We start from the raw sequence: 116,978 nt of genomic DNA on the forward strand, positions 1-116,978 counted from the left end.
GCAACTAGGGGAGAGCGGGAGGGGTTAGAGCCCACAGTCAAGCGCAGAGATCAGCCATCGATGGGATATTTCAATAGGCTGATTCTTGCATTGCAACAGGAAGGGGGCTAGGGAATGCGGGGGTAGATACAGGTAGATCCAAGGTGATTGATGCAGAACAACTAGGGAGCTCCTATCTGAATATTTCCTCTTCTTTTTTTTTTTTTTTTTTCATTGAAGTATCACCTCCTTGTTATGGGTGAGAAAACTGAGGCTTGGAGAGATCGGCTAACTTGTCCTAGTAAGCGGCTGAGCTGGATTTTCTGACTCCAGGGCCTCTCCGTGTCTGGGCCACCTCCCTCCTGCCCCCCCACCTCCACCGCTGCATGGCGTGGTGCCCGCTGCCCTGAGCGTCTCAGGGGCCCAGTCGTCATGTTGGATGAGTTTTCTTAATTAGCGCATCGGGTGCAGTTGCAGTCTCCCGTGCACTTTGAGGCAGGCTATGAGGAGGCGCAGGGTAAATGCCAGGGACTCTGGACTTGCGTTTTTGTGTTTCATCCATATTCCCAGCGATTGTTGCTTTTCACGGCAGCAGAAGAGAAGCTGCCCGTCTGTCCCCAAGTGCTGGGCAGAGCAGGTGGACAGAGGGCAGAGGCTGTGGCAGCACCGTGAGAGGTGAGGCCGTGGGTCTGTTAGCCGATCAGGCCCCGAGCACCCCTGCCGGCCTCCAGCCTCCACCCCCTCCACGGTCATTACGGACGGCGGCCACGGCTGTGCGTGCGACTGAAGGGGACTCTCCTGTGGCTCACAGCACTGAGGGTGACCTTCTGTGTCTTCTCTGAGCAGAGCGAGCCCCCTCACCCAGCCGCCTTTCACTCCTGTATCCTCCAGTGGGTGCTCAGACCTGTGCTCATCTTGATCTCACCCCTTCACCCAGCAAGAGGAACTGGAAGACTGACCCACCTTACTTATTATCCATACATTTGGCATAAAGAGAAATCTAGAATTTTCCTTTTGACTTTTAACTCCTTTGCTGTTGATTTGCTCAAATGGTGGAAGTCTTGCTGGGTGAATTCTGCTTCTTGGCACCGTTCTTCAGGTACAGAGAGATTCTGCTCTTGCCTGGAAGCAGGGGTTTTTTCCACAAATATATTTTGCATGTCAGTTCTTAGCCACGTTCTTTTGTTGAGATTTTTAGGGAGGGGACGGTTTGGGCTGTCACATTTCTCTAACAGAAATCGTCCTTGCTAAATACGAAGGCTGCTGGATTTTCTCCCCAAGAACCCTGAGCAGGCTTTCTGCTTTGCACGGGGCTTACTGAACTGGAGCGTGAATCACGGGCGCGACAGCGGTGCTGCTCAGGGGCGCTGGAGCCCCCGCTCGGCTGCGACACTCCTGGCGCTGGTGCGGAACCAGCTGGCTCACGTGCTGCGTCGGGCCACATGCGCAGACACAGAGGGACTCTTGTTTTCGAGTCTCTTGCTTCCCTGCACCCACGATACTGCTGCCCTTACCCTGTGGGCTCCTGCCAGCTGCCCGGCCCTGCCCGGGCGGAGCGGTCACCAGGCCCTGTGTTTGGGAGAAACTCCAGGGCTGCCCCAGGCAGCTCGGCCACCGCCCCTGCTGCTGCGTCCCCTGCTGTGCATCAAATTCACCCAGTTCCCTGCATCCCTTAGTCCTCCCACCCAAGCAGGGCGCCGCCGTCTCTTGCCAGGACAACCGCACCAGCCTCTTACTCCGCCTCCTTGCCTTCGATTTTGGTCTCTACTAACTCACCCACTTTCCCTCCACTTTGCAGCAAGAATGATTTCTCTGAGTCATGTGTCTTAATCACGTGATTCACCTGCTTAATCATGCCGATGTTGCCTATGGCTCTCAAGCCTGAACTGCTGAATGTACTTAGAGGAAGGCTTGGCAAATGTGATTGTGCATCAGACCCCCTGGGGGAGAGTAAATCTGGAATCAGGCCTGAAATTCTGCATGTCTGATAAGCTCCCGGCTGAAGCCAGTGCTGCTGGCCTGTGCGTTACACTTTGAGGGGCAAGGAACTGAGGGCCCCTGCCTGTCTCCCCAGCCTCATCTCTGGCCACCTCCCCGACTCGTCCAGCCATACGGGGCTTATTCTAGCTCCCAGAATGCATGATGCTCTCACTCGCCCCTGGGCCTTTGCACATGCACCCTGCCTCGAGCACTCTCTTACTCCCCCCGTGGCTGGCTCCTGTCCTTTATTTCAGTGAGATTGTAGATGTCACTTCTTCTAGGAAGCCTCCTCCGATTCTCCAAGCCTAGGAAACAAATTGTCGAGCATGTTTGTGGCCTGGCAGTGGTGTGAGGTGGAGGGGTAGGGTGATAAAGATCTTTTTATGCTAGGGCACAAGGTCAACGGGGTGAGTGAGCTGGATCATGAGGTACAGGGTGGCAGCCAGAGGGCGGGGAGAGCCGTTTCCTCCTACAGAAGTTTCTAGGAAGAAGATTTTTGTGTCACCTGGGGTTAGAGGGAAGCCTGTCTGACCTGAGCTTGTCTGAAGTGTCCCTGGCTCTTCCACTGCCCCCTCCTCCCTGCTCGCTGAGCAGAAAGGATCCCTGAGGAAAGGACCCTGCTTGCCCCGAACGTTCTGAACAAGGTCAGCCTCACAACTGTGTGTGTCCTCAGGCCACCCGAAAGTCATGTCCGAGTGAGCAAGGTCATCACAAGGATAAAAACTTTTTCCAGAAAGTTCTTTTTTGACCAGAGCTTGAAAGTGAATCATGGAGACACGTTTCTACTGTAGAAATGTTATGTCCCTTTTTTCCTTAAGAAAATCTTTTTCTTTGAGGTGTTCTTTCATTTTCTTTTCTCTTTCTCCGCTTATGTGCTCCTTTGATCCTTGTACAAGTTATAAAGTTACTCCCTTCACAGGTTGGAAGTCGGGTTTTTTTTGGCTAGTGAAATCCTGGCTTTTGCTAGAATGTTCCTGCCAGGGTTCCTGCACCAGACTCTCTGAGTCCTGCAGGGAGCTGGGAACGGAATCTGAAACATGAGACACAGCACCGTCAGGTTGTAGTGATCAGACCTACTTAGCCATGTGATCTCAACTTGGGTAGGAGAAGTGCCAATTAGGTCTGGAAAAAGTAGATCATTAGTTACAGAGCAAACAAGTTTAGTAACCGGGTATCAGAGCCAGGGCAGTGTTGGAAAGCACATGACCTGGGGAGGGAGCTAATGTCATTGCAGTTTGCCCCAATGGAAAAATCTTTCTGCCCTCCAACTTAAATGACACTGAATAGTACTTCCTTTCTGAATTTTTATTTCCCCTTTTCCTTAAAGGGGGGCATCCAAGGGAAGGTCTCTTTCCTCCTGGGCCCCCCGGCTCGCCCTCCTGGGATGTTTCGAGTTTGTTTTGCAGTGTCGTAGTTGTAGATGTCGAGCCGTTGGTCTGTTTGAAACAGATAACGACTTTAGTTTCTTCCCAATGAGAACTGCCAAGTTTAGTGGGTTATAACTGTGTACCCAATAATTCGCAGGTGCTGTAAGAAGTTAAAAAAGAAAGTCGGAAAATTGAAGAAATAAATGATTTTCTTTCCCACAATAGAAAATTACACCCTTTGCCTTAAGGGAAACTTACAGGAATGGATTTGATAAATTATGGAAGAGGATCACGCACATGAAGGAGAAAATGAGTTGAGCAAAGGCAGTTAAGATGTCTAGTCTTATTAATCTTGAACCCACTTTGAACTGACGGTAAACATTATTGACAATGTCTGAACATGGGTAAGTAGCTCTGGTCTCTGGTTACGTTTTCCAATCTCCAGCCCATTCTTCCTCTGCCCCCTAGTGGACACAGCGCTGAACAGAACATGTAACAGAAGGAGCTCGCTAGAAAAAAAAGCAAAGAGGCACAGAAAGAAATGATAAGCCCTTCTATCTGTCTAGGGACCTCCAGATTCTTTATCTCTTATCTTCACGGTAATCCTATAAGATAAATAATAATATTCTCATTTATATTTTCATTAAACATCAAGCTAATAATTCCAAAATATAGAACTAATATATAGATCAACCTACTCCACAGGGAAGATATATTTCCGCAGGGAAGTGTCCATACCCAACCACTCAGTTTACCCCAAGGATCCAGGATGTCTTGTAGCTCTTTATTTTCTGTATTTGTATTATAAAAGCAGTAGCTTTGTTTGTTTGTTTTTCATTTCCCAAACATGAAAGTACATTACATAACTTAACGACCCGCCTCGTAGGTCCCGCAGTCCCTCCGAGCTTCCCCGCGCTGCTCCGGGTTCCCCAGGGGCTCCAGACCCGCTGGCTCCGCTCTTGTGTTTTCTGCCCCCATCCACCCCGTCCTGAGCACCGTCCCTACTTCTTCACAACCCCAGTGGCACGTCCTGTTAGTTCTAGCTCTCTGGGACCCTGACTAATACAGGTAGGCAGGTCACGAAAGCTGGTCCAGTTAGAGTAAGTCCCAGGCGTTTTGCTGGAGACGGAGTGCTGGGGCATAGCTGCTCTCTTTCTCTGAAGGGTGGAATTCCGACGGGAGACTTGGAAGAGCCGCCAGGTGCAGGCTCTGGGCCGGAATCCTTAGATCTCGTGCAGCCACGGTCACTTACTTCCTGTGGGGCTGCTCCTTAGTTTCCCCATATGCGAAGTGGGATTCTGGCGCCTACCACAGAGGGTTATTGAGAGGGTTAAATGGTTTCATTATACTAAACACTTGGAACGATGCCTGGATCATAGTAAATGCTCAGTAAATCCAGGCAATGATGATGATGATGGTGATGATGGCAGGACCCAGGCTGAGGAAAAAGCTGAGGTACAAGAAGAGCAAGAAAATGGATTCAGAGCCCTGATGGCTTCTCCAACCTCTAGATCCAACTGAGCTTGACAGCCATCCTACCACTGGACTTTTCAGTGACACAAGCTCATAAATTCCATTATCATTTAAACCTACTTGGGTTGAGATTTTATTTCCATCCAGAGTGCTGAACCTCTTCTTGTCTTAACAGAAAGACGAAGCACAAGCACAAAAGGTTTGACTGTAACCCCTTTCCTGGGAAATGGAGCTATATTTCCACACTCTTACGGGTGACAACTTTCAGTGATTCCAGGAACCCTATTTCTATGCATCAGTGGGGAACTACCTTCAAATCCTCACAGGTGATTTACTCTTCTGTGGCAATTGCCCAAATGATTCCTGGATGGGGTGAACAGGTATTTCACTGAAGAGGAATCAGGAAGGACATATAAACAAGGAAAAGATGATCAACTTAAGGGAAATGCAAATCAAAAACACAATAGGATACCATTTCAACTTGCTCGTCAGGGAAAAATATTTAAGTCTTGAAAATTCTAAGTATTGACAAGTATGTGGAGCCAAGAGGACTTTTATATACTGCTGATAGGGCTATAAAGTCTACAGTCTATAAAACGATGTGTAAAACTTGGCATTGTCATATAAAGCTGAAAATGTCTTTATCCCATGAGGCAATAATAGTACTACTGAGTCTATCCTTGTCTCTTAGATATGTGCCCTGCAAGACACTTACAGGAATGTTTAGCATGGCATTGTTGGTAACAGCAAAATGACTGAAAGCAACTGATGTTTCCATACACGGGAGAATGGATTAATAAAATGTGGTGTATTTACTTAATGCATTCCAAAGAGTGAAAATGAATGAATGACAGCTACATGCATCAATGTGGATAAAACCTAAAAATCATGGCTTTGAGTAAGAAATAGCACTTCCAAAATGCATACCAAATATCATTTATATAAAGTTTTAAAACATACAATAATTAATACATCATTTAGGGCTATATCAAGGTAGAAAAACATGGGAATGAGAAACACAAAATCAGAAGAGTGGTTATCCGTGGAAGGAATGACCGTTATTACTTTCCTAACCCAGTGGTGAGCACACAGGTGCTTTTTATCTTTACGTTATATATGTTATATTCTTTAGTACGCATGAAGTATAATAATTTTTATTGTGGTAAACCGTACATGACATAAAGTTCAGCATTTTAACCATTTTTAACTGTACAACTTAGTGTACAGTTACTTAGTAATTCACACTGCTGTGTAACCATCCACCATTAACCACCTAGAACTTTTTCATCATCCCAAACTGTGCTTTTGGCTGTCACATCCAAGAAATCATTGCCAAGTCCAGTGTCGTGAAGCTTTTGCCCTATGTTTTCTTCTAAGAGTTTTAGCTCTTGCAATTAGGTCTTTGATCCATTTTAAGTTCATTTTTATTTATGGTGTGATAAAGGTCCAACATCATTCTTTTGCAGGATAGTACATTTTTAAACACAAAGCAAAGAATCAGAGACTATTAAAAGGGGCCCTCTCCATTTACGAATGAAGAAACTGGGGTAGAAATAAAATAATAAGCCAAGCGCACACCACTGCTTCAGGGCAGCAGCGGGGTAAAAGTCAAGGCCTATTTCCAATGCATTACACTAGACAACTGCGCAGGCGCCTAAGCACCCAGCGCGCCCCGCCCTGGGTTTGGATCCGCCCCTCGCGGGAGAGCGCCCTCCGACTTTCCGGCACTGGCTCCTCCCCTTCCTCGCCCCCTGGGGCGGGCCCTGGCGGCTCAGGAGTGCGGAAAACGTGCGCGGCGGACGTGGGGTGAGGGAAAACCCGGGAAATCTTTGGCGTCTCGTGGACCCGTCAGGAACTGCTTGTAAGGCGTAAACTCCAGCTCCGCTTTCGCGCTGTGCCAGGCCGGGTTTTCTCTCGCGCTCTAGGACGGGGAGGAGCCCTGGCCCTGTAGGAAGCAAGCTCGGGGGGGGGCGTGCCCGCGTGCTCGGCCCGGATTGGCCGCTGGGAGCAGCGCGGGATTTGGCGGGAGCTTCGGGAGCTGCGTTGGCGCAGTGAGCGGTGGGCTGAGATGGCCCCGCCGCGGCGAGTGCGGCGCTCGGGGTAAGTGTTGCGGACTCTCGGAGCGCCGGGCCGGGGGTGCCGCTTTATCTTCCTTCTCCGCCAGGCTTCGGACTCTCGGAGCTGTTCGTGCTCCCTGGCTCTGCAACTGTGCAACTTGTCCTAGTGACTAACCTCTCAGGGCCTTGGTTCCCCCGTCGGTAAAATGGGAATAATAATATTCCCACCTTGGAAGGATTACGGTGACGTTTAAAGGAGTCAGTTTAAAACCGTGGCCGGCGGGGAGGGGAGAACGTTGGCTAGTGTCAGCATTACTTTGTGTGGGTGAGTGTAGCCTAAAGTAGACTCCATATATTTTGAAACAAACTATCCAACAAATAATGAGTGCCTACTACTTGCCAGACATTACGTTCTAGTGACGCTTACACTCTGGCTGGTAGTCAGTATTCTTATTTTCAAGACCCTGCTTGTTTTTGTAACACAAACCACAGACTGTAAAGCTGAACTAAATCTCCCGCCGCGGGGGCCCAAGCTGCCGCTTGTTATTCTTAAAGAGGGCCTCCAGCCGGGATGGGTCAAGCATTTTTTTTTTTTTTAATCAAAAAGGGCATGCATTTTAAAATAGGTTTCAAAACTGCTCTCTGAAATGTTATTCTTCATGGACTCATGGGCACGTGTCTCGCTGGCGGTGTCTGGAGTGCATCCAAGGCCCTGCGTGGTCCTGGCTGGAGGGGCCTCTTCGCCCCTCCACGGAGCGTGCTTCGCGCTCCGGCTGGTACTCAAGGCCGTAGGAGTTACACCTGGGCCGTGGGAAGGCGGTCTGGAGAAGGTGCATTTGTAGATGCGGGTGAGGGTGCACGCAGCCAAACAGCGTAGGGGACAGGCTGGAACAGGACGAAGCCGGGCGGTTGGGTAAAGCGAGACTAGGCTCCCGTGGCCAGTGGGGAGGAGGATTGGGAAAGAATAAGGGGCCTGAAACTCAGCCGACAAGAGTGAACTTTATCTGATGGGCCAGTGGGGTTTTTTCTCTCTCCCTCCCTCCCTCCTCCCCCCACACACGTATACACGTACATATAACATTTTTGCCGTTGAGACTCCTGAAATCTGTTTATCCCTTCCCCTAAAACGCGCTCATGCGCATACACCAAAATTTTTACGTATGTTATCACCGAGGTCTCCATCTTTTGGGAGCCTCACCTTGCTCCTAGCCTAAGGTGAGGAGGAAACTTGACCACTTTTTTGAGCACAGACAAGGCTAGAAAGGGTGGAAAGAGTGGGTTAAGAAGTTATGTGATCTGGTTTCTCGTCCTATCACTTGGCTGTGTGACCACTGATGTCACTTAACCTTTCTGAACCCCAGAATCACAAAGGCCGTAAAACTAGTATCTGCTCTACCTTCTTTTTTTGGGTCTGAGAATCAAATAGAGCAGTGGTTTTCAAATGCGGTTCCACCGGGAACTTGTTGGACATGCAGACTCTCAGCGGCCACCCCAGGTTTCCTGAATTAGCAGCTCTGGAGTTGGGGCCAAGCAGTCTTGTTTTAACCAGCCCTCCAGGTGATTCTGATACCTGAGGATTGGGAACCACTGCTCTAACAGTTCTCCAACTTTTTTTTTTTTTTTTGCTGTAATTCACAGTAATGATGTTTTACATCACAGTGGGTACACGAACGTGCACGTACGCACACACATAATAAAACTGAAGGTTTAAGAAATCTTATGTTTTATATTCTCATGTATTTATTTTTTTTAAATGCTGGGGGAAAACCTTAAAGGACATGATGGGGCAGTTGATGAAACCTGGATATGGACTGTAGATTAGATAATGGTGTCTGTTAAATTTCCTGATTCGGAAGTTGTCCTGTGACTACACAGGGTAACGCCCTCTTAGGAAAGACACACTGCAGTGTCCCCAGTTTACCATACACAGACACACAGGAAGCAGGTGAGACAAAATGTAAACAGTTGGTGAAGCAGGTAAAGGGTATACAGAAGGTTCTTAGAGTATTCTCAACTTTTCTCTAAGTTTGAAATTATATCAAATAAAGAAATACTTGTTCCACAAAGAAATACTCGTTCAGACACTAAATGGACTTTGCTGCCCGCTAACGGGTGTCTGCAGGGCACTTTTGAAAGTCAGGGCCTGTGCGTGGTGGTGTAGGGCATCCCCCCAGCCCTGGCACCACGCCTGGACCACACAGGATACTCAAAGCATAGTCCCTGGCCGGATTATTTCCTGCCTCTCACGTTTCCACTTTTTCTTCTGGTCACTGTTGTCATATCTTGTTTACTTTAAGCTCCGTTGAAGGTACGCAACTTTATCCTTTTATCCTAATGCCCACTGGGGGGAGCCTGAAGGGCGGAAAGAGGGCAGCTCTGGGTTTGAACTGATGCAGATGTTAACGCAGGCTTCCCTCCTTCCTGGCCGCGTGTGGCTTTGGGCAAATGCACATCTGGAACATGGGATTCACTTCTACCTTGAGGACTGTTTCAGAGCTAAATGAGAAAATGTGTGTAAGAGAGCCAGGCACGGATGGAACGGGGGTCCAGCGCTTGAGAAAGAGAGGTCTTGCTCTCTCTTGCTCATTTCTGCAGAACGCCCGTCGTTGCTGTTGATTGCGACTTCAGGGACAAGGATGACAGCAGGGTTAGGAGTTTTCTGTGTCCCTGAGGACAGAGCTATGCTATTTATACGTAGGTGTTATGAGTTGACCTATAAAAAACTTAATTCAATGTGTGAGATATGGGTTCTGCTTTCTAAAAGGATTTTGCCATTACCTGAATTTCATCATGTGCACATTGTTAGTGCAACTAACAAGGAATGTAATTTGGAAAGAACATGCTTGGATGAGGTGTAATTCTGGTGTTTCCCCCAGTTATTTTTAAGTATTTCCTTACTGTTGTGTGTGTTTTTGCTGTTTCCTAGTCCGAGATATTCAAAGAACACTGTAGGAAGAACACAGTCTGCGAAAGATGTAAGTTATCTTTTTTATATTTTAATATAATTTTCTCGTAATTGACAATACAAAATAACGTTTTACAGGAGACTCAGAGTTTCGTAGACTTGGTGAGCTCAGTGTTTTCTTGTGAAAAAGCGCATTCCTTTTCCTCCTGCTCTTCCCAGTATAATGGAGAAAATGGCCATTGTTAAAGTTTTGAATCTTTTTAAAGGGCCTAGGCTGGTTTCATTTTCATTTGGATAATCGACATCGTTGAACAATCGTACAACGTTCTGTATTTTGCTTTTGTCAGAGCCATTTCTCCATGTTGTTATAGTTTTCCACAGTTTATGATTTCATAATATTCCATTTAGTTTCGCATTTCACATGGTACTTTTACTTCAGGGTGGAGTCTTAGAAGTAAACGTCTGTGAAAGGCAGGTGCGTTTGTTTAACCCTCTGGCTAGCTCACTTCAGAGTATTTTCCAGCGGCTTGTCCAATTGGCCTTGGAAATTCACATGAACCACCTCTGATAGTGCCTGCTTGGGGGTGCCCGGGCGTCGGGAGTTCTCCCTGCTCTGTGCCCTGCCCCCGGTTCTCTCTTTTGCGGGGTCTCTCCCCTCTGCCCCCGTAACCCCCTCCCCATTTGGAGGGGGCCCTTTTCCTCTCTGGAAGGGCTTCTTCAGCTTTCCGGCCCTCTTCCCTCCTCGGGAAGGCAGCTGCCTTACCCAGGCCCATTTGCTTGGGGAGGATGGAGGGTGTCAGCTCCTCTTGGGCGTTCGTTCTACCCACACACACTCCGTGAATAATTTTTCCCTGAGCGTCTGTGAGTGGTAGTTTTTGTTTTGTCTCTCAGTTTTATTCCATCTCCTGTGTATCTTCCAGAATTTATTCATATTTTCCTGTCTGTTAATGGCAGCCCTCCACATTTTCCAGAGCTACTGTGGACGTTTTTCTTGTTTTCTGTATGTTGTCTTTCATTGGGATTTGAGGAGCAGTCTTCCTGGGGCTTATTAGTATATTGCACTGCAAACCCTCTCTCTGTCCTGCAATCAGGAGTTTTTAACCTCTGTGTTTAGGAACTTCCATGGGCATGTTTCTGGGGAGAGGGCCCACTCTGGCTCAGGAGTTGGCAGGCTGTAGCCTGTGGGCTGGATCTAGCCTGCCTGCTGGTTTTGTAAAGCCCTGCGAGCTAAGGGTGGTTTTTATATTTTTAAATGACTGAAGTAAAATCAAAAGACGACTGTCTCATGCCGGGTGAAAATATGAAAGTCAAATTTCAGTATCCATACACAAAGCTTGATTGCAGCCCAGCCGTGCTTCTTCTTTCTGCGTTGCCGCTGTCTGCTTTCACACTGCGACGGCTGCGCTGCCTAGTGGCACCAGAGTCCCCACGGCCCGCAAAGTCTAATATACTGGTGACCCTTGAACTGGGAGGGTCCACTTCTACCCGGATTATTTTCAATAGTAGGTTCTACACTATCTGCAGTTGAAACCGCAGACGTGGAACCCTGGATCGGGAGGGCCGACTGCGAAGTCACACGGGGGTTTTCGGCTGCGTGGAGGGTGGGCGCCGCTGAGCCCTGCGTTGTCCAGTGGTCAGCTGTGTTTACCCCCTGGTCCTTCATAGAAAAGCTTCCCAACCCCTGCCTTAGATGATCAGAAGAGCCTCTGCACCCCAGGAGTGTGAAGGCTCACTTCTCAGGCAGCGGTGATAGGATCCTTGCCACGTAAATCAGCTTTGTAATGTTCTTTTTGGGAGGGCCAGTTCAATGACTTTGAACTTTATTCACTTTTAGGAAGCTGGCCAAAAGCACAAGCCTACCGATATATTTGATTTTCCTGATAATTCTGGGATCTCAAGCATCGGCAGGCTGGGTGAAAATGAGAAAGATGAAGAACCATATGAAACCTTTGGTTAGTATTTTATTTTATTTTTAAAAAATTTTTTAAATTTATTTGTTTATTTTTGGCTGCATTGGGTCTTGTTGCTGCACGTGGGCTTCCGCTAGTTGTGGCGAGTGGGGACTACTCTTTGTTGTGGTGCTTGGGCTTCTCATTGTGGTGGCTTATCTTGTTGCAGAGCACGGGCTCTAGGCGCGCGGGCTTCAGTAGTTGTGGCACGCAGGCTCAGTAGTGGCTCGCGGGCTCTAGAGCGCAGGCTCAGTAGTTGTGGCGCACGGGCTTAGTTGCTCCATGGCATGTGGGATCTTCCCGGACCAGGGCTTGAACCCGTGTCCCCTGCATTGGCAGGCGGATTCTTAACCACTGCGCCACCAGGGAAGCCCAGTATTTTATTTTATTTTATTTTTATTTTTTTTTGAAATCTTGTGTGTTACATCTATTTTTTTTTTTAACTTTGGGTTTATTTATTTATTTATTTATGGCTGAGTTGGGTCTTCGCTTCTGTGCGAGGGCTTTCTCTAGCTGCGGCAAGTGGGAGCCACTCTTCTTCGTGGTGCGCGGGCCTCTCATTATCGCGGCCTCTCTTGTTGCGGAGCACAGGCTCCAGACGCGCAGGCTCAGTAATTGTGGCTCATGGGCCTAGTTGCTCCGCAGCATATGGGATCTTCCCAGACTAGGGCTCAAACCCGTGTCCCCTGCATTGGCAGGCAGATTCTCAACCACTGCGCCACCAGCGAAGCCCTTGGTTAGTATTTTAAATCTTTATCCTAAAATCTTTAAAGTGGTTCAAGCAGCAGCGTTTAGGCTAGTTACTAATAAAAATATAGAAATGCTTTCAAATACAAAAGCAAGGTTGTCTGCACATGAATACAATGTTCTGGGGAGTATTTGATAATTTGAATTAATTTTTCTCACTTCCAGGTACGTTGGAACTAAGAACTCTGTAAGTGTTGTCCAAGTGGAGCTCTCCTAGTAGCATTTGTCAACAGGCCAGCCACATTAGGACAGCTGTTGTAGACCTTTGTAACAAGAGGAATATAAAATGTATTCTCACTTCACACCTCCAGTAGTCGTTCGGTAAGGGGCTTTAATTTAGGAAGGAGCGGAGGGATAATACTTCCTTTTCTTAAACACACTGAGGCAGAGGATGCTTCAGGAGAGCTTCACCTGTGTTCCTGGGAGTGTTAGGAAGACAGGACTGGTACCTGGCTGACCAGGGGGATGTGAGTTGTCCAGATGGGACAGCTGCTGTCAGTGTGTCACTGGCCACTCTAGAGGCCAGAAATGATACAGAATGTGCCGTGTGCGCCCATATCTAGAACAGCAGTAATCAGACATTTTTTGCCAGAATAAGTTTTAAGGGAATTTTGAAAACATATAACATCTCACATATTTTTAATTTGGCATCTAATATTTCTAGTCTAATTTTTGTTAATAAAAGAAAATATTGTACATTTTATAAGATGAAAAGTAATCCTTACCAGAATACCCCTTTTATTATGACTTGATAAAAATGTTTTAACTACTCATCTAAAAATCATAATTTAAAAAATTGAGGTGTAATTCACTTGCCATAAAATTCACCCTTTTAAAGTGTACAATTCAATTCACTTTTAGTATAGTCACAAAATTGTACAACCATCACCATTTTCTATTCCAGAACGTTTTAATCACCCCAGAAGGAAACTGCGTGCCCAGGAGTAATCACTCCCTATTCTTCTTCTCAGCCCTTGGCAACTGTAAATCTACTTCCTGTCTCTATGGATCTGCCTATCCTGGACATTTCATTTCAGTAGAATCATACACTGTGTATGTGGTCATTTGTGACTTGCTTCTTTCATTTAGTATAGTATTTGCAAGGTTCATCTACGTGATAGTATCAGTACTTCATTTCTAAAAATTTTTATAGCTCAATAATCCATTGTGTGGATAGACCTCATTTTTTTATCCTTTCATCAGTTGATGTACACTTGCATTGTTTCCACTTTGTGGCCATCATGAGTTATCCTGCTGTGAACATTCATGCACCAGTTTTTTGTATGGACATGTGTTTTCATTTCCCTTGGGAATGTAGTCGTCCCTCAGTATCCAGGTGGGGTTGGTTCCAGGACCCCCCTTGGATACCATAGTCCGAGGATGCTAAAGTTCCTTATATAAAATGGCATAGTGGGGACTTCCCTGGCGGTCCAGTGGTTAAGACTCCACACTTCTGATGCAGGAGGTGTGGGTTTAATCCCTGGTCAGGGAACTAAGATCCCACATGGTGCGTGGTGTGGCCAGGAAAAAAAAACAAAAAACCAACAAACAATGGCATAGTGTTTGCATATAACCTATACACATTCTCCTGTTCGCTATCAATCATCTCTGGGTTACTTGTAAAACCTAATACAATAGAAATGCTATGTAAGTAGTTGCCTGTGTGCAGCAAATTCAAGTTTTGCTTTTTGGAACTCTGGAATTTTTTTTTCCCCAAATATTTTCAATCCATGGTTGGTTGAATCTGTGGATGCAGAACCCATGGCTATGGAGGGCCAACTGTACACCTCAGTCATGTGATTCTGCTTCAGCGTTTTGAGGAAATGTTTACATGGCAGCTGTACCACTTTGCATTCCCACCAGCTATGTATGAGGGTTCCAGTTTCTCCACATCTTCATCAACTCTTGTTATTATCTGACTTTTTGATTCTAGCCATCCTACTGGGTATAAAATGGTATCTCATTGTGTTTGTGTGGTAAAATATACATAACATAAAATGAACCATTTTAGTCATTTTGAAGTGTCTGCTTCTGTGGCGTTAAGTGTGCACATTGTTGTGCAGAGATCACCCCATCCATCCCCAGGGCTTTGTCCTGTCTCCTGAATGAAGCTCTCTGCCCATTAGCCGACGGCACCTCGCTCCCCTCTCCCTCTTCTAGCTTCCTGTTTCTATGAATTTGACCACTCATGTGAGAGGAATCGTACAATATTTGTACTATTGTATCCTTTTTCTCATGTAGCATTATGTCTTTAAAGTTCATCCGTGTTGTAGCATGTATCAGAACTTCTTTTTTAACAGTGTGGTGTATACATTTTACGTATAGACCACATTTTGTTTATCCAGTCACCTGTCAGTGGACACTTGGGTTGCTTCTACCTTTTGACTATTTTGAATAATGCAGCTCTGAACATAGGTGTACAGGTATCTGTCCCAGTCCTGCTTTCCCTTCTTTTGTGTATATGCCCAGAAGTGGAATTGCTGGATCATATGATAAATCTGGGTTTAAACTTTTTGAGGAATTGCAGTTGCACCATTAGCAATGCACAAGGATTCCAGTTTCTCCACATCCTCACCATTACTTGTTCTCTGTTTTTTTCGATAATAGCTATTCACATGGATGTGCGGTCGTATCTCAATGTGGTTTTGAGTTGGATTCCCCTAATGACTAGTGTTGAGCATCTTTTCAGTGCGTTTATCGGCCATCTGTATGCAGGCACACCTTGGAGATATTGCAGGTTCGGTTCCAGACCACTGCCATGAAGCAAATATTGCAGTAGAGTGAGTCACGAATTCTTTGGTTTCCAGTGCGTATAAAAGTTATGTTTGCACTACACTGTAATCTATTAAGTGTGCAATAGCATTATATGTAGCAAAACAATATACGTTCCTTAATTAAAAAGTACTTTATTGCTAATCATCATCTGACAGTGCAGGGTTGCCACAAGCCTTCAATTTGTAAAAAATGCAGTGTCTGCAAAGCACAATAAAGCAAAATGCAGTAAAACGAGGTACGCCTGTATCTTCTTCGAAGAAGTGTCTGTTCACATCCTTTACTTGGGTTGAAATCAGGTTATTTATCTTTTTATTGTTGAGTAGTAAGAGTACAGCTTGTGTGACTGGTTCCATATGGAGATTCAAAATTGGTCTAGTTTTCTTTTCTTTCCTTGTTATTCCCAGTAGTGAAGTAAATAAACCCCTTTGCCTCGTTGAGGCCAATACAAAGTATATTACTAACTTTAAAATTGTGCAGTTGCTATGTTCATTATATAAGCAGCTGAAACGTTTAAATCTGAGAACATTTAAATGTGTGCAGCGCGCTAAAGCCTGAGCGTGAAGAGGTGGGTGCTGGGTCTCACCAGGCGCGCCTGCAGCCGTTCGCCCCGCGCTGCTGGCCTCCTCCCTCCCCCGCCACAAGCCCAGGCCGGGGCGCCGAGGCCTCGCCTGTGACCCCCTTCCCTCCCCCGCCACAAGCCCAGGCCCAGCGCCAAGGCCTCGCCTGTGAGGCCCCTTCCTCAGCAGGTGGGAGCATCCTCCCACCAAGGCCACGTGGTCTCCTCCTTTATCTCCGTGTCTCCAGTATCTTCATTATCCCATTATCTCCTTTATCTTCATTCCAGTTAACCTTTTTTTTTATTTTAATTTTTTTTTTAGTTTTGGCTGTGTTGGGTCTTGTTGCTCTGCGCAGACTTTCTCTAGTTGGAGCTACTCTTCGTTGCGGTGCGCGGGCTTCTCATTGCAGTGGCTTCTCTTCTTGCGGAGCACGGGCTCTAGGCGCGCGGGCTTCAGTAGCTGTGGCTCTCGGGCTCTAGAGCGCAGGCTCAGTAGCTGTGGCGCACGGGCTTAGTTGTTCCGCGGCATGTGGGATCTTCCCGGACCAGGGCTCAAACCCGTGTCCCCTGCATTGGCAGGCGGATTCTCAACCACTGCGCCACCAGGGAAGTCCCCATTCCAGTTAACTTTTTATGCTTAGCTCAAGGCTCTAGAGTAAAGGAGAGAGGAGGGGAAGTGCGGAAGGACTGGGGTCCCTCCCCAAAGGGCCAGTCGTCCACAGATGTCGAGCACCCACCCTGCGCCAGGCACTCCGTGGGGTAATGGAGCTGCAGGAGTGGGGCCAGCGCTCCAGACCTCTGAGTTTATTGTTCTTGCTGTGTCTCCCGGGTAGATGTGTGATGTTCCATCAGGTGAGGAAGGAATGTCAGACCTCCTGTTTATCTTTTAGCTCATTTAAACGTTTCCATATAACATATAAGGACAGTAAGGTTATAGCTTAACTATCCACGTATTTATTGGTGAAATGGTTTACGTTTTTTCTTGTTGAGGTGTGAGATCATAAGTAGCATATGTAATTGGTTTTTTTTTTAATAAATTTATGTATTTATTTATTATTTTTGGCTGTGTTGGGTCTTCGTTGCTGTGCGAGGGCTTTCTCTAGTTGTGGTAAGCGGGGGCCACTCTTCATCGCGGTGCGCGGGCCTCTCACTATCGCGGCCTCTCTTGTGGCGGAGCACAGGCTCCAGACGCGCAGGCTCAGTAATTGTGGTTCACGGGCCCAGCTGCTCCGCGGTATGTGGGATCTTCCCAGACCAGGGCTCGAACCCGTGTCCCCTGCATTGGCAGGCGGATTCTCAACCACTGCGCCACCAGGGAAGCCCTATGTAATTGGTTTTGATTTTGTTAGCCATTTAAACACAGGTTGCTTTATACTCCAATTTAAAGGAACAAACTTGAATACTGCTCAGACAGCCAGACTTCTGAATGCCCTTTTTAAAAACATCTTTTGTAGACCCTCCTTTACACAGCACTGCTATATATGCTGATGAGGAAGAATTCTCCAAGCACTGCGGGTCATCTCTCCCCTCAACTCCTCAAGGAAAAGAAGCAAAAAGAAGGTATGGGTGGATCTCAAGCAACTGTTTACTCATGGTTAATGGGATTTCTGAGATGTTCTTTAAGATAGAAGCTTATAAAACCAAAACTTTTTAAAGATCTTTTGAGCCAACTTACGTTTTCCCTCAAGAAGACTGGGACTTGAAAAGGCAGTTTTTCAGTAATTGACATTACTTATAATAACTATAACTGACACCTGATTATCCTAGAAAACATACCAGTGAAGGTGGTTTAGCTTTGAGGTAAAACAAAGAAGGAGGGGAAAGGTTTTAGGAGCATAGAATTTTAGATGATTTTGAGAGGTCCCTTTAATTTACAAATATGCTTAATTGTCACAAAAGATAATGTTTTCTAGTTCAGGGTGGGAATAGGGAAGAGAAGCTGATAATCCCAAAGGAAACGCAGTCTGTTTTTCAGAATAGCATCTCATAAATCTGAGTTTTCAGATTTATGTGGAGGCCTGAGTCAGGAAAATCTGTAAAAATGACACCACAGAGGCAACTCGAGAGCACATATAATGAAGAACTCTTCAGTAGCTGTAGTACTAACTAAAAATTATTAGCTAGAGCAAATCCTTGACTTAAGGACCTCTGTTAGGTAATAGGTCAGTTCTAGTTACTGACTATATTTTGAAAGTAACAAAACTGTATTTTTAAAACAAATATCCCACTTGGACAGAAATCTAAATGAGGACATCTTTCTGAGGTTCTCTGCACTGGGGAAACCTTATGGTACTTGGTTATTTGGGAGACTCCAATTTTTCTATGAGATGTTATTGGAAATTGGTAACAAAAGCCAAATATTTGGAAAACCGCACAGTTTGTTTTAAATGGTGGTGAATGTAATTTTTCAAGAAGAATTTTTGAATAGGTGACACATTCACATGGTTTAAAAATGTAAAAAGGTTAATAATAGTCTTTATGTCCTCTCCACCATCACCCAGCTCCTGCATCCACTTCTTCCTTCTCCCCCACTATTAATTTCCTATATGTCTTTTCACAGTTCCTTTGTGCACATCAAAGTAAGAATACCGAGTTTTAACCTTTTCGAAAAGGCAGGATACCTTGCTGCCTGGCTTCTTCCGCTCTCTGTAGCTTGGAGATCTTTCCGTATCAGAGCGTATGCAGCTTCCTTGTGCTTCCGTTCACAGTCGCAGGCTTTCCATGGTTCGGATCTTCCATAGTTTATTTCCCCAGTCCTGGATCGACAGGCAGTTGGGTTGTTTCCAGTCTTCTGCTGTCACCAGCAGTGCTGTAGTCAGTCAGTAACCTGGCACATATGCCGTTTCACACACGTGCCTGTATTTTTCACATATGTGCCTATATTTCTGTGGGATGTATTCATAAGGGAAATCCTCAGTCAAGTGAAATATGTTAGCAATTTGCATAGTTACTGCCACGTTCCCACCAGCGTGGTATCAGACTTGGAGTTTCGCCAGTGTGATATGCTGTCTCAGTCTAGTTCTAGTTTGTATTTTTCTCATGACTGAGTTAAATAGCATCTCTTATATGTTTTACAAGTCCTTGAATTTCTTTTTGCACACTCTTTATATCCTTTTTCCAGTTTTCTAGTGTTGGTCATTTTCTTCTTGACATCTGTGACTTCATGTAAACATGAGTGAAATTAATCCTGTTTGTCCTGGACAGCTCCTGGCTTTCTGTCGTGTAAGTGGATTGAGATTGTGCCATTGAGTAGGATAGGGCTACCTAGGAGATTGAGTACTGCTGTCATCGTGAGGCGATCATGAACTTGGTGTGGAGATGTCAGGGAGACTGCTGTGTACTTGGGTCTGGCGCTCCCAGGAGGGGCTGAGCTGGAGTTCAGACTGCAGTGGTTTGGTACAGGAGGTGTAGGCCCAGGTGAGCACTCCCAGGGAGAGACGGTGGGCTGAGAGGAGGCGGGGACCTGGGACCACCCTGCAAGAAAACCTGGCATCTGTCCACGTGGAGGAGAAGGAGCTTGCAAAGCAGAGAGAAGACCAGTGGCCAGAGGGGGAAGAAGGAAGCCAGGAGAGGGTTTGTTCTCGGGAGAGGCGGGGGGAGTGAGTAAGTGTGTGTCCTCGGGAGGATCAAACGCCAGTCAGGGAAAGGCTGAACACATGGGTTGGTTTAACAGGGTGGGTGTCCTTGGTAATCTTGGTTTTGGTGGTGTGATACATCCAGACAAAAAACTTTATTTGGGTAAGTTAGACCGGGCTTATATATGGATACAGAAGGAAGTCTGGGAAGAAGGGATGCACGGGGAGGGGCGCGGGTGGGGAGAGAGGGAAGGAGAGGGAGCGCGCATCAGCATTTCCCAGGACTCATGGCGGCATCAGCAGCCAGGCCCCGGGCCTGTCCAGGGCTGTCGAGTTGTTTGTTCCCAGATCTCCTCTCCTCTTTCTGTGTCGGCAAGTCTGCTTTCACCCTCTCCTCTCCACCCTCCCCCGTATTCCTCTCGTGGCTTTAACGACCCATAAGCGCTGACCCCAGCTCTCCCTCTTGCCCAGCCTCTCCCGAGGCCCGGCTGTCCTGCACCTCGGCCACGTTTCCCTAGGTGCCCATCGGCACCTCGGGTTCAGCAAAGCCGAAACCAAGCTCCATCATTCCTCCCTCGTCTGGTGTCAACAAGCTCCTTTGGTGTTCTCTAGCTTGATGGTCCTGCTGTCACCCAGTCACCCCACAAAGCTGTCTGGGAACTGTTCCTGGTACCTTCTGTTCTCTGACCGGTCTCCTTTGTTCTGGCCTGTGACTCCCTTGAGAATCTGCTTTTCTTCTCTCCATACACCCTCCGCCTCCCTGTGGGTACGGCTCAGGCACCTGCCGCTGGTCCCTTTGTCTGTGTGATCACCACCACCCACCCCACTTCCAGTGCGTGTGTCTAGCATGGAGGCCTTGGCCCCCTCACCCCCAACCTGTAGGCGTAGTGTGGGGGCCCCTGTGTCTGTCTGGCTCCTCGGGTAAGTAGACCCTGAGGCAGAGTGAGAACTGAAGGGATTTATTAGCCACATCAGGGAAGGTTACAGGTGGAAGAATCCGGATTGAGCAGAGATGGCCTCAGGCCGCAGCGCAGCTCTCACAGCTCTGGCCGCCCCGAGGTGGTGGGCAGCTCTGAGGGGAAGGCCGGGCAGCAGTGGCCGCCACGCGAGGGTCGCCCTGGCACGGCGGCCAAGCACAGGCTGGTCTGAGCAGGACGCCTCTGGCCGCCTCGGTGCCTCCCCTGTCCTAGCCTCTGGCTTCTTCCGTAGTGTTAGCTTCTCTTTAGCAAGACACTCGCTCTGTACTCTGATTCCCGTACGTCGAACGGGCCAGGCTGTTTTACACCCCTGTGCTTTTATGTTTACTTTTCCTTCTTCCTTAAATCCCCTTCCCTTTGTTTCTTTGCCTGGAAAAGTGTTTTCAGAAGTCATCTCAAGTCTCATAACCATGATGTGTTTCCTGATTCCCCAGCCATTCATCCACATCCTCTGCACTCACTGTCTTCGGCCTTCCTGCTAGTCAGTGAACCCATTAAAGGAAGGCTCCTCATTTTTCAAGTAATTTTATTCCTTGTACTTGCATTTTGAGGTTGGTGTTAAATAAATGTTTGTTGTATTGAATTGAATGAAAAAAATGAAAGAACTCTCATCAGAAATTGAGGGTTATTTTTTCCTTTTCAAAGGATGAAAGAAGGTATTCCCTTTTCTATCCCCTGAGCATGGGCCTAGTGTCTGTGGATTAGTACAGATGATGGCCCGTACACCTGGGAGTGGTGACGGGGAGGAAAGAGCGGTTCTCAGACAGGACCATGAGGTACTGCAGTTATGGGACACTTACTTGCCTGCCAGCACTAAACTGATGTGGCCTGGGTGTGGGAAGGTGTGGAGATGATCAGTAAATCTGGGAAGGTGGCAGGCCCACCCGTGACAGGTGGGAAATCTCCTTATAAATCAAGCTTGTTTTTGTGTTGGAGGAGCAGCTTTTAGAAGACGTATGTCAATAAAAATGAAATGTGTGCAAGATATTGATGGTTTGTTCTTTGGTACAGTTCGGACACTTCTGACGTTGAAGCAAGTGAAAATGAGTCTGTAAAAATTAGTGCAAAAAAGGTATGTAGGCGTGTTCTCCTATCTTAAATTATAAGATATTTCATATCCATTTAGGTTGGATGCAAATAGAGAAAATGTTCTGTAGCAACATTTTTCATAAAGAGTATATAATGTTTTAGAAGATTTTTTAATAAAAAAATGAAATATTTTTTTTTTCTGAAGTGTTTTTCATTACAGAGATCTCAAATCTCTGTGTACCTTGTCAGTTTTCATAGCGTTCATGTAATGTGTTTAGATGGTGGTTTACAAAGGCAGAGCGATTTGTTGGGAGTGTCTGCTTGGAGCCCTTTAGTCGAGGTTTCTCGTCCTATCTGCTAATTGTGTTGCCATCTTCTATTATGTTCAGTCTTGAAGTTTAGAGATAAGAAATGTGGACTTTATGGTTATCTAATACAACAGGAATGATAAGCATCTGTACTTTCAAAACAGTAATGCTGTTTTCTTGACATAGCCAGGAAGAAAACTCAAGCCCATTAGTGATGAATCTGAAAGCACTGAAGAAAGTGATGTAAGAAGAAAAGTTAAACCAGCAGACAACATAAGTACACAACGTGAAGCTGTTTCAGCTACAGCATCTTCAGAACCTTCAGAGAAACCAGCTGAATCAGTCACGCTTAAAAAGGTGGGACCCCTTGGTGCCAAGCCCTCTGTTGAAAAAGAGACCCTGGAAACAGAAAGTCAACTGGTAGGAGAGTGTCTGCTATCCCCTTGGAGAGGAAAAAAAGTTGATAGAAAATGTCTAGGAGGAAAACAAAGCATTTTCTTTTTTTCCTTCACTTCTTTTAAAAGATACGTTTTATACTTTTCTTATTATAAAAATAAGTTTATTTTAGAAAATTTGGAAGGTATGGAAAGGCAGATAAAATCACCTGTAATTCCATCACCCCAAAAATAAAATAACCACCACATTTTTTGGTCTATACTCTTCAATTCTTTATTGAGCTTTTCTCACCCTAAGTGGAACCATATCCTTGTCATTAAGTATTCTACATACCATTTTAATAAATGCATGACATTTCATTCATGAATGTGCCGTAGTTTAATCTCTTACTGATGAGCAATTGTAATTTTTAAAATGTAAGTGCTTTGATGATTTTCTTTTCTAGCTAAATCTTTGTGCACATCCTTGATCATTTCCTTAGAAGAAATTGCTGTGATAAGATTTCTGCGTCATATGTATTCTATTTTAAGATTCTTGACATATCAATATATAATATCTTTTAATCAAGCTTTTAATATGTCATAATATGCCGGCACCTTCATTTTGGCCCATTGAAATGGATTTCAGGCTTCTGAACTCCAGCACTGTGGGAGAAGAAATTTCTGTTGTTTAAAGCCACGAAGCTGTGGTCGTTTATTATACCAGCACAGGAAATGAAATATCACCCAGTGACTTTTCCTTTTTAGTAGCATGCTTTTGGGTTCTAGAATTTCTTTTTTTTTCCCATAGTTTCTATTTCTTGGCTGAGATTCCCAATCTGCATAATCATTAAGACCATCATTTCCTTCTTTGGACATATTTATGACAGCTGCTTTAAGGTCTTTGTTTTCTAAGTCAGGTAGAGTCAGCCCTCTGTATCTGCAGTTTCCACATCCATAGATTCAACCAACCGCTGATAGGAAATATTTCACAAAAAATTCCATAAAGTTCCAAAAAAGCAAAAGTTGAATTTGCCAGGCACCAGCAACTATTTTCATAGTATTTACATCATATTAGGTATTATAAGTACTCTAGAGATGATTTAAAGTTTATAGGAGGATGTATATAGGTTCCATGCAGATACTACACCATTTTATAAAAGGGACTTTGAACATCAGCGGATTTGGGTATCCATGGGGGATCCGGGAACCATCTTCCTTGGATATTGAGGGATGACTGTATCTGGGCTGTCTCAGGGTCAGCTTCTTTTGAGTACTTTTTCTGTCTTGACTATAGGTTACATTTTTTGTATAACATTTTTAATCTAATACTTTTTAATTGTGTATTGCACATTGTTGATAGGTTGTTGAGATTTTGAGTTGTGATTTCTTCTGAATGCTGACTTTCATTCTAATAGGTATCTTAATTATTGGCTGATCATCTTGAACTTCTGTAGTGTGGTTTATCCTTCGTTAGGGTCAATCTGTGGAAAGCCTAAGGTGTCTTCCAAGCCTCTCTAACTCAGTGGGACTCAACCTCTGTAATAGTTTTCAGTAGCTGCATAACAAAATACCACAAATTTTGTGACTTCAAACAACATGCATTTATACCTCACAGTTTCTATAGGTCAGAAGTCCAGGCTCACCTTAGCTGGATTCCCTGCTCGGGGTCTCACAGGCTGGAGTCAAGGTGCCAGCCAGGACTGAAATCTCATCTGAGGCCCGGGGTCCCCGTCTAAGATCATGCAAGCTATCGGTAGAATTCTGATCCTTGCCGTTGTAGGCCTGAGGTTCTTGTTTTCTCTCTGGTTAAAGCGGGGTCACTCTCTGCCCTTAGGTCCTGGTCACATGGCCCTCTCACAGCATGGCAGCTGACATCTTCAGAGCTAGCCAGAGAATCTCTCCAGTCTGCTGCAGTGGCCTCTTATGAAACGTAACCTAATCAAGGGAGTGACCATCCCATCATATTCACAGGAGCCACCCACCCACACTCAAGGGGAGGGAATTGTCCAAGTCATTGGGGATCTTGCTTACCACACCCTCCCGTCTCTGTCTCCCTGGTGCATCTGGCCAGAGATTGGTTTTAGGCTTTGTTAGGGTGAGTCTAGGGTAGGCCTTACTCTAGAGCAGTGCTTCTCAACCCTCTTCCATTGTTGTCCTCCCTAAGAAGCCTTTTTAGACATTTTTCCTCCTAACCATCCCCCTGCAGTTAAATTTTAATATCATAAATACACTGTGTATCTGTGTATATACGAGGTACTTCGGAGGGTCACAAACCATTGTACTATATCTGGGAGTTTCTGGCCTGCCCCCTTGGGAACAGTTTCACCCTGTTTGAGATTGCACGCTCTAGGGTACCGTTCTTACCCCTAAGTTGTGGTCTCTCCCCTAGCTCAGCTGGATAGACAGCTGTTAACTAGTTGTTAATGAGGTCTCTGCATTTTCTCCATCTGATCTCCCCCAGAATTTCTTGTCCGTTATTACCTGTTAACGTTCTTAATGCCACGATAGCCACGTTCCAGTATGCTCTCTGTAGCCTCACGCGCATGTGGAGTAGGCGGTCAGGGGCTGTCGGGGACCTGCACCCAGACCTCTGCTCTTCTCCCTGAGCAGCTTACCGCAGGTCTCTGCCTCCCGCGGACGAGGGTTACCACTCTCTGCTGGGACTGGGCCTGCTGCGCTGCCGTCTCAGCTGTCCCCGGCATGCGGGAAGGCGGGCAGCCAGGGTCCACCTTCTGAGTCTCAGGCTTGTTTCGCCTGTTGTCCAGTGCCTGAATGAAGGTGCCACCCCTCTCCCCGCTTTACGGCTGTTTATGGCAAGAGAGCTAGTTCAGAAGCTGTTCCTTCCTCTTAGCGTGGGGCAGAAATTGAGCTGATTCCACACATTATTATCTTAAATAATAAAAGTTCAGTTTCCTCCAAGGCACCCACTGTTAAAAGCCAACTGAAAGTTTTAATTACTTTTTATCCTGCGACGGTTTAATTTTTTTCAGCATTTCCTTATATTAATTTAGATAATTTATATAATTATTAACTTAGAACAAAATGAGAATTGTAGCTAAAATATTGACAGTGTCTGATAATACTGTCTTAATTCTTGTCTGAAGAGAGACTCCTCTTAAATAAAAATCTTTGCTGTGTTTTTTTTTGTTTTTTTAAGAAAACTCAGAAAAAGAAGATGTTTCGTGGCAAAAGGAAGAAACCAAGAAGTGAAGCCACAGACTTGGGTATACAATAGTGTTTTATACATAGTCAATCATTCAAGAATTTCTTTTTTAAAAATATATTTCTTAATTTGATAAAGTAGTAAATTTAAGTATATAAAATTGTTACTTTAAAAAGTTAAAAATATGTGACTTTGGAGTAACTGATTTTCCCAACATCTATCATGAAAAATTTCAACATACAACAAAGGAGAAAGAATTTTACAATATATATTCATATACCCACTACCTAGATTTTACTGTCAAAATTTATTATACTTGCTTCAGCGCCTATTCATTAATCTATTTTAATTTTTCATAACAGTATATACTCTTTTCATACAACATAGTATGTACTCTTTTATAGAAGGCTTCTTTCACTCAGCACAACTTTGAGATTCATCCATGTTTTTTGCATCATTTTTTTTTAACATCTTTACATCATTTTTTATTGACACAGTTTATTGAAAAATGGGAGGAAAATAAAGCATTGAAAATACGGCATTTTCTCTCTTTCCTTCAGTTCTTTTAAAAGATAAGTTTTACATTTTTCTTATTATAAAAATGCTTATTTTAGAAAATTTCAAAGGTATGGAGAGGAAGATAAAATCACCTACAATTCCATCACCCCAAAATAACTACCAGGTTTTTTGGTCTTTACTCTTCAATTCTTTTACTGAGCTTTTCTCACACTAAGTGAGCTCAAGTCCTTGTCATTAAATATTCTACAATAACATTTTAATGAATGTATAATATTTTGTTCACAAATGTACCATAGTTTAGTTAATCTCTTATTATATTCCTACAGCTATCTGAATCAATACACTCAGTAACCTTATGTGTCCTAGAAGTGGCCTATCAGGTAGATTAAAACTATGAAAATACAGTTAACAAAGAAGATCTCAATCACCAGTAGTGTTAGATAAGAGCAGACAGTTAAAGACACAGCAAGGTAATTAAAAGGCAGCAGTGCTTTAGGCTGCTTCAGCAGAAATGGGAGAACCAAGCAGACGGCAGTTAGAGGGTAAGGTACAGACAGGGGTTTGTGAGACTGACTGGGAGAGGAAGAAGTGAGCATGTCTCCTCCCGTGTGCTTCTTCAAAAGCTCTCGCTATTTTTAGCAATTTGGTGGAACTACTTCCGTTGTAGGCTTTCAGGACCCTGAACCTAGAGCTAAACTGTTGATAATCGGTAGATTAAATTGACTTATCCTAATGTTGTAGATACTTCCGACTGTTTACCTATTTGGTGTTTAAAAGAAAAGAAAACCAGTGACATCATGGAGTTAGATGTCGTTTTGTCTGCATTTGAGAACATCCTCCTAGAGTATAAGTAAGTCTTTTGATATTGTGATATATGTGCCTAATAAATTTCCCTTGAAATAGCACTTCTACTCACTCCACAGCTTCTGATATGTAGAATTTTCATTATCACTGTTTTACATATTTTTAAACTTCCATTATGATTTTTTTCTTTAAGCCTGTGAATTATTAAGTAGTATGTTTTTGTATGTTCAAATATGTGACGTTTTAATTTATATTTTTGTATTAACCTTCCATCTTAAATAGTTACGGTCAAATTTCATGGACTGGTGATACCTATTTTTGAAATATTGAGGCTTCCTTTATGGCCTGGCACATAATCTGTGGGAAAGCTCTAATTAGTGGTTCTATGTAGAATCTCTAATTATTGGACCTATGTAGAATCAGTATTACTCAGTTTTTCCCGGTACTTACATCAATTTATGCTATTTATATAGAGAGATTATTTTATTAAGATATCATGTTTAAAATTGCTCTTTTATTTATTTATTTTATCTTTGGCTGTGTTGGGTCTTTGTTGCTGTGCGTGGGCTTTCTCTGGTTGCGGCGAGCGGGGGCTACTTGTTGCGGTGCATGGGCTCTAGGCACGCGGGGTTCAGTAGTTGTGGCACACGGGCTTCATTAATTGTGGCTCACGGGCTCTAGAGCACAGGCTCAGTAGTTGTGGTGCACGGGCTTAGTTGCTCCACAGCATGTGGGATCTTCCCGGACCAGGGCTCGAACCCGTGTCCCCTGCATTGACAGGCGGATTCTTAACCACTGCACCACCAGGGAAGCCCTAAAATTGCTCTTTTAGATTGAACATTTTATCCTTATGTAGTGACCCCTTCCATTCCTAAAAATGCTTTTTGTCTTAAAATCTATTTTATCTGATACTAATATGTCACTAGATTTCTTTTGCTAGTATTTGCCAGATTTTATATTCTTTTAACTTTTATTTCCAACCTTTGTCTCACCTTAAACTTTACTATTTCTTATAAAATCTTTTTTAAATCCAAAGTGTCCATCTTTGAATTCCACCTGTTGACTTTAGTCCATTTACATTTATTTTAATTATCCATATATTTAGAAGAATGTACTGATCCACTGTTTTTACTTTAAAAAAAAATTTTTTTTTTTTTTTTTTTTACTTTTTGATGTTTTTAATCCTATATAACTTTTTTTTTTTTTTTAAATAGAATTTACAACTCCCCACCAAGAAGGTTAGAATTTTGGCAAGCTCTCATGTCTTAGTCTTCTCACCCTTCCCCCACCCCAAAACCCATCATGTTTATAATACCTAGAGACTTTAATTCTGGGAGAAGGGCTATCACAGTTGATGTGAAATGGCTTCTCTTACCTGTTTCAACGTGGGTTCTTGACTTTGAACTTGCCAGGGTACTGCAACTTCTCAACTGGTTTCTGGAGTTCTCATAAAGGCTTTTCGGGCTGTATGTAGTGTTAAGTTGGTTTCCCTGTGGGGGAATGAGGTCTGGGGTTTCCTATTCCACCGTCTTCTGATGTCACTAGAAGTACTCCATTTTTTTTGATGAAAACTTCTACAAAAATCTGTATTCAAATGTGTAGGCCTTCTCTTATGTTATGCTTAGCTTCTGAGGAATTAGGCCGTGGGCTTAGTCCCCTTATGCTGGGTGACTTTTCCTCATGGACTTGCCCCAAGAAAAAAGTAACTATAAGATAAACTGTCACACAAGAGATTTATTTTCGATTAAAAGCACACTTTATAGTGTCATACTGTGCTGAGGCAGAGCAGGGCTAGCTGCCACCCTGGCAGTGTGTGCGCTGCTCCTGCACGGTTGCTGTGGGTCTGTGTCCAGCCAGAGTGAGCCAGACGGGAGACTGGGCTCTTTTGTCCCTGATGACAGGGACCTGAGCCAGTTTTGGGTCAGCTTTATAGTTTTTGCAGAACTGAATGGCTGGCGTCTGGCTACTTACTCATTGGTTAGTCCAGATGTGTTACACAATTATTTCTCCAGTTATAGCAGGGAGGGAGGAAGGAAGGGGCTAAAGTCTAATGCTCACTGGATCAGGCAGCAGAAAAAGACGGGGATTGGCTGTAAACATTGCTTTCTACATGGCTTAGTGTCACCTGTGGATGTGGCCAGCGTCAGGGAGTGCGGACTACATACATGAGGGTTTGGGCGAAATATTTCCTGTTCTTTTTCTTTTGTTTGTTGAGATGTTTCCAGTATTTTTTTAGCAGGATTTTTTTTTTAATTTATTTATTTATGGCTGTGTTGGGGTCTTCGTTTCTGTGTGAGGGCTTTTCTCTAGTTGCGGCAAGTGGGGGCCACTCTTCATCGCAGTGCGCGGGCCTCTCACAATCGTGGCCTCTCCCGTTGCGGAGCACAGGCTCCAGACGCGCAGGCTCAGCAATTGTGGCTCACGGGCTTAGTCGCTCCGCGGCATGTGGGATCTTCCCAGACCAGGGCTCGAACCCGTGTCCCCTGCATTGGCAGGCAGATTCTCAACCACTGCGCCACCAGGGAAGCCCCTCCAGTATTTTTTTAAATCTGAGAAAGGGCTGCAAGCTGACCATGCCATCTTAGATATTCAAAAGGGCACATACCAAACTGTGTGTGTGTCTATGGGTGTGCTAAACAAATGCAACACACCTTTCAAAATCCTTTATGTAATACCTAAGTTTAACTTTCTTTATTCTGCTACAGACAAAAAACAGACTCTAAAATTTGTAAGGAAGCAATCAACAAATTTCATTCTAATTTGAAAGAAGAACTCATCAAAATGGTAAGTTCATTAACATAAATTTGTTGGTCTAGATATTTTTTACTAATCCTGAGCAGCATACTGTTATCTTAGAAAAGCTTGCATTTGCTGGCAATGTGGTAAAGAACTCATTAGAACTACACATATTTCACATGTTGTTTTTAAACTAGATGTGGTTATATTGTAAACTGATAAACAGTTAACTGTGGAAAATGCAGGCGAATATTTATTTTTTGTTTTGTGTAGCTGAAAGAAGTCCAGATGTTGAAAACTCTGAAAAGGAAGAACACTAAGGTAACTCACTTATGTGATTAGAAACACAGTCCTTCAGAACATGCACATATGTAGAGTTAAGTAAAGACCTGACTCTGGGTTTTATGACCTTGAGAGTCTGTATAAGATCTTTTTATCTTTTTAGTCAGGCTTTTCTTTGGTTGATCTGGTGATTGATCAGATGAGTATCCTGCAAGCTGAGGAACTGGCGATCCTAGTTAGCCTAAAAATGGCTGTCAAGCCCAAAATGACCACTTACATGGATAAGTATTAAGTAATGTATATTTATCACTGTTGTGTATGTCAAAAACCTTTTAGACTAAAGAACTGTCTTATGTCTCAGGTAAAAAGGCAGCCTGGGAAGAATCCTGGGTTAAGGGTCAGGAGACCTCCTTTCTTGTCCTGGTTCTGTTCCTTCAATGCACTGTATGCCACTAGTTTGCAAGGAAACATGAGGCCCTCCTTGCCCATCTGTTTATAGTTGGACCACTTGACATCCGATGTTCTAGCTTCAAACTTGCATGAACCTACGTGTGGAAGCACAGCTCCCCCCTCTACATTTATAGCAGAAATGGATTTGAAATGAATACATTCTTCCTTCTGGTGATTATAAGCCTTCGTTGTTTTTCAGTTTTAATCTCCCGTTGGTCAATTCTGCATTTCTTATAAGCAAGCAGGAGTAGTCTGAATGTCCAGCAGTGGAATATGAGGTAGTCACTAAAAGTGATAGTTGAGATAATACAGTGTATTATGTTGAAATGTCCTTTTTAAAATACAAATTGTGTCATAACACTCCCCTGCTTCAATATTTTTCTAGTGTACCTAGATAAAATGGAAACTCCTTACTTTATAGCTCACAGGGTAGTAAAGATCTGACCCCACTTCCTCTTTAAAGTTGTCCTCAAGTTGATACCCCTGTTCTGAACAGGAACAGAGTTCCCTGTTCTTTCCCTTCATAGCATGTATCACAAGTTGTAATTACATCCTGTTTGTATGTAATGTCTGTCTTCCCTATTAGACCAAAGTTCCATGATGGTAAGAATGGGGTTTGTTTCCCACTATATTTCCAATACAGTGCACAAGGCAGTGCTCAAATATTTACAAAATTAATTTAACTAACTGTTGTATTACTTAGATGATCTCAGATATCGAAAAGAAAAGGCAACGTTTGATTGAAGTCCAGGATGAACTGCTTCGGTAAGATAATATCAAAATCCTCTTTGAGAACTTACGAGAAGGATTTAATCACGATATGCCATGCGAGGCTTTGTTGTAAAACTTGCTGCTGTGCTGCGTTTAAACCCCAGGTTTCTCTGAGCTTGGAAGCTCAGTGAAGGCAGGCTTTGCTGCCAAGTGGAGAAGCTGTGAGCGGAGGGGAATTCAGCAGTGGCCCGTCCCCCCATGAGAGCTCTCAGTTCTGGCCCGAGAGGCAGCCGAATTAGACTTAATGCATGCACAGACTCTATCTAGAACCAGACTGCCTGGCTTTGAATCTAGGCTCTGCCACTTACTGGCTGTGCTACCTTGGGCAGGTTACTTAACCTCTCAATGCCTCAGTTCCCTCATTTGTAGATGAGCACAATGATAACTATACCTCACAGGGTGTTGTGAGATTTAAATGAATAAATATACAGAAAGTGCCTCACGGAGACTGGGATACAGTAAGTTTTGTATTAAGTGTTAACAGTTCTTGTGAATGTTGTTGACAGGTATAGCTTGGCATGGCACTCGTGTGGGTCCATTCCCAAGTGTCGGGCCAGGACAGTTTCCACCAGGGCTGTCTCCATGCTCTGGTTAGGAAGACTGGAGCACAATCCATCAGCTGGTCAACCAACTAGTATTTTTTGGTGGTCTTCCATTCAGACAGGGCTGCTGTGTGAGCTGGAGGGTTGGTAGTAAAGCAGCAGCAGAATAAGCAGTATCAGATACGCTCTCTGCTCTTAAGGAGTTTAAAATAGCTTGAAAAAGTGGTCTTATCAGAAAAGACAACCTATAATTAAGTTTTAAAGATGAGATGGCCACAGAAGTTTAGAAGCGGGAAAAATGGGTTGTCAAGGACTTTGGTTTCCAAATCTAGTGTATGGACAGGTGCTGCTGGCCCATGCTAAAGCTTTCATTGGCCCAGGCCAAAATAAGAAAGATAATGAGAGGAAGCTTTTTAAGGTGTTAGCTGTGTGTGCTGGGCACTGTCCTATAAATGCTTTACATACTAACTCGTCGCTGTAACCCTGTGAGGTAGGTTATTTGGCTATATAAGACAACTACAGAAGACTCATCTGTCTTTGAGATCTATTGGTCCTTTTCTAGATAGAATTTTAGAAGTTGAGAAGTACAGTATTTTGAAAAGGCACAGAAAGAGAAAAATGTAGTATGTCATTATTGCAACTTTACATGTGAAAGACCTAAGGCCCAGGGCGGTAACTGACCCTCAGCCACCCGCCTAGGAAGTGAGGGAGCCGCGGTCTGGTGTCTGCCGACTGGCTCCAAATCGAGCACTCCTGCCCACAACCCAGATGGCACAGTGAGTTTTCCAGAATGCAGCACTTGTTCAGTGTACGGAACTGTTACGAGGACTTTTCTTTTGTAAAATGATATTAGAGCATGGTTGTTTTTTTTATATCTTTATTTGTGAGAATAAAAGATGGTAGCCTCTCCCCATTCTTTTATAAATTGGTCCACAAAACCCAAGTTATCCCTTTTTATTTTATAGGTTAAGAAACTAATGAGCTACTGAGAGAGAGAAAGCAGGTTGCCCAAGGTCACACATTTCATCCAGGCACTGAGAGTTTTTCCACTGGTTTTATTAGACCTTGGAAATGGACAAAATTTCAACAAGAGGAAGGGGCAGAGGGAAGGCTTTTTGTCCATACTTTTACTGTTAACTGCAATGCCTGTCTGCTTCCGCCTGGGGCGCTAAAATCTTTACCCAAGTATGTTTTAATTCAATAGTTCCCAAGACTTTTAAAATGACTTGATGAATTTTAGGACATGTAAGGCATATTCGTCTCTGGGCTTCATTGCTGAGCACTCGTTGTGCATCATGTCTCAGAGTTTTTTCTGTATGTTAAATTCAGTCCAGAGTCGTTCACGTTTATAATTTCAGAGCTAAAGACACCTCAGACCGTCTAGGCCACCTCCCCTGTTCTTTTAAAACTTCACTCAGTATCCTGACATATTCCATCTCATATACCTTATTAGGCTGTTGTAATACTTTATGTCATTTATTTTCGGGAAAAATTTTTTTGTTGTTTTAGGTTAGAACCAGAGCTGAAACAACTACAAATAAAGTATGATGAACTTAAGGAGAGAAAAGCTTCCCTTAGGAATGCAGCATATTTCTTGTCTAATTTAAAACAGCTTCATCAAGATTATTCAGATATTCAAGAGAAAGAACCAAATGTAAAGGAAACGGTAACTTCAGTTTTCACTTTTCACTATGCTTCAGAAGACGCAGGGCATTTGCGTGCTAGAGTACAAGAGCTATGGGGAGGCAGCGTTGGTGTCTACCCAAAAAGCGTCACTATAAATGGGTGAAAATTTGTTATCACCACTTCTTTAGCTAATTAATTAAGGCCAGAGGAGTAAAGAAAAATCCAGAAACATTGATTTTACTAAGGTATTATACTTAAGCTTCAGAGAACTGAATTTCTTTAAGGGAAGTGTATCCTCTGTGTACAAATCTCAAGTGAACAACTATGCTTTATTACTATAATTGTCATCAACGTAAGACCACTCATACATGTTATAAAGACCAACCTCTTGTTCTTTGTTCAGCCCATACTTTTAGTATCTTTTGTATCTGAAAAACTAGCCATTATCCCATATAAATGGTAGGTGTAATTTTAGAAGTTGAGAAATATTAAAAAGGCATGTAGTAGGGAAAAATGTGGTAAATTTTTTTTTAATTCAAGTATAGTTGATTTACAATGATTCAGGTGTACAGCAGAGTGATTCAGTTATACATATATATGTATATAAGAATCTTTTTCAGATTCTTTTCTATTATATATTATTACAAAATATTGAATATAGTTCCCTGTGCTATACAGTAGGTCCTTGTTATATGTTAATCCCAAACTCCTAATTTATCCCTTCCCACTGCATCTTTCCCCTTTGGTAACCGTAAGTTTGTTTTTGAAGTCTGTGAGTCTGTTTTGTTAATTAGTTCATTTGTATAATTTTTCTAGATTCCACATGTAAGTGATATCATACGGCATTTGTCTTTCTCTGTCTGACTGACTTCGCTTAGTATGATAATCTCTGGGTCCATCCATGTTGCTGCAAATGGCATTATTTCATTCTTTTTTATGGCTGAGTAATATTCCTTTATATATATATTACCACATCTTTATCCATTCCTCTGTGGATGGATGGACATTTAGGTTGCTTCCATGTCTTGGCTATTGTAAATAGTGCTGCAGTGAACACTGGAGTATCTTTTCAAATTATGGTGTTTTTTTAAAATTAATTAATTTTAGGCTGCGTTGGGTCTTCATTGCTGCACGCGGGCTTTCTCTAGTTGCGGTGAGCGGGCTTCTCATTTCTATGGCTTCTCGTTGCGGAGCACGGGCTCTAGGCATGCGGGCTCAGTAATTGTGGCTCGCGGGCCCTAGAGCGCAGGCTCAGTAGTTGTGGTGCATGGGCTTAGTTGCTCTGCAGCATGTGGGATCTTCCCAGACCAGGGCTCAAACCCGTGTCCCCTGCATTGGTAGGCGGATTCTTAACCACTGTGCCACCAGGGAAGCCCTATGGTTTTCTTCAGATATATGCCCAGGAGTGAAATTGCTGGATAACTTGGTAGTTCTATTTTTAGTTTTTGAAGGAACCTCCATACTGTTCTCCATAGTGGCTGTACCAATTTACATTCCCACCAACCATGTAGGAAGGTTCCCTTTTCTCCACACCCTCTCCAGCATTTGTTGTTTGTAGACTATTTGATGATGCATTCTGACCGGTGTGAGGGGACACCTCATTGTAGTTTTAATTTGCATGTCTATAATAATTAGCAATGTTGAGCATCTTTTCATGTGCTTTTTGACCATCTGTATGTCTTCTTTGGAGAAATGTCTATTTAGATCTTCTGCCCATTTTTTGATTGGGTTGTTTTTTTGATATTGAGCTGCATGAGCTGTTTGTATAGTTTGGAAATTAATCCCTTGTTGGTCGCTTTGTTTGCAAATATTTTCTCCCATTCTGTGGGTTGTCTTTTCGTTTTGTTCATTATTTCCTTTGTTGTGCACAACCTTTTCTGTTTAATTACATCCCATTTGTTTATTTTTTTAATTTTCATTACTCTAGGAGGTGGATTCAAAAAGATGTCACTGCAATTTATGTCGAAGAGTGTTCTGCCTACGTTTTCCTCTATAAATACTATACTATAAAGAGTTTTATAGTATCTGGTATAGAACCAGGTATATCTTTCCATCTGTGTCCTCTTCAGTTTCTTTTATCAGCATATTACAGTTTTCAGAGTACAGGTCTTTTGCCTCCTTAGGTAGGTTTATTCCTAGGTATTTTATTCTTCTTGATGTGATGATAAATGGGATTGTTTCCTTAATTTCTCTTTATATTTCATAGTGTATAGAAATGCAACAGATTTCTGTATATTAATTTTGTATCCTGCAACTTTACCAAATTCATTGATGAGCTCTAGTAGTTTTCTGGTGGCATCTTTAGGATTCTCTATGTATAGTATCATGTCATTTGCAAACAGTGACAGTTTTACTTCTGTTCCAGTTTGGATTCCTTTTCTTTTTTCTTCTCTGATTGCTGTAACTAGGACTTCCAAAACTACATTGAATAAAAGTGGCAAGAGTGGGCATCCTTGTCTTGTTCTTGATCTTAGAGGGAATGCTTTCAGCTTTTCACCATTGAGTATGGCGTTAGACGTGGGTTTGTCATACATGGCCTCTATTATGTTGAGCCAAGTTCCCTCTATGGAACTTTTTATCGTAAATGGATGTTGAATTTTATCAAAAGCTCTTTTGCATCTACTGAGATATTATTTTTATTTTTCAGTTTGTTAGTGAGGTATATCACATTAATTTGTAGATATTGAAAAATCCTTATATCCCTGAAATGAGTCCCACTTGATCATGGTGTGTGATTATCTTTTAATGTATTGTTGGATTTGGTTTGCTAGATTTTATTGAGGATTTTTGCATCTGTGTTCATCAGTGATACTGGTGTGTGCTTTTCTTTTTTTGAGATATCTTTGGTTTTGGTATCAGGGTGATGGTGGCCTCACAGAATGAGTTCGGAAGTATTCCTTCCTCTGCAAATAGTTTCAGAAGGACAGGTATGAACTCATCTCTAAATGTTCGGTAAAATTCACCTGTGAAACCATCTGGTCCTGGACTTTTGGTTGTTGGGGGATTTTAAATTACTGATTCAATTTCGGTAACTAGTAATTGGTCTGTTCATATTTCCTGTTTCTTGCTTGGTTCAGTTTTAGTAAACTTTGTAGTTTGTTCTGATTTTTGCTGCAGACTTCGCTACTGTTATGATAACCAACTCAGACTAATAGAAATATTTAAATTATAGGAAAAATTTGTATATTTTATATAAAATTATGATATACAAATATATAATGTATACATACATCTTATTCTTCACTTCCAAATTCAACTTCAAAGTGTTGATACTGATCTAAAAGTTAGGCTCAGGAGAATAAAGATTTGTTTGTATTCAGTATATTAGAGATCTGGAAATAGAATGTTTTTAATTTTTTTTGACAGTAACCCAACTGGTCTAAAGCTTATTTGGAGTTGGGGATTTTGGTTAGTAGGAGAAATTAACAGTAGCACTGGTTGAATTTGAACATTATAACTTTGGTGAGAACTGAGACTTAGTGACTGCCTTGTTTGGAATACATGACTCTTACTAACATCTTGTTCTGTGCAAGCCTTCAGGCGTTCTAGACTTCTGTTGTAGCAGCTGTGCGTTATGCTTTCAGAGTGTAGATACTGGGGTATATGTCTTACCTCTTCTCCTAAACTAAGAATCTAGCACCAAATGTTAGTTCTTCCCCTTGCCCACCCTCCCTGAGAGCAGGTGCCCCATCGTAGCTTGAACACATTAGGCTCTCAAATACTTGTTAAACTGAATTGCCTAGTAATATGGTGATATTCTAGAAAAAAATTCCATTATTATTGGGTGGTAGTCAGTCTGACAGCTTTTCTGCTTAATTTCACTTCCAAGAAAATCACCTTGAAAACATAAGCAACAAACTATCATAAGTATGATACAGCTGTCAGGCGATTTTAGTCACTCACCCTTAGATACAAATTGCTCCGTGATATTTGGCTTTGTTAATTATTTCAAAATCATGAGTTGAGCTTTGTTTTCTATTTTACATTGGGTTTGTATTTAATTTTGTCTTTAATCATTAAGGACAGTTTGGATTGGCAACTTTCAAGACACTTTATTGATCTTCCCAGTAATTTTTCCAGATGATGAATTTTAGGGACCTGCTGTTCTCATTCCATCAGTTCTTACAGTAAAAGTAAATCTTCCATACGGTTTCCTGTGTTTAAAATAGCATGAGATCAAGCCGACCCCACAGAGCTCTAGCTGACTTGCCCAAACCAGGTCTTACCCTGTCCCAGGGATGATTTTGTTTTAAATAATTCAGATGCCACAGTTCTTAGAGCCAACTTATCTCCCGGGATGAATTAGCTCAAGCTTTGCAGAGCAGTTCCCTTGAACCTTATTTATCAGTTGTCCTAAGGCAATTTATCAAAAAAAAATGAGAGGAAGAGTGATTCAGGGAAACCTCTATTAATATTGGCATTTGGTCATAACATTGAGCTACGTAAAATGGATAGGGTTCTAGAAGTTTTTGATATTTGTTATTCTAAATATTTTCCCTCAACAGTATGATTCATCCAGCCTTCCAGCTCTGCTATTCAAAGCAAGACCCCTTTTGGGAGCTGAAAACCATCTGCAAAATATCAACTATCAATTAGAGAAGCTCCTTGACCAGAAATGAGACCAGTCTACTAAAGTGTGCACATATAAAGATTAGTCTCATGCTACTGCCTGTTGCCTTCTGAAACTGTATGTATTTTTCCACAAAGGAGATGGGGGAAAAAAACCCCAAACTTTATTACTCTTAATTTGAATTGATTATTTCTTTTAATTGTTATAGCAACATTCTCAGGTACATTTACAAAAAGTAAACTTGTCTAATTGTTCAGGCTGGTTGTATGGTCTTGTCACCAGAATTTAATCTTACTTTGTCATTAAAATTAAATGGCTAGGTATAGTAGTTTTAGAGGCCATAGTTAATTTTTCTGGTTAATGTCAAGTAATGAGTTTCAAAATGTTTTAAAATGTTGACACCTAATCAGCCCTAGACATACAAAAGTTTTACCGTAAAAATAAACATGCAAAGTTAAGCCGATATGAACAAAGACTAATAACTTTGGTTAATCAAATAAGGAGACTTGCACTGAATTTAAGCACACTTGGAGCTAATTTTCAATAAAAGTGGTTTACTTCAATAAATAAGATTTGGAAGCAAAGTAATAAAACTTAGCTGATACAACAGGCTTTATAAGTTACTACAGTTTGTTATTAAATCTGTTTTCAAGCAAATTACAGCCTACTTATGTAAGTGTCCATAATTAGCTACTCTTGTAATACTTCTATAATTAGTTCATCAGGAATTTCATCAATTCCATTATAACCCAGAAGACTGTTCTCTGCAGCTTCTGCCAATTCAGCATCTTCTGTAGCCTCCAAAATATACGCATCATCAATGCCATTATCCCAGTCAGCATCAGAAAATGTACCTTTTGACGATGCACTAGATGATAGTTCACGAGGATTCTTGGTTTCACTGTTCCTTGTTTTATCTGCTGTAAACTCCTCTTCCTTTAGTTCCAAAGGGGAGGGAGAGTAGAGTAGGAAGAAAATACTGCTTATTCAGACAGAATGTATGATAATTCCACCATATAGTCGATCTCTACTGAATTAAAGTATTCAGTTCAACAGATATTAAAATGAAAACACTGGATGGTATTCTCTCCAATACAGTCACCATGGGAATGGGCTCACTGCTGCTGCCTTTGTGGCACACTCTTGAAACTCCAAATTTAGAAATGCCTGCAGTTCCTGTGGTACATTCTTTTCAATGTACACACATGGGGCTACAGCAAAGGTAAGACTGATTTTTTTAAAAAGTGGATAGTCTAGCTGAAGGCAAACTGGTTTTTAAAATGTATCTGCTATCTTAACATATTTCTCTATCTTTAAAGTATTTTAAAAATTAACATGGATTGAAAAAAGTTATGAAGAACAGTTTTGAGACATCTGTCAAAGTATGAGCGTGGATTTGTATATTAAATAATATTGTATCAACATGAAATTTCCTGAATTTAATAATTTCACTATAGGTAAGAATGTTCTTCATCTCTGAAGTATGTAGCTGGAGAATAAGAAGGATTTTGATGTCTGCAACTTATTCTGAAGAGATTTGTTATGAACTGAATGTTTATGTACCCCCATCCCCAAATTCATTAGGATGAAATCCTAACCCTCAATGTGATGGTATTAGGAGGGTGAGGTCTTTCACAGGTGATTAGATCATGAGGGCAGAACCCTCATGCATGGGATTAGTGCCCCCTTATAAAAGACCACAGAGTGCTCTGTGATCCCTTCTACCAGGGAAGGACACAGTGAGAAGACAGCTCTCAATGACCCAGGAAGCTGACTTGAGTCTGCCAGCACCTTGATCTTGGACTGTCCAGCCTCCAGAACTGAGAAATTTGTTGTTTTTAAGTCACTCAGTCTAAGTAAGGTATTCTGTTATAGCAGCCTGAAATGCCTAGACAAGATTCATCAAAAATGATGATGTGTAATGTGTACAGTAGAGGGAGAAAACAAGTGTGGCCAAATGTTTAACAAATCTAGAGGAAGGGCGTACAGGAGGGTTCCTTGTTCTGCTGCAACATTTTTGTAGGTTGAAACTTCTTTTAAAACCAGATGAAGTAGAAATGACAAAATATTAACTGTTAAAACTAAGTGATAGGTTTATTATACTGTTCTTATTTTAAATAAAAAGACAAATTCAAGCAGTGGTAATACTGTACACCAAAAGTACTTTCAACTTGGCATTTCTGAGGTATTACTGGATAGGCAGGAAAAAAAAATCAGTTTTAGAAACCCACTGAAACCATAAACATGCATCAAAATAACACTCCAAATGAACAAGGATAAAATATAATTCTTAGAGGCACAATTTAAAAAATCTCTTTTCTTGGTTATCTCTTAACCTAGCAGTTCACCAGAGAATCTGGCTATCAGCTATTTTATATCCAGCTCCTACAGATCAAGAATGAGATTTCTACCATTTCAGTATGAATTTTTTCAGGAGACTTTTTAAAATCAAATTTAATAGGTACCAGTCAATTATCTAGATTGTAAACTCAAGCACTAATTCAGCTTGTAGCAGGTAATTTCTTTCTAACCGTAACACTATAAACAAAAAGGCTGACAGATGTAGGGGAAAAAAAATTAAAAAGTCTAGAAAATAACATGACAAAAGAGTACTTAATGAAAAGTTCTTGTAAGATATTAATAAGACCCCATATAGCAGAGGGCAGTTACAGGCAATCCATAATAGAAACACATAGTAAATCTGATGAAAGTTAAACTGCATTAATAGGTGTAAATTAAAACACCTGAAATACCACTTTATGCCTACCAGGTTGGTAGAGATTAAAAGGCAAAAATAAGCAATGTTGGCAAGTGCAGGGTAATAGGTACTCCCATAAACTGAAATCTAATTTCCTATCATTTTTTGGAGAGCAATTGGTAATATGTATGGAAAATATCTGTGACAGTTTAAGTAGGAAAAAAAGCCTACAATATAGTACGTATACTATGACTAAAAAAACATGAGGGTACACAGATACAAATTCTGGAAGATATAGACCACAACATTTACATCGGTTATCTGCGTGGTCAAATTATAAGTGACGATGCTTTTTTCCTTTTGTGCTTTATGTATTTTCTAATGTTTGTCTACAATGAATGTGAATTACTTGGGTAAATAAAATTGGTTTGGCAATCTAGTAATATCTACCAAAATTTTAAATGCACATACCCTTTGACACAATTCTACTTCTAGAAATTCTTCTTATAGTTTAAAAAATATATATTTTGGTATACTTTGTAAGGCAAAAAATGAGAAACTTATTAAATGTCTGAAACTGGTTAAATAGCTAGCTACATTAATTTCTTATGCAGCAGTGGGAAACAATGAGGTTCATATTATCAGATTTGTGCTGAGATGAGACAATCACTACAACATATTCCTAAGTGAAAAACAAGGTACAGAACAGGGTGTTTAAACAATATCTGGACACACCTGGACACCATTAGCTCATTTACCATTGTACCAAGAACTAGTTAGTAATGAGAAGGAAACTAAAAACTGCACTTACCTCTTTGAGAAGAAATAGGAGACGCACTTCAGCAGGTAATGGGAAACCTGAATCAGAAAAACAGTAGAACTATTATATAAATATCTAATTTTTACTTTGTGTTAAATGTAAAAATTAGTAACTCACAGTCAGATTTGAAGTTTTCTGCTTTACATATAGGGTCATGACATTTTTGATACCAAACTTCATTTTTCAGGTCAACCAAAATCCTTTACATTAAAAAAAGAAAAGAAGAAAATATTATTTACTATCTAGACTTGATAGAAAACAAAATTCAGCTACATGCCATTTACAAGAGATATGCCTAAGACTTAGAGATGGAGAAAAGTAAAAGGATGAAAATAGACACTTGGCAAACCACGGTTGCCAAAAGTATCACACAAAATGAACTTCAGGGCAAAAATTACATACTGACAAAAGTTCCTCCCAGGAATATACAATTCCCAACTTCTACCCACCAAATAAGAAAGCCTCGAAATATGTGAGCAAAACTGACAACTTCAAGGGTAAACAAATCTTCAACCATAAATCAAGATTTTAAAAAAACCATTCTTTTGATAATTGATACCAAACAACTCCCCAAAACTCAGGATATCAAAAATTTGAGAATTTAAAACAATTATAAAAATTGACTATGCTAGGTACAACATGAATCATCAAATTTAAAAGTATTCATTCACACAACACATTCTCTGACCACAAAGCAAATTTAGAAATAAGCAACAAAAAGACAGCTAACTAAAACTCATAACTTAGAAATTTAAAACATTTTTCTTAATAACCAAATGACTCGAGGAAAAACCATGATGGAAATTAGAATATGCTTAGAACTGAATGGAACTGAAATTACATATTAAAATATGTGAGGGGAATTCCCTGGCAGTCCAGTGGTTAGGATTCCACACTGTCACTGCCGAGGGCCCAGGTTCAATCCCTGGTCAGGGAACTACGATCCCACAAGCCGCATGGTGGGCACCCCCCCAAAATAAATAAAAAATAAAATATGTGAAACAGAGCCAAAGTGATCTTTAGAAAGAAATTTAGAATCCTAAAAGCTTATTTACAAAAAAAATGGCTAAACACAACTTACTTAGAGAATTAACAGAATAAACCTTAATAAATTAAAAGGCAGGAAGTAATAAAGCAAAAATTTAGAAAAATCATCAAGGACAAAATGTGAAGACTAATAAAATTCTTTCAAGATTAAACAAAAAAAGGTAAAGACAGGGGCTTCCCTGGTGGCGCAGTGGTTGAGAGTCTGCCTGCCAGTGCAGGGGACACGGGTTCGGGCCCTGGTCTGGGAGGATCCCGCATGCCGCGGAGCGGCTCGGCCCGTGGGCCACGGTTGCTGGGCCGGTGCGTCTGGAGCCTGTGCTCGGCAGCGAGAGGGGCCGCGATGGTGAGAGGCCCGCGCACCGCGATGGGGAGTGGCCCCCGCTTGCCACGGCTGGAGAAAGCCCTCGCACAGAAACGAAGACCCAACAAAGCCATACATACATACATACATACATAAAAAGAATGTAAGCAGACAAGAATAGCATTAAAAAAAATTTAGGGGGGCTTCCCTGGTGGCGCAGTGGTTGAGAATCTGCCTGCCAATGCAGGGGACACGGGTTCGACCCCTGGTCTGGGAAGATCCCACATGCCACGGAGCAACTGGCCCCGTGAGCCACAACTACTGAGCCTGCGCGTCTGGAGCCTGTGCTCAGCAACAAGAGAGGCCGCGATGGTGAGAGGCCCGCGCACCGCGATGAAGAGTGGTCCCCACTTGCCACAATTAGAGAAAGCCCTCGCAGAGAAACGAAGACCCAACACAGTCATAAATAAATAAATAAATAAATAAATAAAAGAACGTGAATTTAAAAAAAAAAAAAAAAAAATTTAAAAAATTTTTTAAAAAAAGCAAAAATAATTAAAAAAAAAAGTAAAGACATAAATGTTATTAGAAATTGAGATATAACTACAAATGCAAAATATACTAAAAATATACTATTATCAACTTTTTCCAGTAATGTTGAAAATTTTGGTAGAAGAGACAAAGTACTAGATAAGAATATACCAAACTAAGCAAACTTAAAGTTACAGAAAACCCAAACAATCCTATAACCACTAAAAAAATTTTTTTTAATTTGATTAAGTAGTTTAAAATCTTCCCACATTTCACAGAAAAGGAAACATAAAATGGTTAACAGTCTATGTGGTCTTGGGACATTTACCAAGGAGAGAAAAATGCTGGAAACCCAGTCTAATGGCCCCATAAACATTCCAATAATAGACTTCCTAATAAACAGACTAATGCTACAGTTCCCAAACTGTACACCAAAGTGCCCCAGAGGGACGTAGGATATTTATATCTTTCTGGGGAAATGGTGATAACACATCTGTCAAGCACCCCGCAAACTACTTGCTTGTAATTCATAGCTTCAATTTATCACCTTTCTTCATTCCTTTCAGTGATGTCCTATCTTTGTAGAGCTGGGGTTTTTGGTGGTGGCTGTGATGAAAAGTACCATAAATGTGGAATGAGACGTGACGGTGAGGGTGGCAGTGTCCAGCCTAATTCCAAGGTTTAAGAGTTTATGTATGCAATGTTCAAAAGGACACACATCCCATTAATAATTATATTTAAGAAGGTTCAAAAGGTCCAAACTTCCAGGTATAAGTCAGTCAGTCATTGGGATATAATGTACACATGGTGACTATAGTTAATACTAGTGTATTACATATTTGGAAATTGGTAAGAGTAAATCTTAAAAGTTCTCATCACAGAAAAACAGAATTTTAACTGCATCTATGCATGGCGATGGATGTTAACTAGACTTATTGTGGAGATCATTTTGCAATCATGTTGTACACCTGAAGCTAATGTAATGTTATGTCACTTATACCTCAATTTTAAAAAATGAAATACAAATATTTTCTTTCAATTGATGAACATTTTTTTTCAAAGAGCTACTAAATTATTAGGACAAATACTAAGTTGCTTGAAACTGATTAATAAACAAACTGTTAGGTATTTCTTTTGTCCTTGGAGCAATGTGAAAAAATTATTACGATACTGAGGGCAACATAACAGAGTCTGGAACCAATGGCAATTTGCTAAGTTGAGAGTCCTTATCTACGTAGAATGTTCTTCGCAGGATGTTTCTGCATATGGTAAACAAACCTAGAGTCTATGGATTTATGAGGCATGGTTCCCTGGACATGTCACACATGCTATGTAACTATGAATATAAAAGATGTTTTATAACCTCAGTGCTCCCTGCTGTGTACAGTGACTGCTCACTTCTGCCTCAGCTTTCAGCCTGAGTTAGTTAGAGAAAGCATCCAGTGCAGGAAGGACCCGGGTCGCCGTGCCAGACGTCCCAGGCCCCACTCTTGCTTCACCTGTGCCTTTGCTTCCTTATGTCTTTAAAGCTACTAGTAAAGCTTATCATTGGGTAAGATCTCTGATTTGTATGAGTGAGGTTTGACAATCCAATCCTCAAATTTGTTAGTAATCAGGGAAATTCAGATGAAAACCATAATACCATTTTAAACTCACCAGATTAGCAAAACAAATTTTTTAAATCTAACAATAATAAAGTTTTGGTAAGAATACGGAGCAGTACAAAATCTGAAAACACTGCTGGTGGGAGTGTAAAGTAGCGTGACCATTTGGGAAAATAATTTATTATCTAATAAAATTAAATATGTGTATATTCTATGACACAGCAGTTCTAGTTTTAGAAATATTTTGAAAAACGTGCATATGTGCACTAAGTGATATATACAAGACTATTTGTAGCTTCACTGTTTATAGCAGCAAGCCAAATGTCCATAGTAGGACAATAGATGAACTGGTATATTTATATTTGTATAATGACATCATATACAATGATGAAAACAAGAATAAGCAACAGCTACATGCTGCAGTATAGTATGGATGAACCTCACAAATACAATGCTGACAAAAAAAGCAAGTCAAAGGATGCAATTTACCTAAGATTCAAAAAAATGTAAAATGAAATACATTGTTTGGAGATACAAATATATATGGAAAAACCATAAAGAGAAGCAAGGGAAAGATTAACACAAAATCCAGGATAATAGCTATAATCTCTAAAGAAACGGGGGCTGGGCCCACAAGGTACTTCTGAGGTTTGGATAAATTTTGTTTCTTATGGCGAGTGGCAGATATGGCAAGTTATCGTTTTAGTATTAGTTCTTAAAATGTACATATATCAATACATTATATACACACTTTTATATATGATGTATCTCACAGTTAAGAGAAAGAATACATTGTGGATACATAATACAACCTGGTAATTCTTCATTAAGAAATATATAGCAACCTGAGTATCTCAAGAAGTTAAAAGATGATCATTGTATGATAATGATTTTCTGGCAAACTTTCATGCATAGAAAAAAGACTAGAAAGATACACCAAAATCTTAACCATAGTTATTACTGGTTCTGGGACTATGGGTGGTCTTTTCTTTTGTGTTTTTCTGTTATAGCTTTGTGCATTGAGCATATAGTTTTTAAAGTTTTTTTTCTTTACTGAATTAATCTACATATATAGTATAGCACTGAATAATAATATCTAAGATGTTTTCCAGCTTTCTAACAAAAGCTTCATGATCATTTTCTCACATCTGCCCCATGTGCTATAAAAGCTTGATATATCTAAGTCTGAGCTTTGACATTATGTATTAAAACATAGCAAAATTTCTCACATCATAAATGATAACTACTGGGTTTCTATTTTATCCCTATTCTAAATATTTCCTTATATGATTTAAAATTCTTCTGATTTTACTTCTTCCTTTACTTCCTCTCCTTTTGCCAGGGGCATTTAAAAGAAAACTCTAAAAACAGGGCCTGGCATATACAGCAAGCACCCAATAAATACTGGTTCCCTTCTATACCATTCTTTGTCTTGAACATGTTAACATAACCTTAACTCCAATTCTTAAACACTGACGGAGTAGTTTCCTTCTTGTCCAAATTTGCTCACTTTTGATCTAGACTCCATAGGTGTCAAGGGCCAATGGCTACTACCTCTCATTTCTTTCTAGCCCCACTTAATTCTACTTTAGTTTCCTCAAGATTTTACTATTTATTTAAGGGATTATTTTACCAAATAAAGTACAGATAAAGATATGTGCTAGAGGCAAGGTAATAAGATACTCAAATATTAAAAAACACAAACCAAATAAAATATAAATTGAATTACAACTAAATCTGTTATAACAAAATCATTTTTATATTCTCATCTTTAAAAATTATAAACATTTAAAATATAATACTGGTTAAACACACAGAACTCATTAACAAACAATATTACTTACATGATATTATTACTCTTGTGGGCTCTTCCAATGTTTTCACACCAGCGGTATTTACAAATATCATAAACCAATAATTCTTCCAGGAAAAAGTAGTTCCAACGCCGAATTCCTGAACCACAAATAATGTTTCTAAAGATACTATTATTGTATCATATAACAGTTAATTAAGAATAAGATTATGTTTACCTCCTTTAATGCCATTTTTATTCACCAACAAGAGAACAAATTGATCAATTTCGGGGTAAGGTGAACACTGAAAACCTTCAATGGTTTCTACTGCAACAAAAAGAAAAATTAATTATAAATCATAATGGCTAAAAGATGAGGAGTTAAATTTTAAGTTGTTTAGTACAACTATGGGTTTTGCAACCTGCCCCTGCCAGTTTGTTTTGGGTTTTTTTGGCCTTCTCTGCAATTTGTCTTTTAGTCAGTCATGGATTCTTACAAGGAAGCAGGTAAAATTCAGAGCTCTCAATTAAATCAAATTTTAGCTAATTTGCATAAAAAGCATTTAGTATCACTTCAGTTGCTTGCTTCATTCTGATAAAGAGAAAAGCAGCCCCTTGCATCCAGGAGCTGTCCTAGTATTATCACTGAGGCCTTGGTGTTGCTACAAGCTGGCTGGGGACTCACAGCTCAGCCCTGGTGTTCTATTAATCATAAACTATTTCATAGAACTTCATCAGATAAGGTCACTCTGTGGCCATGATGATTCAAGACAAAAATGAACACCACTCTGTAATCATGTGTGAACACAGACAAAACATGAACATTTTCCAAACCACAAAAATGACCAAACGCCCACCTATCTTGTCTAATGTTAAGTAGCTGCTCCTTCTTTACCAATTGTAGCTTTAGTCTCCCTGTAGTCGGCCTTCCTTCTAGATAAGATTTATCAAGATATCTAATCATAAAATTGTCACTGACAGCACCCAATTCAAAACAAACACACTTCCTTGGAGACTTCAAAAGCATCTAACTGAGGCCTGAATCCTGTAAGTCCTTTCTAACACCCTCTCACTGAGATGCCCCCAGTTTCCTATGGTGTGCAGGATTCTCCACCGTGGTGACCAGTAATAAACTCAGCTTACCACAGGTGTGTTCTCCAGTGCTCTTTAGCTGTAGAGCACTGACATTCATTATATTTTCTATGTAAGACTCTAATGGAAAAATTAAAAATAATTTATTTAAAATCTTACTTAAATTTAAAGACAGAATACACTTCTTAAAATAAAGCCTGATTTCACTTACAAAAATAGTACACAGGGGCTTCCCTGGTGGCGCAGTGGTTGAGAGTCTGCCTGCCAATGCAGGGGACAAGGGTTCAAGCCCTGGTCTGGGAAGATCCCACATGCCGCGGAGCAACTAGGCCCGTGAGCCACAACTACTGAGCCTGCGCGTCTGGAGCCTGTGCTCCACAACAAGAGAGGCCGTGATAATGAGAAGCCCGCGCACCGCGATGAAGAGTGGCCCCCACTTGCCGCAACTAGAGAAAGCCCTCGCACAGAAACAAAGACCCAACACAGCCATAAAATAAATAAATAAATAAAAATTAAAAAAAAATAATAGTACACATAATTTAAGAAATTTTGGGAAATATATTACAGCAGAAATGAGAGGAATAAACTCTAAATCAATGTCTAGAAATAACTGTTAAACAACCAGAGGAAAATAAACATAAAATGTTATCCATATTTTTAAAATAAACCTGTGATCATACCTCACATATAATTTTGAGTCTTAACGTCATAAATGGGCATTTTTCATATTATATAGGCTTTATAAATTTAAATCAAATGGCTACAGAGTATTTTACAGTATGTAACCAATCCCATTTTGTTATACATTTAAATTTTCAGTTTCACTATTATAAATGATGATAGCCCAAGATATGTGTATAAAAATATTTACTGGAGAGTTTATATATATCTTAGAAAAAGATCTATATTTTCTTCAGCATAGGAATGAAGAACACATAGATTTTGTGAAAAATTGTATGGCCATTAAAAGAATGCAGAAGCTCTCCATATACTGGAAATATAGGAAAAGTTCTGCTGGGTTAAATAGGCAGTTATTAACAGTGGTTACCCATCTTTGATTGTGGACAGAGGGGTGAAGAGAACTTTTTTCATTTTAATATGTGTTTATTTTATATAAACAATCTAACATTTTCATATTTTTCCCCAAAACACCATAAAATGAAAATTAGTAAAGAAGCTTTAAAATACATCAATATTTACACTTTTCCATTTTGGATAGAAACCCAGTTGTTCTGAAGGATCAGTACATGTGAATACTTAAGATTTAAGATTTATAAGCAAAATAAATTTTGCATCCTTAAATTTCCATAAGAAATTGTTTTCTTAAAATTACCTGAAGTACTGGTATGGTTAAAATACTCAACTCGTTTTTGTTTATTTTGAGATATGTCACATGTCAGAATTCGTAAAGTATCTGAGAATCTGAAGAAGAAAATATGTACAACAAAAAGTAACATATTAGAATTAAAGAGACGTGACTACAGAAAGGACACAATTTCAAATAGCTTCATAATAAAATCCTTTGTTCAACAGATAACTGTTCTAGGATATTTATGCCACATTTGCCTATAAAAGCACCAATCCAACCCGTACAAAAAAAGAGTAGTTTGGTGATCATTTGAAACTGATGCTTTCCTCTACTACAGAATGAATCAGAAGACTCTAGGACTGCTGAAGCTGCAGAATGAACTATTCCCCAAACATACAGAGCCTTTGAAATTTATGTTAACAATAATTTTAAAAGTCTGGATAATAAGAAGAAAAAATGAGGGATGAAAGCAAAGGGAAAATAGATTAAAATTAACTGAAAGCAAAAATACATTCATAACCATAAAGAATTTAGCCTTTATGTCAGAAAGAAAAATACCTGATATTTAGTTGGATACACAAATGACAATTAAGATAACTCTACTCAGTAGAAGAACTCTCCACTTCTGTAAAATTAATATTGAAACTACAAAAGAAATGAGATTTGGTAATCAAGAGATTACCTGTACTTCAGGCTGTCATTAGAGACCAGCTGTGTTACTTTTCCCATACCTGACAGAATGTGACCTTATTCTGGTGCCAACAACAGTGGGGAGCAAGAATCATGTAATTTTTAGGACCATACTACCTCTAGAATCTCAGATATGACGAATAATTAACATTTATTGAGCAGAGACCATGTGTCAGGCGCTGTTGTAAGCACACACATACAGCTCTTATTTAATCCTTACAACTCCACGAAATAAATGTTAATATTATTTCCATTTTAAAGGTAAGGAAACTGAGACTTTGATGTTACTTCTAAGATTTGTTATGAAAACTCAAATAGTCCATAAATATATAGAGAAAAACAACACATCTTCCCACCCTCCTGAGTAACCGCTATCAAGTCGACATTTGGACACAACTTTCCCTATGGCAGTGTATTTTAAGTATTTTTATTAAGATTTATCTCTATGGAATTTCTCTTTAAAATTATATGTAGGAAAGGCAAAAAGGAGAAGAATCAGAACAAGTTAATTCAGCAAGGCAATTTAGTCTAATCTTTAACCACATGTCCTACACTAACAAAAATTGCCAGCCCAGAGTGAAGGGGAATAAAGGCATATATTTCTGTTGAAAGATGTCTTTCACACTTTTTAAAAATGACCGAAACATGGGAATTTAAATGTTCATTAACAGAACTGACAATAGAGTATATCAGTATAATGGAAAATTATACAGACATCAACAATTTTATTTACAATTTACTGTTAGTAATTAACTTGACAAATATTCATGACATAATGCTGAGTGGATAAAACAGGTGACATAACCATATAAATAATGATCTCAAGAAATATGTTTGAAATGAAGGAGCTATGTAAATTATATTTCTGTATGTGCATATATAAAAAGAAAATTAAATGTTAACAGTAATTACATTTCCAAATGCAATACAAGTCATTTTTCATTCTTATAGAATAATCATTTTAGAAAAACTGGAAAATGTATCAAATATAATCATAAAAGGATATAAAGAGAAAAATAAGTGGTTAAAAAATAACTTTTAATATATTATTTAGTTAGTGGACAAAAAAGAAGTTAACCTAGAATTTTTAAGAAATGACTCTTTTACTCAAGATATAAAAAATTTATACAATTCACATTTTAGTAACATACAGTGCCATTCACTGCTTAATAAATATTCATGAACACACAATGATTTAATTCTGGTCCTGTATACCTGACATTGCTGACCAAAGCAGAGAGGAAATATTGATTTTCTATGGAAATATTCTTCGATTGTATAGGGTAAAATTTGTTATCTTCAGCAACCTCCAAAGGCACATACTTTCCTATTTTTGATGATTTATACAGTCGAAAGTTTCTATTTCTTGTATAAACTCCTGTATCAAAAATTAATAAAACAATATGAATGCATGTTTTCAGTGATTTGTTTTTATAGTCAGCAAATATTAAGTTAATTCTGTACAGTATTATTAGAGAAAACACCTGGTTGTGGTTCAAGATGGTGACACAGGAAGATCCTGAACACTCTCCTTCTCCCAGGGACACACTGAATCTACAGCTGTACATGAACAATTTCCTGTGGAAAAAAATCTGAAAACCAGAGGAACGGCCCCTTCACATCAGGCAAACGAGAGGGAAGTCACACAGAAGCAGACAGGAAAGGCTGAGAGGCGCTCTCACCATAAACCCCACCCCAGGCACGGCAGCACGCAGTCAGAAGGGAACGCAAACCCGGAACTTCTCCCCAAGGCGTACAGGGTTCATACCCCACATCAGGCACCCCAACTTTTAAGACCAGCACCTGACAGATGAGCCCTCCAAACACCTGGATTTGAAGACCAACTGGGCTCACACCCACGAGACCCACAGGGCCATGAAAACTGAAAACGGCTCTTAAAGGGCTCACATGCAGACTCACCTGCCCCAGGGTCAAGTGCGGAAGCAGCCCGTTGAAAAGCGCCCACTCGTTATGTGAAAGAGACTCATTTACTAATTTTAAAGCACTGGTCTGAGGGGCAAGGTCCTGTGGGGATATTCTCTAAGGATGGAGGCTGGTGGGCACCACCTTCCTTGATAAGGATGGAGCCTGGTGGGCTCTCCTTCTGCCTTGCTAAAGCTGGAGGGAGCCATCTTTCTTTTTTATTTTATCAGCAGGTACCGTCTTCATGCCACCCCTCAGCCTTGCCCCAGCAGTGGGGGCCATCTTTGTGCTCTCCCTCTGCCGGGATCCAGAGTGCCAGTGGCTCCCAGAGGGGAGCTTCTACACACATCTGCTGCCCTGGTTTTCACACCTGGTGACACGGTTTCTGTGGCTACCATCCAGATACCCCTTGATCTCCTGGCTCTAGAGGTTAGGGAAGCTTGTGATCCTGGGTCCCACGGAGCTATAACAATCAGAGAGACAGCTCTTGGTAGACTACCACTCCCAGAGTACTGCACAGACAGCAGACTTAAACACACCCCCCAGTCTTTCTAACAAAGAGGCCTATTTGCTTGTCCTGGAGCTTAGGGGCTCTTAGGGAATGGAGGCCAGTGGACACCGTCTTTGCACTCTCCCTCCACCTCACTACAGCTCACCAGTATCTCTCAGAAAGGAGCTTATACACTCATCTGGAGCCCCAATTTTTGTGACTCCTGCCCAGCCAGACGGCCTGGCTCTGGTGACTAGCAGGGCTTAAGCTTGTGGTCCCACAGGAGTGCATATATTTGCATTCTTTAAAAGCTGCTGCCTGAAGGTCTGGCTTCCAACCAGCTTGAATCTAGGTGCTGACTGAGATCCTCCCCTTTGGGGCACTGACTGGTCTTGGCACACACTCAGTTACTAGGAGCTATTAAAAATATAATAGGCTGCTTGGACAAGCACAGAGATTTGTGACAACATGAGCTAGGACAGGACTGAAAAAGTTCACCTTCTACACAAGGCCAACCCTTCAAGACTGGGAGAAGTGGCTGTTTCATCTAATGGATAGAAACCAACACAGAGAGTCAAGCAAAATGAAGAAACACAGGAATATATTCCAAATGAAAGAACAAGATAAAACCTCAGGGAAAAAAATCTTAATGAAATGGAGAAAAGTAACTCACCTGATAAAGAGTTCAAAATAATGGTCATGAAGATGCTTGCTGAACTCAGGAAAGAATGGAGGAACACGATGAGAACGTCAACAAAGAGAAAATATAGAAAAGTACCAAACAGAAATCAAAGAACTGAAGAATACCATAAGTGAACTGAAAAATACACTACAGGGGTTCTACGGCAGACTAGATGAAGGAAAAGAGAGGATCAGTGAACTCGAACACAGGGCAGAGGAACTCACCCAATCAGAGCGGCAAAAAAAGAAAAGAATAGAAAAAAAGTGAGACTGCTTAAGGGATTTATGGGACATCAAGCAGACTAACATTCACATTAAAGGAGTCCTAGGGGAAAAAAAGAGAGAGACAGAAAGGAACAGAAAACTTACTTGAAGAAATAATGGCTGAAAACACCCCTAACCTGGGGAAGGAAACAGACATACAGATACAGGAAGCCCAGAGAGTTCCAAATAAGATCAATCCAAAGAGACCCATACCAAGACACATCATAATTAAAATGCCAAAAGTTAAAGGGAAAGAATCTTTTTTTTTTTTAATTTTATTTATTTATTTATGGCTGTGTTGGGTCTTCGTTTCTGTGTGAGGGCTTTCTCTAGTTGCGGCAAGTGGGGGCCACTCTTCATCGCGGTGTGCAGGCCTCTCACTATCGTGGCCTCTCCCGTTGCGGAGCACAGGCTCCAGACGTGCAGGCTCAGCAATTGTGGCTCACAGGCTTAGTCGCTCCGCGGCATGTGGGATCTTCCCAGACCAGGGCTCGAACCCATGTCCCCTGCATTGGCAGGCAGATTCTCAACCACTGCGCCACCAGGGAAGCCCAAAGGAAAGAATCTTAAAGTACCAAGAGAAAAAAAACTTGTTACATACAAGGGAACCCCCATAAGACTATTACCCCAGAAGGGTGTGGTAAGATATATTCAGTCTGGCTGACATAAAAAAAAAATTTCCAACCAAGAATACTCTACCTGGCAAAGTTATCATTTATAATTGAAGGAGAAAGAGTAAAATAAAGGCTAAAGGAGTTCATCACCACTAAACCAGCCTTGTAAAAATATTAAAGGGACTTTCTTAAACTGAAAAAATAAAAGGGGTGTTAATTAGTAACAAGAAAACATATGGGGACTTCCCTGGTGGTCCAGTGGTAAAGAATCCACCTTCCAATGCAGGGGACGCAGGTTCAATCTCTGGTCAGGGAACTAAGATGCCCCATGCCGCAGGGTAACTAAGCCCACGTGCGCCACAACTGCTGAGCTCACGCACCTCAACTAGAGAGCCCGTGTGCCACAAACTATAGAGCCTACGTGCTCTGGAACCCAAACACCACAACTACAGAGCCCACGTGCCCTGGAGCCTGTACGCCACAACTAGAGAGATAAAACCCACACGCCACAACTAGAGAGAAACCCATGCACCACAATCAAAGATCCCGCGTGCCACAACTAAGACCTGACACACCAAAAATAAATAAATAAATAAGTCTTTTAAAAAAAAATGAAAGTATAAATCTCACTGGTAAAGGTAAATATATAGTAAAGGTAGTGGATTAAGACTTACAAAACTAGGGACATCCCTGGTGGCACAGTGGTTAAGAATCCGCCTGCCAATGCAGGGGACACGGGTTCGAGCCCTGGTCTGGGAAGATCCCACATGCCACAGAGCAACTAAGCCCATGTGCCACAACTACTGAGCCTGTGCTCTACAGCCCATCAGCCACAACTACTGAGCCCACATGCCACAACTACTGAAGCCCACGTGCCTAGAGCCCGTGCTCCACAACAAGAGAAGCCACCGCAATGAGAAGCCCGCGCACCGCAACGAAGAGTAGCCCCCGCTCGCCACAACTAGAGAAAGCCCGCGCGCAGCAACGAAGACCCAACGCAGCCAAAAAAATTAAATAAATTTATAAAAAAAGAAAAAAGACATATAAAACTAGTATGAAGGTTAAAAGACAAAAGTAGTAAAAATAACTACAATAATTAAGGGATAAACAAGATATAAAATGTGACATCAAAAGCGTGGAGTGGGAGTAAATATTAAGAGATTTAGAATGTGCTCAAACCTAAGTTGTTATCAACTTAAAATAGACTGTTAGGGGCTTCCCTGGTGGCACAGTGGTTGAGAATCTGCCTGCCAATGCAGGGGACACGGGTTCGAGCCCTGGTCTGGGAGGATCCCACATGCCGTGGAGCAACTAGGCCCGTGAGCCACAATTACTGAGCCTGCGCGTCTGGAGAGGCCGCGATAATGAGAGGCCCCGCGCACCGCGATGAAGAGTGGCCCCCACTTGCCACAACTAGAGAAAGCCCTCGCACAGAAACGAAGACCCAACACAGCCATAAATAAATAAAATAGTGTTTAAATAAATAAAAACAAAAATAAAAAGCCAGCTTGTATATCACCTGCTCTTTAAAAAAAAAAAAAAATAGACTGTTATAAGTTGTTATATGCAAGCCTCATGGTAACCACAAAGTAAAAACCTATAGTAGATAATACTCAAAATGACAAAAGGAAACTAAGCATACCACTAGAAAAGGCATCAAACCACAAAGGGAGAGAGCAAGAAAAGTAGAAGGGAACAGAGGAACTACAAAACAGCAGAAAACTATTAACAATATGGCAATAAGTACATACCTATCAATAATTAAGTGTAAATGGACTAAATTCTCCAATCAAAAGATACAGAGTGGCTAAATGAATAAAAAAACAAGACCTATCTATATGCTGCCTACAAGAGATGCACTTCAGACATAAGGATAAACACAGGCTGAAAGTGAAGGGGTAGAAAAAGGTATTCCGAACAAATGGAAGCAAAAAGAAAGCTGGAATAGCTATATTTGTATCAGACAAAATAGACTTAAAACCAAGACTATAATAAGAGACAAAGAAGGGCATTATGTAATGATAACTGATAAAGGGATCAATACAAGAAAAGGACATTTGTAAATGCTTATATACACCCAACATAGGAGCATCTAAATATATAAAGCAAATATTAACAAACCTAAAGGGAGAAATAGACAGCAATACAATAATAGCAGAAAAATTTAATACCCCACTTACATCAATGGATAGAGCATCCAGAAAGAAAATCAGTAAGGAAATATTAGCCTTAAAGGACACATTAGATCAGATGGACTTTACAGAACATTCCATTCAAAAGCAACAGAATACACATTCTTCTGAAATGCACATGGAACCGTCTCCAGGACAGATTATATGTTAGGCCACAAAGCAAGTCTTAACAAATTTAAGAAGACTGAAATCACATCAAGCATCTTTTCTGACCACAATGGTGTGAAACTAAAAATTAATTACAAGAAGAAAACTGGAAAATTCACTTGTATGTGGAGATTAAATAACATGCTAATGAGTAAACAATGGGTCAACAAAGAAATTAAAGGAGAAATAAAAAAATACCTTGAGATAAAAGAAAATGGAGGGCTTCCCTGGTGGTGCAGTGGTTGAGAATACACCTGCCAATGCAGGGGACACGGGTTCGATCCTTGGTCCGGGAAGATCCCACATGCCGCGGAGCAACTAAGACCGTGCACCACAACTACTGAGCCTGTGCTGTAGAGCCCGTGAGCCACAACTACTGAGCCCACGCGCTGCAACTACTGAAGTCCGCGTGCCTAGAGCCCGTGCTCCACAACGAGAGAAGCCACCACAATGAGAAGCCCGCGCACCACAAGGAAGAGTAGCCCCCGCTCACTGGAACTAGAGAAAGCCCCGTGCATGGCAACAAAGACCCAACACAGCCAAAAATAAATGTATAAAAAAAAAAAAAAGAAAATGGAAACACAACATACCAAAATGTACAGGATGCAACAAAAGCAGTTCTAAGAGGGAAGGTTCACAGTGATATAGGCCTACCTCAAGAAACAAGAAAAATCTCAAATAAACATCCTAAAATTATACATCAAGGAACTAGAAAAATAAAACCAAATGAAGCCCGAAGTTAGTAGACAGAAGGAAATAAAAGATCAGAGCAGAAACAAATGAAAGAGACTAAAAAAAAAAAGATCAATGAAACCAAGAGCTGGTTCTTTGAAAAGATAGACAAAATTGATAAACCTTAGGTAGATTCACCAAGAAAAAGAGAGGACTCATATAAATAAAATCAGAAATGAAAGAGTAGACATTACAACTGACACAAAGGATCATAAGAGACTACCATGAATAATTATATGCCAACAAATAGGACAACCTAGAGTAAATGAATAAATTCCTAGAAGCATACAACCTGCCAAAACTGAATCATGAAGAAATCAAAAATCTGAATGGACCAAGTACTAGTAAGGACACTGAATCAGTAAACAAAAACCTCCCAACAAAGCAAAGTCTAGGACCAGATGGCTTCAAATGTGAATTCTATCAAAGATTCAAAGAATTAGTATCAATCCTTCTCAAACTCTTTCAAAAAATAGAAGAGGGAACACGTCCAAACTTACTTTACAAGACCAACATTCCCCGATAGCAAAACTAGACAAAGATACCATAAGAAAAGAAAATTACAGGCCAATATCACTGATGAACATAGATCTAAAAATCCTCAACAAAGTATTAGCAAACCAACTTGAACACTACATTAAAAGGATCATACACCATGATCAAGTGGAATTTATTCCAGGGATGCAAGGACAGGCCAACATCCACAAATCAATCAATGTGATGTAACAACACATTAACAAATGAAGGATAAAAATCATATGATCATCTCAACAGATGCAGAAAAAGCATTTGACAAAATTCAACATCCGCTTATGATAAAAACTTTCAATAAAGTGGATACAGAGGAAACATACCTCAACATAAAGGCCACATATGACAAGTCCACAATTAGAAATACTCAGCAGTGAAAAACTGAAAGCTTTTCCTCTAAGATCAGGAACAAGACAAGGACGCACACTCCCGTCATTTTTATTCAATGTAGTATTTGAAGTCCTAGCCACAGCACTTAGGCAAGAAAAGGAAAAAGGCATCCAAATTGTAAAGGAAGAAGTAAAACCGTCATTGTTTGCAGATATATTGTATACTTGTATACTTGATATTATACAGGTCTGCCTCAACTAACAACTGGTTACATCCCAACAAATAAGTTGAAAACGCATTTAATACACCTAACCTACTGAATATCATAGCTTAGCCTAGCCTACGTTAAATGTGCTCAGAACACTTACATTAGCCTACAGTTGGGCAAAATCATCTAACAGAAAGCCTATTCTGTAATAAAGCACTGAATACCTCATGTAATTTATTGAATAGTATACTGAAGGTAAAAAAACAGAATGGTTGTCTGGATACAAAATGATTGTGACTGATCTATCTTCATGACTGCATGGCTGGCTGTGAGCTGCAGCTCACTGTCACTGCCCAGCATCACGAGAGTATTATACCACATATCACTAGACCACAAAAAGATCAAAACTGAAAAATTCGGGCTTCCCTGGTGGCGCAGTGGTTGAGAATCTGCCTGCTAATGCAGGGGACACGGGTTCGAGCCCTGGTCTGGGAAGATCCCACATGCCACGGAGCAGCTGGGCCCGTGAGCCACAATTGCTGAGCCTGCGCGTCTGGAGCCTGTGCCCCGCAACGGGAGGGGCCGCGATGGAGAAAGGCCCGCGCACCGCGATGAAGAGCGGTCCCCGCACCGCGATGAAGAGTGGCCCCCGCTTGCCGCAACTGGAGAGAGCCCTCGCACGAACCGAAGACCCAATACAGACAAAAATAAATTAATTAATTAATTAAAAAGAAAATCCTTAAAAAAAAAAAAAAAAAAACTGAAAAATTCGAAGTATGGTTTCCACTGAATATATTACTTTTACACCACTGTAAAGTCAAAAAATTGTAAGTGGGAAAAAAAAAAAGGTAGGTCAAACCATCATTAAGTCAGGAATCATATGTAGAAAACCCTAAAGACTCTACCAAAAAAATGTTAGAATAAATGAATTCAGTAAAGCCACAGGATACAAAATCAATATACAGAAATCTGTGGTGTTTCTATACACTAATAAACTACTGAAAGAGAAAACAATCCCACTTACAACTGCATCAAAAAGAACAAAGTATCTAGGAATAAATTTAACCAAAGAGGTGAAAGACCTGTACACTGAAAGCTACAGGCATACTTCAGAGCTACTGTGGGTTCAGTTCCAGAACACCACAATAAAAGCAAATATCAGAATAAAGTCACACGAATTTTTTTCGCTTCCCAGTGCTTATAAGTTATGTTTATATTATATTATAGTCATTAAGGGTGTAATAGCAGTCTTTAAAAATATACATACCTTAAGAAATACTTTATAACTAAAAAAATGCTAACCACCATCTGAGCCTTCAGCGAGTCATAGTAGTAACATCAAAGATCACTAATCATAGATCATCAAAACAAGTAATAATGAAAAAGTATAAAATATTGCAAGAATTACCAAATGTGAAACAGACACAAAGTGAGCAAATGCTGTTGGAAAAATTGCGATATCAGTGGTTGACTCAGGGCTGTCACAAACCTTTAATTTGTAAAAAACACAATACCTGTGAAGTGTCACAAAACAAGGTATGCCTGTTTTATTTCCAAATTCTTATACTTGGTTGTCAACGGTGCTAGAAAGATATGCAATACAGGAGGAACACTTCCTATTCTCAGCCTGATTGGCCTGGTAATCTTGCTTATAGCTTAAACCTACTTTTCTTCAACTTGTAGACACTGAAACTCTCTGAGTTGCTCTAACCATCAATGGCAAAAATGCTGCTCTTATGGCTTTTCAAATCACAAGCTAGAACTCAACATAAAAATGAGGTTCATTTCACCAAATTGGAGCTCAGCTGAATTAGGGGTCCTGACTGGCCTGTGTGTTACCTAAACAGGCTGAGGTCTTGTGCCAGTACTTCATATATCCTCAGATTCAGAGACCAGAAGCAAGCAGGGCAGAAGAGAGCACAGCTGAAGCAGCCACCAGTTTTATCATAGTAGGAAGTTGATGAAACAACCCCTGCAAAGCTCTTCAGTGCAGAAAACGCCAGGCTTACTTTGCCACCTAATAGCTCCATTTTTACATTGTACCTTTTTTTTTTTTTTTTTTAAAGTCCAGCTTAATTTTTTTTTTTTAATAGCTACTTTATTTATTTATTTATTTTTGGCTGTGTTAGGTCTTCGGTTCGCGCGAGGGCTTTCTCTAGTTGCGGCAAGTGGGGGCCACTCTTCATCGCGGTGCGGGGACCGCTCTTCATCGCGGTGCGCGGGCCTTTCTCTATCGCGGCCCCTCCCGTCGCGGGGCACAGGCTCCAGACGCGCAGGCTCAGCAATTGTGGCTCACGGGCCCAGCTGCTCCGTGGCATGTGGGATCTTCCCAGACCAGGGCTCGAACCGGTGTCCCCTGCATTAGCAGGCAGACTCTCAACCACTGCGCCACCAGGGAAGCCCGACATTGTACCTATTTTTACAATTTATTTCATCTAATTAAACCTGTCAGCAGCATTGGAGACTGCTATCCAACTGTCCCATCATGAATCCTGTGACCATTTCAGAGCAGGAGCCAGCCACAACCATTCTCTTCTGGAGCTCAGGCCAGCCTGCTGCTTATGTCCCACAGGACCCCTTTAAGATCTCCTAACAGAAACCTACTAGATTTCCCACACCTGAGCTCACTGATCACATTCTGTTAGTGACCCCAGTCGCTGTGGAGCAGTGGTGGTAGTAAGAATCCTAAGCAAAGTGACAAGTGGGCACTGACTGGCCTCTCACAGAAGTACACAAGGACAGTCCAACAGAGAGCTGTCAATTCTACTTACCTAGATCCACAAAAAGATGCTTTTCTCCTATGTTATTCTTCACAATTAAAAATGAAAGATCAGGACTGCTTTGCTTAGCTGACCCCAGCCTCTCCAGTTTCTCTGAATTCGTTGTCCAGCTCTCTCCTATATCCTCATCTGTGGACTTTTTGCTAAAGGAAATTCCTTGTTTAATTGGTGTTTCAGAAAAATGGGAAAATTCATGGCCCGTTGTCTCTGGAGTCATATCATCATCTTCACTAGCAATTAAGTGAAAAGCAGGCTCTAAAATTTTTCTCACAAAATTACCTAAAGAAAAAATAAAAAGGTTAATCTAATCCTTTTCTGAAAACTATAACAAGATCTAGGCACAAGTCTACACAGGACAATTGTACACAGTAAGGCTTCTATTTCTGGTTTTAAAACTGAGTTGTTATTATAAACTGTAATACCCCTCTCCTATACTTCCTTCCTCTTGTGTAATCTTTTACTTTTTAAATTCCCTTTGACAGGGGAGTTTGGTGTAACTTGTAAACAAATCATCTTAGAAGGGAAGGTTAATGTGAGAAGATTTGTCAATGTTGCTAGTATGGGCCTAGGCCGAATGCTCTGTCACCAAAAAGCACCATTTTAATGAATACAAATTGAGTAGAATTTACATTCACAATCAATGATTAAAGAATGCAAGGTTTACACAAGTAAACAGTGCTGCCAAGCTCTGCCACACTCTCCCTATGTCAGGATGTCAGCAAATTTCTCAGGACTTATTTTCTCTCCTTTACTCGCATGACATACCCCAAGAACCTCGACATTCACAGCCATCAGTTTAAGGTTCTTGCTCCTCCTGCCTCTCCCGATAATTGGTCATGAGCTGGGTTGTGGCCCAATAACTAAAGTGCAGAACTAAAGCAAGTAAAGACATCTGTTGTATTTCAACATTTATTCTAAGAGCTCTAAATATGAGTGGCGCTATCTTCACATAGAAAAGATGGTATGACAATCCAGAGCTTCTTTAAGCTCTCATAATTTATATGATAAAATCAAGTAACAATCTGGTTAAGCTGCTTCATGTATAACAATACTGGAGAAATGCACTACTATAAGAAAAACTTAATTTTAGTCTTTAAAATTGGTATAGTCTGGGTTTGTCACTTTATTTACCAGACAGCTTGAACCCTTAAATCATAAGATACACATGCTCTAAGTTCAAAATTCTCTTTCTCCAAATTAGACCTAATTACTTCCCTCCTCAAAGAAACAAATCCACTATCTTGTAAAACACTAAAAATCAAAATGAAAGCAAAAGCATTTGATCCTTGCAATCATATACAGACATGATTATCTCTGGAATGAGGGAAATAAGGTAAATACTGAGTAAAAAGAAATCATGATATATCAAAGGACAATAAAGCAGTTCAAACATAAATTGATAAAGTAAATTTTCCTGGAAATGTAAAATTACACCTACTTGACACCAAGAAGGCATGGCTGCAGAACCAGTTGCCAAGACTGTGCTTAGGAGGCCGGGCTAGGACGATGGATGGTGTAACCACCTTAATACTAACACTGGCTCCAGCAAACTACTCTGCTTTCTGCTGCCCTTCCCCAATAGTATCACCCTCACCTCATCATTAATATAGGGACAATTTTATTGGCTGGGAATAACTCAAAAGAACGTATCGATCATAGAAATTTCAGGTTCTATGGCAGGCTGGTAGGAAAGTATTTCAAGGAGATCAAATTTGTACATCTTGCTAACATTCTATGATCTTACACTTCCTAATTCCTCTTTCTGAAAGGTTGACAATAGGAAGTAGAAATGTCACCACGAGATACACTGAGGGAGGGGAACCAAAGTGGTGAATTTGGACTATTTCATAATCTCTGCATCTCTGGTTCTGACAGTTCATAATTTTAGAGGATCGAAGCTGCAGATGGCATCCCATTTATCAGGTCTGACTGTGTCTCTCACTCGAGCCACACTGGACTCCCACTGCTCCCCAAATTAGTCATGAACTCTTACCTCTATACTTTTGCTTATGCTGTTCTGACAGTAAAACCTTTCTTATCTTTGTCTGATGGAATTTCATTTAAAGCCCAGCTTGAATGTCAGTTGCCCTCAGAAGCTATCTGTAGCAGACACTGCTAATCACCGGTCAAATTTCCATTCTGCTTTTCTTCCTAGCAACAAATCTCCACGTTTAGCCTCGTGGCTAGGACTCAGAGTAGACTATGAGGAGTAAATAGGAATCAAAGAAATACCCTGCTTAGGACTCTACCCCTCCGCACAGACAGCAGAGCCACCTAACATTCAGTCATTCATTCAGCAAATATTAAATGACTTCTTGTATTTATGGTAGCTGCTGCTGCTACTGTTATATTATTATTACTGATAAAGACATTACTATCTGATAAGCTCTGGAAATACAATGGTGAATAAGAAACAATCCATGCCCTAAAGAAACATTAAGTAGAATAGAGAAGACAAAACAAAAACAAAAACAAGAAATTACCCCAGGAAGTGGTGAACGCTTTGACACGATAGGCACTGGGCACGCTCTGCAACCCAGAGGGAACACGAACCTAAGTCTTAGGGTTTGGGATATGACAGAAAAGGCTTCTCAGATGACAATACCTACACTGAGTCTTAACAGACCACGTGAACTGGTCAGACAGCAGCGTCAAAAAGTGCAGAGGCCTAAGGACTAGAGAAAATGTGGCCCCCGTGGGAGCTAAGTGAAGGACAGAGCTAGAAGTGCCAAGTGGTGAGAGATGAGGCCAGTGCACAACGGGCCTCATCATGCAAACTAAGACACCTGGACTTTTCCCTGAAGGCAAGGAATAATCCTGGAAGGGTTTGAGGCACACAGTGGTATAATCAAATCACTCTAGCTAGCTGACTAAAGAAGTAAGCAAGACACAGCATTTCCACTTGGGTAACTGGGTGAATGGGCATACCACTCGGATATACACCTCACAAGAGAAAGAGCAAGTCTGGGAGAAAAGATGAGGAGTCTGGTCTAGGACATGCTGAGTTTCAAGTGTCTGTGTGGGGATGTTTAATGGGAGAACAGTCTCGGCTGCAGATAAAGACTTGAGAGTCATCAACACACAGATGGGAACTGAAGCCATGACAGTGGATGATCATTAAGGTTACAGACGGAGTGAACAAAGGGACAAGGACAGATTCAACAAATGTTCATGCCTTTTGCCCTTGGTACCCTGGAAACTGTCAGACACTTGTTCTGAAATGGATTACCTGTTACCTGAACTTCAGTCAATCATCTGCTTGCCCTACCCCTGCTTTGATATACACTCAGGATTTTGGCTTTTATTCAGACCTTGGTTTTCAGTGTTCCCTTTCTGCCTATTTGTTCCCCTTTGGACTGACTTCATTTTATACCTTGGCCTATATCTCTAAATGTCCAGTACTAGAATTAATCCTCTGGTTACACTTTCAGGCTTACACATCTACACTTCTCTCCAACCCTAAGGTTTGGCCTGGAACAATAAACAAGGCTTCGTGAGTGTGGCCTGGAACCCAAGCCCAGTTCTCATGTACTAAAAGCTAAGGGGCAAGGCTAAAGCGAAGGTCAGAAATCCAGATCTCAGGCATCACAGATAAGACTGGAATTAGGCCTCTCCTGCATTACCCAGAAAACTTCTGAAATGACTCCTGTTGGAACAGAAACCAGGACCAGGGCATGCATGGCCATCCCAATATCTACAGCAAGAGGCACTAATGCCAAGGATATCCTGAGTACATTAATGTGTCTACAATGTATCTAGAATAGGAAGATAGGTCTAGAACTAAAGGCAAATCCTGAAAACATGAAAAATCATGATTCATGTTTTAGGACAGGTTAATGACCATAAAACCTGACAAATACAAACCTTTAAGAGGAAAGGAAAACATAAGTTTTTAATATAACTGTGATTTTTAAAAAACCAGTACACTCACCAACATGGGTATTATCTTTAAATGCCACATCATGGAGCTGAAATATTAAATGGCGGCTGAATTTTTCACTGGTGCTAGAATCCAAGTTGAGAACATCTTCAGCTGAACAACTAACCCTGTAAAACTGTTGAAGTGCTTTACAAACATGCTGAAAACACAAGTAAAACATAAATAATTAGTACTTTTTGTTTTAAAATTTTTCCATGAGCAAAATTCAAATATCTTGGTACAAGTAAGTCTAATCTGTTTTTTAATTTTGATATCAGATTATTACATAATTTTACTGAATTACTTATGTACTGAAACATACATATTTAAATTATTATACATGTTTATGTTCAAAAATGCATAGGCTCTCAGGGTTAAAGGCCTCTCAGAATTCAATTTATCTTATACATTAATCTCTAAAATCACAATAAAAATATTTCTTTTTAAGCACCTCTTTTCATAAATTTTATTTATGTATTTATTTATTTGTTTGTTTGTTGTTTGGTTGCACCAGATCTTAGTTGCTGCAGGTGGGCTCCTTAGTTGCGGCATGCATGTGGGATCTAGTTCCCTGACCAGGGATCGAACCCAGGCCCCCTGCGTTGGGAGCAACAGAGTCTTATCCACTGTGCCACCAGGGAAGTCCTAAGCATCTCTTTAAATATTATCTATGAGTTAAAAAGTCACAATTCCATTGTTTATAGTTTTAGTCTTCAGAAAGTTCCTCAGGCACACTGAGCCCAAATCTACGTCCAAGAATATGGCCTCCGGGGCTAGATGATGCTAGTAATTAAAGCAGTTACGCATTATAGGAAGGTAGCGAGCACAGGGTTAGGAGCACATGATTAGGAGTCAGAAAGGTTTGAGTTCTGGCTTCGCCACTTTACCAGCTCTGTCGCTTTAGTCAAGACCAAACCTAACATTCCTCAACTGCAAAATGGGATAATAATAGAACCTAACATTTCAGGTTGTTGTAAGGAGCAAAGAGAAAATCAGAGTAAAGACTTGGCCCAATGCTTGGCACATGTAACTGCTTAAAAGCATTAGCTGTGCAGCCACAGGACAAGTCACTTCTCCTGAAGCCTGTCTTCTCTTTTGCAAAACGAAGGTACTAAGAAACACCTAACAGGTATGGTACTGGCACAAAGACAGAAATATAGATCAATGGAACAAGATAGAAAGCCCAGAGATAAACCCACGCACATATGGTCACCTTATCTTTGATAAAGGAGGCAAGAATATACGGTGGAGAAAAGACAGCCTCTTCAATAAGTGGTGCTGGGAAAACTGGACAGCTACATGTAAAAGAATGAAATTAAAACACTCCCTAACACCATACACAAAAATAAACTCAAAATGGATTAAAGACCTAAATGTAAGGCCAGCCACTATCAAACTCCTAGAAGAAAACATAGGCAGAACACTCTATGACATAAATCACAGCAAGATCCCTTTTGACCCACCTCTTTGAGAAATGGAAATAAAAACAAAAATAAACAAATGGGACTTAATGAAACTTAAAAGCTTTTGCACAGCAAAGGAAACCATAAACAAGACAAAAAAACAACCCTCAGAATGGGAGAAAATATTTGCAAATGAAGCTACTGACAAAGGATTAATCTCCAAAATTTACAAGCAGCTCATGAAGCTCAATATCAAAAAAACAAACAACCCAATCCAAAAATGGGCAGAAGACCTAAACAGACATTTCTCCAAAGAAGATTTAGATTGCCAACAAACACATGAAAGAATGCTCAACATCATTAATCATGCTCAACATCATTAATCATCAGAGAAATGCAAATCAAAACTACAATGAGATATCATCTCACACCGGTCAGAATGGTCATCATCAAAAAATCTACAAACAATAAATGCTGGAGAGGGTGTGGAGAAAAGGGAACCCTCTTGCACTGTTGGTGGGAATCTAAATTGATCCAGCCACTGTGGAGAACAGTATGGAGGTTCCTTAAAAAACTAAAAATGGAACTACCATATGACCCAGCAATCCCACTACTGGCCATATACCCTAAGAAAACCATAATTCAAGAAGAGTCATGTACCAAAATGTTCACTGCAGCTCTATTTACAATAGCCAGGACATGGAAGCAACCTAAGTGTCCATCAACAGATGAATGGATAAAGAAGATGTGGCACATATATACAATGGAGTATTACTCAGCCGTAAAAAAGAAACGAAATTGAGTTATCTGTAGTGAGGTGGATGGACCTAGAGTCTGTCCTACAGAGTGAAGTAAGTCAGAAAGAGAAAAACAAATACCGTATGCTAACACATATATATGGAATCTTAAAAAAAAAAAAAAAAAAGGTAATGAAGAACCTAGGGGCAAGATGGGAATAAAGACACAGACCTACTAGAGAATGGACTTGAGGATACGGGGACGGGGAAGGGTAAGCTGGGACAAAGTGAGAGAGTGGCATGGACATATATACACTACCAAACAGAAAACAGATAGCTAGTGGGAAGCAGCCGCATAGCACAGGGAAATCAGCTCGGTGCTTTGTGACCACCTAGAGGGGTGGGATAGGGAGGGTGGGAGGGAGAGAGACACAAGAGGGAAGACATATGGGGACATATGTATAACTGATTCACTTTGTTATAAAGCAGAAACTAACACACCATTGTAAAGCAATTATACTCCAATAAAGATGTTTAAAAAAAAAAAAAGAAACACCACACAGGGTTATCTTGGGATTAGCAAAAATGTCTGTACACTGCCAAACACTTAGATACCTAATAGTTATGAAATAAATTGTGTTTATTAATGTTATTTTGGTATTATAATAGCATACCACCTCCCATCATGCTCTCTGATCCTACTCTTCTTCAGTAAATTCTTTCTCAGAGAAGGCTTCCTCAGTTTCCTTATCTACATCAAATTGCCCCATATATATTCTACCTCTATTTGTAGTACTTACACAGCTGCAATTTTTGTGTGATTATTTTGATAGGTTTCCTCTCTATCATAGAGAATATCCCTCATGATCTGTTCTCTCCTGCTTCTGTAGAAATAGAACCCCGATTATTCGCTAGATATGAGGTCATCAAGAATAAAGACCATGTTCCCCAGACTCCCGTGCAGTAAGGTGTGGCCATGTGATTAAGTTCTGGCCAACAGGATGTGAGCAGAAGGAAAATATCCACTTCTACATTATACTCTTAAAGGAAAGGGGCATGCTCGCCCCCTCCCCATTTCCTACTGTCTAAAATGTAGACACGGCGGTGCTGAGCCATCCTGGACAGTGTGAGTAATGGCATCTTAAGAGCAGCAAGCAACAAGCCTAGTCCCCAACACAATGGGGCCACACCCAGGTGTTACGTGAGGGAGAGAAATAACTTCCTATCTGGTTTGTGCCCCTTTAATTTTAGGTCTTTATTACGGCAGCTAAATCTATCCTAACTTATTATCCTCCATTACACGATAAATTCTGTGAAGGCAGAAATCATGTCTCTTTGGGCGAACCATTGTACTTTTAATGCCTAGGCACACTGACACTAAGAGGTTGAAAAAATTTTGATAAATGAATAAAGTCTAGTTATGTACTTTGGAGCTATACAGAATAAATGTAGTAACTGTAGATAATAAAAGTAATCATAGTCCCCTTAAGTTCTTTTTCCCAAGTTAAATTTTAAATAAAATTTTAAGTTACAGGGAATATAGCCAATATTTTATAATAACCATAAACGGAGTATAGTCTGTAAAAATTTTGAATCACTGTGTTGTACACCTGAAACTAATATAATATCGTAAATCAATTATACCTCAACTTTAAAAGTTTTTTATTTATTTAAATATTTCAGTTGTAAAATCCAGAAGTTAAAAATATATGATTATTTGAGCAATGTTACCTGTCAACATAGTTTTATAAAATGCTTTAGCACCAGAAGTCATTCCATCTGGCAGAAGTGGCTTACTGGAATTGTCAGTTAAAAATTGTATCAAAGGGCATTACATATTATCACTAGTTATTATTAGCCAGTTATTTATTAACCATCTGTTATGATAACAGCTAACCTAACTTATGCCTCCTCACACAGAGACACTAAAGGAAAAGAACTTATTGTATTATACACTTGTTACATACAAAGTAACCAGTAAATGAAATTAATTTCAATATAATCATTTGTAAAGGTTATATTAAGTAAAATAATCCTAATAACTTTTCTACCAACATGAGCATGTTAAATAAAAATGTTGTATAATTTTAAACTCAGATTTCTACAACTTTTTCCAACTTTTGTTGATGTTAAAGATTAGTTGCTCAAGACTAACTTGGATAAGACTGTATAAAGAATTAGCAGGAAAATAATTTAAACACCTACATGATCTTTGCCATACCAGTGTTTATTAATCCTTGTTACAAATGGGATTTGCACTAGTGTTGATTCCATTCGGGATAAGTTTCTAGTTTCTAATACAATGAAGTACTAATACTTCTTTTTTAACAGTATCACCATACTAAAGTGCCAGTGAGAATCTCTGAATCTTAATTCCTTCTTGGCCACACAGAACCCACATAACAAATCCTACCTTAGACCGTAGAAGTGTATCATACACTAGTAAAGAGTCAATATCTATGGATTATTAAAAACATAATTAAGGTTAAAAATTAAATACAACTTACCAACTGTAATGAAATAAAACATTTAAATTTATTTTTAAGGGTCCAATGGCTATCTTAAGAAAAACATAACTTTTCTGTTGTTTTTTGGGAGGGCTGGTGGGAACTTATATATATTTCTTCTCCTTCAAAGTCAGGAGAAAGCTAACATTGTTTTTTTAAAAAACAGTATTTGCATGCATTTTTCAAATAAATTTAAAATAAAACATGTAGAGATCCAACAAAATCAGCAGATACTTTTAATCAAAAACATTTTAATTTGGATGTATTTTTAACATTATAAAATGAGTCATCTACAGTTAACATCTAAAACAGAAAACAGTTAATGTTAATACCTACTCTGAGGCCAAGTAATAGTCAATATAATTTTAGTACACCTTAATACAATACAATCTTAAAAGATTTTATAAACGAACCTAATAGAGCTTAGTTGCACAAGCCCATATTCCTTTTATTACTAACTTCCTGGTTGACACTGCCAAATCAAAAACATATACTAGAACTACACTTTTTCTCTTTGTTAAAAACAAGGAGAAATGGTAATTGTAGTTCTAGACCAGGTTTTGCCAGTAACTAGTTGTTGGACCTGGAGTTGGAATTAAGTCTCTCTAGGCTCTAGCTTCCTCATTTATGATGATGTAAGACAGAATAGTTTCCAAAATTTCTGCCAGCTCGAAACTTCTGATACTATTTTTATCGAAATTTTCTTGAAGTTTATCTTAGTACTCAATTTTTCAGCAAAAATTACTTCACCTAATCTTCACCAGAGTCAACTATTTGTAATGCAAAAGAATATATAATTAAGAAATGGAAAATTCCCAAACTGCCACCTTTCTCAGTTTTTTTTTTTTAATGTATTTATTTTTGGCTGCATTGGGTCTACGTTGCTGTGTGCGGGCTTTCTCTAGTTGTGGCCAGCGGGGCTACTTTTTGTTGCAGTGCACAGGCTTCTTATTGCAGTGGCTTCTCTTGCTGCGGAGCACAGGCTCTAGGCGCATGGGCTCAGTAGTTGTGGCTCGCGGGCTCTAGAGCGCAGGCTCAGTAGCTGTGGCGCACGGGCTTAGCTGCTCCGCGGCATGTGGGATCTTCCCGGACCAGGGATTGAACCCGTGTCCCCTGCATTAGCAGGCGGATTCTTAACCACTTCGCCACCATGGAAGTCCTCTCGGTTTTTTTTGATACAGCAATATTACGAAATATATGGACATAAACTGAACCTTCCTCCTTTCCAGAAGTTTACTCAGAGAAGTGACATTAAGAAACAAAGTCAAAAGGAAGAGTAACAAGAAAAAGGAGGAGAAACATGGAACCTATATATTACATAGGTTGGATTCCTTTAATGACTGAATGAGTGAATGAAAAGATAATACAGGTAGATATAAGGAGAAAAACCTGAGTCTGTAATTTACCTCAATGAGTAATGCAACCATCTTTTTCCCATCAGCTCCTGGATTGGCAAGTCTGTTAAATTCCAAATCAAAATAAAGCTTGCACACAGCATTTTCAGGAATGACTTCATAGCAGTGTAAGAGAGTTCTTCTGAATTGAATAATTCAAGATTGTTAGGTTTATATCTCACACCTTTTCAATCACAGAAGTTGCTCTTGTATCTCAAGATAGTATATTAACTGTGATTTAATGACAAATAACTATGACATAATGAAGACAAGATAAAGTGAACAACTGCTTACCACAGGTTTACGGAACACAGTATCAAAAGTTTCCATCAAACAAGATGTAACAATCATTTTCTGTAACATTATTTAACTGGAAAATATAGTCAACTGCATACTGTTATTTATTCACAGATAATTTTGATATCAGGTAACACTTCTACATTTGTTTTTGGTATCACCATGAAGCAAATTTTAAGAACTTTCTCAAACTGCGATCCCACAATCACATATTCTTGGGATTCCATGAATTTTTTAATAAGAATTTTTAAGTTCTACATTTTCATTAGGAATATTTTAAACACTGGTTACATACATTCTGAATCACCTGACTTCAATGAGCTTTCAATGCTCACATGTGCAGTTTCATTCTCACTGGTATATAGAGGTATGACTTTAAGATGGGTTATTAAGAAGAGATGCTGACCTGATTAGTAAATGATAAACTGCTTAGTGGCATCATATACAAATAAAAGGTTTACAGTAATTGGAACAAAGAAAAGTGATGGTGGGAATTGTGTCATCACGTGGTACAGGAATTCAAAACACACGCAATTTCTCTCTCCTAGCACCTGGTGAGATAATTCAGTGTTGCTATCACAAGGAAACTCCAGAATTCAATTCTAATAGTAAAGTAGTAACTAACTGCGTGACTAAGAACTATGAAAGCCAAGGCAGCCTGATTTAACTTCACAAGCATTTCCAGATTGAAAGAAATATAATTTAATGTGTTGTCCTTTAAAAGCTACTTACCGGGATTTATAGTAAAACCAAAGTTGAGCATACGTTGTTACGAGGTAAATACGTTGTCCATCGCCCACCTTGCATTCCAAAGCAAATACATGAACGTCCTTTATAAAACCAAAATTAATATTCAAAAAATCAGTAAAATGCAAATTTAAAATCAACTGTAGCTATTAAATGTTCATAAAGATTTTATCATTCAAATTTTCAAAACCTGGAACATTTGTATTATTGAAAACAAGAAAATTAATCACTAAATCTATGCCAATCAAAATCTAGTTATTTGTATTTATTTATATTTAGTCACTCAAGTGATACATGTTCAAGGCAGAAACAATTAGAACATCCAGACTAAAAAGAAAGAAAAATCATTTTTCAGTCACTCGTTTGACTTCCTATTATGGTTTTATCTGCCAGTTTATGAAAAAGAACTTATTTTTTAAAACTACCTGAACATTATTGTAAATAATTTGGACTAAAGTTAGTAAATTTCCTAGAGTATATAAAAATACATGAGAACCGTTTTAAAAAATATATTTGTATGTAAATCTTAAAAATTTAAGGAAAGTTTTAAAATGCAGAACAAGTAACTATAAATTATTGTTTCTCATGGAAAAGGAATACACAAGTTCTTTTGTTTCCACTTAGCTAAAGGGAGCTGTTGAGCCTACAAAGGAACTAAACTTCCATTTTCATGAGAGAAATCATAAAAAGACTAAGTTACCCGACCCTATTAAAAATCTTCTCGAGATAAATTTTATAAACTGATGATTGGTAAATCCAGCAACCATACAGCTATATTTTTTTTGAAGTCAAGATTAAACGAATCTGTATTTTAATTTCTGATACCTGAATTAGGGTTACACAAAATGCACACAAAAGGCTTTTCTTCTATTTCCTAAACTATTCTGATGTGAGCAAGCTTCTCTTTACCAGGGAAAGAAGGTCCTCCTCCTTAAAAACTTTTAGCATTTTGAGTTTTTATATATCATCAATTTTCAGAATCACAATATATTTATGCTGGATTTATGTTGGACAGATGCATCTTTTCATTATATTTCTTTATATTCCCCACAGTGCCCAACAAAAAAAGATGTGCAATACACACCTGTTTATTTTTGAGAACCATTCCCTTTGTGAGGCTAGCATGTAGCAAGCACTTCTTCCTCCCACTTTCCTGATCTGTTGGAAATTATGATAAATCTACTCTACTACTCCAAAGCACAAAAGGGACAGTAGAAAGATAAAAAACATGTGTGCTTTGGTATTATGATTTAAGTTTCAGGGCTTATTAACTCTAAGCTATGACATTTGAGACATTTTCATTTGCTATTGTTTAAATTCAAATCTCCAATCCCTAATTTCATCCTTAAAATCTCACACTCCGGGCTTCCCTGGTGGCGCAGTGGTTAGGAATCTGCCTGCCAATGCAGGCGACAGGGGTTCAAGCCCTGGTCCGGGAAGATCCCACATGCTGCGGAGCAACTAAGTCCGTGTACCACAACTACCGAGCCTGCGCTCTAGAACCCGTGAGCCACAACTACTGAAGCCCACACACCTAGAGCCTGTGCTCCGCAATGAGAAGCCACCGCAATGAGAAACCCACGCACCGCAACGAAGAGTAGCCCCCACTCGCCACAACTAGAGAAAGCCTGCGCACAGCAACGAAGACCCAACGCAGACCAAAAAAAAAAATCTCACACTCTACTTACTCATTTCCTGATATTTCTGTGGGTATTATTTTAGTTTAACTCTTACACTCATTCTATTATTTTTCAGTCCATGAATACAGTCACTTCTCTAAGCATAGCTTCATTTCTATGTCATTACAGATTTTTCAAACTATTTGGCACTAGACATGTCATTTTTTTCATTATTAATATAAAGTAAATGGTTAATGATTCACGGATATCTTTCCTAAATAGTACAAAAAGATTGCAATTAAATTCTTCTGGTAAAATATGTGGACTGAAATGAAGACAAACAATAGATTTTTTCTGGAAATCTTAAGTTATAGTAGCCCTAAAAAAAAAGATGAGAAAAATTACCTCTTTACAGCTTTTAACAAAATTAAAAGCTTGAGTTTGCCGATGAAATAGTTTCCAAATGGATGGTGGTTCTTCTGGCTTAGACAATCTTGGTCTGTACACCAAGGACAATGGTTCCCTCTCATAATGGGATGCTCGTTCTTCAATTTGCTTCAGTTTTGCTTCCCATTTTCTCTTCATTGGTTCAGAAGTATGGGGAGACTAAATCCTATCCCATGTAGGGGACAGGATCTCTGTCAATTACTACTAAAACAAACAAACAAACATGGACGTCAGTTTCTTTGTTTAAGATGTATTTTGTTTGGTAAAACTTTAAAGCTCATTTCTGCTTATTTCTTTGCTTTACAGTTTATGTTTTGTGTGAAGTTTTACTGTGAAACAAGGACAGGGCTGGTTATCAGAAATCTTTAGATCCTGGCTCTTCCATCTAATAGTGCTACAGTTTTGAACAGGTTAATGAAGCTCCCTAAATTGTAATCAGCTGCAAAATGGGGATCAACATGATCTTTATGTAGTTATCTTGAGGATACATGTCATAAGACATGAAAATGTTTTGCAAATTCCAATGCCTCATGTAAATATAAGTGTTTTTTGCATCACTATGGTTTTTATTATAACCATTTTGTTGCATCAAGTGCCACGTACCTCACCCAGATGGTGGACATCATTCCAGTGCTATTATTTCTTAGTGCAGAATTCAATTCTAGGCACCACTGTCTAGCTCTTAGCTCCCTTTCCCTCTTTTTCCTGCCCATTGCTCTTCTTTTCTACTCAAACAACTACTAGCTGGGAGGATAACCAGTGTATGAATGGGAATTACAATATCGGCTAGTTTTGGTTTGGGATGTATGGTAATCATAAGCATGACTTTAAAAAAAAGAATAAATGTTAATCTGTTAATTTAATGACTATTTTTGTGATGAGTCAATTGAAATGATTACATTTTAACCCTTGTTTCCTAATGATATATGTTTTTGTTTGCATACAATGCTTCCATGTTAGCCATGCCAAAGTAAGGGGACCTGGCAATACTTTTCCAATTTGGGATTACGGTTTACTTACAAAGGGAAAAGGATAGGTTTTTAGAAGAGGGGGGAAAAGCTTCCAGTATAGAGAAAAAATGAGGACAATTCTCTGGCATTCGTCCCATCAAGAGATGCCATCTAAGCCCACTCCCATACAGACTCTCGGCCATGTGACTTGCTTTGGCCAATGTCACATCGACAAATGTGAAGCAAGCAGAGGTTTAATAAGTGCTTTTGCATTAGATTTGGCTATCATGGAGTCCTGCTCTGAGATCATCATGCTATAACTCTAGCCTCACAGAGGATAAAAGGCTCTCTGGAGAAGAACCAAGGTACCCCAGCTGATAGCAAGCACCAACTATCAGACACGTGAGTTAAGCCATTTTGGATCATCCAGCCATCATCTGAATTCAATGTTTGAGTAAGCCTGAGTGAGTTCAGGTGACAGATCCAGCAAACTGCCCAGGCAACCCACAGAACTCTAAGAAAAAATTATTTTGTTGTTTTTAAAGCCAGCAAGTTTTGGCCTGGGTTTTACACAGAAATAGAAATAACTAATAGTTTGCTTCTTCACTAACATCAACTATGTTGTAATTTATGTATGTAGGAAACAGATATATTAGGTTTTAAGTGACATAATATCATATGCTAAAGCATTTGAGGGTAAAATCCTTATTTACTTTTGTCAATGCCTATCTAGCTAGTACTTGCATTGATAAATATGCTCTTGAATTTTAGCAGAAAACTTTGCAACATAAACTCATTGGCAAATGAAATACTCCCTGGAAAGAAAAACTGAATCACCCAAAAAGATTAAGAGAGGGTAGGAATATCCTCATGCATTGTTAGAAAAAAAGGCATATTATCCATAGATTTCAAATTTGACTTCAACCATAACAGACTTAAGATTATACTCTCAGAATTACACTTAATCCACATGGATATTATAAATTTATAAACCAAGAAACAAATAAAATTCTAAAGCTATCAACATAAATTTCGTAACAGATATGCCTAGGAAAGGAATACAATTTCTTTGGATTGAAGAGATGGGGCAATTTTTAATACAACTGTGTTAATTTTTCAATATATGTGACAGGGCTCCTTATTGTTAGATTCTGAGTATTAGTTTATTTAATCTGCTTCACGCACAGATAAAAATCCCCTCCATTTAGATAACCTAATTGAGAAACTTTCTTCTAAGAAACTGACTAACTTTAATAAAGCCCACCAATTACTTAACGAAGACAATAAACACATAATGCGATCAGAGGTGAATTATGACTCTAGTATCTAGCAAATAACTGACTAGAAATAACCATGTGGATATTCACACTTAGTTACAATGACATTGGGAAAATTTTTTCTGGTTTTGTAAAAATATTGGTATGACCATGGGAGTATATCATATATGAAAGTCACAATGGAAAACCAGTTTAACACTTACTGGACGGAGGAAACCACACACATCAACAGAAAAAAAGAGAGAAGCTCAAAATATGTTATGCCCCCTTGTTCTTTGCACAGTTTTAAAATTTTAACAGCTGGGCTGAAAGACAACTGGGGCTTAGACTATTCAAGCAGCAGGGTTGAATATTAAAAGCAAAGGAAATGGAGAACAGGAAGGCATCTGGTATTCTGGTTTTGGACTATCGTATTCCTCATCCCTACCCCCTGGGAGAACATATCACCATTCCAGAAATGCTGGTGGGGAAATAGTGCTGTCTTTTTCTATATACATATAATTACACATGAAAACCCCTTTTCACACAGGGACCATAACTACTTTTGTAACAGTTTCCAAGACCCAAAGAAAAATATTTGTTGTATTTTAAAATAGCAGGCTTAAGAGCTCTATTATTTATTTCTTAGCATTGCATGGGAATGATTGTTTAACCATTTTTGATACCAGTTTTACAACTAAAGGTGGTCAGGCTAGAAAAAAGGTTGGCTTAGTCTTTTTAGAGTAACTATAGTGGGAGAAGGGACAGCGAGAGGGAGGGTGAGGAGATGACTCAGACAGCTGACCTAAGCAGCCCTGGTTTCCAGACGTTTATGCCTAGACTTGTTCGTCAGTGACACTGACGGCCTGGTCCCCAGGAGCAGCTGGGCCATGAGGCCCATGGTTCACGACTACTGGTTTCTAGGGACAGCTGAAGCCTGCCTCGCATGGCTCTCTCTAGCCCAGTTCTCCTAGTTTCTTTTCTTGTCTAATCACAAGTCAATTCCTATTCCCCAACTCGAACTTCTCCCTCTGCCCTGAGAATAGACTGACTCAACAGTATCTTGTGTTTTCTGCATATATGTTCCAGTTCTAATATTTAGTAATGTTCTGGTATTTGGCAATGTTTTCTTAATATAATTCCCTTTATGGCCTCTTGTAATACATTTACACTATTTCTCCCACTGCTAAAGTATTCATAATGAAGTATGTGATTAAACTTCATTTACAGTAATAATAGTTTACTTCCCAGATGAATAACACCTTACAAAATTATTAAATATACTGACTTTTTTTTTTTCCTACTTCAGTCACCTTGCCTGTCTATGCTTGAACAGAGTAACTCATATTTAAATTTCCCAAAAGTCTCCTATAAGGAAGAAAACATCCAGTGGTACACTGTTTTTTTCCAGTTCCACCTTTGTACCATCCCCACAGGATCTCCCATCCAAACAGCCTAATTCTGCCAGACTAATCACCCTTGAGACCATGTTCAACAGCCAAGACGTGGAAGCAACCTAAATGTCCATCGACAGAAGAATGGATGAAGACATGTGGTACACATATACAATGGAATATTACTCAGCCATAAAAAAGAACGAAATAATGCCATTTGCAGTAACATGGATGGACCTAGAGATTATCATACTACGTGAAGTCAGACAGAGAAAGACATATCATATGATATCACTCATATGTGGAATCTAATTTTTTAAAAAAATGATACAAATGAACTTATTTACAAAACAGAAAGACTTCCAGATATTGAAAACAAACTCACGGTTACCAAAGAGGAAACGGGGGGCGGGGAGGGGGGTTGTAAATCAGGAGCTTGGGATGAACACACACACACACTACTATCTACGAGACGGATAACCAACAAGGGCCTACTGTACAGCACAGGGACCTCTACTCAACACTCTGTGATGACCTATATGAGAACCTGAAAAAGAATGAATATAGGCGTAACTGAATCACTCTGCTCTACACCTGAAACGAACTCATTAACATTGTAAATCAACTATACGCCAATAAAATTTTTTTTAAAAAGACCATTTTCATAGCTTTTCCTAGGGACACTGATTAATGATTCAGAGCATCACTTAATGCACGCTAAAGTTTACCTCAAGAAGTCCAAACTCTCCAGAATCTGGCCCTCAACCACTTACCGTTCGATTTCTTCTTGTTCAGCCTTCTCACCAAATGAATGATGATGACCACTGCCTGCACCTGGCCCACTCCAGCAGCCCTCCTGCACGTTTCCCTCCCCCGGAAGGCCCCACTCACCTGTCCTGAAGTCGTCCCTCCCAGGCCCAGATCAGGTTCTGCCACCTCCGAGACGCCTCTGTAAAAAGAAACGTCCAACATTGCTTCTAGCCAGCTATTTTACTATAATTAAAGTTTCTCCAGACTAATAAGTGTAACCTACACAAAAACAGAAAACCGCTGCTGCTGCTGCTGCTTTAACTAGAGCGTAATTTTGGCAAGAAAGTTTAGCACAGGAAGGGGTTTGAGCATCACTACGGGGTAATAGTACTGGTTAAAAAAAACTAGTACAGGCCTTCCCTGGTGGCGCAGTGGTTGAGAATCTGCCTGCTAATGCAGGGGACACAGGTTCGAGCTCTGGTCTGGGAAGATCCCACATGCCGCGGAGCAACTGGGCCCGTGAGCCACAATTACTGAGCCTGCGCGTCTGGAGCCTGTGCTCCGCAACAAGAGAGGCTGCGATAGTGAGAGGCCCGCGCACCGCGATGAAGAGTGGCCCCCGCTTGCCGCAACTAGAGAAAGCCCTCGCACAGAAACGAAGACCCAACACAGCCAAAAATAAATAAATAAATAAAGCCAGAAAACATCTTTAAAAAAAAAAAAAAAAAACTAGTACACTAGTGCCTGCCTTACAAATAACTGCATGCCAACCACTGCGCAGGCTGGAAGCGGGTCCTATTCTTCAGTTTTACTGCAGCAGAAAAAGGACTGCCAAATACTGGTCCTCTCTCAACTTGGGAGGGATAAAGGCCTGGGTTTTATTCCTGGGATCTGAGTTTAACTCGTGTAGCCCTTAACAAGAGCAAACCACTTAGCCTTTTTAATTAAGCCCAGGTGGAAACTGGAATTCCTACCCGCAGGCGTTGCTGAAAGAAAAAGAAAATGCATTGCCACAATGTAAGAGCACAGATAAGCACTCAAGGAACGGTAGCCATACTCATATCTGTGAACAAAACAGCGCCCTGATTTATACCCAAGTAAACAAAAGTGCTGGAAGTGGGCGAGTTCTTCACCTGGGGCCCCTGACTTGTCAGAATGTCCTGAACCTCTTGAAATTTGATGGAGAATTTCGTGCTCAATTGGGTTGGTACATTCTTCTGCGAAAATGACTCAGAGTCTGAAAAGAGTTCGTGACCCAAGACAGGCGGAGGCCCAGCAGCGCGGTTAAAGCTTTTGGTTTCGGGACAGGGAATTCGGGGTGACCTAAGGGAAGGCCTCCGGTCGCCCGAGGGGAAGCGGGGATTACCGGCAGGCCGCGACCCGCTCTCCGTCCTCCCGCAGGGCCCGCCCGTGACTCCCTTCTCCCTGCCCCCGGGACCCGGCGAGGCCTTCGGGTTTCCCTCCGTTTACCTCCAGAGACGCTCGCCGTGGGCGGGAAGCCATGGGTCCTCTGCGGCTGGCAGGACACATGACCCGCCCACTGTGGCGGGACCGAGTCTTCAAACCTGGCGCGGGGGCGGGGCCGGGGCGGGAAGTGGGGAGAGCGCGTGCCTATGAAACGACAGCGTTCTGGGGCAGGACGCGGACTGAAAGGGAGCGGAGACCGGGAAGGGCCTAGAATGTCCCGGAAGCGTACCTGGAAGCCAGGAGCTCGCGGGACCCGTGAGGGGGCGGTGTTCTCGGGCGGAGCGGCGTCCTCAGGCGGGGCGGGACCGTGAGGGGGCGGTGTTCTCGGGAGGAGCGGTGTTCTCGGGCGGGACGGGGCCTGTGAGGGGGCGGTGTTCTCGGGCGGGGGGAGCCGGGGCCTGATGGACGTGTCGGCGCGTCGCGGAGCTCGCAGAGCTGAGGGGCGGGGCCGGGGTGGGGCCAGAGCGGGGCGGGGCCTGCTCGGGCGCCTACCTCTGAGCGCGGCTGCGGCGGAAGCAGAGCAGTGATCGAGCCCAGCAGAGCGAGCCGGTGGCTGCGGCGTGTGGGCTGAGAGGTGAGATATGCCCTCGACGCTTCTCGCTTTGGTGCCATAGGCCCTGGGCTGGTTACCTCCTCTCTCCCAAGCTCAGCGCCTGCCCCGGGGGCCTGCACCGGCCTGCAGCTGCCCCGGGGAGACGGAGGAGACGGGCCTGGTCCGGACGGCGGATCCTTTGTTTTGGCGCGACAACGGGGGCGGGGACGAGCCCTGAAGCCCGCAGATCGAGAGACCCGGCCCGGTGACGGGAGGCCGGGCCGCGGAGCGGAGATCCGGCTGGAGACGCCGAGCCTGGGGGACGGGGGAGCCGGACCGAGGATCGAGAGGCTGGGACGGGGGTGGTGGGAGACCCGCGTGGGAGGTGAAGGGCGGACAGCGGGAAGCTGGGGAGCGGAGACCCAGCCGGAGACGCCGAGCCCGGGGGACAGGTGGCCGGGCCGAGAATGGGGGGTGTCGGGAGACCCGGGTCGGCTCGCTGAAGCCTGGTAGCAGGAGGCTTGACACGGGTCGCTGTGCCGGGGGAGGAGAGGCGCGGGAGGCCCAGGCGGGGGCGCTGAGGCCGGGGGTTAGGAGGTCGGACCCGGGAGCGGGAGGCAGCGGGGATCGAAGGCTGAAATTTTAATCGGGAAGGAGGTGAGGAGGCTGGGCGCGGAGAAAAGATGACCTGAGGGCAGGAGGCGGGCTGGTTCTGTCCTAAGGGCTCTGGCCCTCAGGGCTTATCCTCCCATTGCTGGTGAGGATTTGGTATCTGCTGCCTTCTTTGTCTAGATTTTATCAGGTTGACGGGTGACGCCTCTTTCCAAAGAGGTAGTTTCAAGTATTAAACTCCTATTCACTTTCAGACCTGAAGGCCTCCATGCATCCTTCTAGCTCCTGCGGGTGACTATGTATCCATGGCCCAAATCCCTTAGGCTTTGAAATCCCCTCAGCGCATGTTGAATAAGAGTGCCTTAGTCACTCTTGTTTTCAGTGGCTGTGCTCTCAAGCCTTACTTCCCAAGGCAGCTGCCTGTTTCCCAGTTCTCAATAAGTGGCTCCCAAGCCAAGAAACTGGGAACCAACCTTATCAGCTTCCTCTCCTGGCTCCTCCAGTTAGCCACGAAGCCTCCTGGCCCTCCTAAATATCCACTGGATCTGACCCCTTCTCTCCATCTCAGATTTAAGCCACCCTAAGCTCTTACCTGCCTACAGGAGGCCCCTCTGGCCCCTCTCCAGTCCATTCTTTATAGCACAGGCTGAGGGATCTTTACAGAATAAAAATCCAGAAAGCTGTTCCTTTGGTCATAGGATAACCCAGTCCCTTAACACGGTTAACAAAGCCGAGCATAGGTTGGCTCCTTGGTCCCCTTCATTTGGCACCGTTTCACTTTCAGCACAGCCACGCTGATCTTAACACTAACTGTTCTCTGCCTGGAACACTCTTGCATTACCTCTCTCTTCCCGTCACCACACACTTGCTTGAGGAACTCCTATTTAGGTTTCTGTTCTCATTAAACATTTCAAGGTTAAGTCTATCTATTATGTGTTCCTTTGACATCCGTCTCATCCTAAGAGGAAAGTGTCATATCCTTTACAGTTGCTTATTTTTACACTCTCCCCTATTAGCTCCTAAGCAAATTCCACAAGGAACTGTGTTTTTCTCGTTATCTTGTTCCGTATTGTCTTTCCCCATATTTGGGGCCTGGCACAAATGAATGCCAGTACTACAGTATTATGCTTTTTACTAATTATGCCCTATGTAGAAAAAAAAACTATTTTAAGGTTGCTTAGCAAATTATAATTAAATGATGCGGACTAGAAAGGAATGGTAGAGGTGAAATGCAGAGTTGCTGTAACGATGTGTGTATGCAGGATCGTATTAGGAGGTGCTAAGCAAGCTGCATAGACCAGCCTGTGTCAAAATGCGCTCAGCCACTTTGAATGTATTGTAGTTACGTGATCTCTAAGAATGAAATACAAAGCTTAAATCACCCCTATCCCAACCTGATGGTTTTGCTTTGCGCTTTTGCAGTGGAGGCTTTTGAAAGTTAGAATGTGTTTTAATGAATGAAGGAATGAACAGTTTATTGGAGTGTAGCAATAAAACCTGTTCCCAGTAAGAAAGAAGTGAAACATTGTATCCAATTACATCAGATTTGCTTTTGCTTTCCTGAAAAAAAAGTCTTACCTCCTGTGATTTTAAGAGACTGACATCTGATAGAGGCAATTATAATGCTTTTTTTCAGTTTTGCTTTCAAATCCAATTTAACACAATCTCCTATTGCTTCATCCCCCTTCTGATGCTGGAAAGCAGTCTTTAGTTTCATTAATGGCATTAGGTCAGTTCTGGTGCCTAGTATCAGATAGTTCCTTAGGCTCTGTCTCAAAGATGGGAAGCAGTGGTGTTGGATCTAAAAAAAAGATGTGGAATTCTTAGACTGTTAGATACTGTTGTGTACACATTGAACAAATACAAATGTAGTGGAGGGGGATAGGTACGCTGCTGTCATAGGACCCGAGGCCACATCCCAAGGGCAACACTTCCTATTTCATCCATAAATTAGGCAGGAGTAATATACATACCTCGCAGGGTTATTATAGGGATAAAATGAGAATGTCTGCGACAGTGCCTTGTAAATCTCTAAGTAATGTTGTTAATTCTCTGCCTATTTTGATCTTCAAGTTGCTTATAGAGTTTCTGCATTAGGGTAGAATAGAATAAAGTTATCTATTTTGTACTGAACACTGGCATCTGTCTTGTTGAGCCACTTTTGAATACAGTGAGCTCTGGTGCAAGTCACACATAGGGGTAGGATCTTGGTCTCCACTACTTCGAACACTCAGGGTTTACGACTCTGCACACAGTTGGTGTTCAGTCAATTGTTATGGCACAAATGACAAATAAATACTACTGACCCTGGCTTTTCGCAGTTTCAGACCTTCTCTGGCAGGTGGTTGTAAAACTGAATCACTTCTACAGAGGAGTGACTCTCAGTGGGAGGGAGGAGGCCTTACAGGTTATCTATAATTTTTATAAAAGGCATCCAAGATCCTTCATTCTACATTTATTTCATAACACAATATTTAAGTCTGCAAGGACTTTCCCATTTCTCCTTCTGCCCCTCCAGAGATACCATCTTAGGACAAGACTTCAGGTGAGGGGAAACAGGCCCCTTGCACTTAGTAAGCATTGTGTCCTTTCTGGCTTGTGGCTTTGAGTAGTGAGGAAGCCCTCCTGTCTGTGTCTTCCTGGTGGTGTGGTCCTTGCCAGAGAAAAAGAAAGAATGGTTTTGTTTGTGTGGCACAACTGAACTTATTTAAGTTTCTTCTGTATTTAATTTTACTTGCCATGTGTGAGATTCCGCCTTTATTACAAAATAAATATTAAAAGTCTGACTTTTAGCAGGCCCAATGACAATATCCAGTTTGGTGACTCTTCCCAAAGAAATGCAGGGACCAGATGGGAAATGATTTCAATAAAACTTCTAATACGTCACAGCAGAAATCTCCTCTTATCCAAACTGTTGTGAAAAAAGTATTTTCTTCTTTCTGTTTCACTTACCAAATCTGGAAACACGACTGCTTTTGAGACTTTGTCCTCTCTAATTGGTAATAAATATAATCCTGATGTTTTTCAAGTTCTTTGGCCAAAGTATGGGCCACCCTCCTTGTCTGTAGGTTCTTAACCAGATATGGAGGGCCAATTCTCCTACACCATTGTACATAAAGGACTTGAGCATCTGCAGATTTTGGTATCCCTGGAAGGAGGAGGAAGGGGGGTGTCCTAGAACCAATCTTCCATGGATACTGAGGGAGGACTGAATAATCTCCCCACAAGTCATAGTGAAAAGGCTTCACCTCTCCTTTAGAGACATAGAAAAAAGTGTCTTAATGACATCCTAAATGCTTAATATGAAAGTTATTCATATTTTGTGAGTAACTTTATTTTCAGAAGTAAATTACCCAGTGGCACCCCAAACACCATAAACATCATTCCTGGTTTCTTCGTGAGTTGGAGTGAGTGCACTTTATACTATTTCACTGTCCTTGCAGTCAGTTTCTATCATGTTTTTGTATGCTTCCTCTCTCATCTTAGTGTTTCTAGGTTATGGATTTTTGTTTCCTTTCTTGAAATTATTGATAGCATTACCCCTCCTATGTAGAACTAAGCCATGTAGAAGTGTGGGAAGCTGACAGATCTGAGTTTGAATCCAGGCTCTGCCATTTAAAAGTTACTTAACTGCTTTCAGCCTCAGTCAACTGAACTATAAAATGGAAATCTCATTATGCCTCAAAATATCGTTGGGAGGACTAACTAGAAATACGTAAATAATGAATACATGCATAGATAAATGTACCTTTTAGCTCAGAGTCTAGCCCCTATTAGCCAACAGTAAGAGGACCTGTTATTACACAACACTCAAATCGCATATTGTGTTATGATTCTTTGGGCTTTTCTTTGGCTACCTGTTTTGGTAAATTTTTACTTACAATTTTTTTGAAGATACTCGTATTTGTGGAGATGATTCAGAAGTGAGTGATGTTGGTTCTTATGTCTCATTTTGAGATTTAAAACCCGTTTGGTAGGGCAAATACCAGGTTTTAGACCTTACCTCAGTTTCCTTATAGGACAGGCACCAAGAACAACCCACTGATGGGTGACAGGTTAACTAAGTAGGAATAACTTAAACTGGTTATCCTAATTTAATATCTCATTTTGAAATCTCTACTATAGGCACAGCTTTCAAGCCATTTTTTTTAAAAAAATAAATTTATTTATTTATTTATTTGTGGCTGCGTTGGGTCTTTGTTGCTGAGCACGGGCTTTCTCTAGTTGTGGCCAGCAGGGCTACTCTTCGTTGTGGTGCGCAGGCTTCTCATTGCGGTGGCTTCTCTTGTTGCGGAGCACGGGCTCTAGGCGCGTGGGCTTCAGTAGTTGTGGCACACAGGCTCAGTAGTTGTGGTTTGTGGGCTCTAGACGCAGTCTCAGTAGTTGTGGCGCATGGGCTTAGTTGCTCCGCAGCATGTGGGATCTTCCCAGACCAGGGCTCGAACCTCTGTCCCCTGCATTGGCAGGCAGATTCTTAACCACTGCATCACCAGGGAAGTCCTCAAGCCATTTTTAATAACAGGTTGTTGTTGGGTGTTTTTTCCTAAAATGTTGATACTCTGTAACTTCATATAGAAATTTCAATTTTAGAAATTAATTTTTATTCCTCTCTTTGAACTCTGTAGATAATTTATTCTGCTTAACTTCATTATTGCATTATGCAACGGTCCCTTTAGTTGGCAAACCACAATAAAAACTGGGAAATCATTGCAACTTTTCACTTTAGGAAAACACAGCCTGAAATGCTTATGTATTTTAGAGTGACAGTAAATTTGTACTGACAACATTTTTTAACTTTTGAAAAATCTGACTGTTGTAGCTTCAGTGGCAAGTATTAAAGGGATCTAGGAACTCAGAGACCTGATTCTAAGACCCAGGTTCCAGGTTGCCATCTAATGTCAATTTATCTACTTAGAACTTCTCTGGGATCCAATATATGTTTAGAAATTTATTATCATCAGCATCCTGAATTGATGGAAAGAATTACATACTCAGTACAGTAAGAAACAATTAGCGTTAAGTCCATTGCGGGGCTACAATATATTTGTTATTTTTATTATTTTTTTTTTTTACGTTTTAAATAGCTTTATTGAGACATAATTCACATACTACACAGTTTATGAATTTAAACTATGGAGTTCAATGGTTTTTAGTATATTCACAGGGTAATGTATCCATCACCACAACCAATTTTAGAACATTTTTATCACCCCAAAATAAACCTCATAACCATTAGCAGTCATCCCCAATCTCTATCCAAACCCCTAAACTTAGGCAGCCACTAATTTACTTTCTGTTTCTATGGATTTATTGAAAATTTCATTCTTTTTTCTGGCTGAGGAGTAATTCATCATATATATATATATATATATATATATATATATATAAAATGTATACACATACACACACACACACACACACAATATATTTTTTAAGCCCCTATTGTATATTTTCCTATTTGTGTTTTGTCAAACGAAACTGTTCTAAGAACTTAAACTCTCGTCATCATATAGGGCATTTTCTTCCCTTGGGGGACAATTTTTTTTATCCTTCTGAGATGAGATCACCATGTCCAGAATAACTTATATTCAGCCAGGCATTAGCTAATGGAGGTGAGGTAATGCTGAGTGTAACTCTTAAGTAAGCTCTGCAGGAACCAAAGCTCTGCTCCCAAGTGTGTGGATTTGGTGCTTTCACGTGGGAAAAGCAGGTGGTGACAAGCAGAAAGCAAATGTGCACAAGTCTGATGCAGTGAGGATTTTATTTCTCATTATATAAATTTTCAGTAGTATATGAAGGTCAGCTGACAGGACTGGGGGGAAACAGAGACTCCACTCTTGGAGGGCACACACAAAGTAGTGTTCGCATGGGGACCCAGGGGAAGGAGCAGTGACCCCATAGGAGACTGAGCCAGACCTACCTGCTAGTGGTGGAGGGTCTCCTGCAGAGGTGGGGGCGGCTGTGTCTCACCGTGAGGACAAGGACACTGGCAGCAGACAACCTTTTCTTTCAACTAAAGTCAAATATGTTTGGCTTTCAAACCATTGTCTCAGTCTTGGAATTTAAATCTCTTTTGAAACCCAAAACTGAGCAATGACTTTTTTGTTCTAGTCATTATCTGCCTTCTCGCTGATTTCCAGTGTTTCTAGTTTTTAAATTATACACAGTAGCCTCAGAAAAACTCATAATTACTTCTTTTTCTGTTTGTTTTAATATTTTTGTTGAGTTTGGTGTCTCTTTCATGGTATCAGTTTTTCTTGAACAGTCAATGATTCTTGGTTATTCTCTTTTTCTGTCTGCCTGTGTTGCTTGTGATAGGGCACTGGAATGGCTGGACTTATCTTCGGAGTTTAGGTGCCAAATCAGTTGAGTTTGGCAAACAAGTTGGATGCCAAACTCCAGTTTGTGTTATTTGCTAATGTAGGTACTCTGTTTACCAGGTTTCAATGTACACTTTTTTTCCTTAAAACCTGTGGGGAAATACTCTGACTACTCACTATTCAGCCAACCATAAGAAAAAAAAGGGACAATCCCTCAACTGCTCCAAATGCAACTCACCAAGAGATGACCCTAAAATTCTCCTTCCTTCCACTTCTACCTATGTTCTCTCAGCTCAGTTTCCCAAAATCATTCCCATCACCTCAGGAATCTTTCCCTGATATTTCCTACTTTCTGTCTCAGCAATTCCTCAAGATTTCTGCTCCAGGATCCTTGTTGATTGCATATCAGCAGAGTAAAGAAAGTGAAATAGGATGAGGGACGACATCTGGGAGAGGTGACCTTTCAATAGAGACCTGAGCGAAATAAGTCATATTATATAATATTATATAACATAATACATCAGTGAGACTAGTATTCCGGGTAGTGGGAATAGCAAATGTGAAGACCCTGAGAGAAAATTATTTTTAAACCGTTCAAAGAATCCAGTGGGACCGGAATATAGCATGCTAGTTGCTGATTGGTGGAACTGAGAGAGGAAAAACCATCACTGTGTCATAGTGTTATGAGAGTAACAAATACACACACATAAAAAGCAATCCAGGACTTCCCTGGTGGCACAGTGGTTAAGAATCCGCCTGCCAATGCAAGGGACACGGGTTTGAGCCCTGGTCTGGGAAGATCCCACATGTCACGGAGCAACTAGACCCGTGAGCCACAACTACTGAAGTCCAAGGGCCTAGAGCCCATGCTCCGCAGGAAGAGAAGCCACCGCAATGAGAAGCCCATGCACTGCAATGAAGAGTAGCCCCTGCTCACCGCAACTAGAGAAAGCCCGTGTGCAGCAACGAAGACCCAGTGCAGCCAAAAATAAATAAATAAATAAATCTTTAAAAAAAAACAATCCGGGGCTTCCCTGGTGGCGCAGTGGTTGGGAATCTGCCTGCTAATGCAGGGGACACGGGTTCGAGCCCTGGTCTGGGAAGATCCCACATGCCACGGAGCAGCTGGGCCCGTGAGCCACAATTGCTGAGCCTGCGCGTCTGGAGCCTGTGCCCCGCGACGGGAGGGGCCGCGATAGAGAAAGGCCCGCGCACCGCGATGAAGAGCGGTCCCCGCACCGCGATGAAGAGTGGCCCCCGCTTGCCGCAACTGGAGAAAGCCCTCGCACGAACCGAAGACCCAACACAGCCAAAAATAAATAAATAAATAAATAAATAAATAAAATTTAAAAAAAAAAAAAAAAAAAAAAACAATCCAAAACAGGATAAAATGAAAATACAAGAAGGGTTCTAATTACATGCTAAGTAAATATATAGGTGGAAGAGATTAATTCTGGCATGGTGGATCAGGTATGATTCTGTGAAAGACTTTAAAGGAAGGGGTTTATTTCTTGTTTATGTAAAAGTGAGTTTGTTGACCCTGACACATGACTTCATAAAGTCATCATTGGTAAAAAAAAAAAAAAAACACACAAAGGGAACAAAATACATCATAGTATTTGTTCCTGAGAAATCCTTATCAGAGAAACTGTTTTAAATACTAGTCTTTAAAAATTCAGATTTTTTTTTCTTTCAGCCATCAAGTACCTTCTGAAACAAAATTGTCTATTTGATGTCTAATATTGGAAATTATTAATTACAAGTACTTGTATTAAGGCTAATCAGGCTGAAATGTTTTTAACTTTTAAAAATGATTTGGTTAAAGAAAGTTGATTAAATGTATGAAAAGGAAATGACTACTTGAAAGTCACCTTATATTTAGGTTACATCTTAACCTTGGTATGAACCAAGAAGCCAAATGCAATTGACTCTTGAACAACGAGGGGTTAGGGGACCCTCCCTATAGTCGAAAATCTGAGTGTATAATTTTTAGTTGGCACTCCACAGCCATGGTTCTGTATCCATGGATTCAGCTAACCTCAGATGGTGTAGTGATGTAGTATTTGCTATTTTTAAAAATGCACGTGTTAAAAAAAAAAAAAATCCATGTGTAAGTGGACCTGTAGAGTTCAAACCTGAGTTGTTCAAGAGTCAACTGTATTTTAAAATTCTGGAAAGCTTGCCACTGTTTAAATCTAAACCTTCTATTACCGGTCTTAAGGATAGAATCGCCTTGTCCCACAGCTTTATTGTTGGCAAGAAATAAAAGATTGTTAGAAGTTAGCATTTCAGTCCAAGAATCACTGTGCTGTTGCAGAAGTGTTTGGTAAGACGTCTTATGCCCTTGATCATTGGTGGGAACATAGTAGCCTTTAGGGGTTCCTGAACAGCTACTGTGCACCCTACATTTGGCAAACTCATTCAAAGCGCCAATTTGAGGCAAAACCCTGGGGCCAGAAAGACACTGGCAGGGGCTCTGGGTTCACCTTCAGAAATTTTATTAAGTCTTTTTTCCCATCCCACTGTGTTTTCACTCCAGATTTTCCACAGGCTGGCCAGAAAGTCTTGAAACATAAATAACACTATTTTCTCATGGATTATAATATAATATCAATAAGCCATTTATTATGTATCTGCCTGCATTTCCAGAATTGTTAGCCAACCTGTACTGTTCTCTCAGTTAGTCAAGTTAACAACTTTGTTTTTCAACCATGGATGGATAATTATTTTGACTTGCGTTGGGGCAAGTTGGCCTCTGTATTTATGGTTGAAGGAAGTTTGAGATTTCCATGTGCCTATTAATGTTTTTATTATACATACGAAAGAAGAAGAGAAAGACAGATAGACTGGGACGTGGTACACAGCAGTCAAGGAAGGGTTGCTGCTTTCATATTTTTATCGCTCTCGAAACAGGGCTGAGAGTTGAAACTGGCTAACACAATACTGGTTGGTATAGTCTACCATTGTTGGAAGATATTATTTTATAAAATAATGTTTACTACAGTTTCCTAACTTAAAAAAAGTAGACATTATAGAAAATATAGAAAAATATTAAGGAGTAATTAAGTTGCCACTGATGCCATCACCCAGAGATAGCCACTGTTAATAAACAGGTTAAAAGGTAAAGATACTATAGAACCAGTGTATTGGATACACCATGACTTCACTATTTCTCTGCACAGATTTTCAATATTTTGATGAGTAATACATATCCTTCCCCTTCCCTCCTCTCCCTTATCCCTAGAGTTTTTTCCTGAGGCTGCATTCTTAGAAGTGTAAGTTTCCTAGAGCAGATGTCAAGCCTTTTATTGAGGGGTGTGGGAGGGACATGTTTCGGGAGGTGATACCAGTTTATGTCCCTTCTACTCATGTCTGGGAATGCCTGTCTCACACAGCTTTGCTAGACGTATGCATGATTAGTTCTTGTATTACTTGGTAAAATGCATGCATAAGTACTCATGAAGGTATAGATAGGACATTTGGGGATTTTTGTCTCAAAGTTCTGTCTTCTAAACAGAGAGGAAATGGGTACCATCACGTGAGAAGTGCCTCGTCCTCCTCGCGTCCAGTTCGCCAGCCTTCATACGTTGTGCCCAAATAATTTGTCTTCCTTGCGTTGTTATAGTGGATGAGCCCTCACTTGTTCTTATCTGAGGCTAATACCTCCCCATATGTGAGCTAGATTCACAGACCCCCCCTCATGCCTCCAAAAACTTCGCTCTTTTTCTCCTCTTGCCTTAATAATTTCTCACTTTCTATGGATCATTCTCATCAGCATAAAATCATGCTTTAAATGGCTCATCTTTAAAACCAAGCCAAACAAGGAATGTCCTCTACCCCTGGTCCCCTTTCAGCTACCATCCCCTCTCCTTGCCCCTTCACGGTAAAACTATGTTGACTCACTTTTGTTGTCTTTACTCATTTTTCTTTTCCCATTTTCTCCTCAACCCATTGCAGCAACATTGATCCTTTTAAAGTGTACTTTTCAAAAAGTATGAAACTTGACTGTTGTGTAAATATAAAATATGTCAAACATTTTATTCAATTAATTGATAATAGAACCAGTCCATTGTTAGGACCAGTTCAAAGGAGACTTTGAACAATAAACATAGATGTAAATGGTTGGGTATAATGAAATGAATTTGCTAATAGAAGCAAAACTGGTTAATACCCTATAGGGCAATAAAGTGTAATTTGGGAGGGTCATCTTTTCTACAAGTGGCAAATCCGTTACGTCATTACAAGACAAAACTTGTTTTCATTGCTATCAGTAAGAATCATCTGCACGGCTTCCATTTTTTGTGGCTTAACTTCCTACAGAGTTGTAAAATAGCCTAGTCAGGAGAAGGTCAGTCAAAAGAGGACACACTATACAAATGAACTTATCTACAAATCGGAAATAGAGTCACAGGTATAGAAAACAAACTTATGGTTACGGGTTAGGGGAGGGATAAATGGGAGATTGGGATTGACATATATATACTACTATATATAGACAACTAATAAGGACCTACTGTATAGCACAGGGAACTCTACTCAATACTCTGTAATGGCCTATATGGGAAAAGAATCTAAAAAAGAATGGATATATGTATACGTATAACTGATTCACTTTGCTGTGCATCTGAAACTAACACAACATTGTAAATCAACTATACTCCAAAAAAATTTTTTTAAAAATAATAAAGTCTTAAAATGAAAACAAAAGACACCCTGTAAAATCGGATAATCCCCAAGCTTTCTCTAGCCAATGCCTAGTACCACCCTGAAATAACATCCAGTAATTTCTTTCGCCCATTTCCAAGTCTGGGACAATTTTTCCTGACAATCCCCACTATGCCCATAACTTTCTTGCCAAAGCTAATGGTCTTCTGTCCTCAGCTGAAATGACCTCTTAGCAACATCTGAAATGATCAAACACTCTTTGGAAGACTTCTGCATATTTTGGTACACCCCAGCTACCTGATTTCCCCCCGTTTCACTCACTTCTCTTTAGTCTCCTGCTGGCTCCACTTCCTCCAGTAACCCTCTAATCATCAGGGTGCCCCAGTATATCTCCAGCCCTGCTCTCTCCCCGAGTTCCAGACTCTTAATTACCTATATCCACTATTTAACTGTAGTCCAAACTTTATCATCTCTTTCCGGGACTATTCCAGAGGGCTTCTCATTGGCCTCTGTGCTTCCGCAGTGGATTCTCCACTCAGCAGCTAGAGTGATCTTTTTAAAGCATGCTGTCCCTCCTCTGCTTCAAGCACTCCAGTGGTTTCTCCTTCTTGCAGTAAGGATAGAATCAAAGCTCCTCTTGGCTCCTAAGGCCCTATATGATCTTGCCTTTCCCACTTCAATTCCCTTCACTCCTTCCCTTCCTTTTCCACGCACTAGTCAAACTGGTTTTCTTTCCTGCACCATGAATACACGAAACTCTTTCAGGGCCTTTGTACTTCGGACCTTTCCCCAGCAAGGCAGCCTCTCTGGGTGGCCTCTATGTCATTTAGCTCTTTCTGTCAATGTCACCTCAGAGCTGGCTTTCCCAGCCTCCTCAGCTAAAGTAGCTCACACTACCAGTCTCTCTATTACTCTACCCTATTTTATTTCCTTCATAGCCCCTATCAGTATCTGAAATCTTATCAGTCTGTAATTCTTCTTCCTCTCTAGAATGAAAGTTTCTTGAAGGTAGCAATTTTGTCTTCCACTCTGTCCTAGAGCCTAGAATGGCGCCTGGCACAAAGTATGTGCTCACGAAGTATTTGCTCATCGACTGCAAGATGCTTCATCCCAGCTGTACACAGCGTCCTCCCTTAGATTTCTAGAAAACCCGCAGGAAGTAAGATGATAGAAAAGCAAAGAGCTTTTGTAGAAATGCACAGCAAAGACTGACTTTGAGAGAAGGTGAAACGCTACCCCCTTCGGTGGTTCCAAAATGGTGACACTTCCTCTCCATATTTTTTTCTCCATCTTCCCCCACGATAGGTGCACACAGTACTTAGGGACAGAGGAGGAAGGAACTGGGCTTTGGAGAAGAGAAGAGGTGTCTCCTTAATTTTCAAGAGACCTCGAAAGGGGGGACTTTGGTAACGGGGAAGTGTGGGAAGATAAAAAAGTTCTGGAAATGGATGGTGGTGATGTTTATACAACACTGTGACTGTCCTTAATGTCACTGAACTGTACACTTAAAAATGGTTAAAATGATAGATTTTATGTATATTTTATCACAATTTTAAAAATTTAAATTTAAAAAGGGGGAGGGAGCCTAGGACTTTCTGTAAAGGCTTTTGTGGTTGAGTGAGTCCTGTTGATGGGGTGTGTACTCTTTTTAAGATGTCTGATTTTAGCATGGGAGTTAGGTTAAAAGTTCTATTTTGATTGGAATTTTTGAGATAGGCAGGACTTCTAGAGGCTGGAGAAAAATTTTCTGTCCTTGTTTTTCTGTATTCTTTATTTAGGGAGGCGGATTGCCACAGAAGTACCTTTGCTTTGGGGAAGCTAGAGAAGACATGGTAGAACTCCAGACAGGTAGTAAGGAACTGGCTTCTTCAGAGGCAGTAGGGAAGAGTGGGAAGAAGAGGGCCTCCATCACTAAGCTTTGCGTCTGTAGACAAAGTCACTTAATCACTAGGAGTTGGGTTTCCTGACTTTTCAGATTGTTGGGAAAATAAAAGATAAGATGCCTAGCACAGTACCTGCTGTATAATAAATGCTCCGTAAGTGAGAGCTGCTTTGATTAGGACTCACTCACTGCGGGAGGTAAACAGAATTGTCTGACAGAAGAATGAAAGCAGGAACTTTAGTTTTTAATTCCAGGTTTCCTAAAGCCGGTCCACCACCTTAAATGAGAAAGTGGGATTTTCATGTCTAGTTTAAGAGTAAAGATTATGTGGAGGTTTGGAACTTCCTGGTGCTGAATCTCTTGGGAATCTAAGCATCGTAGAATAGTGTTATGTGAGGTATACCGTTTTTGGTTTTTGTTTTAACTGTGTTGAGTTGGAAGGCAGAGTTCTTACCAATGACCAGATCTGTTGTAATAGAAACAAGTTGCAGTGTGTATCTTGATCTGGTGGGGTATCCAAATGTAAAAATGTATCAGGCTGCACACTTCCTATCTGTGCACTATGTGTACTTCATAGCTCAATTAAAAACGAAAGAGATTGAGAAATGGGCGACCTTATACATACCTTTACAAAGGACTGTTCTCAGGTTTGACTCACAGAAGCCTTGAACAGTAGAGGTGAAGCTGGGAGAGTGATGGTACTGCTAATATGAAAATATCCATATAGTGTGTTTATTTAGAGAAATAATCATTGGAATAATTAATGCAGTGATCTTATAATGACTGATTTTGATTAACATCTATTTTCTTTATATTCTAGTTAATAGGAGTATCCATGGAGAACAATGAAAATTCAGTGGATTCAAAATCCATTAAAACTTCAGAGACGTGAGTATTTAAATGGAATCTCATACAAGCAGAGAAAGATGGGTGTATGTAATACAGCAAACTTTGAGGAAGCAGAAAGAATATGGGCTTTCAAGCCAGAGAGGCCCAGATGACTTCCTACCTCATGTGACAGCTGCATGTCTATACACATGTTAAATTATCCTCTCTGAATCTCCTCCTTAAAATAAAACTTTCACGGAACTGCGGGGAGGTTGGAGGGTGCCTGATGTGTAGTCAGAAACCCTGCCCTCGTAGCAGAAGGATGACCCAGGAGAGGCAGATGCACCTTCCGAACCTCTGTGCAGGATGAGAGGTTTTGTGTTTGGGGGAGTCTTTTGGCCTCCTGTTTATTTGTGAGTTTTAAGGCTAAAATAAAATGCCAGTTCTCAGTCTGGGGAAGAATTGCCTGGTTATAGATTATCTTTTACCCTTTGTCTCAGTCTTCCTTTTTGGAATATTCTGCTCATTAATGCTTCCAATAACCAGCAGATGGAGAAAGGGAAAAGATAGAACTCAAACACTCTTTTTTTTTTTTTTAATTTATTTATTTATTTTTGGCTGTGTTGGGTCTTCGTTTCTGTGCGAGGGCTTTCTCTAGTTGCGGCAAGTGGGGGCCACTCTTCATCGCGGAGCGCGGGCCTCTCACTATCGCGGCCTCTCTTGTTACAGAGCACAGGCTCCAGACACGCAGGCTCAGTAGTTGTGGCTCACGGGCCCAGTTGCTCCACGGCATGTGGGATCTTCCCAGACCAGGGCTCGAACCCGTGTCCCCTGCATTGGCAGGCAGATTCTCAACCACTGCACCGCCAGGGAAGCCCCCAAACATTCTTAATTCATGTCTGTTATTATCCATTTGGGATCTCTTGTGGTACATTTAATTCTAAAAGTTTATTTCTGGGGTCCAGTATTATTATTCTGGACCACCCAGGGAATTATAAACTAATTTTAGTAGTAAACAATACTGTTACAGCAGAACTATTAACAGGTTACCAATAAAGAGTTTTGCAATATTTGTTTAGCAAAGGAATTTGCCTAGAAATTAACCTTTTGAAAGGCAGTCTCATTTTAGAGGTTTCTTGCCTTTTTTTAAACCCTTTTAAACTGATTTACACATTTTCCTACCTTTTCCTATCATGCAGAACATAATTTACTATTTTAAAAGATAGAAATTTACTATCCTTTTCCAACAATATTTTTAGAATTGCATATAACGTGAAATATTCCCAGGTTGAGTGTGTGGGTACATGGACGTTAGGCATCAGTGTTTGGCTGTTGTTTCCTGATTCCTGGTCCAGGTCAAGGGTCAGGTTTGCAGCCTGTTTTGGTCAAGTTTTATTGAAGCATAGCCACACCCATTCGTTTACATATTGTCCTGGGTGACTTCCACCAGCTGGATGGAGTGGGCTGCAACAGAGTCTGTACAGCCAGCCAGCCTAAAATACTTAATATTTGGCGCTTTGAGAAAAAGTTTATTGACCCTGGTCTAGATAACAGAGGTTTTTGGATAAGTGACCTTTAGACAAGTATTTTCAATTATTTACAACAGTGATTCTATGTAGCAATAAATTATTAGTTTGTTCAGTGCACAGGGTTTAAGGAACAATTTAGGAATTGTGATAAATATTGTGTTTTGAGTCATAGTTGCCTTCTGTTGATTTCCTTATCATTTCAGGGTAATTTTTATGATTTCACTCTTACCTTGAAGGATAAAATATTTTAGAAAGTTTTTAAAAATTTACGTATAAAATGTATTTGATGAAATTTTAATAAAATTTAGAGGAAAGCAAAATATAGAGATTAAAAGTCTGAACTCTGAAGTTCAACTGATGCTTTCCGCCTTGGGTCTGACACTGTATCTGCATAACCATCAGCCTCATAGTGGTCACTTCCTCATCTGTGAAATGGCTTTTTGTGAAATTTTAGTGAGGGAAAGCCTGTTGCACACAACCTGGGCATATTATATTCAACAAATGTTAACTGTTCTTATGTGTTAGAGAAGTTGTGTTAATGTGAACAGCAGCATTGGTCATTTCTCTCTTTGTAAACTGTTGTTTGATTTCCAAACAGAAAGATCTTACATGGAAGCAAATCAATGGACTCTGGAATATCCTTGGACGATAGTTACAAAATGGATTATCCTGAAATGGGTTTATGTATAATAATTAATAATAAGAACTTTCATGAAAGTACTGGTATGTATCATAAGATAGTTTTTAATCCTTTACAAGTATTTGTACCATTTATATTTGGTGTAGTGTAAAAAACAGAATTGATGTTATTAGTTAGTAAACTAATGACACAGAATAGCCATGAAGTAGAGATAGAGCAGGACCCTACGGGTCCTACAATTCAACATGAACTCTTATCTTCTACCCATCATCAAAATCTCTCCCTCTTCTATCTGTATGTTTATCTCTTCTGCCCTGACTTCTGTGTAACCCTTGCTTCTTTATCTTCCTGCTCCCTCTTTCATGTTAATGGAAGGATCTCAACAAATAGTAAGTAGAAGTATTTTTCCATTCCAGGAACTGTGCAAGGCACCTCACAGAAATTGTCTTATTTAATTCTTAGAGCAACCCTGAAAACTAACCACCATTAGATGCTGAAAGGTTAAAAATCCTTCCACAGAGTCCCACAGATGATTTAGTAGCAGAACTGGGACTCAGCATTGGTGCTCTGAATCCACTTTCTGTGCCACTTCACCTGTGCCTTCATTCATTGTTGACTTTCTCTTCTTCCCCTGAAAAGAAGACAGACTCCCCACCCTTAAAGAGACCTTTCTTTTACCCTGCTGCCTCTTAAGCTTTGATCTGATTTTTGTCTCATTCCCTAAATCTTAAAAACATGTACTTTAAACTTGCCATCTTCACTTCTTTCCATCCCTTTGATCCTGTTTTCTCTGTTTCTACCTCAACCGCTCTGTAGAAGTTGCTGTTAGGTTCACCATAGCCTGATCACCAGATCCCCTTCTCAGTCTCTATACTATGTATGGCTTGAATCTAATAATACTTTCAGAGGTGTTTTTTTTTTTTTTAATTATTTATTTATTTATTTATTTATGGCTGTGTTGGGTCTTCGTGTCTGTGCGAGGGCTTTCTGTAGTTGCGGCAAGCGGGGACTGCTCTTCGTCGTGGTGCGCGGGCCTCTCACTATCGCGGCCTCTCTTGTTGTGGAGCACAGGCTCCAGACGCGCAGGCTCAGTAATTGTGGCTCACGGGCCTAGTTGCTCCGCGGCATGTAGGATCTTCCCAGACCAGGGCTCGAACCCGGTCCCCTGCATTGGCAGGCAGACTCTCAACCACTGTGCCACCAGGGAAGCCCTCAGAGGTTTTTTTTAAGAGAATGTAAAAAATAAAATCCCTCACGATCCTAAAAAGCTATTTAACATCTTACTGTATTACTTGATATTTTTTCCTTGACAGTTTCTTTCAAAGCTTAATTTTATCCATAATAGTAAGCAATATTGTATTTTGCTTGTTCCATTTAATGTAATATAAGCATTTTCTGTGTTGCTGTATAATTTTCATATCTGTTATTTTAATGATTATATAATATTCCATTCCCTAAGTATAGCGTTCACTTGACTTGCATAATTTACCATATGAATGAACACTTTGGCTGTTTCTTCATTTTTCATTTTTAAATTGGTGCTGTGATAATTCTTTGAATTTGCATATTAATCGTATTAGAATTAATTTTAGTTAAAGAAACTAGAATCTGCTGATTCAGTTTAGGAGGCTATCTACCAGAGTGCTGGTGAAAAGGGAAAGAAGCCAGATTACACTGGAAAGATAAGCCGGATTTGATGTTAGATTCATTATAAGGAGTGAGGAAAAAGTAGTTGAAAATGAGTGTCTAAACCTGAATGGCATCATTTGTATTGCTTTCGGCTCTAAGTTGAGATACCACCTTCAACCGTTAGGTTTTCTGCCTCACGTTGCTAGTTATAATGCCCTCGTCCCATAGAATTTTTCGTCATTGAACTTATTGGAGTTTTTTTTTCTTCCAGTTTTACTGAGATATAATTTACAGACAGCACTTATAAGTTTAAGGTGTACAGCATAATGATTCGACTTCCATAGATCATGAAATGATTATCACAATAAGTTTAGTGAACATCCATCAACTCCAACAGATACAACATTAAAGAGCTAGAAAAAAGCTTTTTTCCTTGTGATGAGAACTATTAGGATTTCCTCTCTTAACAACTTTCATATATAACATACAACAGTGTTAATTATGTTTATCACGTTGTACATTGTCTCTCTAGTACATCTCGAGTACTTACTTATCTTTAAAGGGGGGGGTGGAAATTGTTCTACTCTCCCCCCAAAAATACTTAGGCCTGTAGTCTGGCTTTAGCCTTAGAGTGAGCCCCTTTTCTGCTTTGAAATTTGAAGGTCAGTTTCTCACAACCGTCTCTGACAGCCTGTTATTTTCTGTTCAACTACTAAGTGGCTCACAAACCAGGACCAGAATTCAGTCACCTTGTCACACAGCTGCATGGCGTCCTCAGCCTTTCCAATGTCAAAACCTTGATGAGCTTACTTTAATTTTATAAAAATAATATATGGCCATAATATACATTTCAGAAATTACAGAGTAGCAAAAGAAAAATTGAAATCACTCCTAATGACACTACTCAGATAATCAACAATAATTTGGAGCTGGAAACATCTAGTCTTTTTTCTGTGCATATGTGTTAAGTTTACTCAATGTGTGCCCTCCCCCTGCAGCACTTTAGGATTTTTAAATCTGAATTCACTGTTCAGTCAATCCGCACGTGTATGTGGAAGGTGCTGTAAAGGCATGAGGAAAGCCCAGGACTCCTGGGTACAGTCCGCACACCAGCTTCAGTACTTTGTCCAAGTTCCTGGACTCCTCTGTGCTCCCACATCTGTGCAAATGAAGCCAGTCATGATAACAGTCTCATGGTGGTTAGAAGGCTTAATGGAGACCACACAGAGCAGAATGCCTGATGAACAGTGCTAAAGTGGCTAGTGGTTTGTGGGGTTTTTCCTGAAAAGGTGTTAGGAAAGTACTATTGTATCTTAGAATTGTTGGGAACTTGAAATCAAAGAAATAGTTCTTCTGAGTTTGTGAGGTGTGTATTGATACATATGTGTGTGTGGTGGTGTGTGTGTGTTTGTGTATGTACAATATGTATGTGGGTGTGGGTGTGGGTGTGTGTATATATATATATATATATATATATATATATATATATATATATATACTTATAATTTTTTCTTTAAAGTAGGATCCTATTCTTTTTTTTTTAAGTGACCATTTTCCCATACCAAAATTTTGCCTACAAAATTTCAGTGGCAATATAGTATCCCATTATATAAATGACTTTTAACTTATTTAACCAAACCTCTCTTGTTAGGCATTTAAGTTTGTTTTTCACTATCTAAGCAGCAGTGAAAGACGTCTTTGTGACTGTAGCACTATAACAGTTTATGTTATGAAGTGTCTTATGTGCTAAGAAATGAAAGAGACTGTGTCACCACGATCAGAATATTGAATTTTCTTAGCATTTGCAAGGAAGGGTTTACTGTGGATTGTGTGAATCACTGAATAGTTCATTTCAAAGCAGTTTATGTTTTCTTTTTAATTTACTTATTTTTATATATTTTTTATTTTTGGCTGCGTTGGGTCTTCGTTGCTGCACACGAGCTTACTCTAGTTGTGGTGCGCGGGCTTCTCATGGCGGTGGCTTCTCTTGTTGCGGAGCATGGGCTCGAGGCGCGTGGCCTTCAGTAGTTGCAGCATGTGGGCTCAGTAGTTGTGGCTCGCGGGCTCTAGAGCGCAGTCTCAGTAGTTGTGGTGCACAGACTTAGTTGCTCCGCGGCATGTGGGATCTTCCCGGACCAGGGCTCGAACCCGTATCCCCTGCATTGGCAGGCAGATTCTTAACCACTGCGCCACCAGGTTAAGTCAAATGTTTTTGTTTTAATGCAACTAAAAGTAACTTTTTCTGTTCAAGGGATGGCATGTCGGTCTGGCACAGACGTAGATGCAGCCAACCTCTGGGAAACCTTCACGAACTTGAAATATGAAGTTAGGAATAAAAATGATCTTACATGTGAAGAAATTTTGGAATTAATGTACAGTGGTAAGAAATAATGAACAGGATGACCTTCGTTGTCCAATTTATGTTACAATCTAGCTGTAATTATACACATATAAAAGTAAAGCATGAGAATTGTGGAACTAAACTGTACACAATCCTACCCTATATATTTTATGTAAGTAAAACAAGTTATTCATACCAGCTCCCTAGAGTGGTTTGAGGTGTGTTGCTCTGCCCCAAGTTGGGTTTACACGATCTCTTAGTTCTGTTCTCAGGTTTCTTCATCTTATTCCCATACAGTGCATATGAGATGGTTGAATAAAATTGCATTGGTTTTCTGTTTGTTTTTCTTGTTTGTAAACGTTTTCCCAGTTTCTAAAGAAGATCATAGCAAAAGGAGCAGTTTTATTTGTGTGCTTCTAAGCCATGGCGAGGAAGGAAAAATTTTTGGAACAAATGGACCTGTCGATCTGAAAAAATTAGCAGGTTTCTTCAGAGGGGATTGTTGTATAAGTCTAACTGGAAAACCTAAACTTTTCATTATTCAGGTAATATATAACTGAGCAACTTGGTTATTGAGGATTCATTAGGGATTAATTTACTCAACTGTGGATTATCAAAAAAATTTATTTTTTTCCCTGAAGCTACTGAACTATTGTTAGTTTTTTGTTTATTTAAACTACCACTTAGGAGATAAGAGAATAAATGTTAATTTTAGACTTCTAGCAAAAGGATTCTGCATAATTAACATCAATTTTTACAGAGCCTTTGCATTTCTTAGAAATAACAGTGATGCATGTACACACATATTTTTTAAAATAAATGTTTAGTTTCTTTTTCTTCTTTTTTTTTTAACTTTTTAAATAAATGTTTATTTTCTAACCTCTAGGCTTGCCGAGGCACAGAACTGGACTGTGGTATTGAGACAGACAGTGGTGTTGACGATGATATGGCCTGTCAGAAAATACCGGTTGAGGCAGACTTCTTGTATGCATATTCTACAGCACCTGGTAAGAAACTTACACATACTGAACGTTATATGTAGATCTTAAACAACGGAGAGTGTGTTCCAAAGGCTGCCATGATTCTGATATCCATAAAAAGCCAACTTGTCTGTATTTTAGGGTGCCTTAACCACAGGCAAGTCTCAAAAAGTTGTCTTTAGCAAAGTTGGGCTAGAAAATATGCATCTATAAGAAAGCATACTTACATAGTGTCATTCATGAACTTGACACCACATGGAAACTGTATTAAAACATAGGACAAGTCAGAGCTTTGCCCACTTCCTGGAATAGGAGAGAACTGCGTTTTCCAGGAATTCTTTGGAAGATAGGAAATTGAAAGGATAAGCATGAATAGCATATGCACAGGTAGAAATGGAATGAGGGAAAATAGAGTTAAAAATGATTTATGAAGAGGTTATCAACCTCCACTTTTTTGTGGTTGTATTATACGCATCATCATATAAATAAATATTTATTGATCATACAATTGTTTACTTATACAACTAACTCAGGGTGTCGCAAAGTTTGGAAATATAGGGCAAATGTATTTTTAAACACTATTACATTTTAAAATATAGTCAATGTGATTTCTTTTAACCTCCAGGCATCTTTCCAGATAAAGTACTTTCAAATTAAAAGCAATGGATCCAGGGAATTCCCCGGCGGTCCAGTGGTTAGGACTCAGTGCTTTCACTGCCACAGGCCCGGGTTCGATCCCGGGTCGGGGAACTAAGGTCCCACAAGCCACGTGGCATAGCTGAAAAAAAGGAATGGATCCAATAGTTAATCTGGGAGAAGAACAATAAATACACTATTTCCCCTTTTTGGACTTTTGAATATACTATAATGTGTTTATTATACTCTATTCAGATGCCCTGTAGACAAATTTAGGACACTCAAATGTGTGTGCATATGTAAGCAGGTTATTTCTTGGATAAGCCAATAATCTGATTGCAACATGATGCTACTTATAATGATCCTTTTTATTTCTTCGCTTTTGCATCTTCTGCACATTACCCTGTTGTTCCCTATTGGAAGGGAAGCCCAGGAAGTAAAATTCTCAGTAACTCAGTGGTGAAGTTAGTCCACAACTCTTTTCCTTGTCAAAGCAGAGGTATACATAAAGCACCCATTTGGTTTTTGTTTTGTTTTCCCCTGGAATCAAAGGTGTCATTTATTTATTATTTCCTTTTTATGGCTGATAACACCTATGGATGTTTGTGCTTGTTTTTACCTTCATGATTGTGTCATAATTTACTACATCAGCTGACACTGGATAGGCATGATATTTTGGTTACATTTTGCCTTGTAGGTTACTATTCCTGGCGAAACTCCAAGGACGGATCCTGGTTCATCCAGGCACTTTGTGCGGTGCTGAAGCAGTGCGCTCACAAGCTTGAGCTCATGCATATCCTCACTCGTGTTAACCGAAAGGTAGCAATAGAATTCGAGTCCTTTTCCACTGATTCTACTTTTCATGCAAAGAAACAGATTCCTTGTATTGTGTCTATGCTCACAAAAGAACTGTATTTTTAATCACTGAAGAAATGGATGATTTTTTTTTTTTAATCTGTATGCCAAGTGAGGAAATGGTGTGACTGATAAACCATATTTTCCTCTCATTTAAATCTAATCTAATCCCCCAGCTGATACATGGAAACATGTCACTTTCATAGCAATAAAACTACTGTGAAGCTACCTCAAACACAATCAGGTAGTTGAAATTGAATTTAATTAAGAATAAATAAAAATGGATAATGGTACAGTCATTATGAGAGGAAATGATTGTAAATTAACAGCTCTCATAATTAGCAAGTTTTAAGTGATTATGCTGTGCTACAAATTTTCAAGGAATTATGGAAGAATTTAAACATTGCTATAATGTGTTTCAGTGATATTGACAATGCTCTTGTTTCAGAGAACATGTTCTGGTTTTTGTCAAACTGTAGACATGACGATGTGGAATAATGTATCCTCGAACTTGGTGGTCCATGTGCACGGTCAAATGCTTGAAGACCTTGATCTTAGAATTAGTATTTGGAGACAAGACAATGGTATTTTTACATCACTCATCTGAGCACATGGTGTTGTGATGTCTGTCCCGAGCATGTCTTTGTTGTTTAAAAAAAAAAGAAAAAATCATCTTTAGTATTGAAAAAGGAACTAAATGTTTTACTTGAGAATATGCAAGAAAACTAAGTTGACTCTCTCAGGTTAAATGCCACATTAATAGAGGGAGACAGAGTTAGGACTATAAGGTGCTGAAATGCAACTCTTCCCACCAGCTGCTGGGCCTCGCATACCCACAGAATAGCTGAAGGGCCCTTATGCAAAACCTCAAACTTTGATCACACTGATAGCAGCGTGAATTGAAGAAATTCTATAGGAACATACTAAAATACAACTTACAGAATACACAGCGAGGTGTGAGGAAGAAACAGTAAGTCAATCAGCTGGGCACTCGTAAGTAGAAGATGGCTTGAGCCTGAGCAGGGACACAGCACAGCCTGTGTGATGAAGGCAGAGCCCTAGACTACAGCTTCAGGAAAAGGAATGCTGGCTAATTATCTTCATAGGTACTGGTGTGCGTGGACGATGCTCCCAAGGCAAGAAGCTCCAAGAGGGCTTCCCTGGTGGCGCAGTAGTTGAGAATCTGCCTGCCAATGCAGGGGACACGGGTTCGAGCCCTGGTCTGGGAAGATCCCACATGCCGCGGAGCAACTAGGCCCATGAGCCACAACTACTGAGCCTGCGCGTCTGGAGCCTGTGCTCCGCAACAAGAGAGGCCGCGATAGTGAGAGGCCCGCGCACCGCGATGAAGAGTGGCCCACGCTCGCTGCAACTAGAGAAAGCCCTCGCACAGAAACGAAGACCCAACACAGCCATAAATAAATAAATAAATAAATAAATAAAATTAAAAAAAAAAAAAAAAAAAAAGAAGCTCCAAGAAACTGAACCAAATCAAACTTCTGAAACGGAAATTTTCCAAAGATGGTGAGAGTCATAATAAAAATTGTAGCACTTTTTTTTTTTCAATTTTTTCAATGACAGCTTTTAATTGGATGTTAAATCAAATTCTTATCTGCCTTTCTGCAGATAGCACATTATATAAAATACAGCTAGCACCATTACCACTGTACCGGATACACTGAATAACAATTCACTTCTCACTTTACACCGAGGGGGAGAAGGGCTACAGCAGTTGTCAGCCTGTAAGAAATTAAGTATGTAAATTAATGCTTAAGTGTATGAATATGAATATGATTTACAAGAGGCTCGGAGTGTTGTTGGGGGAAAATCCTGAGGTCTCTCATTCCCGTTCAACGTTAACAAGTGCTCAGTGACCTTGACAGACTGCACGCAGACATGGGTGTGGCCACGTGTGCACGTGGCCACCAAGCTTTGGGAGCTGAAGTACTCCCGAAGAGCAAATCCGGGACTCCTTCTGGAATGTCCCTTTCTGCCATCCATGAATGTCAGCCCATAAAAGCAATTTCATTAGCATTTCCTCATTTTCCAATATAAGCGGTGAGTGTGGCCTAATAATATGGGCCCTCAACCATCCTTTGCCAAGGATGGGAAAAATCATAGCACTCTCTGTGGTAAAATTTTTGAGCATGTTAAGTGGTATTTTGTTGACATTTATAATCAAAGGAGAATGATACTGTTATGATCATACACGGTTCTCTGGAATGAAAGGACCATGGCACCCAGGATGTTAGCAGTCATCCAGTCTTCCCCCCTTTGGTGCCCAGGGAAACTGAAGGCCAGAGGGGAGCAGCAACGCGGCCCCGAGCCGGGGAGAGCAGGCAAGGAGCCCCCCAGCTCAGGAGGTGCTGGGCTGTGCCTGCATCGCTGTGTCCCGCTGGTTTTCAGTCTCCCATTTCCCGTGAGCTTTCTTTTGCTACAAGAAAGGAACTCACATTTATAAATGAGAGCGATTTGTTTTGGCTATGTCTATAACTTTTTCTAAGTCAATGAAGTATCTTAAAGTGTGTTCCTGCATGACAATTTTATAAAAAATTTGTTATTATGAATTTTTATTTCCAAATATAAATTCTTACTTAAAATTACCATCACATTCAAGTTTTTCTTGTTGTTGTTTCTGATGTGCTACTCACTGAAATTAAAATATTTTTAACCAAGCGTTTGATTTGAAAGGGCCAGAGAAGATGCAACAGGACCCTGGGGGGGTGGAAAAAACCTATGATGTTCCCAGATGGTCAGCTCTGGGAGAGGAGCTGTGACAGGGGAAGAAGTCCCCTTTGTGTTTTATGTACTTAGAAAAGAAATATGAGAAAGTGCAAACATGAGTGGTTTACATTTCTTCCAGTATTTCTATAGTGAATGTACATTACTTTTAAGTCAGAAAACTAATAAAATTCTCCTAATTGGGACTAGGGGATTCCTGTTTCCAAGGAGTAGAGGGTGACATGAATAACTCCTTTAAGACCCTTTTAAAGCTATAGTTCTGTAGTATGTTGACAGTAGAGCCCATTCTAACCTCTGCTAGATAAAGAAGTCTTCAATATTAAAAAGAAAAATACCAAGGCCAAGAACCCAATAGAAAAATGGACTAAGGGCCATGAACAGACAGTTCACAGAAAAAGACCAAATGTCCCTTACACCTCAGATGAAAATCTTAATCATCACAAGAGAAATGCAGATTAAACTAAGGTATCATCTGTCATCTAGCAGACGGACAAAAGACCTCATTTGACAACATTCTGTTGGCTGAGCTGTGGGGAAATGTATCCCCCGTTGGTGGGAGCGCACAACGGCGTGTGGAGGAGAATCCAGCAATATATATCCGATTATTTACTCTTGAAGTGTCAATCTCAGGTCTTGGAGCTCAAACTACCCATACACCCGTACATGTACAAAAGTATATACACAATTATTCACCTCAGCATTGTTTTTTTTGTTTGTTTGTTTGTTTTATTTATTTATTTTTGGCTGTGTTGGGTCTTCGTTGCTGTGTGCGGGCTTTGTCTAGTTGCAGCCAGCGGGGGCTACTCTTCCTTGCGGTGCACATGCTTCTTATTGCAGTGGCTTCTCTTGTTGCGGAGCACAGGCTCTAGGTGCCCGGGCTTCATTAGTTGTGGCACACAGGCTCAGTAGTTGTGGCTCGTGAGCTCTAGAGCGTAGGCTCAGTAGTTGTGGCGCACGGGCTTAGTTGCTCCGTGGCATGTGGGATCTTCCTGGACCAGGGCTTGAACCCATGTCCTCTGCATTGGCAGGCAGATTCTTAACCACTGCACCAACAGGGAAGCCCCTCAGCATTGTTTTAATAAGCAACCCAGCTGTAAAAAAGATAGGTTAGATACACTGATACATCCACACAGTGGAACACGACTTGCTGTAAAACAGAATGAGGAGGACCCTCTTGAACTGATAAAGATCTCCAGCATGTATGATCAGGTGGGAGAGGATGAAACACAGAACGCTATAGACAGTATGCTGTAATTTGCGTAAAAAAGGACTAGGGGCGGGGAGAGTATAAGAATATGCATAAAGTAACACCAGGAGGATAAAGGAAACTAATACAAATGTAAATGGTGGATGGGGACAGGGATGGAAGTGAAATTTCTTTTGTGTTGACTTTTCTATATCATTTTGACTTTTTGGAGCCATGTCAATGTATTACCTGGCTTCAAAAATGGAATCAAATCAAGGGGGGATGGGGATGGCACAAAACTTTCAGGAATGAGGACGTGGATCCGTACGGGGGTAGGGCTGGAAGGGATGCCACAGCCGTCCATAGCCATGTTGCAGGATTTTGTTTATTTTCTTCTTTGCTTCAACCTCTGTAGGTATTAGTTGAGAAATCATAAAATGCTTGATACTAGAACTTGAGCCTAAAGTAATACTCAGCATCAGCTTTTTATAGCTCAAGGAGCAAACTAGACTATTCACATTCATTTCTTAATTCACTCTCTAGGTGTTCCATCCTTATCCTTTGCAATACGATTGTAATACATTATCACATGATGAGGCAGACCAAGAAATATCCATCAAAGAATTTTTGTGCACAGAATCTCTACCGTCTGCTACATTGATAATTGAAAGAACTGAGGAACTGACATGCTTAGGGATGTTCAGAAAAAGAAAGCATCTCCCTTTCAAGAAAATGTTCTTCCAGATTTAAAGTTGGTACAAAAGCTATTAAGTAGCGTGTTTGAGCTAAGAGGCCAATGTCTGATCTACACCTTATGCTTTGGTTTTAGGTGACTTAAATGTCAGCTCAGGGACCTAACAGCCTCATATACAGTTTCCCAAGAGGGAAGCATGTTTGGCCAATGTACTGAAAGCTAATTCACTGATTTTACTGAAATATTTCCAAAGACTCATTTCTGCCTGGCAGGTTTAAGGAGCATTGAGGAGGCCACTGTGGGCGGAGGGGAGTCGGCAGGAGAGCAGGTGAGGCTGACGGGGAGGTGGAGCAGAGCGGGGCCTTGACGGTGCTGTACCTACAGGTCCCGCCTAGGGACAGAGTACTGGTGCAACGGGGAGAGGCTCCAGCATCTAGGGACCCAGGAAAGGAGACCGAAAAGGACTGCCAGGGCTGAAGGTGGGAAAACAGGAGAGTATAGGGTGAGAAAGCCAAGGGAAGAAACTGCTTCCCAAGGAAGGGGCCTGCTGGGACGAACTACTGAAAATTCAGAGAAAATGAACATTTGAAATATGCATCGGATTTGTGACAGGAGGTTACAGGTGATCTTGACAAAGGGGATTCTGTGCAAATATTGAGGCAGAAGCCAGCTTAGAGAGGATTGATATATGAGTACCAAGTGAGGAAACGGAAATTAAAAGTATAGAAAACTTGAGAAATTGGCTTCGAAGGAAGGGCAGGATTGGGGGGAAGAAGTAGCTAGAGGGGGAAGTGAGTTGAAATGTGTTGTGTGAGAGATTTGAGCATGTTTAAATGCTGATGGCAAGAATCCAGTCAGGAAAAAGACTGAAAATACTGGAGGGAAAAGTAATTGACAGTGTAGGGTTCCTAAGAAATGAGAGAGGGTTAAATCTGAGCTAATTGTGGGGATGCAGAGAGGAGGTGTGTTTTTTGTTTGTTTTTAACGGGAGGAAATATGAGAAGCTGGGTGTGAATAAAGCTAGGCTTGTAAGTTTTGTAGCAGGAGGTTATAATACTCTATTTTTTAAGAAGTAGAAGACAATGACTCTGCTCAAAGTTAACTGTTCAAAGGGTTAGAAGGATAAGGAAGCTTTGAAACCATCATCATCAAGAGCTGGAGAGTGAGTTGACTGGAGAAGTTTAGTGAGATCACTGGGCAGTGTTTAGGACCCAGCTGAAACCAGCAATGGTGAATCACAGTGGTACCAGCCTGCCCTGTTGTGGGTTTTTATCTAGGAACATTCAGCTGCTTGGTATGTGTTGGCTTCATCCAACTTTGGGTATTTGCCCACATTTATAAAAACAAAAGAGGAGCCACGGATTTCAGGAGACTGCAAAATGAGTTACTACTCAACTGATGGACCATGGAAGCTAAGCTGGAGAGACAGGGCAATGAACACAGAAGGGGGTAATTTTAGGGAATAAGAAGAGTGGTCCATGGCCTGATGGTCCTGATGAATTTGAAGAACCCTCATCGTACAAGTAGTGGAACAATAAGCAGATTGTAGTCAGAGAATGGATGGGACGTGGGGCAAATTCAATCATGAAAAAGATTTGACTGATTAAGTTGAAGAATGAAGTAGTACGAAAGACCATTTTGGAACTGAGGTCATGGAACTAAGGGGTGAGAATGCTGGATGTGTCCTCCTCCCTATGGGCACTGATTTGCTGAAATGAGATTCCATGTGCAGGAGTATAGTATAAGATAATGAGATAAAATGTAGTTTTGTTTATAAACCTTTGCTTTTAGGGAACTTTTAAAAATCCACCTTCTGTTTTTGCCAAATAACACTGTTTAAAACTACCACCTGTAAAAAAAAAAAAAAAAAAAAAAAAACTACCACCTGTTATCACCATTCATAAAAGAAAGGGCATTTTAACTCCCACCTCCTTCATTTCCTCCTCAACTCCCAAAATAAGGAGGGACATAATCTCACATTTTCCAAGGTGCCTGCTCATTTTTAAAGCTTAGAAAAAATAACCGATAATTCTGCTCAAAACCTTAAAATATATATTTTTTTGTTTCCAATTTGTAATTGGAACATAAAATAGACAAAAGCACCAGGTAGAAATCGTAGTTGCCTGTTTCCAGCCAATGCTGCTGGGTCTCTGTTCTGAACATTTGCTTCCAGAGCTACTGTTGCTGATGCAAATTCAGACGGAAGAGACTGAGCAATAAAATTTGCAAGTGGTGCCTGTTGAGAGTTTCAATTATTTGTAAATCTGTGAGAATGAGTTGAACTCCTGCGGAGGTAAGTGATGGAGGCAGTCTGGGTACCAAAATCTTGTTCTGCACCCACACCTCACCCTGCTCTCCCCATCTTCTGCTCCCCCTCCTCGTGGCTCTCCGTCCCCAGCTATGAGCTTGGGACCTTGCACTGACAAACAAATCAGATTTGTCTGGCTTGTGTGTATCAACTCTGGTCTGATTTATCATCACACCCTTGACCCAACCCAGGCTGATACAAAATTAAATGATCTAAATATTAAAAGTCTGTCCATTAGGGACAGATTCCATCTGCCTATTTTCGTTTCAGTTTATCCCTGTTGAAGGTACCCTTGGTACCTTCTAAACAAATTCTTTTCAAAAAACCTTTAATGTGAGAAATTTAATATGAACTCTCTGGGTATATCTCTCTGATATTAAAAGTAATCAAATATCCTTTATATTTCATTTGAATTTCTCATGTAAGTACAAAATGGGACAAAATTAGAACCTGATTTACCCCCTGGGTTCTCTCCTCATCTCCTCACATGCCCTCAAGCATAGAGCAGAATTAATAGGTTGAAATAGTTGAACCAGAACAGTGGTTTGGTTTACCCAAGGAAAACAAAAAAGATAGGCTAGACTCAGAGCCACTATAACACAGTCACATCCTTAAAGTTAACCACTAAAAGTGTTAGAGATTCTCTTTACGGTTTTCTCCTTGAAAGTCATCAAGTCACCGATGGAAGCTTATTGTGAAAGTTTATCTATGAGCCTTGCGGGCATCTACTCTGTGTTCAAGCCCTGAAGTAAAAGTCCCTTCAAACCACTGCACTGATATCAACTTGCTTAGTTGGACAGGAGCATAATTTTGAATCGCATCAAGTAAATTCTGGGAAATTCCTAGTTGACATCTGCACTATCTTTGAAGGTCTTATGTTGGGCAGCCCATTTTTTTCAGCATGTGAAACTTACAGGTAAACTATGACTAAGAAATGTTTTTCACTAAATACAGCCACAGTTCATTTCAGCTCAGAATTCCCCCCCACCCCGCCCCGCTTCACCGCCCACGTGCCCACTTCCTCCGCTGGGTTGGTTTCGTGTAGTTTGGGTAGTACCACCTCTGGAATCCGCTCACTAGCTGCCTCTTCCCCGGTCTGAACTCGTTTCTCTTTCTCTAAAATGGGGGCAATAATATCTTCCTTCCAGTAGTAGTGACATGAGAATTTTTTAAAAGATAACGATGGAAAAGTTGTCTTGACAGATTAAAGCTCTAGAGAACCATGGCAGGTTATCCTACGTATCCATGAGTTTGCTGTTGTTGGAAATGCCAGTAGAACTAGGGAAACTACTTTCTTGACTTATCTGTACTTACAGCTCTCAACTTTGTGCCCCTTCTACTCTAAGTGAGGCTTACATAACCATCCTGAGCCAAGAAGAAGTGGGTAGGGGTCTGGGCTTCAAAGGGGAGGAAGACAAATCACAGGAAGAGGAGAAGAAAAAAATGTCTGGTGAACAAATGTTTGCCTTGCCTTGCAGATAAGTCTTTCTGATATAAAAGTTATCTCTAGTAATAGCTCTTTTCCTGCAACAAGCCCTTTATCTAAATTCCTTTAGGCAGTTAAGGGAGAGGCAAAAAGCTTTTCCAGAGACTGCTGGGTCTTCATTGCCTTCAGGCCAAAACATCCACATGTCAAAGTGGCTATTTGGGGGTGGCATATTCTGTTTCCCCTCACAACTTTCTCCTTTAATGACAAAACGGAAATGAGTTAGTAATGAGTTTGATGTCCCTTATTCAGGGATTTGGGGTGTACAGCGTCTCACAAGCAGTGGAACCCGCCTCCGGAGGGATTCTGGGCAAGAAGGAGGTTTACAGAGAGAAGAGGCCACGTGGAAACAGCACGCCTGGGTAGGAGGGTGGGGATTTCCTTACAAAACTAGCAGGTCCTGTTCTCCAGGGTAAGGTAAACTAGCTAAAGCTGAGTTGGAGGATTGTGAGTGGTGTATGTCAGGTTTCCTTGGCAGGAGTTTCTGGTGAAAGCAGGCTGATTTAGGCTTAGATCTGTGACGTGGGTCACGGACATGGGGTCACTGGGGTGGCCTCCATTTTGAGGCTCCCATACACGAACTGTCTTTATCACTCTGTTACTATGTCAAGTTACTTGAACCTCAATTCTGCTTGGTAGTGGAGAACTCATCGGTTTAGGGCAAACCCAATCCACTCAGAGCTAAACCATCCAACTTGGGGCTCACTCCCTGCCTGCGAGTTTGTGAAGCATCATGACACGGAGGGAGGAGGAGGTTGGAGGTATCTGGTCTTCCTGTGTCACAGGTGCCCCGTGGGTCCTGCTGAGATGAATGTCATTCTGTTTGGCTGTCCTCCTCCCCTCCTCTCTCTGGCATCCCTCAGGACACTTGCGTTCCCGTGGGGTTTCTGCTCTCACGGTGTACTCTGCGGCTACTCTGCGTCCCCTCATTCCCAGTCACGAGGCCCTTGTTGGGGAGGAAAAATAATTTTCCCTCTACCCTTCTGAGTTCTTGGCTGAGGTCCCTGTAATAAAAGACAGATTCACAAGACAATAAACGAACAGAAGTTTATGAACCTGTGTGTACATGGGAGACACCCAGCAAAACTGAGTAACTCCCCAACATGACCTAAACCTCTGGCTTGAATAACCTCTTCACTAAAGACAAAAGAAAGAAAAGAGAGGGGAGCTCAGTTATGGGGACGGTTACCAGGAAGAGCAAGGTAAACAAGCGTAAGTTTGTTACACAGATTTCAGTCTGTACCTCCTCCGTGGATAGGTCCCTTGTGATTAAGGGTTTTCTTTCCCTTCCTGGTATGGAGAGGGAGATAACCCTACAAGTGGAAATTTCCTTTGTAAATGTACATTTCTCTTGCAAAAGAGTAACTTCTCCTTTGTTTTCAGAGCTTCTCCTGTGTCTGTAGTTTCTCAAACGAATCCTATGCCAAAGAGGTATTTTTTAGGGCGGCATATTCTGCTGCTGCCCTTCACCCGTCAAAGTCAGCTGCATCTCAGACCACAGAGGAAGGTTACTGAGCCGTTTCTTGAGCCCTGGCGGGACAAGCAGGGTGTCTGGGAGGCTGCCCTCAGCCCACCTACTCAAGCCCTTTCTACAGCTTATGCCTTTTCTACAGCTACCATGATGGGGAGGGCACGGCGGGAGCTTCTCCTTCAGGAATCCAAGCAGGAAATGGGGTACCAGTCCGTTCTAAGTTGCAGAACCCCAAATCTAAGGGGCTGCACAGCAGGGCTCCTTCTGTGAGGCCCTCAGCATTGACTCACCCCGGCTCTTTCCTTACCAGGTCTCCTCCCTTCCCCAGCTCGGAGGATTTCGACCTGGTGGCTGGGAGGACAGAGAGGGAAGAGGCAGATCAGCCTTCTCTGTCTGTGTCACACCTGGCCTTCAGCTGTTAAACATCAAAACACAAGAACTTAATGCGACAAGTCTCCTTGGGGCCAGGAAGGCCTTGTGCCTCACAGCCGAATCGACAGTGCGGGAACAGGAGGTTGTGACAGGGCGAAAGGAAGTGAGGATGCAGATTTTGCCACATGTGCTTATGACAGTAGTTACCCTTATGCAGTTTCTCTATGCCAAGCTCTTCACAAACAGTATTTCCCTTCATTCTCACAAGAATCTTAGGAAGTAGCATTATCATCTCAATTTGCTAACTGAAGTTGAAATTTTGTAATTGAAAGCTCAGAGGTTAAACAACTGGCCTAAGGTCACACAGCCCGTGGTTGGTAGTGCCTGAACATGAATCCAGGTATTGCTGCTTCCCAGGTCGTTGCTCTTTCTACAATCCCCCGACTACTCACTTCTTTAAAGGACACCAAATGAAAAACACAAGCCGAAGCATGCACCTGGAATCTAGCAGAGAGCATGTGTCTGTAAAACAGATGGGGAAAACACCTTACACCTGATCCTTAGAGCTTTGTCCTTGTGAGATGCTGAAGCAGCATGTGTATGGAGAGTTGGTCAAAGGGATAGACGATCAGAAAGGATCTTTTCTTGGTGGGGCGGGGAGGAGTAGCTGGAGGAGAGAGCAGAAGAATACAAGATCTCAGATCCTTATGAACAATGTGAACCAATGGCAGAGACTCACTTTTCCAGAACCTGCCCTCAAGATGGCCCACAACTATACTTTAGCGCATCACTTAAAGAAGCCGCCTTAAAGGAGGGTAAACAAGCCTCAGGATAGAGCCGGAACACTACAGATTTGGAGCCAAATTTGGTTGAAAATGGGCAGACCCCTATCCTGTGATGTATACACTGGTTTTCTTAACTAAAAAATTTCGAAGTCTCTTGGCAATGCATTTAAAACACCATAATTTTCTTTTTACTTTCCTTTTCGATTTTCTATCCAACTCCATTCTCCTTTCACCCATCTGTTGCCTTAGGATCCAGAAAGCAAAGCAGCAGCAGCTGCTAGAGCTGACGGAATGAAGTCGGGAGCATCTGTCCGTGGTGTTGTGTGTGGGTAGCAGCAAACATACATGAGCAAGAAGACCAACAAGGAGAGTTTGGGCTCCAAGCATCGCTCCAAGCAGGAGTAACTGCGTGAGCATGCCACAGAGTTGGGCAATTGGGAAGCCGAATGATGATGTGGCTTATTAGGAACTCAAAAACAAAGTGGAGGTGAGAAACAGGAAGGGGCATTGTGAAATTGGAAGTTCACTGGCTTTGGGGTCAGCAAGATCCAGTCACGAAGCCTGATGTCTCTGCTCGTTGACTACATGACCTTGGGCATTTTCGTGCACCTCCGTGAACCTCAGTTTTCTTATTCGTAAAATAATGATAACCATAACATCATCCTTGCAGTGTGGTTGGGAAGATTAGAGGATGCATATAAAGCACACAGCTTAGGACTTCACGAGCAATCAGTCCTGTCCTACATCAAGGCTCATGTATTTCCTAAGGGATCGTCCATGGCTCCCCTCAGATTCCTAGAGCTCATGATAGGTTGAATTCACTGCACGTATGTACGTGCAAGGCGGCTGTGCTAGTGCTGTGAATTCAAGGTGCAAGCAGCTTCTGCAGAAAGCTGCAGGAATGTGAATATGGATTGGTCCCTGCTGCTTTCATTTTCTACTGATGCAAAACCATTTACCACACACTCAGCATCTTAAAACAACATGTTTATTCTCGTACAGTTTCTGTGGTCTGGAGTCCAGGCACAGTGGAGCTAGGTCCTCAGGTCAGGGGCCAACCAAGCTGAAATCAAGGTGCCAGTGGGCTGTGTTCTCATCTGGAAGTTTGACTCAGGAAGAAACCATTTCCAGGCTCATTAAAGTTATTGGTAGAACTCAGTTCCTTATGGCTGTTTTCTTGCTGACTGTCAGCCGGACACCACCCTCAGCAACTACGAGCCACCCTTGGGTCCTAGCCTTGAGGGCCCCTTTACAGGAGGTTCATGACATGCTGTTTGCTTTTAGGCCAGCAGGAGGATCTCTCACTTCAAATATCTCCTCCCTCCAGAGAAGGCCCAGGCCCCCTTTTGAGGTGTTCACTTGCTCAGGTCAGGCTCAGCCAGGATCATCTCCCTTTTGATTATTCACAGGCAACCAGCTGGAGACCTTAGTTTACATCTGCAAAATCCCTTCACTTCTGCCATGTAACCTAACCTATGATAGGAGTGAAATCCCACCATATTGCCAGGTCTCGCCTGCGCTCAAGGGGCGAGAATCATACAGGGCATGGACACCAGGGGGCAGGAATTGGGGGGGCATCTGAGAATTCTACCCACTATGCCTGCCTGGTCATGCCCAGCTCCAAGTGAGGGCTGAGGGCTGAGCACGGAAGTAACACTTGGTAGACACCTTGTGAATCAGCTTTGATTCAGTTGGAAGTTCACCAGGTGATTTTTCTTCTTGCTAGATTAACGTATTCTACAGAATTACAGCAAACAAATTCCGGATACCACACCCTGAAAGAAACTTGTCCTTTTGGGAAATGTTTTGCCCTGGAGGAAGCATCTCTTACCATCTCAGACACTTTCCATTCTGTTCTGCAGACTTCTTGAGGCTGTAATGTACATTCGTAAGAATTCAGGTCACCTGGCCTGAGATATACTTTTTAAAATACTCTCAATCTAAATATGGGGAAACTAAGGCCCATACAGGACTAAATTCACCTGGCCCCCTGCTCTGGGCCTCTTGCAGTGATGTCCTGACCAAAATGTCCCTGCTGTTTAAGGAGAGACGTATCAACTGAGTAGGATTCCTAGTAGGTGGTCTAATGAGTAGGTGACCACCAGAAAATGGAAAAAATACTAGCCAGTGTGGGGTGGGTTGAGGGATTTTCCAAATAAAATTTAATGTCCTGATGACTACCACTATAAAGAGAAAGAGATGGTAAAAGTTATTTTCAAATTAATTGAAACTGAATTATTGGAATTAATTGAGGAATATTTCTTTTGCATAGTCTTTTTTCCTCATTTGCAATGAAAAAAATTTTGTATTAATATTAATAGGCTCCAGGAGACAAACCACATTTTGAAAGTAAGTAGCTTGCAAATCTTTCCAGGTCTACTGGGATTAAAACAGCTACAAAGTTATCTTGTTCATTACCTCCTATCCAGATCACTGAAACCTGATTGGTTTACCAGTCTCTAGTACCCCTCCAAATGATTTTTACATCTCTTTCAGGCTGAGCTTCTTAACAACACCTGACAGTATTAGTTTTCCCTTAAAGAAGGATTCCCCGGGTGGGATAAGGAGGGTGGGAGGGACACGCAAGAGGGAGGAGATATGGGGATGTATGTATATGTATAGCTGATTCACTTTGTTATAAAGCAGAAACTAACACACCACTGTAAAGCAATTATACTCCAATAAAGATGTTTAAAAAAAAAAAAAAGGATTCCCCTGTGCTGAAAAAAAATGTGGGGTTAGATTTGAGAAAGACCTCTCGGAGTCAAAAGTCAAATGGGAAGAGTGGTTCTGGGTTGTGCAAGAGAAGATCCCAGAGTCTGTCCTAACCCAGCACTCCAGTGAAGGGAATTTAAAGAGCCAAGATGGGGGGCCGTGGGGAGTGGGCATGGACTAGCTTTATGGAGAAGTGCCATCGGCTGAGCGTCGCCCCGAAACCATACTGGCTTTGGAGGGATCCTCATCAATGTTGGCGGCAGGGACCCGCGCCAGAGCCCAAGGATGTGATGTGAAGTAATCAGATTCTCATGCCCCGCTGTTGGTAATGCAAACTTGGACAGCCACTTGTGAAATCAGTTTGGCACTTTCTTAAAAGTTAAATATACACTTATTATACGAGCCGCTCGTTCCACTTCTAGGTGTTTACTCAAGAGAAATAGAGATACATGTCCACCAAAAGACTTGTACGTGAATGTTCATAGCACCTTTATTCATAAGGGCCCCAAATGGAAACAACACAGATGTCCATCAGGAGGTGAATGGATACACAAACTGAGGTATAGTTGTACCATGGAATAGTCATCACC

General features: G+C 40.9%; 3 protein-coding genes across 15 annotated transcripts; 2 read left to right on the forward strand and 1 right to left on the reverse strand.

The window, feature by feature from the left end:
* Nucleotides 1-6,575: 6,575 nt before the first annotated feature.
* CENPU (centromere protein U) lies at nucleotides 6,576-40,654 on the forward strand. Of its 4 annotated transcripts, none has more exons than XM_057537300.1 (13): nucleotides 6,580-6,899; nucleotides 9,783-9,831; nucleotides 11,596-11,713; nucleotides 17,243-17,348; nucleotides 21,352-21,412; nucleotides 21,864-22,097; nucleotides 25,212-25,278; nucleotides 26,478-26,586; nucleotides 29,246-29,324; nucleotides 29,550-29,597; nucleotides 30,712-30,773; nucleotides 32,831-32,987; nucleotides 37,453-40,654. In XM_057537300.1, exons 1-13 carry the CDS (start codon nucleotides 6,868-6,870, stop codon nucleotides 37,564-37,566), a joined length of 1,236 nt encoding a protein of 411 aa, XP_057393283.1. In that variant the 5' UTR covers nucleotides 6,580-6,867; the 3' UTR covers nucleotides 37,567-40,654. The 4 variants fall into 4 exon arrangements, 3 of the variants coding, with proteins under 3 accessions (XP_007177923.1, XP_057393283.1, XP_028021175.1); XM_028165374.2 differs by having other exon boundaries at nucleotides 6,584-6,899; nucleotides 21,864-22,034; XR_009006512.1 differs by lacking the exons at nucleotides 32,831-32,987; nucleotides 37,453-40,654 and adding an exon at nucleotides 29,722-30,179 and having other exon boundaries at nucleotides 6,576-6,899; nucleotides 30,712-30,779.
* Nucleotides 38,052-79,594, reverse strand: PRIMPOL (primase and DNA directed polymerase). Of its 10 annotated transcripts, none has more exons than XM_057537296.1 (14): nucleotides 79,410-79,594; nucleotides 77,855-77,912; nucleotides 73,322-73,564; nucleotides 71,283-71,380; nucleotides 70,266-70,395; nucleotides 64,225-64,372; nucleotides 60,285-60,572; nucleotides 50,617-50,779; nucleotides 48,736-48,824; nucleotides 46,549-46,638; nucleotides 46,363-46,471; nucleotides 41,153-41,235; nucleotides 41,027-41,073; nucleotides 38,052-38,453 (listed from the first exon to the last, which is right to left on the reverse strand). In XM_057537296.1, exons 3-14 carry the CDS (start codon nucleotides 73,499-73,501, stop codon nucleotides 38,208-38,210), a joined length of 1,671 nt encoding a protein of 556 aa, XP_057393279.1. In that variant the 5' UTR covers nucleotides 73,502-73,564; nucleotides 77,855-77,912; nucleotides 79,410-79,594; the 3' UTR covers nucleotides 38,052-38,207. The 10 variants fall into 10 exon arrangements, with proteins under 10 accessions (XP_057393279.1, XP_007177926.2, XP_007177928.2 ...); XM_007177864.2 differs by having other exon boundaries at nucleotides 73,322-73,567; XM_007177866.2 differs by lacking the exon at nucleotides 79,410-79,594 and adding an exon at nucleotides 79,184-79,402.
* Nucleotides 79,595-79,609: 15 nt separating this feature from the next.
* On the forward strand, nucleotides 79,610-105,240 carry CASP3 (caspase 3). Its single transcript, XM_007177859.2, has 7 exons — nucleotides 79,610-79,754; nucleotides 94,012-94,079; nucleotides 96,147-96,271; nucleotides 100,069-100,197; nucleotides 100,528-100,703; nucleotides 101,045-101,165; nucleotides 102,472-105,240. Exons 2-7 carry the CDS (start codon nucleotides 94,027-94,029, stop codon nucleotides 102,693-102,695), a joined length of 828 nt encoding a protein of 275 aa, XP_007177921.2. The 5' UTR covers nucleotides 79,610-79,754; nucleotides 94,012-94,026; the 3' UTR covers nucleotides 102,696-105,240.
* Nucleotides 105,241-116,978: the final 11,738 nt, after the last annotated feature.

This window comes from Balaenoptera acutorostrata, chromosome 21 (assembly GCF_949987535.1).
Source record: "Balaenoptera acutorostrata chromosome 21, mBalAcu1.1, whole genome shotgun sequence".
Lineage (NCBI taxonomy): Eukaryota > Metazoa > Chordata > Mammalia > Artiodactyla > Balaenopteridae > Balaenoptera > Balaenoptera acutorostrata.

What these genes read in the sequence shown, in the direction of transcription:
- CENPU (XM_057537300.1), top strand. Translation starts at nt 6,868, where the DNA reads ATGGCCCCGCCGCGGCGAGTGCGGCGCTCGGG. An exon ending in GAACACAGTCTGCGAAAGAT is followed by an intron (nt 9,832 to 11,595) that starts GTAAGTTATCTT and finishes ATTCACTTTTAG; the next exon opens with GAAGCTGGCCAAAAGCACAA. An exon ending in TGAAAAGGAAGAACACTAAG is followed by an intron (nt 29,598 to 30,711) that starts GTAACTCACTTA and finishes TGTATTACTTAG; the next exon opens with ATGATCTCAGATATCGAAAA.
- PRIMPOL (XM_057537296.1), bottom strand. Translation starts at nt 73,501, where the DNA reads ATGAAGAGAAAATGGGAAGCAAAACTGAAGCAAATTGAAGAACGAGCA. An exon ending in TTGTTAAAAGCTGTAAAGAG is followed by an intron (nt 71,381 to 73,321) that starts GTAATTTTTCTC and finishes GGTTTTATAAAG; the next exon opens with GACGTTCATGTATTTGCTTT. An exon ending in GCTTTGGTCAGCAATGTCAG is followed by an intron (nt 48,825 to 50,616) that starts GTATACAGGACC and finishes TTTCTTCTTCAG; the next exon opens with ATTCTCAGATACTTTACGAA.
- CASP3 (XM_007177859.2), top strand. Translation starts at nt 94,027, where the DNA reads ATGGAGAACAATGAAAATTCAGTGGATTCAAAATCCATTAAAACTTCA. An exon ending in GAACTTTCATGAAAGTACTG is followed by an intron (nt 96,272 to 100,068) that starts GTATGTATCATA and finishes TTTCTGTTCAAG; the next exon opens with GGATGGCATGTCGGTCTGGC. An exon ending in TTTGGAATTAATGTACAGTG is followed by an intron (nt 100,198 to 100,527) that starts GTAAGAAATAAT and finishes ACGTTTTCCCAG; the next exon opens with TTTCTAAAGAAGATCATAGC.